The 121,896-nt window shown below is 45.6% G+C and overlaps 2 protein-coding genes, 1 long non-coding RNA gene and 1 pseudogene across 9 annotated transcripts; 3 read left to right on the top strand and 1 right to left on the bottom strand.

Annotated features, from left to right (window-relative positions):
• Positions 1-1,098: 1,098 nt before the first annotated feature.
• LITAFD (LITAF domain containing) lies at positions 1,099-4,271 on the top strand. Its single transcript, XM_036409122.2, has 4 exons — positions 1,099-1,213; positions 2,498-2,647; positions 3,811-3,955; positions 4,145-4,271. Exons 1-4 carry the CDS (start codon positions 1,099-1,101, stop codon positions 4,251-4,253), a joined length of 519 nt encoding a protein of 172 aa, XP_036265015.1. The 3' UTR covers positions 4,254-4,271.
• A 5,257-nt stretch (positions 4,272-9,528) lies between these two features.
• USP7 (ubiquitin specific peptidase 7) lies at positions 9,529-78,681 on the bottom strand. 7 transcript variants are annotated; one of them, XM_036409114.2, is made up of 31 exons: positions 78,294-78,681; positions 44,352-44,456; positions 38,536-38,734; positions 36,196-36,334; positions 35,483-35,571; positions 32,722-32,830; positions 31,732-31,862; positions 31,176-31,230; positions 30,142-30,222; positions 29,958-30,048; positions 27,452-27,534; positions 25,835-25,944; positions 23,683-23,839; positions 22,458-22,602; positions 22,011-22,141; positions 20,496-20,630; positions 19,970-20,071; positions 19,701-19,806; positions 18,069-18,161; positions 17,914-17,981; positions 17,464-17,564; positions 16,529-16,682; positions 15,867-15,934; positions 15,254-15,362; positions 15,082-15,159; positions 13,485-13,585; positions 12,486-12,585; positions 11,748-11,867; positions 11,468-11,539; positions 11,259-11,349; positions 9,529-10,826 (listed from the first exon to the last, which is right to left on the bottom strand). In XM_036409114.2, exons 1-31 carry the CDS (start codon positions 78,373-78,375, stop codon positions 10,720-10,722), a joined length of 3,312 nt encoding a protein of 1,103 aa, XP_036265007.1. In that variant the 5' UTR covers positions 78,376-78,681; the 3' UTR covers positions 9,529-10,719. The 7 variants fall into 7 exon arrangements, with proteins under 7 accessions (XP_036265007.1, XP_036265009.1, XP_036265010.1 ...); XM_036409116.1 differs by lacking the exon at positions 78,294-78,681 and adding an exon at positions 43,421-43,598; XM_036409117.2 differs by lacking the exons at positions 44,352-44,456; positions 78,294-78,681 and adding an exon at positions 44,163-44,293.
• On the top strand, positions 13,564-34,626 carry LOC118702777. The gene is made up of 3 exons (XR_004982843.2): positions 13,564-13,829; positions 18,812-18,820; positions 34,583-34,626. It is a non-coding gene; the product is annotated as an uncharacterized LOC118702777 (long non-coding RNA).
• A 39,944-nt stretch (positions 78,682-118,625) lies between the features above and the next one.
• LOC118703694 lies at positions 118,626-119,298 on the top strand (annotated as a pseudogene).
• The last annotated feature ends 2,598 nt before the right edge of the window (positions 119,299-121,896 follow it).

Here is a 121,896-nt window from a genome sequence, read left to right as displayed (position 1 = left end):
AGCAGCCACGGGGAATACTGTCCAGGCGCACACATCCTGCGCTCTCCCTGGCTGACCCAGCGGAGGCGCCGAGCCAGCGCGCACGGTGGGAGCATCTATTCGGGGCTCCTCAGGCCGTTAATCACAGTGACCACGCTGCCTTCGAGGCTGCACCTGGAGGGACCCCACAAGGTGGCTGTTATTATTCCCATTTCACAGATGAGTCAGCTGGGGGTGGTCAGAGAAAGTAAGGATCTCGAAAAAGCTCACAGCTGAACAAGCAGAAGAGGCAGCTGAGGAGGTCACACACACACACACACACACACACACACACTATATACCTGTAGTACATAGGTGTACATGTATACACATGTGTGAATACTTTAGATCTGTGTTCACACATCTGTACATAGGCAGACCCTGTGTATACATATTAACTGTATGCACATACCTACATACACATGTGAGCATGTTGTACACCTACTTCCAAACAGGACATGAGCATCCTCACAGCTAGACTCTGCTGAAAGCAGGATCAACCCCTCGAGGCAGAGCCGCCAGCTCCGGGCAGATTCACACCTGGGAGGCCGGGATCAGTGCTCCCACTCTGCCTGGGAGCCAAAGAACTCCAAGGATTGCTGGTAACCCTCAGAAGCCAGGGGCAGGCAAGCCAGGAGCCTTCCCAAGAGCCGTTAGAGTGAGCATGGCCCTATGGACACCTTGATTTCAGACTTCAATCCTCCAGAACCATCTATAATAATAATCTATAATAATAAAAGGGTAATATGCAAATTGGTCACAATGTCCTCACAGTAACAACTGAACAGCAGGCTGTGTGGGAAGACAAGGCTGGTAGGGGGGTTAGGGAGGGATGACCAAACAACTGAGCAGCAGGTTTCATTGGGCGACCGGGGCACTGGCACCCACTCTGCCCTTGACAGGGGCACCCACTCTGCCCGTCTCCAGAGGGTCCCAGCCGGGCGCCTGGCAGGCTGCCCCCTGCAGGGCTGGGAAGCTCCCTCAGCCATTGTGAGGACACACGTCACTATGGCCGTTCCACTGGGGCCCGGCCCCGAGGAGGCTCAGAGCCTCACTCCTGTGCGCGGGCCGCCGGCCGCCATGTGGGCTCTTGAGGACAAGCGCTCGGCCGCTCAGAACTCGGAACCCGATCCTGCTCGGATACCGTTGCTGGAACAAAGGGCCTCCGGGGTCCCAACATGGAACCCTCCCGAGGGTGAGCGTGCCCTTCGGGTGTCGCTGGGAGAGGCCGGGACGGGCGGAGGGCGGGCCTCGGGGAGCGGAGAGAGTGTGTGTCCCCTTGCTGAGCGGGTCCCTCACTCCAGTCCTCACCCCACCCCCCCAAGTCCCACTGTCCCCCTCCTGGGACTGTGTGACTCGGGGACAAGGTGGGCCTTCACATCCTGTGCCCTCTCCTGAAGTGCCAGAAAGAAGCCAAAGATAAAAGCTAAGGACTCCCCCAAGTCAGGTAGGACCTGCCCTCCTCTCCCAGCCTGCCCCTGTGCCCAGACACTGAGACAGACGGGGTGGGGGTGGGGGGTGGGGGGGTTAGGGTCAGGGTCAGGGTTACAGTCACGCTCAGGGTTCTGGCCATGCTGATGTGAGTGTGGGTAACTCATAGAATCCCTTGGGATCTCATATGAGAACAGGCACATACCTTGGTGGCAGGCTCGATGCCCGGCCACCGTCAGGGCGTACGCAGAGGCAGCCAATCGATGTGTCTCTTTCATACCCATGTTTCTTTCTGTCTCTCCCCCTGCCTTCTACTCTCTCTAAACATCAATGGAAAAATATCCGCAGGTGAGGATTAAAAAGAAAGGAAGTAGCCGAGACCGGTTTGGCTCAGCGGATAGAGCGTCGGCCTGCGGACTGAAAGGTCCCGGGTTCGATTCCGGTCAAGGGCATGTACCTTGGTTACCGGCACATCCCCAGTGGGGGGTGTGCAAGAGGCAGCTGATCGATGATTCTCTCTCATCGATGTTCTAACTCTCCTCCCCTCTCAATTCCTCTGTGTAAAATCAATAAAAAAATATATTTAAAAAATCAATAAAATATATTTAAAAAGAAGGAGGAGGAGGAGGAGGAGGAGGAGGAGGAGGAGGAGGAGGAGGAGGAGGAGAAGAAGAAGAAGAAGAAGAAGAAGGAGGAGGAGGAGGAGGAGGAGGAGGAGGAGGAGGAGGAGGAGGAGGAGGAGAAGAAGAAGAAGAAAGGAAGTACAGGGCCCTGTGCAATTCCCCATCCTCAACTCCCCAGCGCCACCTCTCAGAAGGTCTAACCTCCTGGGACAACGAGGGCCCATTGGAGTCAGAAATACCTGTGTCCCCCTTTCGGCTCCTCCATCTACTAGTCATACAACCAATGCGACTCGTTACCCTGGCCTCAGCATTCTGTCCTGTGAAATGGGCATCTCCCTCAGGCTGGCCATGTGTTTAGCTCAGTCAGTGCCTGGCACCGAGTGGGCCTTCATATCTACATGTGTTTTCCTTCCTCTCCCCCAAAGAGCCAACCCAGCCGCCATCTCCTCACTCTCCTCGTCCTCCTCCTTACGAACCGCCGTCTCCTGGAGCAGGATTTCATGCACCTCCGCCGCCTCCCGTATTCCATGCTCCTCCTCAGGCCTACTATGCAGGCCCTCGCGTTATTCACACCGGTGAGTGCTCCGGCCCGCCTCCTCGCCTTGCCCCGGCCATTCCCCGACTCTGCCCCACAGAGCTGCCTCCTCTGGGAAGCCCTCCTTCCCTGCCCCCTCAGCCGCCAGTGGCCGCTGTGCCCGAAGCCCTGAGCGGCTCCCTCCCATGTGGAATCACCAGTGCGGGGGAGGAGGGGACTGGCACGCAGTAGGTGCTCAGGAAATGGGTGTGGATCGGAATCCTGTCATCTGCTCTGCCAAGGCACGCCCCCAACCACAGGTGAGGGGGATGCACGCCCGCAGGTGGGGCCTGGGCTTTGGGGTGGTTACCCACACCTGCCGGGAATTCGGGATCAGCAGGAAGGCTGAGAGCTGCTGAAGTCTGCTGTGAATTCCCGGCTTCCTCGCTGTTGTCAAGGCCATAGAGCCCGTGGGTCACCCCTTCCAGCCAGTTCTTTCCTGGTTCTCTGCCAAACGGGGTGGCTACATCAGGCCCCAGGTGTCCAAACCCAGCGCCCCGTCCCCTGGGCCCCAGAAAAACCCGAGTCCCCGTGGCTCTGGACAGTCCACCGGGCCGGGCCCTGTGCCTGGGGCCAGACACCAGGGCCCCGGGGGCCAGACACCAGGGCCCCGGAATGGGGCTCTGGACAGGAGACGCAGCTCCCCCCTGTTCCCCGCCCCCCCCTCCCCCCGGGCTGTGGACATGCTGCAGGGCTTACAGATGTACCTGTGTCGGTCCCTGTGTACAAAGGCAAGAGGAAGAGACGAGAAGGCGGCTTTGGAGTTTTCTGCTGTGCTGGGGGGTGTCTGTCTGTCTGTCTGTCTGCAATGCAGGGTGTTGGTGGGAGCTCTGACCGTGTGGGACAGAGCAGCTGTGGCCGAGTTAAACAGCCCCAGAGGGATTGTGAGGGCGGGTGTCCTGAGAACACACTGGGTTGACGCAGAAAGGCTGCCAGCTCCCTGGGTCCCCGGCCAGAGGCAGGGTGTCTGGACTGTGAGGCCTGAGCCCTGAGGCTGGTCGGAGGGGGCCTGCTGGGGGCTGGGGCCCGGGTGCACGGTCTGGGTGCCCGGGGAGCATGAGAACACAGAGGGCACAGGCTGTGCGGGGGTCCGCCCGGTGGCGGCAGGCTCTGAGGACAGGGGTGTGAGGTCTGACCCTCCCCCTTCCCGCCCCCGCCCCCAAGCTGTGTTCACCGGGGTGCCTATGGTGGCGTCTTCCATGCCCATCCACTGTGTGTGTCCGTACTGCGGGAACTACGTCGTCACAGTGACCACCCCGGTCCCGGGGATCCTCAGCTGGCTGCTGTGCACAGGCCTCTTCCTGTTCGGGTGAGTGGGCACCTGACCGGCGGCGGGAGGGCCTGAAGGCTGGGGTGGGCAGCGGGCTGGGGGGGTGGGCTGACCGGGCAGAGGCGGCTGGGCTGGGCCAAGCATGGGGGCAGCAGGTGGGGAGGGGGAGAGTACAGGCTTGGCAGGGCACAGCCAGCCCGCGCCCTGGCTCACGGCCCCCTGCTGCAGGTGTGTCCTGGGCTGCTGTCTCCTCCCCTGCTGCATGTCCAGTTTCATGGACGTGAGTCACTCGTGTCCCGTGTGCGGGCAGGAACTCTTCCGCTTCCACCGCCTGTGAACCTCCACGAAATAAATGTCTAATAAGCCACCTTTAAGTGCCCGTGTCTGTGCGACTGGGGTTCCCTCACCCTCCTGCCCGGGGCTGCGAAGAAACTGAGGCAGTGCCCACCGCTGGTCACATAGCGGGGCCTGTTAGCAGCGGGCGAAGGAAGGATGCTTAGCCCGCCCTCCTCAGGGTCCGTCCTCTCCTGACCTCTTAAAAGCCACAGTCCATTCATGGATCCATTTAAGCCTCTCAATCCTCTAGTCCACCTCTCCAGCCAACAGGTCTCAAGATGACTCTTCCCATCTCCTCATGGGGCCCTGGGCGCTGGGGATGGCAGGACCACCTCCCTGCAGCCCCTCCTCTGACCCCATCCCCCAGCAGCACCCCAGTGCTGCCCTTGTTGCCCCACAACGCCTTCTTCCCCTCCTGATGCTCCACCCTGCTCTTTCCTTGAGGGAGGCACCAGCCCCTCCCTGCCGGGCCTCCCTGCCCCAAGTCTTGCCCACTCCCTCCGGTCCTCGCCAGCAACCAGTGACTGGAACATAGCAAGCTCAATTACCTGGTGAGAATTAGTAGCTTCAGCTCTGATTATGCCAGACGCCTGCCTAGAGCTTTCCAGGCTTGAGACTGAGTTGACATTTGACGGTCAAGTGGGCCGCTGCCTCCCCCCGCCTCTGTGCTGCTGCCCTCCCACCACGTGTCCAGACGCCTCCCTATGCTGCCCCTGGAGTGCCCTGCCCGGCCCCCCTCACCCATATCTTCCGTCGGGCCCAGCAGGGCCATCACTTATTCTGGGGCCTCTGCCACTTTCCCGGAGGGGGGGGGGGGGAGGCAGACCGGTTCATGGGAGCTGGGAAGGAAACCCTCCCACATCTGTCCCCACCCCCCAAGCAGAGGCTGAATTCTTGCAATTCCTTCACGGCCACAGCACAGGAGCCACCCTGCAGGCCGAGGTGACTGCGGGAACTGGAGGAAGCTTAGACGTTAAAAACCCTCACTGGCTTAGGACGAATGCTTGTGGGTAAATGAGTGCTGGGATGAGGTCAGGTCAGGAGTGGGCAAGCACTGACAGAAACCCCAGGGCACAACCGAGGGCCATTTCACTCGGCAAAACACAAAAATATATAATCCCACCCTTGTTTTCATTTAAAATGAATTTCAGAGAGAAGGGAGGGAAGGAATTAGGCGGCAGAAGGGCCTCTGAAGTCCATTTCATCACTGATGTGTGACGGGGTCGGCTGCAATGCTCCCCCATCCTGGGCACATGACCCCAGGGCCGGTGGCTGGTCCAGATTCAGGAACTGGACCAGCAGCTGGAAACGCGACCCGTACACCCAAGACAAATGCTGTGGAGCGGTGAGAAGATGCCCGTGTGCGGCCTGCGGCTGCGCAGAGCTGAGTCGAGGCGGCACTGGAGCGTGGCGGTGGCCTCTCATTAAGCCGCCGTCCACAGGCAGGCGTTCCTGAGCCAACCGCTCAGTCAGGTGAGAGCTGCTCTGGCCACACCTCTGTGACAGCGCTGGCAGGGCCAGGGTTGCACCAGCCGGGGGAAGGGTGATTTCCCCAGACCGAATGTCAGCCCTGCAGCTGCCCCACTGCCATTTCCTGCACCCCCAGATGCCCTGGAGAGCACAGAGAGTCCCAATTTCCACATCCAAAGAGACCCATTTTATCTTTTTAAATATATTTTTATTGATTTCAGAGCAGAAGGGAAAGACAGAAACATGATGAGGCCCTGACTGGGAACCAAATCATGACCTCCTGGTTCATAGGTCAATGTTAACCTCTGAGCCACACCAACTGGGCCCAAGACCCACTTCAGTGAGATTTCAGAAGGTGAAACATCTGACACACTAGACCCCAGTTCCTGGGAGCCAATCCCTCATTTATAATAAACCCGAACAGAGTGGCACCAAATGGACCCAGGGCGACAGAAAGGCCCTGAGTCTACATGGGGGGGGGGGGGGGGGGGGTACCAACTGGTCCCACATTTCAAGGGGAGACCATGCTGTCGCAAACAGGGTGACTGTCATCACGGAGGGAAGGGCGGGTCACAGAGGGAGAATGGGCACATCGGCCACCACCATCCCAAGGACTGTCATGAGCTGGGACTTGGCCAGCCCCCGGCTAAGAGGAAGCCCACGCCCCTGCAGAGGGGCCAGGCTTTGCGGGTTGGTCACAGGGCAGGCCTGGCTTTGCCTATGGCTGGAGCGAGTCAGCCGAGGAGCTTGACTGCAGGCCGGTGTCTCGTCCCACGCTGGCTGGTTTGGACTTGGATGCCCAGACAGCTGCAGTTAGTGCCCTGACAGCGATGTCCGTAGCAGACGCAGGGTCACGGTGGCACATGGCATACTGCCCCCTGTTGGGCTGGTATCCCAGCCCTCTCACTCACCTGGCTCAGACACCACACACCTTCACAAGGCCCGGCCAGCACCTTGTGAGAGCCATGGACCAATCCCCAGGCTGTGTGATTAGACGGCCCAATGTTAAGAAAATATTCAAGTCACACTGAAAATCCACTCTTCAGCTTCTTTGAAGACTCAGGTGCACAAGAAGCACATTCAGCGTCAGACTCAAGAGTGGCCCAGCCCTCCCCCTCCCCGCATCCCAGGGCGATATTACTCGCTGCCTTGCACACCTGGGCCCAGAGCATCATTTCCACTTAGTGGCCTCATGTCTGAGCCTGGCCCCAGGGCCTCAGGGTAGAACCAGCCGGGACCCACGGGGCACAGCCTGTCTCCCTGTGCCCAGCTTTCCCTAAAGGCTGACTTGGCTTTTCCAAGCAGGTTTGTCTCTGCACCAGCTGGGAGCTGCCGGCAGAGCCCAGCGCTGAGACCATGCCCTGTCCTGGGCTCCTTCAGCTCCCACTGGGCACCTGGGGGGCAGGGGGGCACGTGGCAGTGAGGTGGTTTCACGGCCAGCTCCGTACTTAGCCACCGAGAGCCCAGCTAGGTGGTCAGCCTCCAAGCCCACGTCCTGTCATTCGGGGCTGCCCACATGCCTCGGGGCTTGCTCAGTGGCAAGTTGAGGACTGCTGACTTGTAGCCAGAGTCAAGATAGGACATGTCCCAACCTCCCTTATCACAGGAGCACAGAGGAGGGTGTGATGCTGGCCTCCCAACCCAGCTCTGCCATCAGTGAGGCTGTCACAGCCGGGGATACCTCCTGCCATTTCCAGTGGCCATCACCTCGAGCCACACCCCGGCTGTGTGGACAGAGGCTAGGAAGCAGGACCGGAGGTGGGGGGGAGGGGGGGAGGAGGAGGAGTTGCACAGACATGGTTGTCATGCCCCTCCCACACCCACATGCCTGCGAGGAGTAGACCCTGAACCTGCCACCCCTACCCCAATGCCCATTTCGCAGAGTCTGGAAGGGCTGTGGGTGCCCACTCCTCACTGGTCGGCAAGGGGAAAGACCAGCACAAGTTGCCACCCCACACCTCGGTGGCTGGGATCGGGAAATGGGGGGCTCGGCCCTATCTGTCCCATGCAGTTCCTGGTCACCCCCGAAGGTCGGGAAAACAAGAGCCCCAGTGCTCCGTCTCATGTTAATGCCAGCCCATCAGTGCAGCAGACCACAAGGGGGAGCATCTGGTTAGAGCTTTACCCGGCATGGTAGGCATTAGCCACATGGCAACTTGCAGATGACACTCTTGGCCATTCTGGCCACGCGTGGCTTGTGGCTGCCACACAGGGCAGGCGCATGCAATGTCGCTGTGGCAGATGATGCTGGAGAGCCAGGTCACAACACAACTGCCGATGGCCGGACATGCTGCTCATCACTGACCCCCAGGCGTGCGGAACGTGGCTCTAGCGTGACAGCAGAGAGCTCCTTTCCCGTTTGGTCCTGGAGCCAGCAAACTTGGCCTTTCACCTATTCTTTATAAATGAAGTGCCCCCAGGCTTGGCCTCCCCTCACTGCAGTCTGTGGCTGTGTTCAGGCTCCAGTTCGAAGCTGTGGCCCACGGCAGCCCACAGAGCACAAAGCGTATCATGCATTCAACCGCACAGCGGCTCCCAACCAGAAACCCACCCTCCTAGCACCCCAACCACCACCCGGGCCGCAACGCGAGGCGAGGAGAGGACCCGGGGAAGGCCTTGCTCAAGGAGCAATGGTTCTAGCCCAGCCTGTTCTCACTGCAGCCGCACAGCTCCGGCCCGGGTCACCCCTGCAGCCGTTTCTCCTTGGCGCCGTTATGCACCAAAGCCACACCAGCCAGCACGGCAGACTCGGTTTTAAAGCGTATTTATTAGTTAGGCACGGCTACTTGCAGACACGACTGGAGACACATGCCTCACTTCCAACGCATTCGACTTGAAGCTCTTGGGGAAAGCCAGCAATCATTTTGAAGGTGGCCCCATGCTGGACGGGCAGACACTGGCAGGTGCTCTGGGAACTGCTGTTAAACGGACGGCGATGGCAGGCCCCGATCTCACCTCGTGTGCTTTGAACGTGAGCCTCTTCTGGCACACTGCTCCTGTGCGCACACGGTGGGCGCTTCCTCGCACTGTGGGTGCCAGGGACACAGCGTTCTAGGACTTGGTTCACCATCATGAGACAGCGACATCTTAGAGGGAGGGAGGATGGGCCGCCCTCGGGGGGGCAGAGTCAGTTATCAGTGTATCTCCATCCCTGTCCCTGAAACTCAGTTTTATGAGCTCAGAAGACTCTTGATGCCATAAACTGGGAGTAGAGGGCAAAGGAAACACCCACATTGCAAAGTGTTTTTTTATAAAAAGATTCATTTACTGACTTCGGTGAGAATTCTGTGACCTAAGACTATATAACCTACCTTAGCCAGAACCCCAAACAAACAAACAAAAAAAATCAACATGTTCTTTGGATGAAGGAGGGGCGATGCGATCCACACTCCAGCCCGGGGCAGCACTGGGCGTGAAAGCACACGTCCCAGCGCAGTCCGGAGAGGGACCACGGGCACAGGCCACCCGGGGACCAGGATCAGTGCGCTGAGGCGGGCCATGGCTGCTCACATGCCGGCGGCCGGTTCCACCATCCCTATATTTCCATTCATCTTATTTGTACATGGTGCTCACCTGGGAAACCCTATTATTTCTTAAACTTAAATAAAATTAGTAAAAGGCAAAAAAAAGAAAAAGAAAAAAGAAGGCAGAACTATACATCAGCAATACTGAAATTTGGGGGTTAGGCAGTGGGGTGAGGGGGGGGGCGAGAGAGCTCTGTAAAACCTTATTATAAACGAAAAGGTTTTCCAAGCCCCTTTCTGGGGAGGCCAGAAAGCTTCCTCTACTTCCACATCACTCACTGCATTATTTTTATAGAAAATTTTATTCAACATACAACATTTTCCAGCAAAAAGGCAATATACAGGAAGAGTTGGTGTACACCGCTGCTACAGAAACAAACAAAAAATACTGGAAAAGAATGGGGGGGAAAAGAAGTGTGATTGCTGACTCTATTTACTGCACTCAAAACTAGACACGCAGCTGGCATTTAGCTCCAAAATAAAAGGTCGGGACTGAAATAAACTACACACAATGAATATCAACATCAGTGAGTCACCTGCAGATCCACCCAACAAAAAAGTTACCTCCTCCCAGCAGTAAATTGTACACGTTCATTCATTAAATATACAATTTCATTTTTCCTGTTTTGTTTTTTTTTCTTTTAACTTTTATACAAAGTCAACAGCTTACTACCACTAGTGAGCATGCCCTCTTTGCTAAAAGGCTCTCTGTTCATCTGTTGTGTTTTAAGGAAATTCTATATAATTTTTCACCTGCTCGTATGAACGCGAGATCACTGTCTGCCGACAGGCAGCGTAATACACCTTAATTGTACTTAACAGTGCTTTCCATTGAATAAAAGACCCCAGGACGGCTGTCGGACTGTGCTCCGTGCCCCCACTTTGCAATGGGCTGCAGAACAGTAGCGGCTGCCGGAAGTAGACAGTTTATTAAAAGACCCAGGCGGCTGGGGGAGGACTGAGGAAGGGGCGACAGGACACGCAGTGAAGGAAAGAGTGCTATTTATTAGCTTGTGAGTTTCTCTGTTTTGCCTTTACAGATGCACAAAAGGCCATTGAAATATAACTGAAGGAATACGTCAGACGAGCCTAACACAGGACTGCCTGGCTGCAGGTGGAGGCGGGACCCCAGCAGGCAGCCAGGCAGCCCCTGCCAACTAGACAAAGACCTCTCGCCAGCGCCACGCATCCCACTAACCTCTTCTCCCCATAGGCTGACAGTTGCCTTGCATGTGGTTACCATAAAATAATTCTCATTGGCATCCAAGCTTTATAAAAACACCTTCATTTTGCTCAAAAAGGGCAGTCAATAGATACAGAGAAGCCAAACCGAACAGCCTCAACAAAATAAAATGAACACCAGCAGCAAATCCTCCTCGGAAGACTCGCTAGAGTGCACGTGTGCCAGAGTCCTCGCTGTTAAAAGGGGCACACCCACACGCGGTCCTCGCCTTGCACGCACGGGTGAGGAAGTCAGTTATGGATTTTAATGGCCTTTTCAAGGTAAGTGTAGCGACTTCTCTTTGGGGCTTTGTTGAAGTGGTCGAGCCCTAGCCACGGCCGCGGGTGAGACATGTTACCTGGTGGGGAAAGAGGGGCGATGAGACCACAGAACAAGTACCATGCCCATCCACCTGTGGTGGCCACGCAAGCAGGTGTGGGTTCAGTGAGGCTGGGGCTGGAGCCAAAAAGGCGCCCACACTCTGCTGCCTGCCTCAGCGGCTTCCACAGGCAGCTCTGCCAGAGCCTGCCGACCACATGGAGCCTTCACACCTCGGCCTTGGAGCTTAGTTCTCTTAGCCACCACGTGATGCAAGACAGCTTTTAATCCTTAAGAGACTCGATGGGGTCAGGCTACTGTTCCTCCTGTCACAGAGGAGGTCAGCAAGCCCAGGCCTCCCCGCGGTGGAAATGGACGGTGGACTCGACCCCGAGCTCTCCGCCTCCAGCTACTTACCGCTGGCCGGCTGGACCTCACCCACACAGAAGGAGAGCAGTGGGAGGGCTCTTACCAGGCTGAGGTTCAAAGTCTTTCAAGTTTACTTCGTACTCATCTTCATTAATGTATTGGTGCCGGCCCATCATCACAATGGCAAATTTAAACTACAAGACAAAAATGAACACTCCTCCATGAACTGGGACGCCTCCGCGGAGTCTGGGCCGCTCTCCCAGGACGCCTCCAGCATGCCGCTCGCCGGGTACTCGTCCAGCACGCGCGTACCTTCTCAAACTCCTTCTCCTGGATGTCTAGCAGGCTCTGGATCCGCTTCATGACTTCTCTGAAATGCTCGCCCTGTGGACAGGAGAGGACACTGACCATGTGCCTATGTGCACCGTGACAGGGCTCACGGCCCACGGGGACGCCACCAAAGCCATGGTCTGCCCACAAAGGCAGGAAGCCAGAGTCACAACACTAATCAAAAAGGGGGGGGGGGGACCCCCCACGCACGAGGCTTCGCGTCTTGATGTGCAATGCTCAGCCCGTCAGCTGTAAAGCTCACCTGGTGTATCCTCAGCAAAAAAGGGATTCCAAACGTCCCGAACACCTCCTTGTGGAAATGTGCCACTGTGATCAGCATCTCATTTTCCTTATCTATGTCTACCTGGTCCAAAGGTATTTCCTGGGGACACAGTTAAACACAGGGAGCAGAGTAAAGCACCTGGTGCAGACAACACACTTTAATTCTGACCTGCTCCTGCGATGAGGTAGGTAGGTCACTATTTTTGCCAAAATGCCATGTTTGGGGCTTGCTAGAATGGTAAGAATTCAGAATCAGAAAACACCCAAGTTTTTTAAGGAAAATTATGGGTTTTTCCAATTACTGTGGGAATTGAGCAACCCTAGAAACCAACAGGGACCCAGATTTGGGACAGATTCATCTGGTGGCCCATATTTAAAATTAATGTTTACGTACAAAGACTATATATGATTCTACTTATATGAGGCACCTAGGGTAGTCAAATTCAGAGAGTGGGGTGGTGGTTGCCAGGGACTGGCAGAGGGAGATGTAAGTGGGTATGGAGTTTTACCGAGGGAAGATGGGGATTGTGGCAATGAGTGGTGGTGACGAGTGCTCAACAGTGTGGATGGACTTAATGCCACTGAAATGTACATTTTTAATGGTACAGAGTACGTTACGGAGGTTTTACCACAGTAAGACAATCGGACATGCGGCTGATAGCTGCCCCACCCACCAAGGACCCAGAACTCTCCCTGGTGCCAGGAACAGGGCAGTTACCTCTATTCGAAACGTTCTACTCGTTGCAGGAGATAAACATTCTAATAGCTCGTCTTCTTGGTGCACACCAATAATTTTGTAGCTTACAATTTCTAGCAGCCTGTACAAACAGGATGGGGGAAAAGATATAAATTCATGGTAAACACAGACAAATTGTTTTCTTATTATAAAGCTATCAAGATTTGCTTGTCTTCTTTCATTTTCAAAGGTTGGAGCTGTCGAAAGCAGCACTCTGGAGCGTGCGATTTAAGGGGAGTGACCTCAGGCCTCGGTGAGGCTGAGTCCCTGGAGCTAATGCATCTCCCTCTAAACCCACTCGAGGCAGGGCTGGAGAAGCTGTGCTCACCGAGCCTTTGGAGGACAAGGGGCTCCAAATATTAATATTAGAGAAAAACAAGCTGGGAGCCAATAGCCACAAGGGCAGTTTTGCGCTGACTGTGAGGTGACATAAGAAGAGCGCCCAGCCCTGTCCAGTTTGGCTCAGTGGTTGGCACTCGGATCAAAGGACGCATGCAGAAGACAACCAATTGATTCGTCTCTCCCAAATTAATGTTTCTTTCTCTTTCTCTCCCCCTCTCTCTCTCTTCTGAACCCTCCCCCTCCACTTTCTCAAAAAATATCAATGAAAAAAGCGCCCAGCTTTCTGAAATAAAAAGTGGTCATCATATCTGCAGCTACTGTCCAGACTGAACGTTGCCCAATTTCACAAATGCAAGCCCAGCAGCTTTTCCAGTTTCAGGCTATTGACATCGCATCCTTCCTCTGCTTGGCTTTCCCATCTGAAGCACACATTTTTACTCTAGGTAGTTAATGTCAGGAGACTGGAAGGGGAGGAGGGGGAAATGGCTTCACTGTGAAATATTTAAAAACTGCTGTGAAAACCGGCTGAGAGGTGAGTCTGGCAACAGGCCAGGGCTCTGGCTGGCTGTGTCCCCAGCACACTGCAGGTCTGGGACTGCTCCCCACTCCTCCCGCCACAACTGCTCCAGAAATACTTGCCTAAGTTTCCCTGATGCCTTCTCCCCGAGATCTACAGCCTTTTTACATTCTTCTAGCAGGTCCCGGACACACCCGTGCTTGTCTGGATATAGTGTTATTTCCTAAGAAATGACAAGATGAAATACACGCTTTAAAGAAAACATAAAGGATCTGCTACAGCAAACCAATTTTGCTTGAAGAAAGAAAACACAGCAACAGATGTCCCCAGCTGTCGCTAGCTCCCCAGGACTCTCTCTTACATTCCCACCATGAGGGCCCCTAGTGTGAGACCTCACCCAGACCATCTGCCTAAACCTGGGGCCCACCAAGTACTGAGGGGACTTTAAGAAGTGTCACTTTTGCCCTGTGATAGAGCATTGGTCCATGGACTGAAGGGTCCTGGGTTTGCTTCCCACAAGCCTATGTAAGATACAGGCTTCATCCGTGGCCTTGTCCAGGCATACGCAGGAAGCAACCAATCAATGTGTCTCTCACATCAACATTTCTCTCTCTTTCTCTCTCTCTACATAACCCTCAACTCTCTCTAAAAATCAATAGAAAAATATCCACAAGTGAAGGTTAACAACAAAAATGTCACTTTCTGGTTATCTGAAAACAATATATACTTAAAAACATATATATTGATTTCAGAGAAGAAGGAAGAGAGAGAGAGAGAGAAACATCAATGTGAGTCATTGATTGGCTGCCTCCTGCACAACTCCACTGGGGATGGAGCCCATAACCCAGGCATGTGCCCTTGACCGGAATTTAACCTGGGACCTTTCAGTCCTCAGGCTGATGCTTTATCCACTGAGCCAAAACAAGTAGGGCTGAAAACTATATACTTTTATTAACCAATGTTACCCCAATGAGTCCAATTAAAAAACAAAACAAAAATGCCACTATGAAGTGAAAAGTTTGCCATTTCCAGAAAAGCTTCTCAGGAAACGACCCCCTGAAAGATCACCTACAAGCCTTTCGGGTTCCAGCGCAGTGAGAAAGAAGCTGATTAACGCAGGCCATGACCAGCAGGAGGCTTTCAAGTTAAGCCTGACTAATCAACTGCATATACGTGTGAATGTCTGTGGCATGTAGCTCAGCTCAACTCTTTCCTCAAAACTGGCCAAGAAAGGTAAAAAAATACTCAGAGCCCCAGCAGTCGAACTTCCTAAACCACCTAAAGTGTGGCTGGACATGCCTTCTGTATGCAACAAGCACACGCCATTGGAGCGGCCCACAGTCAGTGTCAGCTCACTTGCAGGCCGGCTGCCCACACTGTTGCCCAATTTCACAAATGAATTTCATGACGGGGTTCGGGGAAAATACTGCTCTGGCCAAGCAGCAGCGCATCAATTTAAGACGTCCAAATTGGTAAAAAAAAAAAAAAAAAAAAAAAGGCAGTCCTGGAGGGTCGGGCGGATGACATTGCTATTCGTCCCCCAGGGCTAAGAGGTGGTGGCAGGAGGACACAAACAGGTTCTCTACCTCTGGACCCAGAGGCCGCTAAAACACTATCACTCCTCTTGCTTTCTTTTGTTTTAGTTCTCAAGGTCTAAAGAGACAGAAACCATAGACAAGCTCCAATAAAATTAAAGATTTATCCCATAAAAAAGCTTACCTCTTCCCTAAATTGGCTGTTTAACCATATACACTTAAAACTTCGCCTGTTTTCAAAGTCTGTGATTTTCATCTTCAGCTATGAAGGAAAGAGAGAGACCCTTTAGATGTGCTTCCACAAAAACCCAAGGCTTCTCCTTATGACCCGCGGGCACATTAATTTGGACTCATACCTGCTGATAGTAAAGTTTCTTAGGTTGTCTAGGCTTGAAGAATTGTAGAAGATCTCTTAAAGTACCTTCATAATTATGTCTAAGAGGATTACCTGGGCCATCCCTATAACTACACAAGAAAACAGCATATAAATAAATGACTTGTTTATTCGCCTAAAACAAGTATCTATGACTGAGCAGAAAAGCAAACCACTAGCTTTGCACCTGGACTTGCAATTGGGACCTGGCACAGGGTTCCACTGCGTGTTCCTACATCCCGAGCCCTCTGCCCCGCTGGCCGCCACCCCCAAGTGCTCCCTGCAGTGGTGGCACACACAGCGCACAGAGGTCTGACTGGGACGGACCCAGCTGGATACATTTTGGGGGGGTGGGCAGGGGGTGTTTATTGATGATGGATCTAACTTGACTTGAGGTGAGGCTGCCAATTACTTTGACATCTTGGAGTAGTGTGGTCAAGATATGAGGGGTGACAATTCTATATCTGAAACTAAGCAAGAAATGGCATGTCAGGTGATGTGCCCAGCTACTTATTAAAATTAGTTCTGATATGTCTGGATGAACTATGAAAAGCATGCAGCAAGGACCAAACACGGTGGGTGCACATGTAGCTCACCCTTGAGATTTGAAGAACTGGAGCAGCATTGGGTCGGTGTTGAGCCTCTGTGCAACTGTCTTTGCAACCTGGGGGGGGAAGAAGCCAGACATCAGAACGCCCAAGGTGCACACTGCGGCAATGAACTAAATTTGCTCATAAGCTTCATCTTTACGTTAATGAGGCGCCTCGGGACCTTCAACCAATGTGGGATGAGCAGCCCTCATGTCAGTGCCCTAGGAATTTACTACCTAACAGGAATAAGGCACAGTACAGTGAGCGTAACATAGCTGATAAAGATAAAACTTTTGGAGGCTTTTTCACTTTTAAGGTGAATAGATTTTTAAATTTCCTGATGGCTTCCCACTTGGCATGTTCTAGCTGAAGCAATGGACTCCCATCACCTCCAAAAGCACACTGCGCCAGGTAGAGAGGGTTTCGAGGGAGCAGAGTGCAGATGGACGTGGTAGCTGAGGAGGAGGAGGCTGAGCTAAGAATGGCTCTGGCCCCATAGCCATCCTGGCACCAGCCACTTTAGTTAGGCATTTCCTCGGACCAGCAGGACTAACCCTTCCTCCTGAACCAAATACTGCAGCTTCATCAGCAAGCCTTTTTTTGTTTTGTTTTAAGAACGTGGTCTTTCTGGTGCAAAATGTGAAGAAAGAAGAGCCTTTGTCAAATACCTGAAAATAATTCATTCTATTTGATAACGTGACCACAAATCCAGGATCATTAGGGATTGTCTTATCACAGAAAATGACATCAACACGGTGATAGAGGTCTCTGAAATATTCTTTTGCGGTGGGTAATTCACTGTTATCATTCTCAGGGTCATCCCTGGAAGGAGAAAAAACAACAGTTTGTAGACTGAATCAAAGCCCAGGCCAGAGGCCATCATCTCTCACACACAGTGACATTAGCAGGCATGGACGGAAGCTCAGGGTCCTATTTAGGGCGCTGGGGGGGGGGGGTCTGCCAGTGGCCTTCCTAAGCAGGGACAATAGGGAAAGGCCACCACGTACATAAGGTGTGCCTGAGCTAGCACAGTGCTGCTTTCCGTCCTGATCGCAATACAAACACCGGAGCCTTTTCTCCAGGGACAGGGGGAAGGGCTGCCTGCTTGCTGACCAGTAGCTGGCAGGAGGCACTTTCAAGCCAAGGCAGCAGGACACGATCAAAGTGGCCTGCCCACAACCTATGCCAGGGCCACCTCACCAGACTCTTTAACAGCAAGAAGGAGGCAACACCGGGCTGCTTTCAGACTAAAACCTCAGACCTGCTGGTTTTACATGCAGGTTTAAATCAATGACCTACGTAGCCGCATTCTAAGAAATGCCCCGTTTAAGGAAAGAAATACAATCTTGCTATTTCAGACTTTTGCAGCTGTGCTAACAGTGCTCCTGCTCACTGTAGACATTCTTAAGAAATCAGAGCATTGATGAAAACGCTCACCACCTAATTCCAAGACCCAGACACAGGCAGCACCTGTCAGCATTGTGAGGCGTTTCAAACAGCACCTGACTCGGGGTCTCAACACAATCTTGTCAGTGTTACAGGACTTGGAGAAAAAGGTCCTGCTACCAGCACAAAGTGATCAAATCCTTCAAAAAGTACCTACTTCTGAAACACTATAATATCACCATCCATTAGCTCATCCAGGGCTTTATCAAGAGACACGTCATAGTCCTGAATTCTCTCTGTTAAATTCGGTTTAACTTCCTAGAGTAAAAGAAATGAAACAGTTACCATGTAACGTTTGTCTAATGTTTAATATGGCCATACACTGTATTTTCTCTACACCCGTTCTATCAGCTATGTATTTTTAGTATGTTAAAAAGCTAACAGGAAATATTAACATCCATAAAGATATAACAATCACGGATGGATCCTCAATTGGTAAAAAAAAAAAAAAAAAAAAAAACACAAATCTACAAATGTGATTCCAAACTCAAGGTCACCTCAACAGTAGACATTACCCATAATAAATACAGGGATAATCAACAAGCAAAAAAATCCCTCTCCTATCTGCTAGCAATACACTGATTATAGAGAAATAAACTATCCAAACCTCATAGAGGATAAGGCTAGTATCTTGGATAAATCCTGCTCTCTCACACATAACCGGGAGTAAGTCACCTAGGAGAGAGAGACAAAAGAACGCAAAGCTGTAATACACCACAACTGCAGCAGAATCAAGGCAGAGGTGAGCGCATCAGCACTTACGTATTTTACAGGATATTGGCGTGTAGATGTGCCCACAGTAGTTCAAGCTCCGTGTTTTGGGATCATACATCTTCAAAAATAACATCACATCATCTACAAGGTTCATAACAGGTTTTGTTAGGGTATCACACTCAGTACACTGACCAGCAGCTGGCAATATTTGTTTGGTGGGCACAGTGATGGTGAACTTGGTGAGGCACTGCAATGACAGCTTGCTGCACCCGAAATCATGTCAGACAGGCCTGTGGCTGCTCCCTCCCTCAGAGCATCAAACCCCAGGGGAACACTCCATGTGACGCAGTGAAAATGGAATTGGGGCAGTGAGCTTAGAAATCCTAGTTTCAAGATCTGGTACTAACTAGATGGTTGGGTGCTGTCATGGGTAGGGTTGTATGACTTAGCTACACTAGAGAGGTGACCACTTATAGCAATAAAAACAATCTTATAGCAAAATCTGATCCACCTGCTTTGTATATAAAGTAGTGCAGCCACACTGCTAGACATCCTCTGTGGCCACGTTCCTGCTACAGTGTGGCCCACAAGGCAAGAAACCATTTGGCCCACAAGGCAAGAAACACAGTTGACCCTTAACAACCTGGGAGTTAGGGAAACCCCCAAGCACTTATAAATCCATATGTAATTTCTGACTTTCCAAAAATATAACTATTAATAGTCTCCTGTTGACTGGAAGTCTGACAGATGACCTAAACCGCTGATTAGCACATATTTTGTGTGTGCATTAGGAGCCCAGTGTGCAAAATCATGTGGCCCACCACCCACTTGCCGGCCTGTCTACACAGAGCTCCAGTGCGTCTGGCCCAGCCCACAAACCCCCTGGCCTTCTCTGGCCGCTTCAAGCACCACCCTCAGTCCTTCAAGTCGCCTCGGGCTGGGCGCCTTCTCTGGGCGCCTCCCCGCTTCCACCCCGTCTCCAGAGCAACTTGGCGGCTCTGCCCCATCATGGCACCAAAGGAGAGCATTGAAGCCTTCTGCCTGCTGTGCTGTGCTCCTTCCCCTGGCAGGTGGGCCGCGGGCCACTCAGAGTGCCAGCGGTGGGTGGCGAAGTGGGCTCTCACCCCCTTCCTCCCTGGCACGGGATGGTCCCGCCTCCTCCAGGCACCTCCCGCTTCTGTCATCTCTGGTGCAATGCCCCAGCTAATATGCTAATGGTCTGGTCGTTACCCGTTCACAGTGTCCTGACCATTAGCAAATTAGCTCTTTATTACTGTAAATTACATGCTGTATTCTCCCAATAAAGTAAGCTCGAGAAAGATTAAGGAAATCACGAGGAAAATACATACTGTACTTTAAGAAAAAAATCCACAGTGTAAGTAGGCCAATGCAGCTCAAGCCCATGCTATGTCTGGCCCTTGAGAGAGGCTGCAATGCCTGCTCTGTGTGCTCTGCTGGTATATAAAGAGCAATGTGATCAGCAAACATGGGGCCACGAGTAAGGAACACGATGCCTCAACACTGGGTCCCCTCCTGTGCTCCCGGACACTATAGCCCATGGCCAGTCTTACTTGACTTCATCAGGAAGCCTTGACCAACGGGTTCAATGAGCATTTTTGGAATTACTAAGATTTTTTTGCAAGGGAGTAACAAGGCAATATTTGTTTGGTGGGCACTTACGATCTTTATCAAACTTGGGTAACGTTGTTCCAGTAGCAGCCAGCTCGGGATCAACTGTTTCCAGGAATATTGTCCAAGGGTTTTCATTATCACTGAGTTCAATCATCTATTTCCAAAAGAGATGACAATTTTAGAAAACTGTAATGCGGAGTGAGAGTGAAAAACTATACTCATGTACTGAAAACACATATCCAACTGGACCACAAGGAGGCATGCTGCAGCCCCAGCAGTGGAGCACGCTGAGGCGTGCAGCTGTCAACAACACTCACTGTTTTATTGCCATCGGCCTCATTATCTAACATCGCTGGTCGTTTGGTTCCATTGCTCCTCGCTTGCATGGGCCATAATCGAATTTGATCTTGTGGAAATCCCTGGAGAAAATTTAAAAGAAAACAAAATTTAAAAGAAAAAATTTCTGTATCACTGTAATCATTCTATGACTTTAAGAAAAATAATCACAAATCTCCCTGCTTTCAGATCACTAGTATTCCAAGACTCAAGTGCCCATTTTACAAAAGGAAAAACAAACAAACAAACAAAACACAGGAAGGAGTACAAAAGAGAAGATTCGAGTTCACATTCAGTTTTCCTTTAGTGCTGATTCAGTTGAGAGATTAGGTCACAGGGCAGACACAGGCACCACCCAGAAGGAAATGAGTACAGGTCAGTTACCTCTCTTCTCAGGCAGCCTAGACACAGCACCTACCCCAAAAGGTACTGTCTTGTCCAGGTATAAATAAGAAGGGTGGAGCGTGGAAGTCAAAATAAACCATCAGCAGAGCAGCCGGCACTCACCATGGTCTGCGAGAGGTTCTGGACAAACTCAGAAAGTGAAGAGTTTTTCAGTACTTTGAACACAGTGTACTTGACTTTTTCTTCATCATACATATCATTTCCTTGGTGGCCACAAAACTGGTCCTCTGCAACTATCTGAAAATATGCACAAACAAATAGAACTGACATACAAAATACAGTGAGACCATGCTGATCAAGAACAAGTTCAAATAGTCCTGGTGGGATGGCTCAGCTGGTTGGAGCATTGTCCTAGGCACCATAGGTCATGGGTTCGAGTCCTAGTCAGGGCATGTACCTAAGTTTCAAGTTCCATCCCAGTTGGGGTGCATAGGAGAGGCAAGCCATTGATGTTCCTCTCTCTCTCTCTTCCTCACTCTAAAAAGTCAATAAACACAACATAGGATGAGGATTTTTTTAAAAAACAAACGAACAGTAAGTTCAAATAGTAAATTGCTGAATACAACTAGTCTTGCTTCTTAAGACCCAAGGAGAAAAGTTTCAAAATGACTATGACTAAGAATGAAATCAAGGTATGTATTTAGAAAAGACAAAAGCCTACATCTTCATGCCGCCATTCTTAACTCATCTGAAAGCATTAGCTAGAAATCAATCTATATGGTTATCACCAAGTAATATAAAGATATGCTATGCCCAGCAGGTGCCTCTCGGTTGAGTGTCATCCTATGCACCAAAAGGTTGCCAGTTGGATTCCTGGTCATGGTACATGTCGAGTTGTGGGCTTAATCCCCAGTAGGAGGCATGGGGCAGGCAGTCAATTGAGCTCTCTCTCTCATCGATATTTCTCTCTCTCTCCCTCTCCCTTCCTCTCTAAAAAATCAATAGCAACCCGTTACCAAAAAAAAAAAAAGAGGGTGAAACACCACAGACATGACTCATGGAGTGACTACAAAACTCCCCACAGTGCAGAGTATGAAACGCCACTCTACTCACTCAGCTTGGACTCCCTGATATAAACCAACATGTACGCGTCCGTGCAGTCCCGGACGGAGAGGTCGTCGTCGTGGCCCCCATGCACCTTTCCCAGGTAGGTAATCACAACTGAGCCATGAACCAGGACCACCTGGAACTCACCTCCCTGCTGGCCCTCTCCTGCCCTCTCCTTATGTATGAGGCTTTCCATGGCCTGGCATGCCACTGACCCACACCCCATCTGGGCTGTACTCATCTCCCGAAGGGAGCCCTCCCTTCTCACACATCCTTCCATCGAGGCCTTCTCCCCTCTAACCCCTTTCTACACGTTTTATAAATACTCTAAGGTACTGGTGATCTGCGGTGGCCCAAGTACTTCTCATATCTATGTCTATACCCTGAACTGAATTGTATATTCCAGATGGTCAGGAAACTGGCCTACACAGTCACTCAGCCAATAACATTCAAGGACTGCCCGGAGCAACCCCTGATCTGTCAGCAATAAGCCCAGGTCCATGCAGTCCTCGAAGCAGTGCGGCTCTCAGCAGCCTCCTCCCCACCGAGGCCCCAGAGGCTGAGGCTGACCTGCACTTGCATGTAGAGATGGGCTTCCTGCCGCTCCTTCCTCTTCTGGGCTTCGATCCTTTTCTCTTCTTGTAATCGTTCCACCAGCTGCTGAGGAATGTCATTGTCGGTGACAGCTTGCAACACCTCACCTGCAGGACAAATGCATCTTCATTCACCTCTGCCAGGTTCTCCTTTCCCCTTCTTAGAAGGTCCCATTTTACATCATCACTGCTATAGCAATCTAGTAAAGGGAAATGACTGGGTGTCGCGAGTCCACATCACAGCCCACAAGCCCAACTCTCCTGCCTCTAGATGTTGTAAACAAGGCAGACTAATAAGAGCATGGGTTTGCACAGGAGACACAGCTAAGGTCCCTGTAACACGGCCTGAAACACCACAGCAATGACTCATGGAGCGACTACAAAACTCCCCACAGTGCAGAGTATGAAAGGCCACTCTACTCACTCAGCTTGGACTCCCTGATATAAACCAACATGTACGCATTCGTGCAGTGCCGGACGGAGAGGTCGTCGTCGTGGCCCCCATAATTGTGCTCGATTGCTTCTTCTTTCGTACACCTCGACACCACATCATCGTCAAATTTACACCACTGGACAGGAGAGCAACGAGACATCAGCAGAGAGATAGTGCTCCGAGCACACAAGCTCTCACGTGGGGTTTTCCTAGAACAGATCATCTATACGACATACTAGAGGCCCAGCACACAAATTCGTGCACAGATGGGGCCCCTCAGCCTGGCTGGCTGTGGGAGCACACTGACCACCAGCAGGGGCAGCTCCTGTGTTGAGTATCTGCTCCCTGGTGGGCAGTGCACATCATAGCAACCGTTCATTTGTTCAACCCGTCGTGTCAATTAGGCTTTTATATATAGACTATAGGCCTGATACACAAAATTTGTGCAAGGGGCTCGGCCCTTGCAGCCCTCACTTTGTCTGGAAGATCATCTGGAAGGATGTTTGGCTGTCTGGTGTAATTAGCATATTATACTCTTATTATTATAGATAATCATAGCAAGGGCCTGACTTAAAAAAAAAAATAAAAAATAAAAAAAAGCAATGTACGAAGCTATGTCCCAGTCTCCTCATCATGGGTTAAGTAATTTTAAATGGTACTCAGCCTCGCGGTTAAAGATGCTATGAGGGTTCCCTCAGCATGGGCCAGGCAGGCTCCATCTTTGCCATCCTCGTAGGCCCTATGCTGCTGGACACAGACCCTGAGGGAATGCACCCCTTGGGGAAGATTATGTATGAGATCCATATGAACCAAGAAAGACAGAGCATTGCACAGTGTGGACAATGGGGCATGTGGAATACCATGCAATCAATGCTGCCTCCCCTGCCCGGATAGCAGAGAACTATTCTGTTATTCCTGCATGGGAAATAAGTGCCTCGTTTTAGCTGTAAAGGAATTCTGTGAGTTCCAACATTCAATACTAACATAGATACAAACATAAAGTATAATCACTAATTTACTATTGAGCTTTAGAGTACCAGTAATTAATACATATCAGAACATACAGATCAATCAGAGGCCAAGAAGGCTCGTTTGCTAGCAGACATCAGGAGGAATAGGAAAAGGCTGGGCTGGCATCAGAGTTAAGTCCCCTATAGGCAATCACACCCAACTCCACCCTCCTCCCCAAACCCGCCCTGCCCCGCCCAGCACTTACTTTCCCATCCCCTTTGGGGTTTAGATAAACCACGTAATGTCCACCATGATTATCTCCACTGTGAACCAGGACTGCATGAAGAATATAATTTGCAGGGTCCTTAGGATCTGTTTTTTGCAAAAATTCATCAAGTGGTAACTGTTCAGGGAATTCAAACCTATTAAAAAAACATTTTTAAAGAAATCCAGGTTTCATTTACATGTAAAACATTTCTCCCTTAGGCTTTACTTATTGCTAGACCTTCTAATTTATTTGGAAAGGGAAGTAAGAATATGACTAGGGAGGACCTATGACCTGCTTCTGAGGCAGCTCCTACTCATCAGAACAAAGTATAATAATTGCTTATATGTCAACACAATATCTGAAGCTAGACATGAGAAAAATGGCTATAAAGCACTGAGATATCTGACAGAATGTTAAATGAAAGGGTACAACACAACAGTGAGTCCTGTGATAAATGTACACAGTGACTTTTCTAGGATGGAAATAATTCTGTGCTTGTGTTAATGAGTGATTCTGACAGTGCAAGACTGGGACCACTAAGGCTGAGAAATGTGGGTAAATCAAAGCTGGAGGAGGTCATGTAAAAAAGAATCCCACCCTATGACTTTTAAAAACACCCTGGACTCTACTTACCGTATTTTTCGGACCATAAGACGCACTTTTCCCCCCCAGAAGTGGGGGGAAAAAGTCCCTGCGTCTTATGGTCCAAATATAGCCTACACATATATATATACTTTAAAAAAAATTTTTTTTACTTGCCCGGCTCTGTGTGGTCTCTGTGTGCTTGCCCGGCTCTAAAATGGTTCTAAATGGTTCTAAATGCTGCTGTTTACTTTACAGGGTTGATTACATGTGTTTATGACTGTGATGTTGGGTTTTAATGCACATAAAATATTTTAGGACACTATTTGTTTCAGAATCTTTTTTTCTTCATTTCCCTTCTCTAAAAACTGGTGCGTCTTATGGTCTGGAGCGTCTTATGGTCCGAAAAATACGGTATTTTCAAATTATTGGCTCCATAAGCTTTTAAATTAAATGGTAATTGGGAGTGCTGTCAGAGGCAGGAAGGAAGTGAGCTGGGCAGCTGGGGCCCGAGCCAGAGCATGCACACTGACCCTAACAGGGCAGTGTCTGAGCCACGGGAATTCTGACTCAGTGTCACCAAATATTTTGAATTCCTAAAAGATGCCAGAAATATGGACTTTTATATGAAGTCATATGATTTCCAATAAAAATAGGAACAGAACCAAGGTAAGGACTCAACAAAACACACCAGCTGGTTGGATTTAGTCTGCAGACTGACTGCCAGTCTGTGGAGTCTGGTGGAGACAATTTCTTATATTCTCCACAGAAAAGAACAAGGGATAACCAGGAGAGCAAAGACCCAGCTGGTGGCAAGCAATCTGACTGTTACATACATTTCCCTCTCGAGTCTGAAGGTTGGCTGACCAACCTGGAATGAGGCACACACACACACCTAATGTCAGGATTCCTGAAAGTTGTACCACATTCTACAAATGGCCGAAACCGGTTTGGCTCAGTGGTAGAGTGTCGGTCTCTGGACTGAAGGGTCCTGGGTTCGATTCCGATCAAGGGCATGTACCTTGGTTGCGGGCACATTCCCGGTGGGGGGTGTGCAGGAGGCAGCTGGTCGATGTCTCTCTCTCATCGACGTTTCTAGCTCTCTATCTCTCTCCCTTCCTCTCTGTAAAAAACCAATAAAATATATTTTAAAAATGTGTATTTAAAAAAAACACAAAAAACAAAATGAACACCAACTGAGATATTACAATGTATCAGGGATTCCGGTTTAAACAAACCAACACTGCATTTGGTACTGCAGAGTCTGCGGAGTGGGGAGCACCCTCCTCACAGACGCCAACCTGCCACGTTGCAGAGTGGCTAGGGCTCTTTAAGCGGGAGATACACAAGAGCAGCTCCAATTTTAAGCAAAAGTATTCCTTTAAAACGATTGTTGGGCACCTAGGTAGAAGGGAAACCTAGATACAGGGATGAGACCAAAATACTTATACAGACTTTAAAAAAAAAAAAAAAAAAAAAAAAAAGCACCGAGATTAACACCCACCCCCCCCTCCAAAAAAATATCCAGTGACGATTAACTCACAACTCCTCATCCCACTTAGATTACCTATCATTGATCTTGATGTTTTGGTCCGTCTGAGGGTCATACATAAATCTCATCAGTTGTAGGTGTAACACTGGTGGCAATGTTAGAAACTTCACACCTTTCTCTGCTTCCTGAACATTGAAAAAGAAATGCAAATTTAGTTCAAAGCTACTTGTTTCTTGAAGCTATGAAAACAAAAGTATCTGAGCAAGACTGGAACTTGCTGGGGGACTTATGATAGGGAGCAGCGATGTGTAGGTATCCATCTAGGGTGCCATTAAAATATTTAGACCCAGCCCTGGTCGGTGTTCTCAGTGGTTAGAGTGTCGGCCTATGCACCAAAGGGTCATGATTTTGATTCCCAATCAAGGACAGATACATGGGTTGCAGGCTCAATCCCTAACTTCAGTCAGGGTTAAGTGCAAAGAGACAACCAATGGCAGTGCCTTTCTCACAACCATATTTCTCAGTCTTCCTCCTTCCCTCCACTCTCTCTCTAAAAATTCTTGGAAAAAGTATCCTCAGGCAATGATTAACAAAAGCAAACAAAAAATATTTAAATCTATATTTATTTCGTGTGAGAGTTCCCTAAGGGTGATATTCTATCTTGATATCCAGCAATAAGGGAATAGTTGAGTAAATTAAGATCTGGTCACTTTCTGACATATTTTATGGTCATTAAACACTATGAAAAAACGACGAGGTGGAAAAGCCTAAGAGCAACAGCAATACCGCAAGCAAAGGAATGCTGGAAGATCTGGACAGAGCAGCACAGGAAGCGGTTATGGCGGGGGCTCTGTGAGCAGAGTCCTTGCCCCGGGCACTCATCTTACTGTGGAGCAAACGCACAGCACTTACTGCTCAACCTACCTCTGAAGAACATTCCAAGTCAGTGCCAGCAACATGGCCTCTCCCTGCTGCTGCCTGCGCTAGCCACCCCCAGCTCCCAGACTTGGCTCCTCCAGGGCCTGTGCCTGCACGGCTCTCTCGCCTCTCCCATCTCTGCTCCACCTCAGCCAATGCTTTTTCCTTCACAAAAGTAAGCCTTTGCCAACTCAACCACTTCCAGGCCACCTGTGACCCTCATCAAGTTGACTTCCAACCCAGACTTTCCCTCAGCACTTGAAAGTCCACCCAAAGGACAGGGAGCTGTGACAGGCAGGCTACTTGGCAATGCTCTGTGATGTGCATGTGTATTTAAGGGGACAGGGCATCTGGAAGGAGAAACAAATCCCAGGAACCTACTTGCACATAAAGGAATGGCATGGTTTCAATATGATCTGTAATAATAGGATCCCCGGAAACTGTCACCACCAGTAATGGGAGAAACGGAACAACAAACGGGTGAACTGGAAGTCTTCAAACAAGGCACAGAGCCTCGGGTGTGCTGGGTGACAGCCCTACCTCTGGTAACAAACTGCTCCCTCTGACAGCCCTGCTGCCACCTTCACTACCCCTTCCCGTTCAATCCCACCAGCCGCACAGTCGGAGCTCACTAATATGTACTGTCCAGGTTAAGAAATGAAATATTTTGTGTTCTAAATACCAGCAGCATATGGAAAGTTACGAGGAAATTGTTAGTTCACAATTAGGAGAAAGGGAGAAGCTGCACAGACACTGTACAAACGTCCACGTTACCTGCAGGCCGTGCTCCCCGGCATCATACTTGTTGTCGCCGTCTAGTTGTTCTACAGCCACATAATCCACAAAGGATTCAAATACTTAAAGAGAGAAAGGAGACAGTCAGCCGACATGATCAGTGAATTTCTGTTACAACAAAGCCAACGCCATACACTGAGGAACGCCAGGGAAGGGAACGTAACTGTGAGCAGCACCTCTCCACCCCAAACAGCAGCTAGACCTGCCATGGCGCCTTCACTGACCCAGCAAAGGCATGGATGCTAAGGACATGGTTTCCTAAGTTCTTACCAAAATAACAAGGAGTCAGTGTTCTAAGATTTTAACAAAAGCAAGTAACAAATTGTGACCTATACACTTACTATAAAGCTACAATCATTAAGAGCATGTAGAAAGTGAGGAGGAATGGGGGGGGGGGGCAGGGGGTGAGTGGGGAGAGGGTAGTGAAGGGCACACACTTTCAGATATAACAAGAGTAAGGTCTGAGGATCTAGTGTAAAACACAGTGCCTATAGTTGTTAAAACCATATTGTACCATTGAAATGTGCTGAGAGTAGAACTTGTGTTCTCTGCAAAAGAAATACAAGAATGAAACATGTGAGGTGACGGATGTGTTCACTAATCAGATACAAGTAATCCCTCACAAGGCATATCCATGTCAAATACGATGTGCACTTTAAATATTGTATAAGTGTCCGTTAAACTGCATTGCAGAGCAATGAGGAGAACATGATGTGACCATTTGACAACCATGTGGAGGGGGTGCGGGGTGGAGATCAACCTTAACATGCAAAAAGAACTATTTCAGGTGGGTTGTAGATAAACAGAAAAGATAGAACAATAACAGTTAAGAGAAGATCTTAGGATATCAGGCAGATGTTCTTAGGACACAAAAAGCAAAGACTAACAGACTGGCGATCACTTAAGTTATAAAATTCTGTTACTCAAAAAGAGTGAAAAGTTGAGCCCCACTCGGGGGGTGACCCCACCCAGAACTGGCATGCAGCCGGGAAGACTTCCTGCGCTACTGGTACCAGGAGCCAGGCCTCTTCTCCTGCTGCGTCAGTAAAACCCTGGGCTGCGTGGAAAACACACAGCCCACACCCTGGACGGCAGCGGTGCGGAGTGGTGACTTGTGAGAGAGCCCGCAAGTATCCCAACTGCACGTCCTTTCCAGGGGAAACTCACACAGGCCTGAGGGGCCAGGGCCGCTCAGACATGTAGGACAGGGAGCCCCAGAAAAGACACTGTGGAGGAAGAGCGTGCCAGTGCCGCACACGGGGTCCTGGAGCCTTCCGTAAGTGCAGGTCACGGCAGAGGGAGGAGATTTTCTGGGCCAGGACGCACCACTGCACCCACGGGGGCAAAGGCCCCAGAGCTCACACCAGCCTGAGACTGGTCTGTGTTCCCTCCTGCCACAGAAGCAAGCTCCTACGACTTCAGGCTGAAACCCAGAAAGGTGTTGCCTCTGTTGTGAGGACAAATTAGCCTTGAACTAAAAACTAGTATGCTCCCACCAGACAAAGTTTAAAAGCAAAACTTGAAAAAAAAACAAACAAAAAAACAAAAACACAACTTAATTGTGCCCCAGAACAAAGGATAAGCATATGCAATACCCAGCAAAATCACCATGGCTGGGATCCAATGAAAGATTACCAGGCATACCACAAAACACAGCCATGAAGATGACAAAGGTGATTCAACAGAAATCACACAGGTGATAATAACAATGTCCTTGGCTGCAAGTTTTATTAACTGTACCCCACTGTGTTCAGAAAGATAGCCATATTACTAATAGGTACTGGAAAAGTATCTCATGATCGTTAATGTGACCTAAAACCCAGAGCACCATTCTCCCACCAAAACATTCAATCTGGTAAGTGACAGCTCCCACACATATTGCTAGGGTGGGGGTGAAATGGATAAACTCTTTTGGGAAACTTGCTGGCTTCATCTATTAAGTGAACATATGTGTACCCTGTGAGTCAGCAATCCCACTCAACGTAAATGTCAATATATATACGTGCCCCGGAGACAGAAATAAGCATGGTTAAGGAGCTTATGTCTAACAGCTTCACATTGAAAACAGCCCAGACATCTATCAAGAAAAGATGGTTTCAAAACGCTTGTAATACATTTCCAAAGTGGAATGCTGTAAGCTAATGAAAATGACCAAATTATTGCCACTCACAACAGAGGTGAATTGCACAGAAATAATGCTGAGCAAAGTGAGAAAGGCACTACATCCTACATAAATATTTACCACATGCAAATACAACTTATAACAGGATGTTAGGAACTCAAGTAATGGTTTCCCCTGAGGAGGCGGCAGCGATGGGAAGGGCCTGGCAGGGCTGTGAGTGTTCACGGGGTGAGCTGTGCACTCAGCGTTCGTGCACGTGGCGGTCTGTGCTATAGTTCAATGACAAGCACCTCTGTAAGGAAGCACTAAACCACAACAGAAATTACCAGACAGGCAGCGGGACACTGCGTGCATACAACTTACTGTTTTTCTTTCCTTTTATGCTCAGCTGGATGTCATAATAATCTTCTCTCCTATCAGATCGATAGTCCACCTCTTTACACTGGATATAGGACTACAGAGGAAGGGGACATGACATTATTAATCAGAACACTGTTAGCATTTTAAAGTATTTTAAAATTATTCTTGAAGATAGAGAGCCACATACCACCATTTTGCCTCTGAATAATTTAGGTATGGTGCCTTCTACACACGTGCCTTTCATCTTATTTTCCACGTTATCAAGCAACTGGAAGAGAAAGTTTGGGCTTTAGGAAAATGTTATGTTTAATAAATATTCACTAATTTTGACTAGGAAATGTCAATGGTCAAAGAAATTCTAGACTATAAATATTATGATCTTTGGCATGCAATTATCAAAAACATATTCTTTCGTGGTTGGATATTTACAAAAATATCTACATGCAATAGTTGAGATTAACTCTCTATACAGCCTTTGGAATGAATTAGTAATCTGTAGTGCCTTTAGAAGCATTTTTTTATATTCATTTTACCTCTGGGGAAAAGCATGTAATTGAGCACTAAACTTAACTCGTATTGGTCCACACCAAGAGATTAATGAGGTTGAGCCTGTCAACAGGATTGACTGGTTTGTCCATGGATATTTAATGAACTGGATTCAACCCAGCTAGTGCTGCAAAAAAGAAAACACACCTTGCCCAGCCAATCACCTTGAATAGCCATGTCATGTTGTATGTTTGTGTGTCTTTCATCACAACTGGAAGAATGGGATTTGCTAGTGGCTAGAGCTGGTTTGGGGGAGAATCACCCACACAGAGCTCTGCCTCAGCCAGAATGTCTGTGCAAAGGAGGGGCTGGACGCTGCAAGGCAGTAACAGTCACCCTTCTGAAGAGCAGCAGGGCAGTCAGGGCGGTCACGTAGCCAACCTGTGATTTCTCTTCTAACAACTCATGTACAATAGATACTCCAGGCTAACACATTAAACATATGCTACCTACTATTTAATTTGAATTTCCCCTCATACTTCCCTTTCAAATAACTTATTTTCATCCTTTTTGGATTTTTAACTAGATAGATACTGGTATTTCCTTCTGGTCTAATTTTGGTCCTGAACAAAGATGGGTATATCTGAATTATAGTGACATGAGGCAGGTCTGTCTGAGGTTTTACTTGAAAACAGCTGCAGACACAGTAGTATATAATGATAGCTTAATACTTACCACTCGACAGAGCTCTTGAACATCATGTTGCATGAAGCTATCTAAAGTTTCCCACCTTGGAAAGAGAAAACGGACATTTATATTGAAACTTTGAAATTTCAAATAAGAATAAATTAACAAGCAGCTTGGGTTTTAAAAACTACACAGTAAAATAATTGGCCACTATTCTCAAATTCATTTTCTGAGAAGATTATTTGGGGGTGGGGTGGGGTAATAATTAAAAGATAAACTAAATTTTATCGGGACACCCAAATGTTCACAACTTTATCTTGTCCTAAACAACTTACTACGAGAGGTCATGTTTGCAAGTAAGTACACGTTCGCTTAAAAACTATACATGTCCTTTTCCTGACAGGTAAAGCTTTAGGTCGTGACTTATTCCTCAAGCCCCATTTTCTAAAGCCAAGCGCCTATTTTCCAAAGAAGTCAAATACTAAAATGCAATGATAAAAACACTCTGACATAATTAAATGCCAACACTCTGCTCCCTTTCTTCTAGCAACTCACTCATCCATAAGACAAGCTGCAGAATGGAAAGGCCGATTTGAATACCTACCCAAATGACTTTGTTAGCTTTTTGGTTCCTACGGGCTTATCGCTGTGTTGCAGTTCGTAGAACACCCGCTGCAATGCTAAAGGGACACTTTTGGAGGAATCATCACCCTCTGTTGGCATCATGTACACGGCCTAAAACAAGTCATAAAAGTGAAATTTGATGTGAAAGTATACTTACTTTCTGATATCACAATGGCTACGGTAGTTTAATAAGGCTTTTAATTATCCCCTAAATAGGCCAGAAAGTGTGTTTTTTAAATCACAAAAGTCTTTAAAAACAAACTAGAAAAAAACAAGACAAAAAAATTTTAATTACCATCCAAAAGAGAACCATACTTATGTCATACTTCTCGGAGCAACCTTTTAAAACTTAACATTACTTGTAAACAAAGGATTTGATGAAACAAATGCTACTGAAACTACCCATAGTCAGCTATCCCCATGATAAAACCCTTCCGTGGTAATGAACTAGAAGAACAGTGCGAACATAAGAGAGAGCCAGCAGGCCAGCCGTGGTGCCCCCACAACCAGGAGTCCATGTTGCCTGCACAGCTCCATGCTGCTCACGACACTCCTACGTTAGATTCAAAGGAGATTTGTTCTGGCTTAACTATCCTTACAAAAATAAGTTTTACCTATATTAGATGAAAATTGTATGTCACAGCCAGTAGTTTTCTAACTGAAGAATTTTTATAAAGAAGTTTTCAAATGATGTTCATGGCTTTCCAATTTAAAACAAACCCGTATTACTTCTAGCTCAAAGTCAGAATTATTAGCTGTAGAGAACTTCTGATCACCCCAGTTAGCTTTGAAAGTGTCCAAACACCGAGGAATAAAAATACGCACAAGCATCAAACAGGGGCTCTTTCTGAAGACAGAACTGTGGTACGGGAAGAGGTAAGACAAAGGCCGGCAAAAGAATTTCGATGTGCTTTAACACTTGAGAGAAAAGGGTGGGTGGAGGTTGGGGAGAGAAATACCATCCATTTACCTTTCGTAGTTGATTTGTGAAAAATAAAGTCTGCAGCAGGCTGTTCATGTAACAAGTCGCTCCCTGATTCTTTAAACCGACATAGCCCGTGTGCTTCTTTGAATCCCACCTACAAGATCAGTTTGAGGTTGAGGGAAAACTGCACAGGACACCCCCTTGCTTCTGCAATGTGTGTGGAGCGATTCAACTAGATGGTGGCCAACATTTCACTTCCCACCATTCTGACACAGGAATGAAGGCCAAGCACCCCTCCAAGGTACTAACTCATCAACTAGGCCCGTGACATGGAGGACACCAAGGCCACGAGTTCTTATCACAGGGTTCCCTTCAATGGTCACTGACTGTCCGCCCAAGTGTGTGTGGACCTGAGCTAATTCAATCTCAGTGTTCAAGAAGCAGCTTAAAACACTGTCTGCTGATAGTAGCATTGCCATCATTTACCAAGATCAACACTCCAGACACAGCTTCAATTCTACATACTTCTATCGAACTGACCCCCCCTGTGGCTCTATGACATTCACATTAGGTCACGTGTAGTCAGCAAGAAGTGGAAATAACTGAGACCCCAATCCCCCTTTCTGTAATCATATACACAGGAAAAATAAGCTTGTATACTGGCAAGTTCTGATGCAGACTTTTAAACATCTATAGCTTTTTCTTAGTCTTTTCTTTTGGTGGTTGGTTAGAAGATAGATTTTTTTTCTCTCAGTTAATAGTCCACCCCACCCCACCCCACCCCCGCCAAAACAAAAAGCTGAAGAGGATACCACCTGAAAGCAGAACAATCCCCCACCTCCATCTCCACCTGTGTGTGTGTGTGTATGTGTGTGTCTGTGTACAGTACAAAGACATACATGTGACCACCACTAAGTGTGACCAATCCTAGAGGAGATATTTATTATGGGGTCAAATGTCAACAGTACTTTTGAATTCCAGGGGTTAGTTCATGGCCTTGCAAACACACTCAGGTGAGTCAAAATGGCCTGGTTAAAATTTGCACGTGTGTAAAAGTAATTTTTAATACAAGAATCATAAATTATAGACTGTTATTTTAAGAACTATAACCATAAAGGTGATAATGGTTGAATAAGTTTTGACAAGTGTGGCTAAGCCAACTAATGTTTTGATTGGTAAGGCTGAAAACCCCAATCTACTTTTTAAAACAAGAGACATAGGGATAAGTGTTTTTAAATGAAGGGGGTGGGAAGGAGATGAAAAAAAATTAATTAGCAACACCTTGTTTCAGCCCCCACTTGGTATCAGAATACAGCATGTGTGTTTTGAAAAGGCTACTCAAAAAAAGCCTAATTTCTCCGGTACCAGTCCAATTAACATAAAACTAATTAATGTTATTTGCTTTTTTAAAAACTCCCAGCGCCACCCCCAGGCCACATTAGCCAGGACCTGGACTAAGTAACAGCTCCTTCAGGGCCACTCCACTGTTCTCTGTCCCATTCCATGGGGTCAACCAATGGTGCACTCTTGCCAAGAAGAGGGCCATATGAAACAAAATATCACAAGCAAGACACAGGAATCTGTCTGTCATTAACTTCTTCCTGGACAAAGTATTATTATTTTGCTTTGGGCCTTAAGAAGTATGTTGGGCCCAGTTGATGTGGCTCAGTGGTTGAGTGTCCACCTAAGAACCAGGAGGTCACAGTTTGATTCCCCATCAGGGTTGAGGGCTCAATACCAATCCCCAATGAAGGACAGGTAGGAAGCAACCAATCAATGATTCTCTCATCATTAAAACATCATGAATGTCTCTCTCTCTCTCTCTCTCTCTCTCTCTCTCTCCCTTTCCTCTTCCTTCCTCTTTGAAATATATTTTTATTTTAAAAGTGTTTGTCTTTAGGACCAGTTTGGCTCAGTGGATAGAGCGTCGGCCTGGGGACTGAAAGGTCCTGGGTTCGATTCCGGTCAAGGGCATGTACCTTGGTTGCGGGCGCATCCCCAGTAGAGGGTGTGCAAGAGGCAGCTGATCGATGATTCTCTCTCATCGATGTTTCTAACTCTCTATCCCTCTCTCCTCCTCTCTGTGAAAAATCAATAAAATATATTAAAAAAAAAAAAAAGTGTTTGTCTTCTATAACATGATCCCAATTTTTCATCTCAGTCTTCAGTTCTACTCTTCACACTTTCCTGATAACTCTGCCCAATCCCAAACTTTCCTGCTGGAGTCTTCACTCACGTCATTCTCCCTATTCCCAAATTCCAGTGTCCCTCCTCATCACCCCGTCACCCAATCCATTCTTTAAGGCCAACACTTCCTCTTGGACACACACCTTCCTGGATGAGTGACAGAAGCCTCCTAGCAGGCCCTCCTCTAAGCTCAGTGGCACCCCACTCACTACTTCACTGCTCAGTGGGCCGTACCGTGCCCCCTTCAGCACATGCTGATGCTCCCAAATCTGTACATCCCTGACCTCTTCAAAATAAAAGAGCCGCTCCTGCTATAGCTATTTACACACTGGTCTTACTCCTTTACCAGACCAGCATGTACATTCTCTGAGGACAGAAACCCAAGGCGGTCTTGTTGACCCTAAATTATATTCTTAGACATAAGGAAACTGCTCTATAAATCTACCAAACAAAGCAGGGAAATGAAGCTGCATACTTGTCTGTGTTCCATGAGTGCAGATGGGGCAGCACAGAGAGGGTGCTTATCTGTGGAATACATGCATCTCCGAAAGTATGCGAATGTTGCCCTCACTACAGCACAAAACATTTCTTAATAGCACCCAATTAAAGAAAAACTTACGCAACTCCATGGGGAGCATCCGCTTGTACAAAGACTTCAAAAGTCACTTTGTCATCATCTATAAATCCTTTCTCAGGATCAGTCACTTCCTATAAAAAAAATTTTAAAAATAAGATCACACAAATGCTCCCTTCATTCCAGCAAAGAAATTATCCCAGTGTCCTGTGCTTAATAAATTAAAGTGCTACTTTTTCAAGCATCCCAATTATGCTTCCTGTTGTAGTTCTTGGTTTATTTTAGGCAGTGTTCTTTGATCAAGAGGAGGAATCCCACAGGCAATGGAGGTGCGATGCCAGAGCGCAGAAATTAAAGGATCAGCCTCTGCTCATCAAAGCAGGGATGGAGGTTCCAGAGAAACCATGATAGGAGTATTTCCACGTCTGCAAAAAGCACCCACCATGAACTGACTTAAGAATTTAGGAAGCTACCTACAACAACCTGCACCATGTCTAACTCAGGAAAGGACCCAAACTGGTATTATTTCTTTTAAAGCAAATGTACCTATCAGAAAAGCTATTAACTAACTTATCAATTTTGACCAAATGTTGAAATTTGAGTCCTGCTGGCTGCTAAAAGCTTAGCTAAGAAACAAAACCACATATAGATACCTGGCCAACTTACTCTAAAATAAATAGGAAGCCTTGAAAAATAGAAGATTTAGGGTAACACGGAATGATGCTTAGGTTATTCAGGCTAAACACACTGTTACTTACACTCCAGGCCATAAAATTGGAAAATCCCCAATCATTTTCTTTATGGAAGAACAAATGACTAATTCGACGACTGAATGACTTCTCGTCATCTCTGTAATTTATTATCTTCAGCACCGCTTGTGCGTGACAAGACCACGACCTGTTTTAAAAAAATAATAATAATCTAAGATTTAGGTAATGTATTTCATTGATGTTTACATTTTTAAAAACACAGCACACAAAAATTCCCATACTTATTTTCTCTTTTGGAGCGGTTGGGAAGGACAAAAAAATAATTTACCTTTAACGGAGAAAAAAGCTGAAAGGGTTTGGGGTGCTTCTATGTACTGATAGGTTTTATTAATTTATTAATTTTTCAAAAGTTTACTTCAAGTTTCTTATAGGTATATTTATAAAATACATGTTTAGATTTTCTAAGAGACTACAGCTTTGGGGTCAGATTACAGTTCTATTGATGTTCTTTGAAAAGAACAGGAAAAGCCCTAGCTGGTTTGGCTCAGTGAATAGTGTTGGCCTGTGGACTGAAGGGTTCCAGGTTTGATTCCGTTCAGGGCACATGCCTAGATTGTGGGCTCAATCTCCAGTGGGGGGCATGCAGGAGGCAGCCAATCAAGGATTCTCTCTCATCATTAATGTTCCTATCTCTCTCTCCCTTCCTCTCTGAAATCCATAAAAATGCATTTAAAAGAAAAGAATAGGAACAAAATGGTTCTACTAATAAAGGTGTCATCACTTCTAAGCATCACTCTGCCCCTGGTGGCTCATAGGTGCTGTGGCTGTCAAGTTCTCAAGAGTACTTTCCACAGGGCTGCACCAGGGGCTCCTGAGAAACTCTAAACATGGGTACACCAAATCACAACCAAGAAACATGACAATAGATGCTGTCAGTCACATTTTGGGCAGAACACAAAGGGCTTTTGGATCCATGCTTAAAAATAAAAAAAGACACCAGCAGGTGTGACTCAGTAGTTGAACAAGGACCCATAAGCCAAGAGGTGTCTGGTTCAATTCCCAGTCAGGGCACATGCACAGGTTGCGGACTCCGTCCCCAGTAGGGAGAGTGCAGGAGGCAGCAAATCAATGTTTCTATCTCTTCATCTCTCCCCCTTCATCTCTCTGAAGAAATTCAATAAAAATGTTTTAAAAAACAAAAAGATATGCCACTTTACAAGTCCACCATAAGGTTTACAATGCAAGTAGAGCTTATAAAGGAACGTTATGAACGGACTCTGAACGGACTGCCAACTCACTGAAATACCTAGCACAGCGGGCTGTCCCCTCAGCACCTCCACTTGCTCTGATCCTTATGCTGGATGTGGGTGGCTCACTGTGCTTCCCAACTGTTCAGGCTAAAGCTGTGAGACCAGAATCTAGCCCAATACTCATTAGATCTGATCACAATGTGAACATGGGGGGGAGGAGGGGGAATCTTTCATCTGAATACAGCCCTGGCTGCACCATAAAATGGGCATGGTGCTTCCTAAAAATTCAAGTAAAATAAAAAATAAAATGAGCTGTGTTCCCTGGAGCTTCGGCAGAACTAGAACCAGTGCCCTCTGGGGAACAACCTTTCCCAGGGGGGCACCAAAGAGCCACAATCAGGAGGTGACAGGGAGTCTATGCAGAAGTGGTCCAGGAAGCAGCTTGGTGACAAAGTGATTTGGAAACCCTTCAAACAGTGTCACAACTAGGGGAACTGATAAGTGCTGAACAGTGACAGTTTTTATTAAAGGAAAGAAGAGTAAAAAAAAGTTTTTGGAAGTAGGCAGAAAATGTGAAACCTCTACTCTTTGGCTTCACCTAAATAGAGGGACCACCAAGGCACTTCTTATTTCTAAGGACATTTTATAGTATACCTCTTTTTAGAAATTACATGAATAATTTATTCTCTAAAATAAGCCAATAGGCTCATGTTGTAGAACCCTCCAATGTTTTCATTTGAATTTTTTGAATGACCCATATGAACTGATTAACACAAAATGAGAAAGATGTCAGCCTAAATAACTTTTCTTAACCAAATTTTCCGCTTGGAGACTTACTGCTGAAAAGAAATTAAGCCTGGTAACCAGTATTCAGCTAATCCACTGGGCCTTGATTCCATGTTCATACAAACTTTAGTTTTGTAAATGCTAGAAAAACACCTATCTTTTTATTGAAGTAGTTTGGATATAATACCTACCGTTGAGTTTTAAAGAAGGAAATGCATTTAATCTAATTTAAAATCAAAGGACTGTAAAGGCAGTAAGGAAATTAAAAAAATAAAAGAGGCCAATCAAATTTGACTTCCAATGTATTATAACTATCTGTGGATTTGTAATTGCATCATTTAAACTGTCTTACGTGGAGTCAGATTCAGCATTGCACTGGAGAAAGAATCCTACGCTTTTTTGGTGTGGTCTGTCTGGATAAAAGCGTGGCATCACCATAATCTTCCATGGCAGATTTCGCACAAAACACGGAGGGCTAAGGACCGACTCACTCAGTCTGCTGAAGCGCTCGACAGTGAACTGAAAGGTTGCCTCAGAGCGCCAACTCGTGTCTGCAAGAAAACATGTGACTGTCAATCAGAGCCCGTAAAACAGCCCTGAATGCACCAACAAACCGGAATAAACTATTCTACACAACATCAACTAGCTGCTAAAACCTAGCTCTCTGGAAAAATAACATCGGCCCAATTTACTAATTACCTAAAACAGCACAGTGATATGCAGCTTCTGTGTGAATGAAACCCCAAATTCAGGAGGCTAACAGCACACACCTGCCTTCCCTCCTAGATTTAAGAGTCCAGTGTGGTAAGAACAGCTATTCTACTTCTTCTCACATGATTCTTAGTGCATGGAGGAGCTTTGGAGAGAAGGGATGAAACATGTGACATCTGTCAAGGTCAGGGGGTTGCAGAGGAAAAGAAAGAGCCTTGAGACGTGACCTGAGCTGAAGAGGAACGAAGGGGGTGCTGAACTTGCAAACACAGGTGGCCTTTCGGGTAGAGGGCTATTCCCAAGGAAGCGCAGCACTGCTTAAAGACAAAATGATTGCTGAAAAGTTAGCCTACAAATAAAGGTTAAGTAACTTTATTAGTTCACAACTTTTGTGCAACATCAGTCTGGACTCCCTAGCAAAAAAGAAAAAGAAAAAGGGGGGAGGGGGGGGAGTCTCATTTATTACTCAATGAGACTAAAGGGCAATTTAAGGAATTAGGATTTTCTCCAATAAAAAGCAATGTGTTGTTGTAGTGCCTGATAGTAGACATTCAACTAATGTCACAAACTTTAGAATTCCAGCTTTTTACTGATGGTGGCTAGTCATTTACAATTGACACAAGCGCCAAATTAGCTCTGACAAACCCAGCAGTGTCCATATTGACACTTCTCAGACTCCCAAGGCCACCCGCCAATCTATCACTGCCAGCACTTCTTAATAAAGTATTGGAAAACTGCCACAGCAAGGTGCATGCTTCTCAATGCTTCCTCTCACTTTCTGTACCATCCCCCTTGCAGACTGGGAACAGTTCACAGACGGGCAGGGGACCAAGGGCCACACCGTGAGGAGCCACAATTAGTTTACAGAATGAAGAGGCATGGAAGGTTTTTTAAGAATCAGGTGCTATTTTGACATCCTGCCCGATTGGCTCCTGAGGTACCCAATGAGACTGGAGGCTCAGGGGAAGAAGAGCGGGTTAAGAGAACACTTCCTCCCTTCATCCTTCAGTCTCCAAACTGCACCAAGAGAGCTCAGGACGCAGACTTCTCAGTGTACACAAACTGCCTGATTTGTGACTAACTGAATTTGTTCTTAGGAAAACATGTCCATCAGCCCTCATGAGAGGTTAATATTCTTCACCAAAGAAAGAAAAACCAAATGACAGCATTTTTACCTTAAACTTTCTTCACCCCTAGTAGTTTTTCCTACACATGACGCTGCTCGGCAATTTACAGTGAGTCCTTTAAAAGGAGAGTAGTTGAGCAAGGGTTAGTCACATCTAAGAGGTGACTGCATTCTGAATCCAGCCTCTCCTAGTGGCAGGCAACCCTAATCCTCTTAGTGGATAATCAAGTCCACTGAAAAGGCAAGAAACTTGCTGAACAGGGGGTGTCAAGAATGGCTCAGGAGAAAAGCAGACCACTTTTTCATAGACACATAGATCACATATGAGTGGTATTTAAATTCTGCAAGGTGAGCAAGGACAGCTAGGACTTAATTCCCACTTTATAGACAGGGAAACTGAGGCTTCCCGAGGTTCACTGGCTCATCTTATCTAAGGCGTTTTACAAAGTGGAGTTTAATTCTCAAGATCTGTCAACGCTGAGCATAATGACCTTGCTTCTGATTTGTAGGATGCCATTCCAACACTCCACCAAACACAGACCCCGATAAAGCTGACCTGCTGTATATGGATTGAAGAACTGAAGAGAACCAAATGAAAGCACCCCAGGACACACACTCCTGGGGCCTAAAGATTTCGAGGCTGTAAGATCTCACCTCTCTTCTAATTATGATTTTGTTTTCAGATACAATTCAGCTATTGATAGGATTAAATTCGTTTTTTTAAACATATATATATTTTATTGATTTTGTACATAGAGGCAGGGAGAGAAATAGAGAGCTAGAAACATCAATGAGAAGAAACATCTATTAGCTGCTTCCTGCACACCCCCTACTGGGGATGTGCCCGCAACCAAGTTACATGCTCTTGACTGGAATCAAACCTGGGACCCTTAAGTTCGCAGGCCAACACTCTATCCACTGAGCCAAACCGATTAGGGCGAGGATTAGATTCTTATATAGATTAAAAACTGACACATATCAGTGCTTTTCTGTTCTTCAGAATTTAAGTCAATTTCTAAACTCACCTTTAAATATTATTAAATAGGACCCAACAATAGTGAAGTCAGCGTGGCACTGAGTCCATGTGATGGCAGGCCCGGCCCGACAGAGGCCTGGTGCCAACCTGGCTCATGGACTCAGTTCACTCATTGAATTATACACTAGATGTGAGATTCTGCCTCACAATAAAGGCACATCCTTAGAACTTATCTTCCTAAACAGGAAATTTAACGTAAGATTTCAAGTAAATAGAAATCTTACTCTATCACTAAAAATTATTTATACTAATTTAATAATTCAAAATTATTTTGAATACAAAAAGATCAAAATAAGAAAAGCTTACTTGAAACCCACCTTTGACAGATAAGGCTGGCCTGATATAGCCCTATAAGAAATTACAACAGGCTAATGTAAGTGTTTGCCCAAGAAAATGGATGAAAGGTCCTTGAGATTCTGTGTACAATTTTTGCAACTTCCTGTGTGTATAACTACTTCAAAACTAAGAATGTTTTAAGAAAGCAATAAACCCGGAATTATGAAGGATACCCCACATCTTGCAATATTAGTATTTCATCAAAACAAAGACTCTAAACGGGCCAGGATGCCACAGAACTCCTATCACTCCAAGAATCTTTCTATGGTAAATAATAGAACAATGAGCTGTGTTAACTGCTGCCATCAGACATCCTCAATCAGATACCTTGATAAAGGCCACTTTCCCATCCTGTCTCCGAAGACAACAGCAGCAGCAGCAGCTCCCATCTAGTCCCCAGCTACCATTTTGCTTATTCTTACAACAATCTTATCTTTGCAGGTCAAAGGCCAGCGTACTGGCCTGGGGTTTAGTTTCTTGAAAAAGTAGAGGATGATAAAATACTTGGGTTTTCTGAATCAGAAAAGTTAGAGTGAAGTTTTCCCAAATGGCACTCTTGCAGTTAATTGTATCAAGCCTCGAATACAAGTCTTCACAAAGCCCTAGTGAATTCCCAGAAATTACTTGTTTCATGGGTACCAACAATCTCAATCTAGATCCCTCTAGATCTGCAGAGGATGCACTTGCTCTAAAGCTTCTCATGTTCATCTCTGGAAAGACAGTGACACTAACATCCAAGTACAGTACGTGTGCACAACTAGGAAATGATTGGATACTTGTCCACAACGCTGTAAACAGGATTTATGCTCTCTACCTCACAAACATTTTTCCAAACTGTGTATTAGCTACATAACTTTATATAGAAAATGTGCCTTACTAAGGCCTCTCTGCACAGTTATGGCATTGATCATTGAAATCCAGTGTTTTCCAGATTGAGGTGTTAAAAGGAAATTCAGGGAAAAGGGGTTCTAAAGTCCAGAGTTTTGGGGGAATCATTAACAAAAACAGTCTTTCAGAGAAAGATGTTCGGATACTGAATGACTCAGAGACCTGTACCACAGAAACTTGTTTAACCTAGCACTCCTCAAACTTCCTAGATTCACAACACACTTATGTCCTGCAGAAGAGTTTTTTGAAATACACATGATGGCTGTCCTTAAGTAAGGAAAATGCTGCCCTTAAGTAAGGTTTCTGCGCCTAGAACAAGAACCACCTCCCCTCCTGCTCCCTTTCCCATCAAATAGAAATCATGTGGGGGTTTTGTCTGTTTGTTTGTTTTTCATTCTCTTTCTCATGGGTCTTTCAAAAAGCACTTAAAATCCAAACCAAGAAGACCATTATACTTTCTCCTATAATATGCTTCTTCCATGTGGTAATTCACAGCAGGAGCATTTCCATTTTTAGGTTCTATGGCTCAGTATCATTACTTAGTACTAATAATTTAGTAAAATTGCCTTGAGAAAAAAGGGATTTTACATACATTATGATCGCATATAAGTGATTCCAAATGAGGCCGTTCCGGCTCTAAAGAGACAACTGGCAGTATCTAGACATTTGGTTGTCACAACTAAGGGGATCAGAGTGGTATGACTCTAGTGCCCTTTAATGCACAGGACAGCCGCCTACAACAAAGAATCACCCACCCAAAAAGGCAACAGAGTTGAGGCTGAGACACATGCCTTTTTATCTACATCTGTGTCTTCTCCCAAGCCCTCTGCCCATAAAAACACCAGTGGAAATATCAGATTGAAATTGCTCTGTAGAAACTGGACTGAGAGTGCTGTGACTGGGCTGGACCAGCTATTGCTCCACAAGTGGTTAGAATTGGTCCTTCACTCACACCTGCCACATCAGACCTGGCTGTGCCTTCCCACTACACTCTTTGAATTACTTTTGGCATCTCCGATGTCTAAAATAAAACCAAGAGCCCAGCAACCAGAGACCACACCCACACCGTTGCCCTTGATCTAGAGTGGAAAGCGCACTCCACAGGTAACAAAGCAGCGGGTTTAGACCACTCTTCTTTACCTTCCTCAGATATTGCCTCAGCCAGCTGCCAGGGGGTAAACCGCACTGTCAGAGAAATCTCAACTACGGCTGCAGTTTCTCATGGAGGCTGAACTTTTGGCAGGAGGTCTGAACAGCAGTCCTTCTGGTGGTGCAGCCCGTGGCTGATGAAGTTTCTTTCAACTGCCCCGTTACACCCCTGGGAAGGACACAACCCTCATGAGGATTGATGGACATGCTTTTGACAGAACATGGTTTCATATTACACTGCAAGACTCCAGGGGCTGCATAGAGTGATGACTGGCTGCTACCTGCTCACGATTTTTGACCTTGCCAAAGTACAGGTCACCTAATCTAATAAATTACATTAAAAAAAAAAAAAAAAAAAAAGGAACTGCCTCATAAGAAAACGATTCCCTAGGCATAAAATGTCCATGCATGTATATATGCATATGTTTTCTGCATAGAACATATTATAGACCTAAAGTTAGTGTGGGAGAATGAAGGCCAAAGCTTGGTCTGATTTCACACCTAACAGGAGTGGGATACAGACACTGATAGACACGCTGCACTAAGAATGCAATGGAAAGCCAAGTTCCAATGTCTGGAAGTATCTTGCTGCCAACAAGGAGGAACGGAGAGTGACATGTAGTTAATCTGAATACTAACAGTGGCCGGAAAATTGCAGGCCTGTGTACCCGTTATAAAATCATAAACTTCTGCATTTAAACCTTCTCACCTAGGCTGGGGAGAATCAACTTACCTTGAAATTTGTAGGTAATCTTGAGCTCAACACCAATTCAACGCCCAATTTTTCTTCAGGCACAAGCTCCTAAAAACTAGCTACTTTTAAGAAACTCAGAAGAACTTGAGGAAGAAATAGGCACCACATCTACTTGTGTTTCTGACAGAGTTTCTGTCTGGTGCAAGTAAGCAAACCACAGGTACTTACCATCCTCCATATCTTCTTCTGTGTTGTTGTGCCCATCACTCATGGCTACATTCCCGTTGATAACAGGGTTTTGAGTAATTCTTGGTGGGTCATCTGTATCTCCAGCTTTAAAGAAAACAAAGAAATTCCATGGTTTTTACCTTTTTGGCTTAAATTAAATAAAAATACATTGGTACTTTTGATTATTTCTAGGCACTAATAAGTTCCAACTGTGTCAAAATAAATGCACTCTAACCCAAAAGGCATCTACTAGTATGTTTACTAAATATGAACTTGGGTTGATTTCCAAGATGCTAAATGTACTTTAACATACACCATACCACATAGTAATTTGCTCCATCTCCAAAGATATCTACTTTGAAGTAGGTTTCCTATCCATTAAAACCAATAGATCCTAGAGAAAATTTTAAAAAACATTCCTTTTACCGTTGCTTAACTTGCTCAAACATGCGTGCTTTTTGGGGGGCACAGGGAATTGGGAAGGAGGCTCATGGGAGAATTGGCATGTATAGAGTCTAGAAAAGACCAAGAAACTAATAAAATGATTTTGTCATTCTGAATGCTTGCTGAAAATATGTCTTGGAAAACATTTACATAGAATCAGAAGTATGGGTTCAAAACTTTTAAGCAATGGCTTGGAAACATAAGGTATCAATTCTAACTGTAACATTCTCATTACTATTTTTACCAATTAATTTAAAAACCATCTTCTTACACTGGCATAGGTTCATGATGTAAAAGAAGAGGGGAGTGGAAAAAATGATGGAAAGCCAGCACTGAAATAGTATCTACTCACCAAAAAGGCCACATTTCACATCTTAGATCCTTGCCATCTTTCACATATCAGAATAGCTCACTGCAACTAATGCTGGTCCCATGCTGCCTGTGCACTGAGCTCTCCTTGGGGCATCAGGCACTTCTATAGAAATCAGACAGTCTCAGCTACAAACAAGATATTTGGGGTTTTTTTTTGTTTGTTTGTTTGTTTTTGTGTGTGTCTGTGTGTGTGTGTGTTTAAAAATATATTTTATTTATTTATTTATTTATTTATTTATTTATTTATTTATTTATTTTTACAGAGAGGAAGAGAGAGGGACAGAGAGTTAGAAACATCGATGAGAGAGAGTCATCGATCAGCCGCCTCTTGCACCACCACCCACTCTGGGGATGTGTCCGCAACCAAGGTACATGCCCTTGACTGGAATCGAACCTGAGATCTTTCAGTCCGCAGGTGGATGCTCTATCCACTGAGACAAACCGGTTTTGGCCAAAATATTTGCTTTTAAAAATATGTACATAGGTGTGTCCTCGGCCCCCAATGTTTTAGTCTTTCCAGCATTTAGACCAGCACAGTTCAGCACCATGGATAGCACCATCCCTTTCCCTCTCTCTACACTCCAAAACCCCAAATTATCAGGTTACATCTCTCAACCATTAAACTGTACTTTTACCCTTCTTAAGCATCAGACACACATTAGAAATCATTGGAAGCCAAGAGACCAGCATTACCACCACATTTTGACAGACCAGTTCTGATCTTAACACTCTTAATTAAGTTGTTCTATTAAATTTAAATATATACATTTAAATTAACAAGTTAAAAACTATTGTTAAAACTAAACCTTGACCACTACACCCCGACAGAAAAAAATTGGTGGAGGGAAAATATGGCAAAGAGAAATTCCTTTTACCGATGCTTAACTAGCTCAAACTCTGAAACGTGCTTAAAAAGCAATAAAAAATCGGGTACTGTGGCCAAAATGTCTTTCACCCACATTTCTCCTCAAAAATTAACTACATGAAAACACCACAGAAATATTGTATGAGGAAAAAGTAAGAAGTCCTGAGGAGGCTTATGAAATTAATAACACACAATATTCCACGATAGAATATTGCACAGCTGGGTACCTATATGGAAAATTCAAGTTAAAAACAAAACAAAACTAAGTAATAAATGCAGTAACTATTAAGAGGTTCTATAGAAGCTGAAGAGTATTTTTCATCATATGCACACACTACCATCATGTGAATGTACTATAATCTTAAAGTAGTTTGTTTGACACATGTCCTAATACTTTTAAAAATATATTTTATTGATTTTGTACAGAGAGGAAGGGAGAGAGAGAGCAAGTTAGAAACATCGATGAGAGAGTGTCATCGATCAACTGCCTCTTGTACACCCCCTACTGGGGATGTGCCCGCAACCAAGGTACATGCCCTTGACCGGAATAGAACCCGGGACCCTTCGGTCCCCAAGCCGACGCTCTATCCCACATGTGTCAAACACAAGGCCCGAGGGCCAAATCCGTCCCGCCAGGCCTTGCAATGTGGCCCGCACCGCGCTGTCATCACTGCACTCCGCTGTGTTTCCATCACAATGACAGTTTATGACTGTTCAGTAAACCATTCGGCCCGCGATTTAGGCTGGATTTTAGATTTTGGCCCCTTCTCTGATTGAGTTCGACACCCCTACTCTATCCACTGAGCTAAACCGGTTTCGGCTGTCCTAATACTTTTAATTTAGTTCCTTGGTTTAAAACTCTGTGGCTGCAACTGCTTTCAAGTATGGTTTCTAATGAGCAAATGCAAATATGACAAATAATTCTCTGTGCACAAAACAAAGCACTGCTCCTAAAAACAGGGTGTCATATAAAGGTAAGCAATCTAAACTATGCAGGTGATAACTTGCCTGACCCATGATTCTGAGATCCAAGTGAATTCAGATTATTGTTGAAAGAAAGTATTTTTAAAGATTTGCTTTGGTGGCTTGAGATAGAGCACTCTTTCACCAGAAGTTATGATACTAATAAAAGATCGATTAAAGAGAACTTATCCACAACACCTTAATGTGGGGTGGGAATGAATAAATTGGACCAGTTTTTCGGCAGCAGATTAACTGCAATGTGGCAAATGAAGAGAGCCTAATATTTTATGAAATGAGAGCTGCTGTTCTTTTGTTAATGATGATAGGATTTCTCTGAGTTGACCACAGAAGGCAGGTAGAATAAACAGTTGAATGGGGTTCTCCTGGGCAATACCCCATCTTTTACACACCAAGGTACACATTTCAGTGAGGCTGACCAATTTGCTCTTTCCCACCCTTCATAAGCATAAAGATGGGGGTCGGTGGATGTGAAATAGAACAAAGTTCTAATTGGTCCATCATGTACATGAGAATCCAGGACAACAGGCCCCATGAAGCTCCCAACCAACTGCCATGGGAACTTTGTAGAAAGTTGGCAACTCAAGTCTAGCTCTTGAGGGACTGATATCCAGCTTTTAAAAGCACCTCATAAACAAGTTAGTTCAGCAAGAGGATTAAAATTTTAATTAAGACACAGTAAATCCCTAGACCAGAATTAAATGAAAGTACCCGATAACCAAAAAGTCTGTACGAGGCTTCCAGAAATATCCTAAATAATAAACTGCCTTCCTTATCATCAAAAGGGTGCAAGATTGGTGTATACATATGTTTATTGCTATATATATAGCGATCCTGCTCCTGAATTTTATGTACTGCACAGCCGGAATTTTCCCAGATGTGTCGATGCTTATTTAGCCCATATGAACAACACTAATTTTTTGATACACAACAATCTCAAATAATAAGGCTGGAGACATGTTTGGCAAACACTAATGAAATATGGAATGCCTCAAATAAACAGATTTACGTAAAAAAAAAAAAAAGGTCAAATGTCTGCAGGGTGAAAGAAGCCAATTATTGATGCAAAATATACACTGACACTCAGCAAAACAACAGAAACCACTTCTGTTACTCATGGGTAAGCCTTGTGACAACAAACCCTGTGATAAGTATCAAAGGCATAATTTTAATGTATATGTAAAAAGACACCAAATACTTTTTTTAAAAGAGTGAGTTTAGAAACACACAAAAGACTACCTTAGCTAGTTACAAATCCTCTATATCCTCCTCTTTTACTGAGGATGCCTATGCTTATGTCAGCTTTCCTTCCTGATGATTTTCATTTGTGATGTCATAACAGATCTACTAACCCAGAGAACATGACCAATTGCTATGGAAATGATGCACCACTAATCTGAATCTCCCGAATGAGCTAATAAATGAAATATAAAATGTATTGGCTTTGACATTTTCTATCACTTCAAACCTCTACCAAAAAGGCTGGGTTTGGTGAAACCAAACACCACAATAAAACAACCCAGCCTTTCAACTAAGATAGTTTCAAGACCACAAAGACCCTGGTACACAGAGATCCAGGCATTCCTCAGATTCAGTCTCCACACGGTCCCCCAGAGTCCTCCTTGGATTTCCCACCTAGTGACACAACCCAGTAGGCAAAACCAGGTTAAAATAGATTAAGATTAACAACTTAGTCCCTCAGCAAGCCTTTAACTGCACATCTTAATCCCAACTCTACCAGATCACCCTGAGTTCCAAGTCAAACCACCCTCCACCCCAGCCATTCTGTTTGGTCTTCCCCTCCTCACATCTCTCCCAGCATTGAACCCATTTTAAAGAATATTACATAAAACAGAGGTTATCAAGATAAATTAGAACACTGATATCTTTCTGCATACTGATTTCTTAATTGTCAATCCCAAATACATTTCAAAAGGACAGTTCAGAAACATCAGTACTGGTTCTGGAAACCTATCAAGCAGCATCAAGATTCCAATCTGAACTCCCGAGTCACCTTCTTGTCCAAGTCTGTGGTTTCCAGCCATGTCTGCATGGCTCTGCAGCAGAATCTACTGAGTTGGGGGAGGGGAGGGTTCTCTCACCCACATCAGAGTGACTGCATAGAATCTCTATGCCTCAACATTCTTTTTTTTTTTTTTTAATTCCCCACAAAATAAGGACCAGAAACAGATTCAAGCAACTTCAACAATTTAAATAATCACCTTCAAAAGGCAAAGTATCTGTCTCTATAGGGTGGCTTTTACGACACAATACTACCATGTTGGGTTCTCTATATGTATAGATAACCATTCCTATGTAAAATGTGTGTATGGTTATGTGCATATATTCTTACTATGAACCCGTACACTGCAAAGAAGTTTAGTAATCTGTAAAACACTAAAGCACAACCACAAAAGAAAATGGTGTGCAGTTATTAGACTTGATGTAGCTTAATTATAACATATAATTTACCAACCATTCTATTTTCTATGGCAAATAGTTTGACACTAGAAAAACTGAAGCAATACTTTTTATATTTTTTAAATATTTAGGATACTTAATAAATGACTGTCCAATATGGTAACAATACAAAAGAGGGGGGGGGGGGGGGAGGCAAAATGGCCCAGAAATAGAATGAGGACGTTAACAGGGTTAATTGGAGGGAGGGAGGGTGTGATCTGGTTGGGAGCATTTGAGATCTTGCTCCCCTGTATATGTTGTCAGCTTGATTCAAATAAACTTAGAAAATTTTAAAAAATAAATTGGTTACTAGTTTCTTAGTTGTTGATTTAAGTTACTAATGACTGGAAACCGGGTGAGGAGTACATGGGGACACAGCAAATCTTCTTTTAAAAAGAAAACACAGCAAGCCTTCAAGCCAGAGAAGGAATATTAACATTAAATTTATATGTGAAAAATTTTAGCATGAAGCATTCGCATAAACATATGTGAAATTCTCACATAATTAAAAGGAGAAAACAAAGTGGAAAGAGACTTGACTTTGGGTGGTGAATTCACAATGCACTATGCAGATGGCATTAAGTAATGGCATATTGGAAACCTGTGATTTTTTTTTAAGTGGGTAGCTTTATTATTTTTTAAAATATATTTTATTGATTTTTTTTTTTTTTTAACAGAGAAGAAGGGAGAGGGAGAGGGATAAAGAGTTAGAAACACTGAGAGAAACATCGATCAGCTGCCTCTTGCACACCCCGTACTGGGGATGTGCCCACAACCAAGGTACATGCCTTTGACTGGAATCAAACCCAGGACTCTTCAGTCTGCAGGCCAATGCTCTATCTACTGAGCCAAACAAGTTTCAGCAACTTGATTTTATTACCAATGTCACCCCAATAAATCTATATAATAGAGGAATATGCAAATCGTCCAGGATGCCATCATAGTAACAGTAACGACAGAATAGCAGGGGTTGAGGGATGACCAAACGACTGAACAGCAGGCTACCAGGCTACGTGGGGAGATCAAGCTGTCAGGGAGGGGGGGGGGAGTTGGGGGTGACCAGGTCGGCAGGAGGGGGCAGTAAGGGGAGACCAGACCAGGGGGAGGGCAGTTAAGAGTAACCAGGCTGGCTGGGGGGGGGGGGAGCAGTTAGGGACAATTATGTCGGCAGGCAGAGGCAGTTAGGGGTGATCAGGCCAGCAGGCAGAGGCAGTTAGGGACCATCAGGGCAGGCAGGCAGATGAGCAGTTAGGAGCCAGTGGTTCCAGATTTTGAGAGGGATTTCCAACTATCGGTTTAGGCCCAATCCCCAGGATTAAGCCTAAACTAGCAGTCGGACACCCCCAGGGGGGTCCAGGATTTAGAGGGAGCAGGCTGGACAGAGTGGTGTCCCCTCCCCCCCGCCCGAATTTCATGCACCAGGCCTCTAGTTAAATAATAAATGAATGGATGAAGAAAAAGGGCAGCCTGGGAGCTGAGGCAAGAAAAGCTTCCATACAGATGCCTGGGTAGGCATACAGAACAAAGATCTTCAAGAAGATTGCTGGGAGGAGAGCTGTGGAGGAGAGCCTATGTCTGTTGTCCTGAGGCAATGCGAGCACCACCTCAAGTTTGCTTGCAGTAGTTCATGAACCAGTAGCTCCCATTTACTGGCCCCCTACTGGGTCTCAGGCAGTGATCACAGCCTCTGGGTGAGGCAAAGTGGGATGACAGAGAACATGTTACCAGAATGAGTCTCAGCCAGGCACTCTGAGGGCACTGCCACGGGAGGGGTCCAGGTCTATAAAGCCATGGCAGCCCTTTCTCTTTCTCTACCTTCCTCCCTAATATACTATGTGCCATGTGGCCCTTTCCTCAAGGAGGCATGCTCACTCCTTAGATACAAGTTTGATGGAGCAGCCATAAAATCCAGAGGGAGGCCCTAGGCAGGAAGAAAATAAAGATGAAAGAAAGTTCTAAGCATAGAGACACGATGCTGTGAGACTCTTAACTCTATGAATATACACTTATTACAACACCCACTCTTAACATAACCTGTAGTCCTGCACAACTTCTATATTCCTCAATTTCATGTTTCTATGAAACTCATTGTGATATCACGGGTTCACAATTACTATAGAAATAACAGAGATCCCTTTATGCAAAGTATCATCACAACCAAGATACTGATGTTGACACAAGACACTAATCCAATTCCTATTCACTTGCACTCATTTTATGACATATATCTGTTTATGTGTTCACCAGTCATGATACTGAACAATCCCAACACAAGGACCCTCAAAGTGCACTTTTACAGCCATACCCACATCCCTTATGTATGCCACCGCCCCCCTTTCCCCCCCAAATAAACCCTGGCAATGACTAATCTCCACATGTGTAATTTACCATTACAGAAATGGACATAGGTATGTAACCTTTTGGAAGGCCTTTCAACATTCAGTGTGACTCCCCTGAAACATACATTGCCAAGTAGGGTTCCATGGCAAGGATACACCATTATCTGACCACTCACACCTTCTAACATCTGGGTTGTTTCCAGTTTTGGGGATAGTATGAATAAAGCTACTATAAATATTTTTGTACAGGTCCCGCTTTAGTATTTATTTTTACTTTTGGTTTACAAGAATGAAATGATCACTGCTCACAATGGCAAGGCAAGGGCTGCAGAGATGCATTCCGGTAAACAATGACCTTCTCCCCTGTGAGCCAAATGGAAAGGAATCTGCTGTTGATATGTCACCTTCCAGGCTTTCTCAGTGTTCACATTCAGACATATGTGCATGAACATTTGTCTGGGAAAGGAAACAGTACACTAATAATAATACATGGATCAATTACAGCTACCCTGAGTCAACATACATGCACATATGCGTAAATATGCACATGGATACATGGATTTAATTTTGAACAGCACCATAGCATTATGTCATGATTACTCACGTATTCCCTGATACGATGATTGTTTCTAGTTTGAGGGCTTTCCCTCCCCCACCCCACTTCCATGATGTACCGCCAGCAATTCTAAACTATGATTTTCATCCTGCTGCAAGTTTTGTAGCCAGTTCTTTCTCAAACAGATCTGGTCCCTAAGTAGCTCTTCACATCAAAGAACCAGAACTCTACAAAATGGCTCCAAACAACTAAATCACAAGACCCACCTTCAGCACAAAGTTCACATACTGTGTTCAGGAGAACTCCTCCAGCTCTCAGGCACAGCTCCATTACTATTTTTTGGAGGAATCCAAATACAATCAATTTCTTGATGGTCTGGCCCAGAACAATCTTCAATTTATGGAACCTAGTTCCAAGCTCACAAAGAGTGAAAAGCAGCTGACAAACCAAGAGACACAGAAGGTGTACTGAACAGGACTAAGATGCAGGGTGCTGAAACCAACCAATTATAAAGGGAGGATGTCCAGAAGCCAGGGCAGCACTGACCAGTCAGGGGGACACAGCAACCCAAAGGAAGGTGGGCAGTCACGAGGGACACCCAGGCTGGGAGTTACCACACTCCCTAAGAAACCAAAGCCTCCTGAGAGCTGGGAAACAACTTCCTGCCACTTGGAGAGAACATGTGGTTCTGTGAGAAAACTCAGTAACTGAAGTCAACTCCACTTCCATCTGTGCAAGCCGTCTAAGGCAGTGGTCGCCAATCGGTGGTCCATGGATCGCTGGTGGTCCACGAGGTCCAAAAGATTGGCAACTGCTGGTTTAAGGAAACCTTTGGAGCAGCGGTCGCCAACCAGTGATCCGTGGATTGCTGATGGCCTGTGAGGTCCGAAAGGTTGGCGACTGCTGGTCTAAGACAACATTATGCCTCTGATGAGACTATGGAATACAGCCAGTTCTTGGACAGAACCTGAGGTAACCAGGGACTGAAGTTCTCACCTCAAGTCAGTATTTTCTCCCTTCCTTGAGTCAGTAGCTCCCAAAGTTTTCCACCCTCGTGGCCACTGGGTAGTGAGAAGCAGATGCCAACAGGCAACGTGGCCCCTGCTTGTCCAGTCACAGACAAAAACAACACTGCCCCCTGGCTCCAAGGAAACAAGAACACTTTCCGGCCCTCACTCCCTCTGCCTGACTAGGGAAGTGAAGCCTCCCAGAAGTAGTCAATTTCTGAATGTGGTCCTAAGTGGAAAACTTCAACTATGCTTCAAAAAGATCACTTCTAATCCATCACCATGCCATCACCAAGGACTTCAAGCATGCCCTATTTGCCTGCAATCACAGTAACAACAAAGAAGACATTCTAATTATTTCTAACACATCTTACCCAGACAGGAAGAACCTGGGAGGTGAAGGCAAGCATTTCTGCCCGGGACTGGGTAGAGCCCACACTCTTCTCTCAGAAATTAGTCAACCAACCACTTATCAATCGTCTTGTGTGTGCCGAGAGCTGGGAGAGGCTCTGGGGCTCAGGACGGAGCAGGCAGATAAGCTATGGGAGGAGACAAGAGGGGACAACTGCAATGCAGGGGAAAACAGTATTAACAGAGCCACGGGGCTTGGACATGCATCATCAGCCACAAAGAAAAGGGCATAGGTCGAAACCACGAATGTAAACGAGCCAGTTTGGCAGATAACCTAGAGAAACACATTCTAGATGGAGTGGCAATGCAGAAGATGGGAGATGAAGTTCAGATACAGGTGGGCAGGGCCAAGGCTGTGAAGGCCCATGAAGGTCATGATAAGGACTTTGCATTTCATTTCCAAATGTTCCCTCTGGGATATGCTCCCACTGGCGAGAGGTGGTAAAGGGGTGATAAGATGGTAACAAAAGGAGAATTGACTTTGGATGATGAACATATACAATATACAGATGATGTAGTATAGAATTATGCATCTGAAAGCTACATAATTAATAACCAATTTCACACCAATAAATTCAATAAAATTTTAATTTAAAAAGAAAAAAGAAAGAAAAGAAAGCCACTATGGCCTTGAAAGCACTACTCAAAGAAGAGCTTTCTGGTCCATTGGAACTAAGATGTTCCAATATTTGGAAATTAGCTGCCAACCCCATACACCCATGTAGTCAAGCCTGCCAGATAGATGCCTCCCTTGGTGTGCTACAGAGGATGTGGTTGCCCCTCGCAGCTAGTCTGCCAGGCTAGCAGGGCAACCTCCAGAAGCTCTCAGAATTCCTTTGGTCATATTATTAAAAAAGAAATTATAGCTTAATCAATACCACAACTCTAAGGTGTTCCGGTTTTAATTATTTTATGACTTTTACATGATTTGGCTATAAGCACCTCCCATTTAAATGGCTGGCTAGCCTGGCCAGCATGGCTCAGTAGTTGAGCATCGACCTATGAACCAGAAGGTCACGGTTCAATTCCTGGTTAGGGCACATGCCCACATTGTGGGCTCGATCCCCAGTGGGGGGCATGGAGGAGGCAGCCAATCAATGATTCTTTCTCATCACTAATGTTTCTATCTCCCTTTCCCTTCCTCTCTGAAATCAATAAAATATGTTTTTAAAATGGCTGGGAGTCATGTCCTACGAAGCCAGGACTTCTTTGGCCTTCTGCCATTGGTGGGCCACCACAGGGCCTGATGCCGATGTCTGCCCAGCTACTAAGTAGTAGAGCCTGAAGGTTCAAAGGGGACCCACTCTATTGGGTCAGTTCTATAACTGAAGTAATCCCAATTTAAATTAGTGAAATGAAAATAAGTCACAAAGAAGGTCACATATAAATTTGTGTTCCTTAAATAAAACTATTTGTTTGGGGCTTTCTGTTTGACTTGACTAGGTAAAAACCATCTGCTCCCTGGGGATCATCCTAACTGCCAATCATGTCTGTCCCACAAACCCTGACTGACAACTGAATGCTGGCTGGGCACTGAGGCGGATGATCCATTGCTTGTTTTCACATCTGATCCTGTTCCACAGAAAAAGAGAACCAGCATTATCTGCTAAGTTGTGTAGCACAGGTCACCTGTGGAAAAGAAAGTCCCAGCATACCTAGCAGAAACACAGGTTGGTTCATGGAAGCTACATGATGAAGGTAGAAAATGTTTGCAATGCACAAGAACCAAAGGACTGACACTCAGAATGTAGAGTTTCTAAAAATTAGGAAGAAACTACCCAACTACAACAAAGGAGAAATTAATAAGAAACAGAAGACCTACAAATATGCTTCCCTAATTAACGCAATACCATTTTTCATCTATCATACTAACAATGGAAAATACTGGAAATGCCCACTGATACTGAGGGTCTCGCAAAATGCGTAGCATCAAATGGCTAGCTGGTGCGCATATTTACAGTCAAATCATTCTCCCCATAGGCACTATTTAATAAAATCAGAAATCAAATATTTTCAAACAAAATGAATTCATTCCAAAGAAAACTAGTATACCCAAAGATGCACACAAGCAAATTTCTTACAGAAAAAAATTAACACCTAAGTGCCCATTAACATCAAAGGCCATGTATTATGTATTAATACTATAGCTCCATTTATATGAAGTGCTTTTGAGACAGAACGCCTCGGTTGAGGGAGAGTGGTAGGTAAGGAATGGGGAGATTGGAAAGGTGATGGATAGGGGATACAGGGGCTTCTTTTGGTGAAATAAAAATCTTCCAAAATTGACTGGAGTTATGGTTGGTTGCACTACACTGAAACTATACTAAAAGCCACTGAACTGTACACTGTGAATAAGTGAATTGCAAGGTATATTAATTATCCTATACTAGAGCAGATGGTTTTTACATAGTCAAGTCCAGGCGTCCTCAAACTTTTTAAAGTGGGGGCCAGATCACGGTCCCTCAGAGAGCTGGAGGGCCGGACTATATGAACTACTAATTCCTACTGTAACACCTCGGCTGCGCTCACTGCCCAAAAAACCTGGCGGGCCGGATCAGACTCCTCTGCGGGCCGCATGTGGCCCGCGGGCCATAGTTTGAAGACCCCTGGGACTCAAGTCAAACAGAAAGCCCCCCAAAAAACTAGAATTTCATGCATGGGAGGGGGGGTGTCCCTCAGCCCAGCCTGCTCCCTCTCCAATCTGGGGCCCCTTGTGGGATGTCCAATGGCCTTCTCACAATCCAGGACTGCTGGCTCCCAACTGCTCCCCTGCCTGCCTTCCTAATTGCCCCCAACCACTTCTGTCTGCCAACCTGATTCCCCCTAACCACTCACCTGCTAGCCTGCTGTCTCCCCCCCCCCCCCAACTGCCCTCCCCTGCAAGCCTGGTCCCTTCAACTGCCCTCTCCTGCTGGCCATCTTATGGAAGCTGTCTTGTGTCCACATGGGGGCAGGATCTTTGACCACATAGGTGCAGCCATCTTTGTGTTGGAATGATGGTCAATTTGTATATTACTTTTTTATTAGATAGGATAGAGGCCTAGTGCACGGGTTGGGGTCAGCTGGTTTGCCCTGAAGGGTGTCCCAGATCAGGGTGGGGGTTACCTTGGGACATGGGCAACCTGGGCAAGGGGCCTGTGGTGGTTTGCAGGCTGGCCACGGCCCCTGGCGACCCAAGCAGAGGATTTGTTTATCTTCTATAATTGAAACTTTGTAGCCTTGAGTGGAGGCCAGGACAGGCCAGGAAGTTTGCCTTCCCCCATTGCTGGGAAAACCCAAGCCTCCTGCTCGCTCCCTGGCTGCAGCCATTTTTGTTGGGATTTATTTATCTTCTATAATTGAAAGTTTGTACCCTTGACTGGAGGCCAGGGCTGGCCAGAGCAGGTGGAAAGCTTGGATTCCTCCATTGCTGGGAAAACCCAAGCCTCCTGCTCATTCCATGGTGGAAGCCATCTTAGTTGAGTTAATCTGCATACTGGCTCCTAACTGCCTGGTGGACGTGGTTTGTGGGTGTAGCAGAGTGGTGGTTAATTAGCATGTTTCTCTTTTATTAGTGTAGATAATAAAAAGCTAATATGCAAATCAACCAAATGGTGGAATGACCGGTCGCTATGAAGTGCACCAACCACCAGGGGTAGGTGCTCAATGCAGGAGTTGCCCCCTGGTGGTCAGTGCACTCCTACAGGGAGAATGCCACTCAGCTCTAGTCCTGAGCAAAGGCTCACAGATGGCGAGCACAGTGGCAGGAGCATCTCCTGTTTCCGAGGCAGTTGGACATCCCCTGAGGGTTCATGGACTGAGAGAGGGCAGAGGCCAGGCTGAGGGGATCCCTTCCGAGTGCATGCATTTCATGCACTGGGCCTCAAGTATCTAAATAAAGCACTATTAAAAGGTGGGAGGCACAACAACTTAATAGAAACAGGCCATTTCACCTAGAGATAAGTAGTTCAACAAATCACACATTTCTGAGAGCTCTGCATAGTAAATGATGTGGATACTGAGCAACTGAGTCATGTATAAGTAATCCACTTTCAGCAGTATTTCTCTAAAAATAATATTAAAGTTTGGTGTTTAAAAATTCAATTATCTCAAAGTTTACTTATGTGTGTAATTTTACTCTACATTCGTGTAGGTTTTTTTTTTTTTTTAATATATTTTATTGATTTTCTAGAGAGAGAAAGAGAGAGGAATAGAGAGCTAGAAACATCGATGAGAGAGAGTCATCAATCAGCTGCCTCTTGCACATCACCTACTGGGGATATGCCCGCAACCAAGGTACATGCCCTTGACCATAATCGAACCTGGGACCTTTCAGTCTGCAGGCCTACGCTTTATCCACTGAGCCAAACAGGTTTTGGCTACATTCATGTAGTTTTAAATAAAGTTTAAGAGGCATGTCCACCAATAGAGGAATCATTGAATAAATTATAAATTACAAGGACTTTTAATTAAGAATGAGTGAACTTGCATATATGGACCTGTAACAAAGTCCAAATACATTAGGAATATAAATTAACTCTTGAGCAATGGAGGCTTTCTTTCTAGCTTCTATGTTGTTTGAATGTTTTAGTGAATAAGTATTACCTTTACAATAAAAATTAACACACACACACACACACACACACACACACACAAAGGAAAGCAAATCGTGGTGTAAAAAGGCACAACCCAAATACTGCCCAAGCATGACACCACCCCAACAGCCATCAGGAGTTGTACCAGAGGAGAATAAAGAGAGGCAGAAGGAAGTAGGCATTCAGAATAGAACCTAAAATAAAGGTATTAATTACCTAAACAATTTGAGGCCTAGAAGATCAGTTTCCATACTGGCAATTAAACACGTAGATTTTCCTTAAAAACTATTTTAAAAGACAGGGTACTTTAGGGGCTGTGGATGAGGTCAGAGATAGAGTTTTAAACAAGCTAGTTAAAACTAGTCAAACACAACCAATTTCAACTGAATTCCTTTATTTGAATAAAACCACAAACAGAATAATTCTAGAACAGAAGACTAAAATGTTTCTGGGTTGGTTTTGTGTGTGTGTGTGTGTGTGTGTGTGTTTAATGTGTTGGTGCAGGCAGAAAACCACTCTGGTTTTATCGTCCTTTTGAGAAGACCTTCCCTAGGTTTTAAAGGAACACCCCATTTATAAACACACACACACACAAAAAAAAAACACACAAAAAAAAACACTAGTGGCCAAAGAAATGGTTTAAAAGTTCCTGGAAGACAGAAGAGTTTCCCAGGAGTAGGAAATAAAATACAGTCTCTCCCTCCACATCCCCCAAAAGGGGGAGGGGACCGTACAGTTCACAAACCAGGAGACCTTGAACATTGTTGATGCATTAGCAATGTCCCCTGTGAAAACTGGACACCCAAGAAGTAACATCATTGGCACAGAATATGTACTGCGTTCACAAACTGGGAATCTCACAGTAAAGACATCAGTTCTCTTCAAATTAAACTATATGTCTAAATACAGTTCCAAGCAAATCCCAGCAGGATTTTTTCTACCTATGACAAGCTGATTCTAAAATTTACAAGGAAAAATAAAGGAAATGAAGTAAAACAACCTGGAAAACTAAGGACACAGTTTGATGAATTAAACTACCTGATTTTATAATTCACCATAAAGCTTTAGTATCAAGACAGAATTGTACTAGCAAAGAGAGTGTCACAGACCAATGAAACAGAAGAGTCCAAAAACAGACCCACATAAGCACAATATTTGATTTTTTACAAAGGTATAAGCAATTCAGTGGAAAAGGAACAACTGCACACCCACAGGCCAAAACAAAGACCCTCAACCTCATACCTTAAGTACACGTTAACTCAAAAAACTGAAAATGGAACTCCTATTCGACCCAGTAATACCACTCCTAGGAATATATCCTAAGAAACCAGAAACACCAATCAGAAAGGAAATATGCACCCCTATGTTCATATCAGCACAATTTACAATAGCTAGGATTTGGAAACAGCCTAGATGCCCACCAGCAGATGACTGGATCAAAAAACTAAGGCACATCTACACAATGGAATACTATGCTGCCATAAAAAAACAAGGAATTCTCATCATTTGCAGCAACCTGGATGGAATTGGAGAACATTATGCTGAGTGAAATAAGCCAGTCAATGAAAGAGAAACACCACATGACCTCACTCATTTATAGACTGTCGAATTACAGTGGGGAGGATAGGGAGATAAGGGGGAGATAAGAGATCAACAGAAGGACTTGTATACATGCATATAAGCAAAACCGATGGATAAAAAACTCTGGGGGGAGAGGGCAATGGAAAGATATATACACATATAATACATTAATAAAAAAAATGTAAAGATAATGCCATACCTCATTAAATTTTGGTTTGAAAAAGAATTATTTCCTATAAGTGTGTTCTTTGTGTTTTTCATGTATTGGTGTATATAATCTTTAAATAAAATGGCTGATCTTAGTTTGAACTTTTAACATGGCAAGTAATTATATAACCCACCTATCCAAAATCTCTCTGGGGTTTCTGTAACAGGATCCTGATAACAAAAAGTTTTGTAGTGCAAAGATCAGACTGACTAGTGGATTTGTAGTGTGTCCCTTTAGTAAACTGGAATTACAAGCCTCTCCCTGCAGAGTTCTCACTTAGAGACAGCCTGCTAGTAATTTGAGGATTAAGAGTGAAGAAACCCCACATTCTTTTATGCCTGGGGTTTCTCTGCTCTGTGGGCTCTTAGCTTTGTGAGATCTATGGGTACCAAGTTCTTCCCTTGCAGACTGCATGCCTTATAAACTTCAGATCCAGACCCAGATTCAATGGCAGCTCCCACAACTATGCAAGGTAAAAATCTAGTAAGTTCCTTTATCCATCTCTACTACTACTCTGCTGCTCTGATTGGACTCTCAATGGACACTGATACCCTTATCTTATACCATCCAAGTAATTTAGTGGTAAAGCACACTAATAACCACAAACAAAAAATTAAAAAGTCCCTTTTAAAAATACTGAATAAGGTCTATTTTCTGATCCAATATGGTGGGGTTCCACAGATGAAATACTACCCTATCCTATCTAATAAAAAAGTAATATGAAATTAACCATCACTCTACTACACCCACAAGCCACGTCCACCAGCCAATCAGGTGCGAGCAGGAGGCTTGGATTTCCCCAGCAATAGAGGAAGCCAAGCTTTCCACACACCCTGGGCAGGCCCAGGCCTCCACTCAAAGCTATAAAGTTTCGATTATAGAAGGTAAATAAATCCCAACAAAAATGGCAGCAGCCACAGAGCAGGAGAGAGCAGGAGGCTTGAGTTGCCCCCGGTAATGGAGGTGGCCAAACTTCTGAAGCCCTGGCCTGCGCTGGCCACTACTCAAGGCTACAAAGTTTCAATTATAGAAGATAAATATATCTCAACAAAAATGGCTACGGCAGTAGGTGAACTCAAGGGTGGCTTTCTCTCAGAGGTACTTGCAGCAATTACCACAGATTACTGAGACACAGGGGCCTATTAGGGCAGGGCTGATGGGAAAACAATGCAGTCTGCTCTGCTCTACCATGAGATTCCGCCCCAACCAAGCTGAGCACAGGGGCTTTTGCAAGTCTTGTCTCATAAGGGTGTCTCCAGCACAGAAGTTCTCTCAGCATAGACAGTTGATCCTCACAGCCAACTGGCTTGGAGGTCAATTCCTCCCAGTGATACCAACAACAATCAAGGCTTAACTACAACAAGACTGTGCACACAGCCCACAAAGGGGTGCACCAAGTGTGTCCACCTCAGGTAACTGGGAAGGCTGAGCCACTGGGCCCTATAGGACACCTAGCACACAAAGCCACTCTATCAATTCAGGGAAGCAGCCAAAATGCAGACAAAGAAACATGTCACAAATGAAAGAAATGGATGAAAGCAAAGGACTGGATATAGAGTTCAAAACCACAGTTATAAGGTTTTTCAAGAATTTTCTAGAAAAGGCTGATAAATCTAGCGAGAACCTCAAGGCTATGAAAAAGGACCAACTAGAAATTAAGCATACATTGAAATAAAAAATATTATACATAGATCTAACAGCAGAGTAGAGGATCGCAAAAATCAAGTCAAAGATTTGAAATACAAAAAAGCAAAAAACACTCAACCGGAAAAGAAAAAATAATCCAAAAATACAAATATAGTTTAAGGAGGCTTCAGGACAACTTCAAGAGTACCAACATCAGAATTATGGGGCTGCCAGAAGAATAGAGAGAGCAAGATACTGAAAACCTATTTGAAGAAATGTCAGAAAACTTCCCCCACCTGGTGAAAGAAATAGACTTACAAGTCCAGGAAGCGCACAGAACCCTAAACAAAAGGAATCCAAAGAGAACCACACCAAGACACATTGTAATTAAAATGCCAAGAGCAAAAGACAAAGAGAAAATATTAAAAGCAGTAAGAGAAAAACAGTTAATTACCTACAAGGGAGCACCCATATGATTGTCAGCTGATTTTTCAACAGAAACTATGCAGGCCATATAGGAATAGCCCTGGGATCTAGGATTTATTTATCTTCTATAACTGAAACTTTGTAGCTTTGAATGGAGCTAAGCCTCCTGCTCACTCAGTGGCCCCAGCCATTTTTTATTGTTTTTTAAAATTTAATAAATCTTTATTGTTCAGATTATTACAATTGTTCCTCTTTTTCCTCCCATAGCTACCCTCCACCCAATGTGTTAATTATAACATAACAGATATGCCCAGGAAACACAAAGGAAGATACCTCTATTTTCATCTACCCAGAAGTCTTGCCTCTGGCAGTCTTACCTCAAATTCCCCTGAACTCAAATCCTAACCATCCCTTACAATCCATAGCAAGTACCATTTCATCAAACCTTCCAGCTTCCCCACAGCCTATCATGATCTCTCTTCTCAACTTCCAAAGTCCTACCTCTTCACCCCTCTTCACATTTATCCCTTTCTCTCCTGCATTAATTATGTATGCACATGGCCCATCTATATATAACCTGACTTCCTTTAAGTAAAGACATCTCTTATCATTTCTACATCTTTGAATCACACCCACACCTGAGCCTGAAAGAGTGATTCAGTGATTGCCAGATTGCCAGCAAGAATGCTGAGCCGGTTTGGGGAACCTCTTCCTAACTTATTACAGAAAGAAATGCTCAGTTTTCCATGATTCTAACCAAGGCAAAAGCCTGCCTAAAAGCAAAGCTAAACCAAGTTCACAGGCTGGGTCTAAGCAGCACTGGCAGCACAACTCTGACCACGTAGATGCTCTACAGCTTTGCTGTCCTATCTAGAAGCCTCAACTCACGTGTGACTACTAAGCCCCTGAAGTATGGCTAGTGAGGCTGAGGAACTGCTCATTTTACTTAATGTTCATTAAAATAAACCTAATCATCCAGGTCCAGAAATCACTTCATCCTTCAGAGCCTGGGTTTCTTCACCTGTAGAGTTGGAGGCATAATAGACACTTTCTACCCCAAAACAAAATCATACAAGTGCCCTCTGGTATCGACAGACCAAAAATGAAAACAGTATTTTATGAAATACAATATATAGGGTTTCTTTAAAAAAAAAAAAAAAAAAAAAAAAAAAAGATAAGACTGAACTTCATAAAAAGAGAAATTAGGTGTTAATACTGGCCTTAACAGAAAGCATTTAGATTTGCAGTAATTAATTCTCCCTCTCCTCATATTCTCCATTCCCAAGGTAATCCATCAGTAACAAACTTTAGAATAATCCTCAAGACATAAATCCGCGGGGACCACAATCCCGGTGAGCTGCGAGTGCTGAAGGAGGCTACAACCACCTGTTGCTAACTTGCATTGCTAAGACACAGAAGTTGTGCAGCTGGCTGCCATGTGTCTTGAAGCTGAACTAGTCACCTCAAAAACCATATGCAATTCTGTTCCCCAGGATGAGGTCCAAGGATTGCCTCACTTATTCGCATCTTCTCCAAATATCCCCAAAATCAATTTCTTTGAAGGTCTCAACTTTGCCAACCCAATGCTCAACACATTGGCAATTATTTGGTGCTGTCACTTATTCTGCAGACATGTTCACTTCTGGCCCAGTTCCTTGAGGCCATCTTCGTTATCTTTTTTCTGCAGAAACTCACACACATAATGGATAACCAATAAATATCCTAAATCTATCTGCACAACTGAAATCCCCCATCTGATGCAATGTCCAGTCTAAAAAGTGTATGCTTTCAGAGGAAATCACAGAAATTTAAGATCCCACTGCTGATATACACTTCAAGAGATGGGTCCTACACTGCATTCTGAGAACAGAAGGGACATTTAGAAAAACTAAGAGCAAAAGGCCACATTTATTTAAGCTTTCTTCAATCAGTGACTTAACAGCTAAAGGCTGACATCAAACCAAGTGAAGCTTTCTGTATATTTAAAACTGTTTTCTAGAGTTTTTGACTACTGCAATCACTTCACAAACTAAACATGCTTCCCAAAGTTACCTATGAAGATGGATATCCTGTTTTAAAATTCCATCAGGAAAAACCCCAAAGGAAAACATTCAAACTATGCCACAAAAGCAATTCCACGCAGTTAGCTGGAGGTTAGTGAGGCAAGCAGACTAGCCTCTAAAGAGACCTCATTCCTTTCAACCACGACCCAGGTAAGACAGCCCAGAACTGTGCCTCTGACCCACTGTCCTTTCCACCTTCTGAAAGCCGCCGTCCTAAGGGAGAAACTAGGGGATTTAAAAGAGAGAAGGGAAGCGCAACTGGTCAGGGTTTCAAAACAGACGGTGGCCGGGGAGAGGGGAGAGGGGAGAGCAGCCAGGTTCGTGCCATCTGTGTGGGCCTGCTCATCTGTAACGCTGCTCTGGGGACAGGACCTCAGTAGAGGTCTGCATCTTGGATTAAGGTGCCTCACCAGCTAACCCTGGTAAGAATTGGGTACTCTGAAATGTAGCATACCTGTGACCTGAGCAGCAGCTGACAAGACGGGCCTTTTCCATATACCCAGAGCCCCGGCTGGTTTGCTTTAGGGATGATTCACTTCAACTCAGGATGTTACTGAATACCTGATTCAGTTACTGCAATTCTCAAAGGAGGGAGGAGTCATCTACCTTTAAAAACTCACACTATTTTTTTCTGCCACCCTATTCCACTTGAACTGTAGGGGTGTGTAGGGGTGGCCCCAGCCAATTTTGGCAGTAGCTACTTTTTTTTTTCCTCTCTAAAAATATATCTTTATTGATATCAAAGAGGAAGGGAAAGATAGAAACATGAATGATGAGAGAGAATCACTGATTAGCTGCCTCCTATTGGGGATCAAGCTATCAACCCAGGCAGTACCCTGACCAGGAATTGAACCTTGTCCTCCCTGGTTCATAGGTCAACACTCAACCACTTAGCCACACCAGCCAGGCATGAGCTACTTTCTATATTCAAAACATGTGGTGAACCACAAAAAAAACGTTCAGAGTAGGAAGCCCAACTACAATATACCAGTACGGGGTGGTGAGGGAAGAAACATAGGAGAAGGCAGCAATTGACTGTCCTGGCTAATGTCATCCTGTGTGCATGGAGTGCAGACACCTGTGTGCAAAGGGTAGCAGGTTCGATTCTGGGTTGGGGCACAGATTGTGGATTCCATCCCATCAGGACGCACACATACAAGAGGCAACCGATGGGTGTTTCTTACAGAGATGTTTCTCTCCCCTCTCCTTCCCTCCCTCTTTATAATCAGTAAAACGCAAATGTGTGAAGCCAAACTGTGTGGGTTCTCATCCCATCACTGCCCCTGAGAAAAGTAACTTGATCAATGCCTTGTTGTTCTGCTACAAAACAGGGATGCTGCAGCACCTATTGCAGTGTTGTAGTAAGGAGCAAAGGAGTTAGTACAGGCACAATCACATGTCCTGGCAGAGGGAAAGTTAGTGTCCTAGTACTCACCAAGCCTTTCTGCAGTCTCTAAAGTTCAAGGCCAGCTACAATTATTGGAAACCCACCTGCTTCTTTCCCACCTCCTAAGCTCCTATATCAATTTCCAATTGCTGCTGAACAAATTACCACAACTTTGTAGCTTAAATAACACACACTATTCTTATATAGTTCTAGAGGTCAGAAGTCTGGAAACGAGGCTCACTGGGCTAAATTTGAGGAGTCAGAAAGGCACGTCCCTTTTGGAGGCTTAGGAGAAAATGTTTCCTTGCCTTTTCCAGCTTCTGGAGACATCTACATTCTGTAGCTTCCCTTCCATCTTCAATCAGCAATGGCCTTCTCCTACCACACCGCTCTGCCACTCCTACCTCCCTCCTACAGGTGTAAGGACTTCTGATTATAGTGGGCCAACGGATAATGCTGAATCATCTCCCCTTAACTTAATCACACCTCTAGACAGAGCAGCAACCTTTCGGACCACCAGCTGGCGACCGCTGAATCAGAGACTTGAAGATCCCTGTCCCATCCTGTTACTCTGTACCTCCAGCCTCTGACCAATCCAGCCCCTTCCTCTTTGCAAACTCAGCTGTGAATCCTTCACTCACCCATTCCTTCCCCCAAGTAGGCCAGCCCTATGGCACAGCCACCTCCTCTGCACCATTCCACAAAAGCCCTTCCCTGAGGTCTCCCCTGCACTCCATGCTACCAAGGCCAGGCAAGAGGGCTCCCACAAGTGTGTTTGATGAACGAAAGCCCGCAACAGGCTCTGAGCACCACAGCAAAGTCAGCTCTGCTGCCACAAGGGTGCAAAGAGTCAGAAGCAGGCCATGCCCTGGTCCACATGAAAACCAGAAAGCAAAAGGAGTAGGGCTAAAAACAAGATGCTGTGGGTGCCCCTCTGTGGGCCTGTCAAAAAGAACAAGCATGACACTTTTTAGCAATCTTTCCTGCAATATCCAAGTATGGACCCCATTGGGGTTAGCTGGGGTGTTGTCGAACATATGTGGCACATGTCACATAGGAACACCTTACAGCCTGACAGACTTTAGGGTTAAACTGCAACCGAAAAGTAGATACAACCCAGAATCCATTTATTTCAATGGAAAATAATTTAACTTTTTATTGGGGGGAGAGGGGAGGAAGAGGGATAGAAAAATAGAACATCATTGGCTGCCTCCTGCATGCTCCCTACCTGGATGGAGATTGAGCCAGCATTTGCCCTGACCAGTAATGGAACCAGTGATCGTTCAACCACTGAACCACACCAGCTAACTTTAAGTTGGTAAGCTATAGTTGAAGCTGTCTACAGATAAACTTTGGAGAATCTCTTTAAAGATCTTTTCCATTCTCATTGCTACCTCTATAGCACTGGGTACATACGATTCACCCAACTATCAGTGAAACAAAGCAGCGGTCGGAACAAATACCATCTTCTCTGAGAAGCAAGGATGTTGTCCATCCAAGCTGGAAGAAGATTGTTACTTCAAAAACTATTTGTGTAATCCGCATTCTTCAAAGTGTGCATTGTAGGCTTCTAATATAGGGAATTGTGATAGTGTTTCTTTATATTAGGGCCTATACAAATACTTTCAACAAATGCACAGTTTATGCAATACTTTCCTTTCTTCCTATTTGTTCTAAGTGTAACTGTTGAAATGAAACTTTGCCTTTGTTGAATTTTAATAAATTGCGGCTTGTATTCTGTATATTTTATTTTTCTTAAGTAATTTGTTTGCACTGAATTTCTACAAAACACAACTTAGAAATTGTCCACAATGAACCGGCAGTTAAAGGAAAAAACCTGGTTCTGTATCATAAGTAACTGGAGAAGCCATGCTCCAAATAACAGATTTGCCCAAGAACTACTTATCCATAAGTTTCCACTGCTTTTACTCATTTTAACGTTACTTTTCCAGGACACACTGTAACACTCTCTATCATTCAAGCCGAGGAGCCAACCACACCAGCGCTGGCCATGACATAGTTTCATTGAGGGACAGGTTCATTTGCACTGTCCACCAAGGTCTATAATTACTGAACACGTAAAATGCAATTAATCACTTGAGGAATGAGATTTTAAATTTAAAATCACTTCCATGTGGCTGGTGGCTACCACACTACAGAGTATAATAAACCCTTAAGAGTTTTCATATATATATATATATATATATATATATATATATATATATATACACACACATATATGTATCCTCATGCCCCCATATGAAAACAAGTGGCTTTCTGGACAAAGATTGGTCTAAAGTAGGAACACAACCTCAGTACCAGTAGCAGGAGACATGGAGTGCTTCTGAGGAAGGAGGACTTCTTCGGGCTAGGGTAGACACAACACACCACACCAACCAGGAGCAGCAGCCATAGCCACCACTGCTCCCAGGCTTGACAGGGAGGGAGAGCCCAGACGCTGCAGCTCACAAAGAACCACAGCAACCCTCACTCCACCAGCTACTTCTGAGGGCATCCTGCAGTCAGGCACTCCAGCCCCTTTCTGTTCACTAAGTCCTCACAAGCTCAAGACATAAGACGAAAAGGCTGAGATTCTTGGGGAGAATTCCAACAAATATAGTTATAAAACACCTAGAGGCCCGGTGCACGAAATTCTGAGGGGGTTCCTCAGCCGGGCCTGGAGCCCTGGGGGGATGTCCGACTGATGGTTTAGTGGGCCTACGGCATCAGTCAGACATCCTTAGCATTGCCAGGGACCAGGAGAGGCTCCCACCACTGCCGCTGTGCTCCCCAGCCACGAGCCCTGCTTGTAGCTGAGTGGAGCTTCCCCTGTGGGAGCACACTGACCACCAGGGGGCAGCTCCTGCATTGAGTGTCTGCCCCCTGGTGGTCAGTGTGCATCATAGTGACTGGTCATTCCATTGTTGGGTCATTTGCATATTAGCCTTTTATTATATAGGATTTATTATATGGGATATGCTATAGATGAGACCTCCTAGAACCATAATAAATGCAAAAAATTCACTGTTAACTCATTCTCCAATTGCCCCACTTAAAATCAAATTGCGACCGATGAGGATATGAAAAGGGATCAACTAGAAACAAAGAATACATTGTCTGAAATAAAAAATATTATACAGAGTCCTAAAAACAGAATGGAAGATCACAAGAATCAAGTCAAAGATTTGGAACACAAAGGGCCGGAGGACACTCCTCTGCAGAAGCAAGAAGACAAGAGAATCCAGAAAGTTGAAGATAATGTAAGAAACCTTTGGGACAACTTCAAGCGAACCAACATCAGAATTATGGGGTCCCAGTAGATGAGAGAGCAAGATACCAAAAACATATGGAAAGAAATAGTGACAGAAAACTTCCCCCACCTGGAGAAAGAAATAGACTTACAAGTCCAGGAAGCGCACAGAACCCCAAACAAAAGGAACCTAAAGAGGACCACACCAAGACACATCATAATTAAAATTCCAAGAGCAAAAGACAAAGACAAAATATTAAAAGCAGCAAGAGAAAAGCAGGTTGTTACCTATAAAGGAGCACCCATATGATTGTCAGCTGATTTCTCAACAGAAACCATGCAGCCCAGACAGGAATGGCAAGAAATATTCAAGGTGATGAATAGCAAGAACCTACAGCCAAAAATACTCTACCCAGCAAAGCTATCACTCAGAATCGAAGGCCAGATAAAGAGCTTCACAAATAAAAAAAAGCTAAAGGAGTTCATCACTGCCAAACCAGAATTATATGAATTGTTGAAGGGTGAACTTTAGTAAGAGGAAGAAAATAAAGATAAAAATTATGAACAACAAATGTGTAACTATCAGCAAGACAATCTAAAAATCAAGGGAATTTAAAAAACCCGATGAACAATATTAACTGTTGAATTTAATAGAATCAGAGGTATAGAAGGAGAATGGACTGACAATTCTTGGGGGGGGAAAGGAGTGGGGGAGTGGGAAAAGAATCTTAACATAAACTGTGCACCTATGGATGAGGACAATGGGGGTGGGGAAACGGCAGAAGGTGGGGTGGGAACCTGGTGGAGGGGGTAAAAAATGAGGAACTTTTGTAATAATATGAGCAATAAAGATTTATTTTTAAAAATAAAATAAAATAAAATTGCACCCCCTGTGGGGCATGTGCTGCACCTTGGGAACCACTGGGCTTGACACTTTTCCTCTCTGAGCTTCATTTCTGAATATATACGCATATACCATGGGAATTGTACCCCGCCTACCTCACTGGGTTGTCATGAGGAGGTTCTGAGCTAATAAAACTAGAAATGTTTCATTAGTAAGTGATGTCTAAACGGGAAGGGGTTGTTATTTTTAAGCTCACGGGTACCCTCCCAGGTAGCAGGTGCTGATGAGGGGAGAAGGGCATGATTGTTTCCTGGGACTGAGCTATGGAAGCTTTGCAGAGGGTTCTGCAGGCCTCAGAGGGGCAGGCTCTGGCCAGCAGCCTGGCAGGATGCTAGGCATTAGGAGGGAGGCAATAGGGGGCCAGCGAGGCCGAAGGGATAGTAACTGTTAAACCTGCCCCCTGGGCGCCATTCTTTAAATTATACATGGCTTTTCTCAGCTGTACCTGCTCCAATCTCCTGGAACCAGTGGGGACCAGGCCAGGGGAGAGCCAGGTGGGCTACCCTGTTTCCCGGAAAATAAGACAGTGTCTTATATTAATTTTTCTCTCCCAAAGTTGCACTAGTTCTTATTTTCAGGGAATGTCTTATCTTTCCATGCACTAGGTCTTATTTTTGGAGGATGTCTTATTTTCGGGGAAACACGGTAGGTGGGCAGGTTTAACTGCACCCCAATGAGGTTCAGCGTGCTTCCACTGCGGAGATGGCACTGCTGCTGTCGGGGGGAATGGTCTGACCCCGGGGGACCGCTCAGGCCTGCCTCCACCCAGGTGTGGAGTTGTAGGGAGGAGAGGTGTGCCTGGCTCCAGTGGAAGGGGCCCAGCAGCAGTGGGTCCCGGGGCTCTGGGTGGATGGCTTCGGGGCGCTGACTGATAGTCGCCAGCATGCTACTGTTGTGGGCACCCCTGCCTGGGGTGGCAGGGCAAGAGATTGGGAGTCGGAGGTGCAGACTGCAGCTACCCCCCGAGGTTGGGTCTTCTCCCCGTCTGGTCAGCCTGAAGTCCGGGATAGGGTGTCCGTGCAGGGGGATTGGAAGGGCTCCCCGTAGCCACTTCCTCTTCCTTCTTTGCAGTCCGGGCTCCTGTCATGCACTCTCCTCAGACCCCCAGGAACTTGGCTCCGGTCACCCACCCCCTGCTGCTCGCACAGCCTCCTGCTGGTCTGCCAATGTGTAAATTGGTCTTACTGGGACACCATAACAGACAATTAGCATATTACCTCTTTATATGTATAAATGACCTGGGCTATGGCATGTTTCTAATGACTTCACATTTTATTTGAATGAATACTTTCTCCTCCAAGCTTATAGAAACTACTAACTGTAAGAAGCAAGCACTTCAAAATTACCTACCCTACATTTTAAAAGGAGCTGAACTATGTAAACATGTTAAAGAGTTAACATGTGCTTGCTGTTTTTTTAAGTGATTTCTTTTTGGGAGGGGGGAGAGAAAGAGAAACATCAACTTGCTGTTCCACTCACCCATGCACTCACTCACTGGTTGATTCCTGTTTGTGTCCAGACTGAACATCAATCCTACAACCCTGGCGATCAGGATGATGCTTAACAAACTGCGCTACCGGGCCAGGACAGCACATGCTTCCAGCAAATGCAGGAAACATCTGAGATCTTGCTTCCTGGCACTGTCATCAGTTTGGTTTCAAATAAACTTATAAAAATTAAAGAAACATAAAACAGCAAGTGCACAAGGTCAATTAAGAGCCCTGAAATAATTCATTCTCTGAAGTTACATTAATTAAATGTATTTGCAACTCTAGGTAAATGGCCCATATGCCTTTTTACAAGGAGCTTTTTTTTAAGGGGCCACAGAGTGGCAGGGTCTGCTCAGCTGCCACATTAGAGCAATGCTACATTTTTTCCTTTGGAAATACTCCTCTCAACTTTCTGGAAGTCCCAAGAGTACGAGGGCAAGCGGGACAGCCAGGAGAAGCGAGATTACCACCCAGACTCCTGTGGCTACACCCTGGGTGTGAGCTCACTCTGCAATACAGGTCATCCTAACAAACGCATACTACAACCTGTTTCCAAACCAGAGGCCAGTTGAACAACTTATTGTGATACCTAGACCTTCCCCTGGTCGATATTCTGGAGGCTGGTACATAACACAGGACACTGCCTTCCCAGCATTAGGATGTCAAAAAAATAATTTAGTCACTGGCATGAAATCAAAACCGAGGGAGGACCTGGGTTTCAAATATTCTATGCCAGGCAGGAAAATCCAGTAGAACCGTTGTGGTCACACAGGAGGTCTCCTTCTCCAGAACTTTTAGCATCTCAGTGACCCAAAAAGATTACCACCTAGAGACTCAGACAATATTCACTCATATTTCAAACAGTAAGATAAGGCTCCTGTCCATCAGTAACTTGGGCTCCTTGAAAGGATATGTGGGCATCTCTGTGAATATTAACAGCTGTGACCTCACAACAGTGGTCCCCTCGCCCCAACGGTTGACCAAGAGCTAAACTTGCTACAATGTGGCATTTGCACAGCCCAGTGAGGGCACAGCCAGCAGGCCATCCATCATTATAACCCCAGTGTGGCCTTCTACTCCCAGCTCCTGTCCACCCAACAACACAGTCAGTGACGCTATATCTCAGGGTGTGTTCTCCCAGAGGCCCCTCTTTCTTGTTGGTCCCACATTCAACGAGTCATCAAGTTCTGTAAGCACTTGGCTCTTGCCCAGGTTGGCATTATTTTCCTGCTTGGGAAACATTCTATAATAATTACCTCCATTCCCAACTTCCAAACTTAAATCACCAACCCTCAGAAGCAAGCCTGCTTCTCTTTAAGAAAATTTCAACACACCTGACTTCTCATTAGCCAAGGCATGTGTTAACCCACTAGGAAAATGGCATAACTAACTTCTGAACTATACATGGCACTAAAATCCTGCTTCCTCCAACTTTCTGAAGTTCAAATTAGTTCAGAACAAGAAGCTTATGAAGCAGGTGACACTTAACACTGAACTCTGTCACAATACATGTCAAGAAATACCTTGTTATAACTCTTGGTCTCCAGATTAAAATTGCATTGCTTTGGAAATTGAGAACCAGGCTACCTATTGCTCATCCAAAAACCAGAAACAGCAATAAAAACAAATTTGAAAATATTCTAAAGAAACCTTCAGTAATTTATGAAGATCTCTATCAATGTTCTCATCTGGAAAACAAGCTTTCTTTCCAGAACCATAAAAAATGTCATTTGAAGCAAGTTCCGTTAAGTGACAAAACTGAATTTGCAGCTAATACAACAATACTGGTTTATGGCTTCAGCCAGTCAGGCAGCCAGCCATCTCCTGTACTACTTAATATCTATAGCCTTAGAATTGCTGTTTTCTGAAGAAATATCTTCCATAATACATTTACAAAAAAGGAACATAAGATGGTCACTTCAGCACAGGTAGTCCAACAGTGAGAAAGATGAGTACACAAGTGGCAACCTCACAGGTAGCACATGGGGCAAAAGGTGGCAAATAAAGTGGCTGAGGAGACCAGAAAGCTTTAGGAAAAAGGTGGCACCTGAATGGGTTTTGAACCTCCTTCCTGAAGTATCTGCCCTGTGCATTCCAGAAAGAGACACTGTCACATCACCATCTACACTACTGTGGGGTCCAGAACCTGGAGTTTACTCCATGCAACACAAATGTGTGCCTGCTGGGAGCCTGAAGCCCAAAGCAGGCAGAGGCCATCCTGAGGACTCTGATGGCCTAGCCTGTGTTGTGTGACTTACCCTCTACAGAAAAGGCAGCACACTGTATCTTTTTAAAACCAGGACAGTGAAAGAATGAATGAATGAATGAATGAATGACATAAAAGCAGGATCGTGACAGGGCCAGGCAGTCCTGTGGACAGTTCATTTTCATAGCTGTGTGGGAATCAGGAAGCCAAGACCAGTAAGAAGGCTATTGCAAAGTCCCAGCATAAAGCAACAGGGACCTTGCTTTAGGGTGGCAGTGCAGCTGGAAAACCAAAAGAGCTTGGTAACAGGACATGGGTATCCAGAGAGTTCAAGGCCAACTCCCAAAGTCTGGAGGCTTGGTGACCTGGCTTCCCTGCTACAACCTGAGTCTCAAGTTCCCATTAGATGATCTAACTAACACAAGTGCAAGTACAAGAACGTCCTTATCAGAGAAGGCTATGGAGCTGACCAAACTGCAGTACCAGTGTCACAACAAACATCCACTCATCTTCTCTATTACCCAGTTAATTTTTTAAACATATTTTTATTGATTTCAGAGAGGAAGGGAGAGTGTGAGGGAGAGTGTGAGGGAGAGGGAGAGGGAGAGGGAGAAAGGGGGGGGGGTGTCAATGATAACAGAAAATTATTATCAGCTGACTCCTGAAGGTCCCACTCTGGGGATCGAGCCCGAAGCCTGGGCATGTGCCTCGACTGGCAATCAAACTGTGACCTCCTAGTTCATAGGTCAATGCTCAACCACTGAGCCATGCTGGCTGGGCTACCCATTTAATCTTTCTTAAAATATTTATACCACTGACCCTAAGAACCTATTCAGGTACATCAAGTCCCAAATTTCATAAACAGTGTTGCTTAGATTGAGGCTGGTTATCTTTTCTTCCTGATCCACATTAGGATGTAATTACCCTAGGTCAGTGGTCGGCAAACTGCGGTTCTATTGACTAATGAGTTTGCTGACCACTGTCATATATTACCCTTTACCTCTTTGCACACAATATGCCACTACTGCCTAATTCTCACAGCTTCCAAGTGTCTAGTCTAGCAGTGGTCGGCAAACTCATTAGTCAACAGAGTGGTGACTCTAGAGCCGCAGTTTGCCAACCACTGCCCTAGGACATTTCTGCATACCTCCAAAAACCAACTCATGCTGCTTGGATCTGGCAAACTTTATCCCTCGTCAGGTGCAAAGGTTCAACCAGAACAGCATTACCTCTGACTGCACATCACCTGCACTCCCAACGCTGTGCCTGACACCTGACCTGTGCTTTGTGTTTTCTCCCTCACAATCTTGCAAAACAGAATTGACCTCTTTTTCAAGGACAAAGAAACTGAGGCACCAAGAGCTTCAGCAATGTATATGAGGCCCTAGAACAGTGAAACGGCAAAGTCTACATTCAAACTCAGGCTCAGCCCTACACCCGTACTCTCAAGTCACCCCACAGCCCCACTGTGAGTTTTCAGTGGCTTCTTCCCACAACACCGCTTCAAAAAATAAATAAATGGAGGAAAAGTATAGCCTTTCTTCCCATATTTGCTGTATCAATTTTTTTTGTTTACAGATAATCAGAATCAGCACCTTGAAAGAACAAGGCTGATGCCTCTGACAGTAACTTCCAATATGTTCAAAAATGGACAGGCTCACATCAGATGTTTCTAGTTTTGGCCTAATTTCATTTCTTCTATATATCTTTTTGAGTTCTCCGAAATGATGTTCACTTTGTAGCTTTGCGTAGTTCTTTTTACCATACCAAGCTAAGTGAGGAGGAAAACAATATTCTTATTATTTGATTTGTCTTGTTACAATGCTATTTGAAAAGGATACCTTTTAGATATAATAAAATGCACTAATTTGGTTTATCTGGGTGCATGTGTTCAACGGAATTCACTTCCTACTCCCAAACTCCATCTACCCACACAAGTTTGAAAGAAAAAACCCACCGCTGTTGTGTCTCCCCCCCCCCCCCCAAACAAAAGAAGCATGGAAGGCAGTAGTCGATTCTTTTCAGAAACTGCAGGTGATTGACTCGTTGATTTGCTTGAAGCTTGGTGTCCCTGACAGCAGTGGTCTGAGTCAAACCAAACTGTCTGTCCCCTCAGAGATTACACTCTGAAACAGACCGCTCACAGCACAGAAGAAACACACAGGGAACAAACATGAGGATATTTACATTTGTGCTAGCCAGTCTGTGCGGCAGAAGCAAGGCCTTGGGAAAACTTCCTGTTGACAGGGCATAACCCAGAGCAGATTATCACCCTCCCAAAGTACTCACAGGACAGAAGCCTGTGCAAGTCATTCTCCCAGCCTCTCAGCCTGCGTTGCCTCTGAGTGAGCGTAAACTGCCAAGAACATTCAATCCTGGCCAGACCTAACAACACAACAGCACCACCTCCACAGCTCTATATGCCCCCAACTTCAAATGTGAGATTGGTTGCTCCGGGAAGCCTGTGGTCCTAACCCCAATGAAATCCCATGTCCCCCACCTTTCCCCACTCTGCCTTCAGCCTTCATAACTTTCCTAACTGCTCAAAGCAAGGTGTTTTTTTTTTTTAATCATAACTAATCCAGGGCACTGTTATTCTCCAGCAGATGTGCAAGGACTGTGCAGCGTTCAGTCAGGAGCAAATTCAACCCCAATAGAGTGGAGCAGGGGACAGACAGCAAACTAACACTGACCTCTCTATAGAAAAAAAAACAACCACCCACCAATCTAGTCTCCCCGGCTAATTTGAAACCACCGTGCCCAGGAGGGGCAGGCAGGATGCTCACTAACAAAGCTTCAAGCTGATCAGATCCCTGAGATTCCAGCTGTTAATTCTATTGGCATTAAGGCAAACAGGTGCAAGTCACTACCACAGCCTGACATATGGAGCCAACCAGACCTGACAGGAACTAAATCCCACCCTGCTGGCTTTTTAATAGGATTCTTTCACTCTGCCCAATCCTAAACTAGAACATAAACTTAGCACCACATTTTAAGAAGGGGAAGGCTAAGAAAAGCAGAAATAGACTGCTTAATACATAGGCAGCTTTTTAAATCACACACCTGTGGGTGCTCCAGGGTGTCAATCACAAGCCTGACAAAGAGGTACCTTCTGGGTGATGAATCTGGGACAGAGGCCCACTCAAGAGAAACAAGTTTCTTACACTTCCCCTCAAAGAGCACAGATCTGTGCCAGAAACAGACTTCATTGATGTCCATGTTTATTAATTATCACCAGCATTCAATAACACTTGACAACAGGTGAGGCAATGTAGGTGGAAAATCTATGCACTGAGCCCTGATTTGGTCCTGACGGGGTAATATCTGAAAAATAAAATGAAAAGCGACCTTTTTTTGCTAGGTAGCATCAAAGGAACAGACAAAATTCTCCCAGCAATGTAATCCTTCACTAGCTGCTTGACTCACACTCTGCAAAGTGACTGCTTGCTGGGGCCCAGTGAAATAAGCCAGTACTTGAGACTCCACTCTCCCGGCCCCCATGCCTGCTACTGGGAAATGCTTTCTGCAGGCATCTCCACGGCTGGGCCTTCTGCAATCTGGCAGGCCAGTTTTTCAGTCAACACCCAATATACTGGCAGCAAGTTATTCACAGGGGAAGACCAGACATGGTGAAGTACTTCCACCAACCAGTACACAGCACCCCACACGTGCAGCCAATGCCTATGCCAAATGCCTCCTCTCCCAGCTTCCTGAGGGCCTCCATTCATTTATGCAACTCAACATCTCTTGCTAGAAGCAAAGGAGAACCATTCGATGCCCGGCTCCTGCCAGGCTGACTCTTCCAGGTGTATGGGAAACTATCTTTGGATGAAGACAACTTTGACTTTGCCCTCTTAAGTGCTTGGATGTATCCAGGTAGCATATGAGAGATGAAAGATGCCTTCCAAGGACCAGCTTTGCTTGACTCGGTAAACCCAAGAGCTTTCCCTCCCAGAGGCTTTTACAAACCTAACCGAGAGCTCGCACCGCCAAGTACAGTGAGTTTACCTTGGAAAACTGCTGCCACATGGGCAGGAAATGCAATTACGTTCGGGGTCAGGTTGGATGCGGATGTAAGATAGCCGAATGCGGCGGGGCATTCGCGGGTTTCAAACACACACCTGGCCGGATGCTGGCCGCGCGGCACACAGTCGGGGGGCCCACACTTTCCCCCCCGAAAAAAGCAAGAAACTTAAGAAACCCAGAGCACCTGGCTCACCGCTCTGGGCCAGTCCAAAGGCTGACAACATCTGCGTTCCTGGCAGGTGTTTCCAAAGGAAGCCCGACGCTGGCAAGTGCTGAGGATACACTGCGATCTGGAGGGGACGGACCTTCGCTGAGCCCGCGGGCTCCCCGGGGGAGCGCGCGGGAGGGAGGAGCAGGTGCCGGCACAGTCCCGCGTCCACGGAGACGAGGTCCCGAGCTATCGGCCCGAACCGGGCCAGCCCAGCGGGCCCCGGAGACACCCGACCAGGGGAGGGGGGCCGCCGGTCCCGGGAGCCCCGCTCCCCTCCGGGCCAGGCGGGAGGCCGCTCGGCAGCAGCGAAGAGAATGCCCCGCGTCCCCGCGCGGCCCCATGTACACCCCGGGGCGCTTTGTGCCCCGAGGGCCGCCGGCCGGCCGGGCCCGGACGATGAGCGGCGGCCGCATGACGGTGCAGCCGGGCCGGGCCGGCCGCCGCGGGCCTGCTTTAAAGATGGCGAGCCCCCCGCGTGGCTCCCGCGGCTCCCCCCCCCCCCCCCCCCGGCCACAATGGAAGGCGCCCGGCGCCGCCGCCGCCCGCGGGCCTCACCTTCCATCTCCATGTCCTCGGGCTCGCTCAGCTGCTGCTCGCCCGCTTTCTGCTGCTGCTGCTGCTGCTGCTGGTGGTTCATGTCGGCCGCGGCCTGGGCCTCGCCTGCGGCCGGGGGCCCAGGCTGCGGGCCCGGCGGGCGGGGGGCGGCGAGCCGGGGCGGCGGCGGCGGCGGCGGCGGCGGCGGGACGGCCTCCTCCTCCTCCTCCCGCGCGTCGTCGGCGGCGGCCCCGGGGAGGCCGGCGGCGGGCGGCGGCGGCGGCGGCAGGGAGACGCGCACGTACTTGCTCGCGATTCGCCCAATCTCGGCGCCGAGGCGGGCGGGCGGCCGGCGGGCCGGGCCGGGCGGCCTCGTCGCTCGCAGCAGAGGCCGCCGCCGCCGCCGCCGCTGCTGCTGCTGCTGCTGCTGCTGCTGCGGCCGCCGCAGGGGCCCGCCTCCCGCCGCCGCCGGGGCCGGGGCTGCGGGGCTGCGGGCCGGCCGGGGGCGGAGGGCGGCCGGGCGGGGGCCGCGGACTCAGCCCCGCCTCGGGCCGGGCGCGGCGGGCGGGCGGCCTGGCCTGCTCGGCGGGCCTGCGGGGCCTGGGCCCGGCGGGAGCGGCGGCGGCGCGGCGCGGGCGGGCGACGGGCCGGCCGCGCTCGGGGCGCTGCGGCCTCGGCCTCCTCGGCGGCGGCGGCGGCGGCGGCGGCGGGGCTGCGGAGCGGACGCGGCGCCCGGCGGCACGGCTCGGCTCGGCTGGCTCTCAAAATGGCGGCGGCCTGAAATGTCACATCCGCATGGGGGCCCGAGAGCGAGCGAGCGAGAAGGCGAGCGAGGAAAGCCAGCGGGCGGGCGGGCGACGCCGGTCCGGAGGGCGGAGCGGGAGGCGGAGCGGAGAGGCGGGGCCCGGCCGCAGCCGCCGCCTCCCGGCCGCGGCGCCGCGCCCCCTCGCAGCCCGGCCCCCGCCGCCCGCCCGGCCCCCGCCTCCAAGCCCCGAAGTCTACTCGGGCCCCGACGCTCCGAGGCGGACGGCCTCGCCCCCCGACCCTAGGGGGTGCCTCCCCCGGAATCGGCCGGGTCCCGGGATGTGGACACCCAGGAAGGCCCGGCGGCGGCCCGGGGCAGGGGCCTGCGGCCTGGGGCCGGGCAGGCCAGGCGGGGCGCTGGGTCCACCCCGGCGAGCAGCTGCTGGTCGTTATCTAGCGCCCTTCGCCCACCTGCCTGCGATCGGCTCACCCAATACCTCACTCACGTGAGAACTCACTTTCTCTAGTCCGACCGAGAAAAGGCAGCCCCTCAAAACCCGCCGAAGACCTTTCCCTTTGGCGTTGGTCTGTCCCCTTCCTGTCAGCCCAGCCTGGCTGCATTCCCTCCGATCGGCCCTCATTGCTGGAGGCACTTTCCATGTGTCTGTCCCCGTTCTGGAGGCGGGCGATCAGGGCTTCAACTTTTCCACGGGGACCACGGCAGTGTAAGGGAGTGCGGACACACCTAAGCGGCCGTCTCCACTGAGGATGTCATTTTTCACTAAACACGACCAGGATAATTGCCCTGGCCAGTACCTCTCCTTCCCCCCCCCCCCACACACACACATCCTCCCCAGCCAAGATTGTGAATTCTATCTTCCCCCCCCCCTCCCCAGAGCACATGCAAGATTCAACCAATGAATGTATAAAGAAGTGGAGCAACAAAAGGATATGAGGGATAAAAAGGATACCTTGCATGATGGATAATTACATGTTGTATACCCATAAAGGAAATGCTATTTGGCAATAGAAAACGAGGCTTTTCCCCGGTCGTGTAGCTCAGTGGCTGAGCGTGGACCTATGAACCAGGAGATCACAGTTCAATTTCTGGTCAGTCTTAATTCCCAGAATCAAGTCAGGATGTTCCGGAAGCAGCTGAAGTGATTCGCTCATCATTGATCTCTCTCTCTCTCTCTCTCTCTCTCTCTCTCTCCCTCCCTCCCTCCCTCCCTCCCTCCCTCTCCCTCTCCCTCGCCTCTGAAATCAATGAAAATATATTTTTTAAAAATGAGGTTCTGACAGAGGCTACAAGTGGATTAGCCTTGAAAACACTGCTGAGTGAAAGAAGCCAGAAACGAAATACCACGTAGTCTATGATTCCAATTACATAAAATGACCAGAATCGATTCAGAGAGAGAGAGAGAGAGAGAGAGAGAGAGAGAGAGGGAGAGAGAGAAGATTGGGGACTGGGGAGTTGGCATAGGATTTCTTTGGGGGCTGATGTAATTTTCCTGAAATTTGATTCTGGTGATAGTTGCACAGTTCTGTAAATACATCCAGAACTATTGAACACTTTAAATGGGTGACTTTTACAGTACATGAATCATATTGCAATAAAACTAATTTTGTAAAAGGGTATCTTGCAAAGAAAAGAATGAGTGAGGAAGAACAGAGTCTAGACAAGAGATGGAGGCGGATTGGCCCAGGATGGTGGAGATGGAAAAAAAAAAAAAAAACGAGGACAGGTTTGGGTAAGTTTGCTGGGCTTGCACATAGACTTGGAGTTGAGTGGGAGGGAAAGAGAAGAATTAAGCATCGCTCTCCGATTGTTTTGGCTTGGGCAGAGTTCATTTCTAGGCCACAAGAGTCACTAGAAAAGCAAACACTGGCACCCTTTGAGGCCTACTAAGAAGGCCCAGGCTGGATTATGCCAGATATAATCTAGCCTATTTTCTTGAGGAAACAGGTCTGCATTAGCCATAAGGCCCATTTACCCACCAGAAGGGGTGTGTGCTGAAGAACTCCACAGAAGATGTGAATTGGCTGAGTAATGCCGGCTTCATGAGAGGCTTTAAGCCAAGATGCCACCAGGGTCCTGGAGAGTTCCAAAGGGGGGGAGGACTGAGGACGCCATTTCTGATCATTGCCAGTTTTTAATAATTTTACACCCCCTTCCCTGGTTGAGAATCTAGGGATAAGGGAAACCTAAAAACCGGGAAGACAGGAACTGCTGTAGCAGCTGACTTGTCATTAAGTCCAGTCAGTCAAGTGTAGGGAGGGGCTACCCTATCATTACTCTCACAGCAAAACATATTTTGCTCCTCCCAGAGCCCGTGCCATGACTTGGCTGGTTTTTCTTCTTGAAGACTAAATATTTACCTGGAAGTTATGTCGGTCGGGGTCTGAAACAATTTCATGGAAGTGTCAGAGAAGGAATGAGCGTTAGTAGGTGTTTTCCCCACCACCACCTCGTTCTTTAAATTCTTAGATAATCCATACCTGGATGGAAGACCTAAAACCCCAACCACAAGTTTAGAGAAGGGTTTGGATTTGAGATCAGGCATTTGCCAAGACCATGCAGCTGGAAGCAGTTTTGAGACGACACGGGATTGAGGACCAGACGATATAGCTGGGAGTCCTGCAAATGTGCACTTGGGAGTTGATTTAACCTCTTACCAGACTTTCCCATCAGGCGAGTGGGGACAAAAGTTTCTACCTAAAGGGACTATTGTGGAAATCATATGAAATGCTAAAACTTTATGGAAATACTTCACAATCCAGAGGTTGTGAAATGGTTATTGTAAGAGCAAGGGCAGAATGAGATGAGATCTCAGCCCCCAGTTTCTGACCCACCAGCCTTTCACTCAAAATTGCTCATAGGTGGCCAGCTGGCATGGCTCAATGGTTGATCTTTGACCTATGAACCAGGAGGTCACAGTTCGATTCTTGGTCAGGGCACATGCCTGGGTTGTGGGGGATGCAGGAGGTAGCCGATCAATGATTCTCTCATCATTGATGTGCCTCTCTCTCTCTCTCTCTCTCTCTCTCTCTCTCTCTCTCTCTCTCTCTCTCTTTCCCTCTCCCCTCCTTTCTGAAATCAATATATATCATATATTTTTTTAAAGCTGTTTGTAGGTAGAGTACCTATGTGCCAAGGACTGAGCTGCCTAATGTTAGATGATTGACAAAAATAGGCATTGAGTGATTAAACAAATTGGCTGATCACCAACATTTTCCCAGCTGTGAGATGGAAAACTGCTAATGCAAGTACTTTGCTACAATGATTGCTCCTGGCTGGCCAAGTATGAGTACAGATGCTAGGTCTTTGTTTTTGTTTTGTTTGTTTGTTTGTTTGTTTTTCTTTTCTTAAAGCTCACAAAAGATACTTCGGTAGTGTGACTCAACTCAAATTTTTAAAACAAAGATGCAGTAATGAGAGGTGTTGAGAACATGAGCAGCCAAGGGTGTCTTCTTTTCCTCTTTTTTTTTGGTTCTCAGGAAAATTTGTCAAACTATTACCCACTTTTCTTGGTCAGGCCTTTTTTTTTTTTTAATAATTTATTGATCTCAGACAGAAAGGAATTGGGTGGAGAGAGAGAGAGAAATTTGTTGTTCCACTTTATTCATTTATCAGTTGATTTTTGTGTGCCTGGACCCTAGGTCAGTGGTCGGCAAACTCATTAGTCAACAGAGCCAAATATCAACAGTACAATGATTGAAATTTCTTTTGAGAGCCAAATTTTTAAAACTTAAACTATTTAGATAGGTACATTATTATTAACTTAATTAGGGTACTTGTAAGCTGGCCTTTTGCACACGTGGTATTTTGTGGAAGAGCCACACTCAAGGTGCCAAAGAGCTGCATGTGGCTCGCGAGCCACAGTTTGCTGACCACTGCCCTAGGTTGAATCCACAACCTTATCATATTGTGATGACACTCTAACTGAACTACCTGGCCAGACTTAATGAGACCATTTTAAAAGGGTAAAACTAGCCGAAACAGGTTTGGCTCAGTGCATAGAGCATCAGCCTTTGGACTGAAAGGTCCCAGGTTCTATTCCAGTCAAGGGCATGTACCTTGGTTGCGGGCACATCCCTAGTAGGGGGTGTGCAAGAGGCAGCTGATGGATGATTCTCTGTCATTGATGTTTCTAGCTCTCTATCCCTCTCTCTTCCTCTCTGTAAAAAATCAATAAAATATATTTAAAAAAATAAAAATAAAAGGATAAGACTATGGAACAGTGGCATCTTTTCAACTATATGGTTTTAGAAACACATACACACACACACACATACCAACTGCATTGTTCAGTTAAACAGAGATGGTAATGAGCCAGGGGATTTTTTAATTTTTATTTTTTTAAAGATAAACCTTTTTTTTTTAGCTCAAGATCACATAAGCTTGTAAAAAAAAGAGGCCCAGATTTGAACCCATGCAGTCTGGGTCCATACATTGCGATAGAATATTAATGAGACTTTATGCCCACTGTAAACCCCAAGTGGTAAATGCCCCTCCCCCATTAAGAGCATGAATCAGGAATCCCTTAATTTCACAACTGTCTCACACTATTTTCTATCCACATCAGCTGGAAAACAGATATAGGCCATCTTTCAGCAGCATTGCTCTGGAATCACAAAAACCTTCTTTAGGAACTACCCTTTGCTTAAAAGACATCCATTCTGTATTTTTAATTGGCCAACATAAGCCTGGAATTTTTACCAGGCTACCACATCACATACATTCTTGACAGAATTCTCTTAGCAAGAATTGTAAACCAAATAATAAGTAACTACTCACAGAGCCAAGTAGCATGCTCTCTGTGGGTGTCGCTCTTAATCCTCACAACCAGCGAGAGCAGTAACTGCTAGTGCTTCCTTGTACTAGGCACGTTCCAAAAGCTTAACATTAACTCACTTAATCCTCCCAACAGCCCTGTGAAATAAACTGTCGTGAGCCTTCTTTACAGGTGAGGTAACTAAGGCACAGAGAAGAAAGGTGCTCAGGTCTCAGAGGTAAAAGTAGCAAGGGACCAAAAGAATTGAAAACAGGGTCTCAGACGAAAACTTGTACACCAATGTTCACAGCAGCACCATTCTCAATCGCCAAAACAACCAATGGACAGATGAATAGACAAAAAATGCAGGCGACCTGGACAGCCTGGAATATTATTCAGCCCAGCTGGCATGGCTCAGCGGTTGAGTGTGGACCTATGAACCAGGAAGACATAGTTCGACTACCAATCAGGGAACATGCCCTGGTTGGGGACTCAAAGGCCAGTGTGGGGTGTACAGAAGGCAGCCAATCAATGATTCTCTCTCATCATTATGTTTCTATTTCTCTTTCTCGCTCCCTTCCTCTTTGAAATCAATAAAAATACACTTTTTAAAAAATATTTTTTATTATTTTTTTTACAGAAAGGGATAGAGAGAAACATCAATCAGCCGCCTCCTGCACACCCCCACTGGGTGCATGCTCCTGACTGGAATGGAACTTGGGACCTTTCAGTCTGTAGGCTGACGTTCTATCTACTGAGCCAAACCAGTTAGGGCAATAAAAATACACTTTTTTTTTTAGCTGAAACCAGTTTGGCTCAGTGGATAGAGCATCAGCCTGCAGACTGAAAGGTCCCAGGTTCAATTCCGGTCAAGGGCATGTACCTTGGATAGGGCACATCCCCAGTAGGGGGTGTGCAAGAGGCAGCTAATCGATAATACTCTCTCATCAATGTTTCTAACTCACTATCCCTCTCCCTTCTCTGTAAAAAATCAATAAAATATATTTTTTAAAAATACACTTTTTAAAAAGAGTTCTGACACATGATATCACATGGATAAACTTAGAAAACATTCTGGTAAATGAAAGAAGTCTGACACAAAAGGCCACATATTGTATGATTCCATTTATATGAAACTAGAGACCCGGTGCACAAAATTTGTGCACAGGGGTGTGTGTCCCTCAGCCTATCCTGTACCTTTTCCAATCTGGGACCCCTGGAGGGATGTCCAACTGCCTGTTTAGGCCCAATCCTACCGACCTAAATGAGCAGTAAGACATCCCTCTCACAATCCAGGACTGCTGGCTCCCAACTGCTCACCTGCTTGCCCCTAACCATTTCTGCCTGCCAGCCTGATTAATGCCTAACAACTCCCATCAGCCTGTTTGCCCCTAACTGCCCTACCCTGCTGGTCATCTTGTGGCAGCCATCTTGTGTCCACATGGTAGCAGCCATCTTTGACCACATGGGGCAGCAATCTTGTGTGTTGGAGTGATGGTCAATTTGCATATCACTCTTTTATTAGATAGAACTAGAGGCCTGATGCATAAAGATTCATGTAAGAACGAACCTCCCTTCCCCGGACTGCTGGCACTATCTTCTCTCTGGCCCAGAGCCACCTTTCTGCCTTCCCACACTGCCCAGAGGCCTGGAGTGGCTGGGGCAGTGTGGACTGCCTGCATCGTTGCCATGGTGACATCGCAAGGACCCACCCCGCCCCCAGCAGCTCCATACCTGCATATGCAAATTAACCTGCAATATTTGTTGGGTCAATTTGCATATTCACTTCTGATTGGCTGGTGGGCATCACAAAGGTACATATTTTATTTATTTTTTTTTTATTTAAAAAAAATATTTTTATTGATTTCAGAGAGGAAGGAAGAGAGAGGGAGAGATAGAAACATCAATGATGAGAGAAAATCATTGATTGGCTGCCTCCTGCACGCCCCTTACTGGGGATTGAGCTCACAACCTGGGCAGATGCCCTGACCAGGAATCAAACCAGTGACCTCTTGGTTCCTGGGTCAAAGTTCAACTGCTGAGCTACACCCAGCTGGGCAGTAAAAATATATTTTTTTAAAAAATAAAAAGAACAATTTAGAATTTAGAAACTTTTTAGTTTTATAAAGCTAGAACAATTTGGATTTGAATAACTTTTGGTCGCCCTGGGACTGACTATTTGCTCTCTTGTTTTTCTCCTGTGCATTTGTGTGTAATGGAACAGGACACAACCAGACCACCTGAGCTCTGTGCCCTCACTTCTCTGAACCTGCCCCTGCATGTATTGAAAATGAAAAATGTTTGACCGTTGTCACCCCAATAAATGTTATAAACATTTTTTAAATGGAAAACTATACCTCCCTGTCCACCTCACTGCACCATAGTTAAGTTCAAATGGGATAAAGCAGGGCTTGACAAACTACAGCCCCTGGGCCATGTCTGGTCTGTTTTTTGTTTTGTATAGCCTAAGGGCTAAGAATGGTTTTTATATCTTTTTAATGATTGAAAAAAATCAGAAGGATAATATTTCATGACATGTGAAAATTTTGTAAAGTTCACATTGCAGTGTCCATGAATAAGGTTTTATTGTAACACTAGAGGCTTGGTGCACAAAATTCGTGCATTTGGCGGGGGGGGGGGGGGGGGAATGTTCCTCAGTTCAGCCTGCACATTCTCCAATCTGGGACCCCTGTGGGATCGAGCCTAAACCAGCAGTTGGACATCCCTCTCACAATCTGGGACTGCTGGCTCCCAACCACTTGCCTGACTGCCAGCCTGATCACCTCCTAACCACTCCCCTGCCAGCCTGATCAACACCTAACTGCTCCCCTGCTGGCCCAATTGCCCCCAACTGCCCTCCCCTGCCAGCCTAGTCCCCCCCAACTGCCCTCCTCTGCTGACCATCTGTGGTGGCCATCTTTGACCACATGGGGGCGGCCATCTTGTGCAAGGGCATGAGGGTCAATTTGCATATTACCTATTTATTATACAGGGTGGCCACTCCCATTCATTTACATATTGTCTGTGGCTGTTACAGTGGCAGAGAGAAGTAGTTAAGAGACTCTATGGCCGGCAGCAGGCAGCAAAGTTCTAACTATTTCCTAATTAGGCCTTTATAAAAAAAACTTCTGGCCCCTGAATAAAGGATGCTTTCAGTAAAATATCACAAGCCATAGAAATATCAACTATTATATCTATTCTTCCTTATTATCAATGTCCCTAATATGCACACCAAACTTTCTTTAATCTATATTTTTGAACTATTAGATTCATTTGTGACCATGCATTTTCTTCTATAAGATATTTCAAGCCAAAACCGGTTTGGCTCAGTGGATAGAGGGACCTTTCAGTCCGCAGATTCAATTCCAATCAAGGGCATGTACCTTGGTTGCAGGCACATCCCCCGTAGGAGATGTGCAGGAGGCAGCTGATCAATGTCTCTCTCTCATCGATGTTTCTAACTTTCTATCCCTCTTCCTTACTCTCTGTAAAAAAATCAATAAAATATATTTTAAAAATAAGATATTTCAAAACATTAACCCACAAAATGAGATATAAGAAAAAATACTCAAAACATTATCAAAGCCAGAGATTCTTGATATAAAAGGAATACTTTTAGATAAAGAAAAGCTAAGCTTATAATCATTAATGTGGCCATAAAATTAAATAACAGTGAACAAACAAAAGATGTTCAACCTAGTTAGTAATAAAGAAACCCAAATTAATTACAAGATGTTTTCACCCAGTTGATTGGCCATGGTTAGAAATTACAAAGGTGTACACTCAGTGATGGAGAAGATGCAGGACCATGGATATACATTGCACATGGAATGTTCCCCTGAGTAGTACTTTTAACTTTCAGGTTTAACTTAAAATGGCTTTAAATTTACACACACACACACACATTTGGAACAAAATAACAAAATATTTTCCATTATTTGTTCACAAATATTGCATGAGTGTCAAATAAATGCCAGACTATGGGAAAGAATTTACATTTGATATCATTGCAATGGGAAGCCATTGAAGGGTTTTAAGCAGGGAATGGCACCATCAGATTTACACTGTTAAAAATATCTCTTTGGCTGCTGGCTGGAGATTTAGCCCTGGAGCAGAGACCAGTTAACAGGCTTTGGCACTGAAAGATGAAAGTACATGATGTGAAATATGAAAGTTACCAAAGGGTACCACCCATTGCCCCGCACTGCCTTCTCTCTTCCCATCACAACCTCTAGTGTATTTTTCCAATTTTTCACCATGATACTTGGGCCCAAAGTAGATTTCTGGACTGGCTGTTCAATACAAGTATAATATGAGGCACATATGCAATTTTAAATTTTCTAGGAATCACATTTTAGCAGGTAAAATCCAGTTTATCAAGAAGTAGGGTTACTATGTGATCCAACAATTCTACTGCTAGATATATATCAAAAAGAAGTGAAAATTTATCCACATGAAAACTTGTATATGAATATTCACAGCCACTTTATTTATAATACAGCCAAAACGTGGATGTAACCCAAATGTCCACCAACTCTGGAATGGATAAACAAATGTGACATATAAGTACAAATTAAAAAAAAAAAAACTACAAAAAAATAACCATAAGAAAGAATAAAGTACAGATACATGCTATAACATTTTAAGTTAAAGAAGCCAGTTACTGCCAAAACCGGTTTGGCACAATGGATAGAGCGTCGGCTTGGGGACTGAAAGGTCCTGGGTTCGATTCCAGTCAAGGGCATGTACCTTGGTTTCGGGCATATCCCCGGTGGGGGGTGTGCAAGAGGCAGCTGATTGATGACTCTCTCTCATTGATGTTTTCAGCTCTCTATCTCTCTCCCTTCCTCTCTGTACAAAATCAATAAAATATATTAAAAAAAAAAAAAAAAAAAAAAAGCCAGTTGCTGCCCTAGCCGGTTTAGCTCAGTGAATAGAGCGACAGCCTGCTGACTAAAAGGTCCCAGGTTTGATTCCAGCCAAGGGCCTGGGCTTTTGATCCCCAGTAGAGGGCATGTAAGAGGCAGCCAATCAATGATTCTTATCATTGATATTTCTATCTCTCTCTCCCTCTCCTTTTCTCTCTGAAATTAATAAAGAAATATATATTTTTTAAAAAGAAGCCAGTTACAAAGAACATATTGTATACTTCCATTGATATGAAATGTTCAGAAAAAGCAAATCCAAAGACAGAAAGTAGATTACTGGTTGCCATGGATGGGAGAGGGGCAATGGAAAGCAAATGCTAAAGAATATGGATTTCTTTAGGGAGTGATGAAAAATTCTGGCATTATAATTGTGACAATGATTGTACAACTTTGTGAATATAGTAAAACTCACCAAATTGTACAGGTTAAAGGGTGAATATTGGACTCATGAGTTATATTTCAATTAAAAATATACATAAAAGGAAGCTGGTGATATTAATTTTAACTCAATTGTATCCAAAATATAATTTCATTAGGTAATTAACATAAAAATTATTTTACATTATTTTTTTCTAACTACAGTCTTCAAAATCTGGTATATAAGCCAAAACTGGTTTGGCTCAGTGGATAGAGCCTCCGCCTGCGGACTGAAAGGTCCCGGGTCCGATTCCAGTCAAGGGCATGTACCTTGGTTGTGGGCACATCCCCAGTAGGGGGTGTGCAAGAGGCAGCTGATCGATGATTCTCTCTCATCGATGTTTCTAACTCTCTAGCCCTCTCTCTTCCTCTCTGTAAAAAATTTATATATATATATATATATATATATATATATATATATATATATATACATATATATATATATAAAGTTATAGCCAAAACCGGTTTGGCTCAGTGGATAGAGCCTCCGCCTGCAGACTGAAGGGTTCCGGGTTCGATTCCAGTCAAGGGCATGTACCTTGGTTGCAGGCACATCCCCAGTATGGGGCGTGCAAGAGGCAGCTGGTCGATGACTCTCTCTCATCGATGTTTCTAACTCTCTCTCTCTTCCTCTCTGTGTAAAAAAATCAATAAAATATATATTTTAAAAAAAGTTATAGACAAAATCTGGTATATATTTCACACAGATTATTTCAACTTTAGATGTTAAAATTTCATTGGAAATACTAGCTCTGCATTTAGGTTTCATAAAACTCACTTTTAAAAAAAGTAGAGTAAAAATGTTATTAGGAGCTGCTTAAATGGCATTTTAAAGTATTTTTCAAAATTCCTTTGACAATAATATATTAGTTTTTAAAAAGTAGGACAACATACCAAAGTTGTTTCAAACACACTTAAAAGTTTTCCAATAAACAGAAGCAACCATCCATTTTTAAACTTAATTAAATTACAACTTCAGCTCCTCCGCCCCACAATTTATATTTCAAAGGGTCAGTTGCTACATGGGGCTGGTGGTTCCCATTCTGGGCAGCCCACATATAGAATATTTCCATCATCACAGCAAGTTCAGTTGGCAGGACTGTCTTTGAGGGTTATTGTGAGGATTAACAGAGCTGATGGATGTAAGTGCTTAGCATAGTGCTGAGTGACTGTCCAGTTGTCAATACAGTACTAGACACCATGTAGTTATTTCATTGCTACATCCTCCAGGTGGGCCAGTTTTCCTGGCAGGGCAAGGCCCAAGCCTGTCCAGCATGCCTTTCCCTCTCTCTTCCCACTTGTAACTCAGTTCTGCTTCCTAACCACTATTTTAAATAAATATTTTTATTGATTTCCAAAAAAATGAAATATAGGAAAGGAAGGGAGAAGGAAAGATAGAAACATCGATTAGGAGAGAGAATCATTGATTGGCTGCCTCCTGCATACCTGCAACCCAGGCATGCGCTCCCACTGGGAATCGAACCATGACCTCTTGGTTCATAGGTCGACACGACACTCAAGCACTGAGCCACATTGTCAGGGCCTAAAAACTTTTTTAAAATATATTTTTTATAATAAATTGATTTCAGAGAGGAAGGGAGAGGGAAATAGAAGCATCAATGATGAAGACAGAATCATTGATCGGCTGCCTCCTGCACACCCCCTACTGGGGGTTGAGCTCGCAACCTGGGCATGTGCCCTTCACAGGAATTGAATCTGGGACCCTTCAGTCCACAGGCCGATGCTCTATCCACTGAGCAGCGAATCAGCTAGGGCCTAACAACTCTTAAAGGAGCTCTCCATTTCCAACCCCACATCCACCTCTGCCAGCCCAAGTTCTGGCCACATTCCTTATCACCTCCAGTCCTTCCTCCCTCTGCCCTCCCTGGGCCAAAGCAAGTTTTTCCTAAGGGCATCCCCACCCATTCTCCACCTCAATTCTTCCTCAGGACAGCTGGAGTCATCCTCACTAAACGAAATTGAATGGATTAACTTCCTTTCTTACACCCAGATCAGCTCTAGCTAGATAGAAACTTACCCTCCTGCCTTTCCACTAATAACTGTTTCTAGCCTCAGGCCCTTTCTCTAGATGCCTGAGCCTCTACCTTCCAACAACCTTTTCCCTACATTGACTCCAGTCACTTTCTTAAGAGTCCTCTTTCCTCATCACGGCACCTTTACTTCTTCATAGCACTTGCCTTTGGCAGCAATTTACGTGTGACCGATTAAAAGCTTTGAGTTGACAGTGTTATTCCTACTAAATGAGATATTCTTTTTTCTTTTTTTTAATATATTTTATTGATTTTTTTACAGAGAGGAAGAGAGAGGGATAGAGAGTTAGAAACACCGATAAGAGAGAATCATTGATCAGCTGCCTCCTGCACACCCCTGCCGACTGGGGATGTGCCCGCAACCAAGGTACATGCCCTTGACCGGAATCGAACCCGGAACCTTTCAGTCCGCAGGCCGACGCTCTACCCACTGAGCCAAACCGGTTTCGGCTAGATGAGATATTCTTGAATGAGGTAGGGCCCCGCCTGCCTCATTGATCCCTATTCCCAGGGCCAGGCACACTCGAGTGCAGGTACGTGAGTTTTCTTTTTGTTTGTTTTCTCATAGAGGAAGAAAAATAGAAACTTCAATGATGAGACAGAATCATTGTTTGGCTGTCTCTTCCACACCTCACACAGAGGATTGAGCCTGCAACCCAGGCATGTTCCCTGACCGGAAATCAAACCATGACCTCCTGGTTTATAGGTCAACATTCAACCATTGAGCCAGGCTGACTGGGCTTTCATATTTTTAGGTAGATTTTTAAAAATGTATTATTTTTTAAATCCTCACCTGAGGATATTTTTTCCATTGATTTCTTAGAGAGTGAAAGGGAGAGGTAGAGAAAGAGAAACATCAATGTGAGAGAGGCACATCAATTGTTGCCTCCCACATGCACCCAGACTGGGGCCAGAAGCCTGCAATGGAGGTACAGGCTCTTGACCAGAATCGAACGCGGGACCCTTCAGTCTGGAGGCCAATGCTCTATCCACTGAGCCAAACCAGCTAAGGCTAGGTTTTTTTATTTTTTTAAATCTCCACCCTCACCAGGTAGCTCAGATTGTTAGATCATCATCCCTATATGCTAAGGCTGGGGGTTTGATGCCCAGTCAGGGCACATATAAGAAGCAACCAAGAAATGCATAAATAAGCAGAACAAAAAATCTCTCTCTCAAATCAATGTATTTAAAAAGTCTGTCTTCATTGGAATGTAGCCTCCACAAGGTAAGGAGGCTTGCCCTTATCTGGAGAGAAGACTTAAATATTGCCTGAGGGAACAGACAGATTCATTTGTAGGTTCCAGAGTGCCAAGATGTCTGAGGCAAATGCAGAAAGTAGCCTTGGTTGCTGCCCCACATGGCACCTTTCCTCAATGCTCCCACTCCAACCCCTCACACTCACACCTTCTCCCCATCTGTGGCTTTTGGGAGGATAGACTCTCCAAGTAGGCAACGCAATAAAGGGCATCCTCTGCATGGTAAAACAAGAATAAGTACAGGAGGGTCCCAGCTGGTTTGGCTCAGTGAATAGAGCATCGGCCTGCAGACTGAAGGGTACTGGGTTCAATTCCGGGGAAGGGCACATGCCCGGGTTTTTTAGCTTGATCCCCAGTAGGAGGTGATCAATGGTTCTCTTTCATCATTGGTATTTCTATCTTTCTCTCTCTCTCCCTTCCTCTCTGAAGTCAATAAAATATATATATATTTTAAAAGAATAAAATAAAATAAATCACTTAAAAAGAAAAGGGTAATTACAGGAGGAACCTGAAGATGGTGTTTGAATGTCCCCTAGTGTCAATTACAAAGGCATGAGAATAAGGGCCGTGAGAGTCAAAGGACATCGTGGGAGGGGAAGCACCTGGTGAGTTTATGGAGCAAATGTTCAGTCATTTCATGCTAACTTACATGACTGATATGATGAGCAGATCTGAAGATTTTGTTTGACAGAGGAAGGGGAATATAACATTTCTAAATTCAGGTGATCTGTTCCTATCTTGGAAAGAGTGGATTTAAAAAGATTACAAAGGTGACTGAAAGGGTTTTCAAAGGGAATTACTTGTACCAATAAAGCATTTGTACCAAATCCAGCATTTTACCGATCGAGAAGCTCTTAAGCCATTATTCTGATTAGACCTGATAACAACTCACCCTTCTTTGCTTTCCACCCTGTGTATGGCCTTTTTCCACACCCATCCTTTTACTCCTTGCTCAAAAAAACCAATTCCATTTGGATCAATCCAACCAAGTTACAAAGGAGCAAGGCCAAAAGCAAGAGAACAAAACACAGGCTCAACTGCAAAAGATGAGGTCAAATGTGTAGGCGCAAATCACGACTATACACCGAAAACCCTCCAGAGGAGAAACCAAACCCGCTTTGGGACGCGAGGTTCCCATAAGGTGGCCAACAGCAAGATCTGCGATAGACCCTGAAATCAACATTTTTCTTATGAACCCGCAAATAAAGTTAGAAAATGCGATTCTAAAAAACATACCTTGAGGGCGGGAGCAGGATGGAGAGAGCCAATCAGTAATACTTTCAACTATCAATATATAAACTTAAATATATGTATATACCTTGTTTCTTGCTGCTGCAGTTCCAGGAAAAGTCAGACAGTAACAGTCTGCTCAAGAAGCTGGTGCTGGGGACTTCAGGGAGAGGAGGCTGCTTCCGACGTTTCGGACGAGACCACAGGGCTTTGCGCATGCGCTTCCTTTTCCCAGGCATCCGTGTCCCAGGGGCCTTGACTGCTCAGGTGAGTCCAGCGAAGTTCTCTGGGCCTCTCAGCCCGCCCTTTACCAATGCAAAAGATGTAGCAAAGGAGAGAAAGGGATCTGATCCCCGCCTTCACAACCCTCAGCCTTTTATAGCCCCTTCCAGCGGATCCAAAGGCGGAGTCTAGGATATGCACAGCTTAAAGGTTTACTTAAGGTGTGGCTCCAGAACAACAACAACACAACAAACAACGGTATTATAAAGAAAGTTTGAAGCCTCTACCCCTTTTTTTTTGTTTGTTTAAATATGGTGCAAAAGACCTTTCATTCGAAACTTTCATTCCAAATAGTCACTATGGCATTTTGTTAAAGAGATACATAGATGACAGATAGATAAATTTAGCAGTGATCAAAATAAGTGTCTGCTATTTAAACATGTGCATTTCATCTTACCCATTCCTTCCCTGAAGACTTAGCTCTTAGTTGGGTCTTGGTGTGGCTTTTGTCTTGGATCTTGGTGGCTACTGAATCAAGCTCACTTCGGATATTTTTATTTTTAAATATATTTTATTAATTATTTATTTATTTACAGAAAGGAAGGGAGAGGGATAGAGAGTTAGAAACATCGATGAGAGAGAAACATTGATCAGCTGCCTCCTGCACACTCTCTATTGGGGATGTGCCTGCAACCAAGGCATATGCCCTTGACTGGAATCAAACACAGGATCCTTCAATCCACAGGTCAACACTCTATCCTCTGAGCCAAATCTGTCAGGGCATCCTTATAATTTTTTTTTCTTTTCACTTTGATTTTAGAGAGGAAGGGAGAGGAAGAGAAAGATAGAAACATTAATGATGAGAGATAATCATTGATTGGCTGCCTCCTGCATGCCCCCCACTGGGGAACGAGCCCACAACCCAGGCATGTGCCCTTGGTGGGAATTGAACCTGGGACCCTTCAGTCTGAAGGCTGACGCTCTATCCATTGAACCAAACCAGCCAGGGCAATCCTTATAATTTTTAACATATTATTTAATTGTTCAATTACATAACAGTACAGGTTTTTTTGCATGGCTAAAGAAAACATAATTTAACATAATTGTATGCCATACAATGAGAAGAAGGAAGGAAGGAAAGAAGGGAGGAGGGAAGGAGGGAAGGAAGGAGGGGAGAAAATGAGGACAATGTGGACATGATTTAGCAGTGAAAGTTTCACTAATTCATTCATTTTTTCAACAAGTATTTACTGAACCTCGTATATGTGCCTGACATTGTGCTGGGCCTTGGGAATAGTGTTAGCCAAACAAGTCTAGCAACTAGTTCCAGAAACAGGAGAGCTCCTGGAACTGATAAGGGTTTAAAGGGCTAATCAAAGTCAATGGAACTCATTTCTTTCTAAATACAATTATTTTCGGCTGTGTGCATAATGCCACCAGCAAGGATGATTCATCTGGAAGCGTTTCTTTGGCCTTATGTTCTCATGGGAGAGACAGACAAGAAGTGAGTCTATCGCTTATGTGCCAGGAAGAGAAGTAAGGCAGGCTAAGGGAAGAGAGAGGCAGAGGGACCCTTTCAGAGATGGTGGTCCAGGAGCACCTCCTAAGGAGGAGCCATAGGAAGTAAGAACCAGCCTAGCCCGTGTGGCTCAGTGGTTGAGCTTTGACCTATGAACCAGGAGGTCACATTTTAATTCTGGTCAGGGTATATGCCAGGGTTGCAGGCTTGATCTCCTGTAGGGGGCAGCCCATCAATAATTCTCTCTTATCATTGATGTTTTTCTTTCTACCTCTCCCCTCTTCTCTGAAATCAATAAAAATATATTTTAAAAAAAGAAAGTAAGAGTCAGATGGTCCCGGTGTCACTGACCACCAGGGAGTCCTCTCAATTCCTCAGCCTTTGGATTCTGGGAAATGGAGACCCTGACGATATCCCCTGGGGTTGCTCAGATGGAAGGAAGCCACACACAGAGAACCTGAGCTTTGGCTCTCACTGTCATGAGTACTGACTGGACAGGAAACCCTGTGTTTCTAGGACCCCCTCTTTCAGATTTTGACATTGTGCCACAAGCTGAGAAAGGTCAACTCGCCTCTATTCAGAATGCACAAGATAATAATAATAATAATTGTTATTATTATTATTTTAAATATATATTTTATTGATTTTTTACAGAGAGGAAGAGAGAGGGATAGAGAGTTAGAAACATCCATGACAGAGAAACATTGATCAGCTGCCTCTTGCACACCCCCTTCTAGGAATGTGCCCACAACCAAGATACATGCCCTTGACCGGAATCGAACCTGGGACCTTTCAGTCCGCAGGCCGAGGCTCTATCCACTGAGCCAAACCGGTTTCGGCATAATTGTTATTATTATTATTTGTTCAGATGTTTAGTCAATCTCCCGACTCATCTGTCAGGCCCACAAAGCAGGAAGAGCTTTCTCTGCCTCATTACCACCTCTCCGGGGCCTGCACAATTTGGGGCATGAATGAATCCATCTAAAGACAAGATGTGAGAAAATGCCCCATGTTGTGTTTTTACCTTAGAAGCCACTTGGAGTAGAACAAGAGCAGGCAGGGCCTGGGACAGGAATGGGAGGCGGAGTGCACATCTCTTCCACCTTCTCTGTCTCCCTACCCCAGCATACAATAGGGGTTCAATGAGTGTGTGTAGAATGAGTGAGTGGACGTCCTGCCTGGTCCCCTCTGTCCTTGGAGGGCAGGAGCCTGTCCCATTTCATTTTCAAGATAGAGGCACACTTGCATAACCCATGCATAATGTTTACTCATGCCTTGTCTTCAGATTTTTTTTTTTAATCCTTGTCAGAGGATGTGTTTATTGATTTTAGAGAGAAGAAGGGGGTGCGGAGAGAGAAAAAAAATCAATCAATTGCCTCTCAAGCATGCCCCAAAGGGGACCAAACCCACAACTTAGTTATGTGCGTTGACCAGAACCAGGCCCATTGTTGTAGACAGCAGAACTGCACCACGTGTTTGACCCACAAAGTCCGACTGGACCTGGGTTCAGCAACCTTGGTACTTGAGTTCTGGCCAGGAAAGAATTCAGAGCCAAGACTCAAACTATAAGAGAACATTTATTGGATAAATCACAGAGGTACAAAAAGTATTTTAGAAGAAATGGGCTTAGGAAACAAGTTATAGAAATAAAGGAAGGGGATGTGGAGCTTGAGAGTGAGGAAGCTAATAACTGAGGAGACAGGGAGAGGGTAAAAAAAGGCTCCGGAGGGCTCCCGGAAGGGAAGTGCACTGGGCCCTTCACCCCAAGTGTCTTAAGGGTGGAGATTTTAGGGGAGGCCAAGGGAAGATCTCAATGGTCGGCAAACTCATTAGTCAACAGAGCCAAATATCAACAGTACAATGATTGAAATTTCTTTTGAGAGGCAAATTTAAAAAAATATATATTTTATTGATTTTCCACAGAGAGGAAGGGAGAGGAATAGAGAGTAAGAAACATCGATGAGAGAGAAACATCAATCAGCTACCACCTGCACACTCCCTACTGGGTATGTGCCCACAACCAAGGTACATGCTCCTGACTAGAATCGAACCTGGGACCCTTGAGTCCTCAGGCCAGCACTCTATCCACCGAGCCAAACCGGTTAGGGCAAGAGCCAAATTTTTTAAACTTAAACTTTTTCTAATGTCTCTTCTTCAAAATAGACTCGCCCAGGCCGTGGTATTTTGTGGAGGAGCCACACCCAAGGGGCCAAAGAGCCGTATGTGGCTCATGAGCCGCAGTTTGCCGATCACGGCAATAGACTATCCAGTAGTTTTTCAGGTGTGACTTTTAGGGTGTGGTCTCCACTGATTGATTTGTCTCAGGGGTCAGTATTAATGCAGCTGGTTCTTAAGTCAGTTGTTGCTCTTCTGGGTCTGGAGTTAAAATGCAACTGAGGCCTAGATGTTATCTCTAAGGAGGATAGTTCAGGGGGTCCAAACTCCATGACCAGCATTATTCACATGAGCCAGGAGGTCATGGTTCAATTCCCAGTTGGGACACATGGCTCAATCCCCAGTAGGGGGCATGCAGAAGGGAGCCCATCAATGATTCTCTCTCATCATTGATGTTTCAATCATTCCCTCTCTTTTCCTCTCTGAAATCAATTAAATATATATATATATTTCTTAAGTAGCCTAAATAAGACTTTTTGACCAGTTATTTTATATTTCAAAGGTCCTAAGACTTTGGTTTCATAAAGCCAATCCTACCTAATAAAAGAGAAACATGCAAATTGACTGCACCTTCACTACTACCACAAGCCCCACTCACCAGCCAATCAGGGTGAGTATGCAAATAAACCCAACTAAGATGGCGGTCAATTTGCATACCCAGGCCAGAAGGAAGACTAAAGACGCATAGAAAGAAGCCAAGCCTTGCAAAGAAGCAAGCAAGTGGGGCAGGGGAGAAGGAAGGGAAGCAGGCGGAGCAGGGGGGAAAGAGAGGGGAGCAGGCCGGCCGGGGGAGTAAGGAGGGAGAAGGGAGGGAAGCAGGCGGGGCAATGATCGAAGCAGGTAGCCCTATTGCAAGAATCTTCTTGCAAGGGGCACCTAGTTATCTATAAGGATTTTGAGCTGAACAAAGGAGGTTTCAGGGAAGGTAAAAGGACATTCTGGAGTCACATGTCTGGGCCTCCAAAGACTGTTTATAAAACAAAGGCAACAGTGTTGTTGGTGGGGGTTTTGTGTTTTTGTATCTTTGGTGGTTTTTTTTGGGAGGTGGGAGGTCATTTTTTGTGATATCTTAAGGATTAGCAAATGTTGAGAAAGGACTAACAAACTTACTCATCCATTTTTGGATTGTTCCTTTCCACTTGGGTATATTTTTCTTTCAGGCTCTGTAGCAATTATAGAGATCTAGTTTACAGGTAGCGTATAGCTGAGGTCATTGCTGAGAGCCATAACGGCTTGCATGTGTGAAAAAGACACATTGATTTAAAAAGGCCTTGTTCTCCATTCACTTCCCTTGGAGCGGCAAAACAGGTCTAATGCAGGATAATATTAAACTTAACAGTGCCATTAACTGGCCAAACCTCCCTATTGCCCACAGTATAGTAGGGCCAAGCTATGTTGCAAAAAGAAGTTTAAGGGACCCAAAGGGCTATTTGAGACACTGTAGACTGGTCCCCCATCTACAGAGAGACAAATTCTGAGCCAAGAGTTACTGGTGTCCCTGCTAGTCTCTGGGCTGTCATCCTGTGGTTGAGAACCACAATTGGCCAGGTTCCCTTTCGCCAGGGAAATAGCTGGGGTGTGGAGTAATACCCGTGCTCTGAGGGCAGACTTACCAGGCATCCCCAAGATGGCCAGTCACTGGGAGGATGGACTCACTCCATTCAGACAGGTGGACTCCACAGGGATGTCCTACCACGTGGGTGCCTCCGGGGTGCAGAGTTTTACCCTGTGTCCTGTGGACAGACTTACTAACGGTCACAGGGGTAGCTGGTCACAGTACCAACGGACTCGCTCAACTCAGACAGGTGGACTCCACTCTACACAAAGCCAATCCTAAGGGAGGCGTCCCTGCTTGTCTGCCTCCGGACTTAGCCAGCCTCACCGGAGGTCCCCCCATCATATCTGTTCGTACAAGGGCACCTAGAAAACTTGTGCCACAGCTCCTGTCTATAGTAGTAGAGCTAGTCACCTGTTGCCCTGCCTTTCATGTTCCCAAAAGCACTGGTCCTATTAAGAGGCCTAGGAGAGCAATGGGCCCTTGAAGGGAAGGGAGTTCCTGTTAAGTTATCCCTGAGGCTCTCAAAGAAGTTGGTTTCAGGGACCAGAGAAGACTCCTGGTGACCTCTGTATGTTATTGGGGCCCGCCAGACAGAGATAGCACCTTGGGCCCTGGGGGAAAGTCCTGTCGGCCTTCTCTAGGAAGATGAGAACAGCCGGTATCCCTTTCAGAGCAGAATGAGTTCAGGCTCTCATTTATCCAGTAAAAGGTCCTGTTCAGGCCCTCAAAAGCAATTTCAATTAAAATAAGTCAAAGTTAAGAAGCAGCCACCCAGGCCCTGGCTGGGTACCTTAGTTGGTTAGAGCATAGTCCCAATATGCCAAGGTTTCGGATTTGACTCCAGTCAAGACACATACAAGAATTAACCACTGAGTGCATAAATAAGTGGAACAATAAATAATGTGAAGTTTTTTTCTCTCTCTCTCAAAATGAATAAATAAAAATTTAAAAAGCAGCCATCTTTTATTCTTCAGTTATCTACAATAGATTCTTATCTTTTGGCCTAGGGTCTTTCAACCCTTAACCCTTAGCTCCACGTTGAAGATTTCAAAAAAAAGTTCAAAGAAAGTCAGCCTGAATGCAACTCCAGACACAAAGAAAGAAAGAGAAAGGGAAGAAAGGAACATCTTTCCAGGCAAAGGGCAAGGATCTTTCTCTCCATTGGAACTCATAACCTGACATGGAAAAGCTGCTGGGAAGGGCTTGGTGTCATCCTGCCATAGGAGTCTTCTACGAGAGAGAGAGAGAGAGAGAGAGAGAGAGAGAGAGAGAGAGAGAGAGAGAGAGAGAGAGAGAGAGAGAGAGAGAGAGAGAGAGAGAGAGAGAGGACTGGAGGAAAGATGCAAGAAGGAAAGAACAGTTAGTTCATGTCCTTCAAGCCACGGTGGCGCAGACGACTGGCTTACCAGTGAGGAAACAATCTAAATCTTGGCACCATTCTGTTGTAGGCGGAGGAATAGCACCAGGTGGGGTCAGACTGGACCTGGGTTCAGCAACCTCAGTAGATGAGTTCTGGCTAAGAAAGAATTCAGAGCCAAGACCCAAACTATAAGAGAACATTTGTTGGGTAAATCACAGAGATACAAAAAGTAACTCTTAGAAGAAATGGGCTTAGGAAACAAGTTATAGAGGTAAAGGGAGGGCCCATGGGAGTGAGGAAGCTAACGGTAATGTGGCTGGGAAGGTCTTAAGGGTGGATATTTAGGGAAGATCTCAATAGAATATTCAGCAGATTTCCAGGTGTGTCCTTTCAGGGTTGTGGTCTCCACTGATTGATTGGTCTGCATCAGGGCAGAGGTCAGTATTAATGCAGCTAGTACTGAGGTCAGCCTTGGCTGGTTTTGTTGCTCTTCTGCTCTGAAGTTGAAATACAACTTTCTTCTAGGGAGGATGGGTCAGGGGGTCCAAGCTGCATGACCAGCATTATGCTAGGGGAGGAAAGGTCACCTGGAGGCAAGGTCCCACCCTACATTTTGTCCTTTGCTAGGCACCCAGGGCTTTCCACCCTGATGACCTTCTGACCTGGTCTATAGTCCTTGCTCTGCTCATGTCTGTCTAACTGCCTACCACGCCATGACATTTGATGTATGGAATGACACTCAACCAACTGAATGGCACTGGCCAGAGCTTGTCTTCAGATTCTTCCCTTCATTCAACAGGGGCCTGAGGGACCAGCTGAGACTTTGACGGGCTGAGTTGCTCGAGTAGAAACCACGAAGCACCCACTAAACCCTGTGTGGGCAGGACAGGAGCTGATTCAGACCCAGCGCTCAGCTTCCTCTGGGCTCATCTACCAGCATAGGGATGCCAGGCAGCAGTGTCTGGATGGCCTGCCCTGAGCCCCTGACCTTATGCCAAGACATCCCAAACATGGACTGTAATTTTCTTCTCCCTGATGAGGTTCTCTGCAAAGAGAGGGCTGTTTTCAAATTTAGTAAGCACAAGAATCCCTGAGGAATGTTAACAATGCAGATTCCTCAGTCCCACCTTGGGTCAGGCTGGATGGGGACTTGGACATCTACAGTTTCCAACAGCCTTCCTCAGACACCTTTCTCCCGGCCCCCTCCTACAACCTCCCCCCACTCCCCCCCACACACACACTCAAAGTAACTCTGACAGAGCTGGGTTTTATTTTATTTTTTTAAATATTTTTTATTGATTTCAGAGAGGAAGGTAAAGGAGAGAGAGAAACATCAATGATGTGAGAGAAGCATCAGTTGGTTGCCTCCTGCAGACCCCCTACTGGGGATCGAGCCCTCAACTCAGGCACGTGCCCTGACCAGGAATTGAACTGTGACCTCCTTGTTCATAGGTCGAAGCTCAACCACTGAGCCATGCCAGCCAGGCTATAGCTGGTTTTTAGATCACTCTTCGGGAAACCCTAGGGATACAAAATGCTATATTTATTTCGAATAGGAATGAACTGGGTGCAATTTCTTCTCTCTCTTTATTCATGTTCAAATGGAATCAACCGGGTCTAGAAAATGTCTGAGCTCTTTATGTCCTGTCATTCCTCTTGAGGTAATAGTAAAAGCCAGAGCAAACATTCAGAACCCACTAGGCAAATTTGCATGACATTGCACCCACATTTGCATTTTTATCCCCACAACACATCCAGGGACAATACTACAAGTATCATCTTTATTTTTCAGAGGAGGAAACAAATGACCTGTCCAAAGTCACCTATCTAATAAGAAGGCAGAGCTAGTATTTGAACTCAAGATTGAGTGCTTACTGCCATTCCATGCTGCCTACCTATACCAGAGACCTAAACAGGTGGCAGGTAACACACAAGAGGAACAGTAAGTGCAGGCACCCCTGGGGAAATGTTTCCCAGAGGATAGATTTGGCATTGAGAGCTCATTTGTCTTTTCCTCTAGTCATGATAGAGACCTCTATCAGACACCCATTCAACTCCTAGGATGCTGTTGACCATAGGTGGAGGTCAAAATGGTTAGGTATTTGATGCATAGGACTGGGGTAGTCAGGACCAAAGTTTGATCCCCAAAGCATTAGGTTTGTTTTCAGCATGGCATCACTTAGAAGAGGGTAGATTTTCTGCTATAAATATTCAAACATATAGACCTGGTTTGCCTGAGTGGGAATATAAGATGAGAAGCAGCGGTCCCCTCTCTCCTCTGCAAAGGTCAGAGATGTCTCAGGGAGATCATACCTATTTCTGTCTCCTGTAATTTATGATGGTCCCATGCATTCTGTATGGCAGGGTGGCTTATGGAAGTCAATACAACCTGTCCTCTCTCTGAAATAGACAGAAATGAGATGTGAGGTATGGTTGCTTCTGTTACTGTCTTCTTAAGATGGGCCCTGTGCTGGACAGGATCATGACTCCTCAAAAGAGCCCATACCCCAACCCCTGGAACCTGTGAATATGCTATCCTATATATATGAAAAAAGCATAATATGCAAATTGTTCCATAGACTGGGAGTTGTCCGGGAGTTTGAACAGGGGGCAGGGCCACCTGGGAGAAAGGAGGGAGGCCCTGGCAGGGGAAGGGAGGGATTACCCGGCCAGCAGCTGGCAGCTGCTAGGGACCCTACCAGTGCATGAATTTTGTGCACTGGGCCTCTAGTTTTACATTTCAAGGGGTGAATTTAGGTTGCTAATCAGCTGACCTTAAATGAGGGGTTAGTATCCTAGACTATCCAGGTGACACCAAGGTAACCACAAAGCTTCTTAAAAGAAGCAGTAAAACCAAAATCAGGGATATGGAATGGTGAGTAATATTTGGGTAGCCATGGCTGGCTTTTAAGATGGAAGGGGGCTATGAGCCAAGGAATATGTGCAGCCTCTTAGAGAAGCTGGAGAAAGAGTGAAAACAGAGTCTCCTCTAGAGCCTCAAGAAAGACACAAAACCCTGATGACAATTCCTATTAGCTTGCTGACACAACCCCCCATCAGAATTCTGACCACCAGCATTTGTGTTGTTGAGGCCACTAAGTTTTTGGTAACTTGTTATAGCAGCCACAGGAAACTAATACTGGTGAAAAGTACTGACACTGGGCATGATGCTCAGGGGCCCTGCTTAACCATCCATGGCCACCATCTATCATCTACCACACTACAGGAGAGAGAGTGAGAGAAACACACTGTGGCCAGAATTGAGCTCTAGAGCTGGACAGTCCTTGGCATAGTCCAGGAGCAAAAGAAATCAGGCTGGAGAGAGAAAGAATGAATCCAACCTGAGGAGAGAAACAGAGCCAAGAGGCTCTTGAAATGCAAATCAAGTATGCATTTCTGATGGCTTTCCAAATCTGGACCATCCTGAGGTCCTACCAGCAGCTCCCTATCTTTATAGCAAGCTGTCCGCTTTGCTTAAGCGAGCTGTGTTCCTGTTCCAGCAGACTCCTACCAACCCAGGGAGCATTTGGATACAGCCATTGATCTCTTGGATTGACTTTTGCTAAAAATCCAGGAGGGTTAAGATTCAGATTATACCCAGTGCATGGTGCCAGGATCCTTGTAGGTTATGGTGAAAATGATGTTTGATTCTCTGTGATTGGTGGATGAGAACTTACTCACCTCCACTCATCTGAATCATAGCTATTCCAGGAAAGCAGCTCTGTCAACAAGCATGTCAAACTCAAAGGCTAACACAGGCCAAATAAATGAAGCATGCGGTGAGTTTGACATGCTTGTTCTACAAGAAGCCTGTGTGGTATAATAAAAGAAATTCCTTTGCCCAGCCAGTGTTGCTCAGTGGTTGAGCATCATGGTTTGATTCCCAGTCAGGGCATATGCCCAGTTGGGGGCTCTATCCCCAGTGTGGGGTGTGCAGGAAGCAACCAATCAAAGACTCTCTCTCATCATTGATGTTTCTATCTCTCCCTCTCCTTCCCTTCCTCTCTGATATCAATAAAAAATATATTTTTAAAAAAGAATTTCCTGTGATGAGCCTTAGAAGAGTCAACTAGACAGAATAATAATAATAGGAGGATCCAAGATGGCTGCTCGGGTAGACATCTAACCGTAGCAGCACACAACAATTTCAATGGAATACAACTAAAATGTAGAGTGGACATTGCCCAGAGCTACAGGTAGTCGACTGACTGAAAATTCTACAACAAGGAGGAAAGAGAAAACCAGAAGGAAAATCAGAGGAGCTGAAAAAAAGCCTAAGGTATGGAGACATACTGCGTGCCCGCACACACGCGCGTGAGGAGAGGTCGCAGCCGGAAAGGAGGAGAGGGCTGGGTGCTGCCTGGCGTTCCCTAGCAGGAAAGAAATAGAACCCCCAGCCTGGGCTGAACCCCTGAACCGGCAGCACTGAGCCCCAGTTATGGGCCAGACCCTGGGGACCCAGGCTCCGGCAGAGGGAGATGGGGCTGTGAGGCGGAATCCCAGGGGAGCAGCGAAAAGCAGGGCCCCCGGAGTCGCGCACACATTGTGCGCAGAGGACTGAATGTTGACTCTGATGCTGGATTACCCTAGCCGGAAGAAACAAAGCCTCCGGCGGCGCTGAGCCTCAGTCCAGACTGCTCTGAACCCCAGTTCTAGGCCAATCCCTGGGGACCCAAGCTCAAGCAGAGGGAGACGAGGCTGTGAGGTGGAGTCCTGGGAGAGCGGCGAAAGGCCGAACCCCCGGAGTCGCGCACATTGCTTGCAAGGGAAGGAATGTTGACTCTGATGCAGGATTGCCCTGGAGGGAAGGAAACAGGAGCCCTGACCGTGTTGGGCCCCAGTTTCGACTGCTCTCAACCCCAGTCCTAGGCCAGACCCTGGGGATCCAGGCTCAGGCAGGGGGAGACGGGGCTGTGAGGCAAAATCCCAGGGAAGCGGCGAAAAGCAGAGCCCCCAGAGTCGTGCACACTGTGCGCAGATGCGCACAATGCATGCAGAGGACAGAATGTTGATTCTGATGCTGTATTGCCCTGGTGGGAAGAAACAAAATCTCCGGTGGTGCTGAGCCCCACTCCCGACTGCCCTGAACTCCAGTCTAGGCAAATCCCTGGGGACCCAGGTTCAAGCAGAGGGAGACGGGGCTGTGAGGTGGACTCCTGGGGGAGCTGCGAAAAGCGGAGCCCCCGGAGTCGCGCACACTGCGCGTAGAGGACAGTCTGTTGACTCTGATCCTGGACTCCCCTAGCAGGAAGGAGAAAAAAAGCTCCAGACTGGAGGAATGCGACAAGGAGCAGGAGCCCCTGCCGGACACCGGCCAGCCGGCGACGGGGCCCCCAGGAGGGGAGGTGCCCCTGAGCCTTCAACCGCTGAACATGGGCAAAAGAGCCGAGGCTGAGGGCTGCTTCCTGGGCGGCGCTGACCCTGGCAACAGGCTGAAGCAGCGCAGGAGCCCACGGAGAACAAAGGGGTGCCACAGGCCAACCTGCTGAGCTCCCAGGACAAGGAGGAAGAAACCAAAGAAGTTCTCAATGTGAAGAAATCAAGTGAGAGCAAAAGATAGTAAAATTACTTAAGAAAGAATACAAAGAAGATCTTGAAAAATCAAAGACTAAGTCAGAACTCAACTCACCAGCCAACATTGCAACATAAATGCATTAAAAAAAAAAAAAAAAAGGACAGAATGTTGGAACAGCGGCGAACAGGCCTAGAGTGGCCAGGCACAAGGCAGTGGCAGCTGGGCCCGGAGCAGCAATGGCCAGGCCCCAGAGCAGCAGCAGCCAGAACCAGAGCATCAACAGCCAGCACTGGAGCAGCCAGACCTGGGGCAGTGGCAGTCAGGCCTGAGGCGGAGGCGGCCAAGCCCAGGGTGGCCAGTCCAGGAACACCCAGACCCGGAGTGGCCGGGCCCGGAGAAGCCGGGCCCAGAGCAGCCAGGTTGGGAGCAGCCAGGCCCAGAACAGCAGTAGCCAAGCCTGAAGCATCCAGGCCAGGAGCGGCCAGGCTCAGATCGGCCGGGCCCGGGGCAGCCGGGCCCAGAGCAGCCGGGTCGGGTGCGGACAGGCCCGGAGCAGCGGCTGCCAGGCTGGGAGCGGCCAGGCCCGGAGCAGTGGCTGCCAGGCTGGGAGCGGCCAGGCCCGGAGCAGCTGGGTCGGGTGCGGCCAGGCCCGGAGCAGGGGCTGCCAGGCTGGGAGCGGCCAGGCCCGGAGCAGCGGCTGCCAGGCTGGGAGCGGCCACGCTCGGAGCGGCCGGGTCGGGTGCGGCCAGGCCCGGAGCAGCAACAGCCAAGTCCAGAGCAACTAGGTCGGGAGCGGCAGTGACCAGACCCGGAGCAGCTGGTTGTGGAACGAACCAGAGCAACAGAGGCCAGGCCCGGAGCAACCAGGCCCGAAACAGCTCGCTACTCGCCTGCCCCTGCCCCATGGCTGCCTCTCAGACATGGCTGGAAACTTTTGTGGGAACTTGAGGGTCTGCTGAATCAAGTGATGAAGGCATGATCTGGATGCCTTGAGTTAGTATAGCACTGGGGTGTTGATCTGTGAGTGCCTTGGGTGGGGCCTGGATGAGGCTGGTTGACCTATTTGGAAATGTCTTTTGTGTGAAGTGTATCATTGGGCATGTGGAGGTATTATTGATATGAGAAAATGCTAAGTAACAGATTTACTATCTGAAAAGGGATTTACTATCGGGGAAAGGGAGGAAGGAAGAGACTGAACATAAACTGTGCACCTATGGATGAGGGCAATGGGGGATGGGGAGGGGGCAGAGGGTGGGTTGGGAACCTGGTGGAGGGGGGAAGAAATGAGGAACCTTTGTAATAATATGAACAATAAAGATTGATTTAAAAAAAAAAAAAAAGAGTCAACTAGACAATCTGTTTTTCTAGGTCACAAAGCCCAGGATGATGAATTCATAGCAGGCATCATGGCAAACATGGCGCTTTCTCCCTTCCCTGTGAAACACCCCAGCATGTACGGTAGGATCATTTCATATTAGGTCTGTGATTTCATAAGTCTGGTTGGACTACTATGCAAATACAGGGTAACCTTGTGTAAATGGAAATTTCCCCTCTCTGGGTCACCGTGTCCTCAGTGATAACATGGTGGGGATGGAGTAAAGGTTTGTAGTCCTTGTGTAACACATATATGATTAACTATTGTATTTTTCCACCTCTCTCCAAGTTCCTCTGGGAGAACATCATGTGATCCTAGGCTACCCCTTCCTTTCTTTGCATGTGGCTAAGGTTGGTCAGAGTAGTTCATCCCCCCAGACCACTGGATTGGCTCAAGACATAGGCATGCAGTCCACACTGAACCAATCAGAATCTTCTCTAGGATGTTGGGAGGCAAAAGTTTTTCTAATGGGGCTACTTAACCGGGGGAAGGGGAGGGGTGTTAAAGCAACAAAGGTCATTGTTTCTGCTACTTGGACAGACTATCCATGCAAATAAAGCCAGGCAGCAACTCACAGAACAGAGAGAAAGGAAGAGAGCAAGGAAAAAGAGACAGGAAACTCTTACCTTTGAAGTTCTCATGATTCACCCATCAACTAGCTACTAGCTAAACTCTTTGGGTTTGCACTTAAATGAGAAAATCTCTCCCTGGCTGGTTTGTTCAGTGGTTAGAGCGTCCACCTGTGGACAGAAGAGTCCCAGATTAGATTTCGGTCAAGGGCACGTATCTCTGTTGTAGGTTCCATCTCCTTGTGCGTATGGGAGGCAACCAATCAATGTGTCTCTTTCACATCCGTATTTCTCTTTCTCTGTCTTTCCCCCTCCCTTCCACTCTCTCTAAAATTTGATGGAAAAAAATATCCTCAGGTGAGGATTAACAAAAAAATAAAAATAAAAAATAAAAATAAAAATAAGTAGAAGAAGAAGAAGAATATAAGAAAGTCGCATTTTATAGGGCCTCCAGTTTATGTGACTTGGAGTGGCCCTTCTCAACTAAAAAAAAGTTTAATTACAGTGATAAAATTAGTAGGAAACAAACAGTTGGACAGATTTGCCCAAAAGATATAGTTTGCTGACTCCTGATCTAATGCATCGGCAGAGGACATATGACTTATAAATACAACACCTAAAACAAAAAAATTATTAGGTTCCCTCCCAGGGCTTAGGAAAGAATAAGATAAGGTCCCCCAACTCAGGCTGCAAGACTCTCACCTTTAAGGCACCTCTATTTGCACCCAGTTAGGATGAGTGGTTTTATTTGTTTGCATCTATTACTTTTTTCTCTGGATATTACATCAGATTAAGATCACACTGCCTTATGACTATATTGATCTGAGTCTGTCTATGGGGCACTTGATAGCTGGCAAATTATTAAGAATATTCATACTCTTTCTTTTTTAGCCATATCCCTCCCACCCCCACCCCCCAAAAAATCAAAACAAAACAGAAAAATAAAGCCCCAGATTCCACCAGTACTCTCTGTTCTCGCCTTTGGAAACCAATTAAGCAGCTCTGTGCACTCAATTCAGCTCCCACTAACAACATAAATAAGCTTAATAACAGGTGTGAGGCACTGTGCTAAATATTTTAAAGACATTTTCTTTTAAAAAATATATTTTATTAATTTTTTATAGAGAGAAAGGGGAAGGGATAGAGATTTAGAAACATTCTTGTAAATAGCTACTATTATCCCCATTTAGCAGATGAGGAAACTGAGGCACAGAGGGTTTAAGCAACCTGTCCAAGGTCACATAGCTAACAAGGTTCTAACTATAAATGCTCTTACTCACTATACTAAATAGAGAAAAGCACTTTAGTACATACTCCCATTGGTCAAATTTTCACCTTAGATTTTCTTTTCTTTTTTTTAAAAGTATGTTTTTATTGATTTTTAGAGAGAATGGAAGAGAGAAGGAGGGGTGGATAGAACCATCAATGATGAGACTGGCTGGTGTGGCTCAACCATTGAGCATTAATCCAGGAATCAAGAGGTCGCTGGTTCAATTCCCACTCAAGGCACATGCCCTGGTTGTGGGCTCAATTCCTGGTGGGGGCAGTGCAGGAGGCAGCCAATCGATGACTTCCTCTCTCATCAATGTTTCTTTTCTATCTCTCTAAAAGGAAGGAAGGAAGGTTGGTTAATAATGAGAGAGAATTATTGATTGGCTGTCTCCTGCAAGTCCCCCACTGGGTATCAAGCCTGCAACTTGGGCATGTGCCCTGACCAGGAATTGAACCGTGACCTCCTGGTTCATAGGTAGATGATCAAGCAATGAGCCACCCCAAGTGGGCACATCCTTTAAACTTAAGTTGTGAGAGGATGAAGACTTGACAGTCTTTTTAATTCTGTATCCCACTACCTGACATACTTCCTGGCACAGACAAGGTACCCAGTAAATGTTTGTTGAATTGGTCAGTATTTGTTAAAGCCAAATCATTTCTAGCAGATACATCATTTAGGTAATGAATGAGGTTTATCTCATTTTGCCCAACACAAATTCAGGGTATTAAAATAAAAATAAAAAAGTTATCCAATGTCGAAACCGGTTTGGCTCAGTGGTAAAGCGTCGGTCTGCGGACTGCAAGGTCCCAGGTTCAATTCCGGTCAAGGGCATGTACATTGGTTGCGGGCACATCCCCTGTAGGGGGTGTGCAAGAGGCAGCTGGTGGATGTTTCTCTCTCATCTACATTTCTAGCTCTCTATCTCTCTCCCTTCCTCTCTGGAAAAAAATCAATAAAATATATTTTAAAAAAAAAAAGTTATCCAAATGATTGCTGGGTGGGTGGGTGGTCTGGCAGCACCTCTAACTTCCCTTTAATACTAATCCACGGTGTGCCTCAGGAGACAGTCTCCAGAAAGAATGAATCCTACCTTTGCATGGCTAGGGCCCTTTACCAGTATTAGAAAGCTCTTGGGATGTACCTAGAATTATTATGGCAACCCACTGAGACTCCAAGCACTACTGCCAAATTCATCGCTCTAAATGCCACGTAGCTCCTTTCCAAAAACCTCCCAGTGTTGTCATCTTATGATAAGATCCAACTCCCATGACTGTCATTGGAGGATTTCACTCTGTTCTGACTAGCATCACCTCTCTTGGCATATAGAGCATATGGCCATGGCATTCTAGACTCAAATCCTGCCTCCTCTCTCACTAGTTCTGTGATCCTGGGAAAAATCACTAAACTCCCGGTAGCTTCCATTTCTCTATCTGTAGAATGGGGTTAATAATATCCATTTCTTTTCTTTCTTTTTAAAATAATTCTTTATTGTTGAAACTACTACGTATAATAATACTCATTTCATGAGGATGTTGAGAGGATAAGACAATGATTGTCTTTTTAATTATTTGTAACCCTCCCCTGAGGATATTTTTCCCTTGATTTTTAGAGTGGAAGGGAGGGAAGAGGGAATGGTGGGGGGAGAAACATTGATGTGAGAGAGACACATTAATTGGTTGCCTCCTACATGTGGCCCCAGCCAGGGATCGAACCAGCAACCAAGGTACATGCCCTTCACTGGGAATCAAATCTTCTACCCTTCGGTCTGCAGGCCGACACTCTAACCACTGAGCAAAACCAGCCAGGGTGAGACAATGATTGTCCAGCACAAAGCAGGGTGTGTACACTCACCACTGTTGGTCCATGTTATGACGTGGACTTTATTTATCCTTTCATCTAGCTAGGCTGGTCTGATGACCACACCCTGAGGAGGAGTGGCCCATTCTTGCCAATATTAGCAACAATGAGGAGGAGGATAAACAACTCACATTTATGAGGCTTATTCTGTACCAGACACCATATAGGGGGAGGCATTTCAAATTATTTGAAAGATCACGGACCCTTCCTTAAAAAAAAAAATACATAAATAAATAAAATAAAATAAAATTATATGTTATGACTGTATTAGTACAAAGACAATTCCAGTTTTTCTTCTGATAATAAAACAAATTAAAATATGTGTGGGGCCCCTAAAAGTACCAGGGCACCTAGGCCTTGTGCCTGTTGTGTCTAATGGAGAATTTGGCCCTGGGATTTCATTGTCCTAAACATAGTCTCATTTCATTGTCCCATGGAGCAGGGACAGAATGGAGCACCTTTTATGTCTAGGATTCATTTCTAAAGATTTGCCACCAAGCTGGACCCAAGTTGGCAAATGTTTCCATTTCCCAAAGACTTACATGTAAGAGGAGCCATCAAATCATATTCAATATCCTGAGCCTTGCATTCCTCAGACCCTAGTAACTTTGGAAATTTAATGATTTCTGATGCATTTACATTTCAGAGGGGAGGCATTTCAAATTATTTTAAATTGGGTGCACTGAGCAAGTTTCACTGGTATTTGGTCTATCGTGCTATTTCAAATTCACAATATTCAAACAGTACTGTGTTGTTATATCCAGTTAGAGCTGGGGCTGCAGAGATTACCCAAGATTGTCTGATTCCAGAGCTCAAGATCTCAGCCACAACATCTCACCTTTGTACCCATCTTCTCCCTACCCTGGCAAGCTCACTTTATTTTATTTTTTTAAACTAAACTAAAATAAAACATTTTTTTTGCAAGCTCTTTTCAATCCTCTCCACTCCTTCCTTGAGGCCTTCATGGAATATCACCTCCAACAAGCTGCCCCGCCCTGATCACACAGCCCACACTTCCTAGACTCCGTCTCTATCCCAGTTGCTGGAAGCTAATTCTAGCACGTCAGCAGGACTGAATCATCTGGAATGCCTGAAGGAATTTCCCCAAACCTGAAAAGGATGCATAAATGATTGCTTGCTGCCAGACAGCTGAGGGCATTTCAATCTACGTGGTATTGCCTCCTGCTGGCCAAACAGCTGAAGTCAGTTCCACAATCTGACAATGGATTCTTGCCAAAAACAGCTGTGAAGGCAATTCCCCCAATCTGACAATGGATTCTGTATACTAAACCTTGCCTTTCATGTATATCTACTTTGCCTTAGGGCAATTCGTGTCAATAAAAAAGCAAAGGGTCCAGAGATTCAGAAGAACTTGATTTCTTTAGCTAAGTCTTCTCTGGCTCCCCAAAATGCCTTCCAAAATTATGTTTCATCTCTGGACTCTTTTTTTTTTTTTTTTTATATTTTATTGATTTTTTACAGAGAGGAAGGGAGAGAGATAGAGAGCCAGAAATGTCGATGAGAGAGAAACATCGACCAGCCGCCTCCTGCACACACCCCACCGGGGATGTGCCTGCAACCAACGTACTTGCCCTTGACCGGAACTGAACCCGGGACCTTTCAGTCCGCAGACCGACGTTCTACCACTGAGCCAAACCGGTTTCAGCCATCTCTGGACTCTTGATTAATTTACATTCAGTGCCTTTTCCAGATTCCTGAACCCTTCTCAATGCTGGATATAGACCCCCGGCACCTAGTGTTGATCAATGGTCGATGGTCAATTGGTCATTGGCTCCAATTCAGTGCGAACAGGAAGCCCCAATTTAGAGTGCAGTGAAGAAACTTTATTCAGTACAAACAGAATGTAAGGCCACACGGTTGTGAAAAGCAACACAGTATGAGGCAGCACTCCTCCGGACAGACAGCTCTGCTCTGGGCTGATCCTCGCTGGTCTGCACTGCTGTGCATTGCTCTGCTCCATGCTGGTCTGCTTTGCACTGCGCTGGTCTGTTCCACTCTGCTCCTGCGAAATTTTTGGTGTTTCAGCTCAGCCAGGGAAACACAGTCTTTGGTCTTGGGTAGAAAGGGAAAGTGCCCAATACTTATTACGGATGACAGGATAAAACATGGCTCTGATGAAAAAAAAATAATAATATTAGCCCTGGTCAATGGTTAGAGTGTCAGCCCATGGACTGAAGGGTCATAGGTTCAATTCCCTGTCAAGGGCATGTACCTGGGTTGCAAGTTCTATCCCCATCCCCTGTCATGGTGAGTGTGGAAGGCAACCGATTGATGTGTCTCTCTCACTTCGATATTCCAACCCCTTCTCCCATTCCCTCCTTTCCATTCTCTCTAAAAAGTAATGGGAAAATAAGAAGAAGAAGAAGAAGAAGAAGAAGAAGAAGAAGGAGGAGGAGGAGGAGGAGGAGAGGAGAGGAGAGAGGAGAAGGAGAAGAAGAAGAAGAAGAAGAAGAAGAAGAAGAAGAAGAAGAAGAAGAAGAAGAAGAAGAAGAAGAAGAAGGAGAAGAGAAGTGCGCTCTCAGAGCCAGAGGGGAGCTGGCTTATATGGATAGAAGTTCTCCCTCCTGGTCTCTGATTGGTCCATCCTCTATTTTTGTTTTTGTTTTTAATTTGAGCCCAGTTAGCTACCAGGAACCCTTCTCAGGGTTCTCTTCTTTCTCAGGTCTATATTTCCCCCTTCTGGTCAGAACCTGTGGACAGAGTGTTGGTGATCCATTGGGTCAGTTTGTCCCATGTCAGTGCCAGAGTGGCTTGGCTACCTGCTCTGGTTCCATCTAGTTCCTTGGTGGGGACTCCTGGGACAGGGAAGTAACCAATGGAGTAACTAGAGCCATTTGCTTACAAGAGGTCTTGCAGGCACTTGCCAAACTCAAAATCCACAAACTCTTATAAAAGTAGCCCAAACAAGTTAAAACAACAAAGGTACTGAGTTCGTAAGAGAAATCATGGACAATTGACAAAAGGTATTTGGCATCAGGAATAAAGGTTCCAACCATCATGAATTACACACATGGAGGGGATACAGTGGGGTGATGAATTATTTCTTCTTCTTTTTTTATTCCTTTTTTTTTTTATTAATCCTCAACCGAGGATATTTTTCCATTGATTTTTAGAGAGTGGGAGGAAAGGGGAGAGACAGAGAGAGAGAAACATAGATGTGAGAGAGATACGTTGATCTGCTGCCTCTTGCATGTGCCTGATGGGGACTGGGGATCGAGCCTGCACATGAGGTACCTGCCATTCCCTTCAGTTTGCAGGCCAATGGTCTATCCACTGAGCCATATTGGCTGGGGCCTAATGTATTATTTCTATCCTTTATGCAATAATTACTCAAATTTTTGTAGGAGGCTTTAAACATTTGGTTATACAGAACACCACTAGCTTGACAATAAAATATGTTAAAACAAATTATAATAACAGTTTGCAACCCAGATCTTAAAATAGCTCTGAGCCCAGTTGGGATCCAACTGAAAATGTCAGAAAATTTAAGTCCTAACCAGCCATAGACCCTAGAAGCAAAATGGGGATGCCCCTTAAGGGCTCTGGCAAGGTTAAGGAGTTCGGTTGTTTCAAACTCTACCTGGGAAGAAGCATTTTTCCCCAAGTACAGCAGGAGGTATTGGCTGTGGCTCAAACTCCTCCTTGGGCTACAAGCACATAATCAAGAGTGACTGTTGTTGAGGACTATTTGTACTCAGAAGTCTAAAGATATTTGCTGGGTTCAAATCGCTAAAAACAAAAAAACAAGCAATTTGATTGATGGTTCTAGTTAGGTTTCACAGTATATTTAATTAAGCAGTTCCAAGGCCATCCCATGAACATACAATTCTGAGAAAGCAATTACTCCCACCTCCTGAAAAACCTGCCAGCAAGCCACATCCCACAGAAAGGCCATGAGAGCTATCTTAAAAACATAATATATATATACTTATTTTTCATTTCTTTTTAATTCTTTTATATATGTATATATAAAAGAATTAAAAAGAAATGAAAAATAAGTATATATAAAATAAGTATATATAAAATAAGTATATATAATATATAATATATAATCTATAATCTATAATCTATAATCTATAATCTATAATCTATAATCTATAATCTATAATCTATAATATAATATAATATATAATATATAATATAATATATATAATATATAATATATAATATAAAACATATAACATATAACATATAACATATAACATATAACATATAACATATAACATATAATATAATATACACTTGATTTTACAGAGAGGAAGAGAGAGAGAGCGTTAGAAACATCTATCAACTGCCTCCTGCATGTTCCCTACTGGAGACTGAGCCCGCAACCACGGTACATGCCCTTGACCAGAATCATACTCAGGACCCTTCAATCCAAGGGCTAATGCTCTATCTACTTAGCCAACTGGTTAGGGCTTTTTAAATAACTTTTTTTTTTTTTTTTTTTTCAAAGAGGAAGGGAGAGGAAGAAAGAGACAGAAGCACCAGTGATGAGAGAGAATTATTGATGGGTGGCCTCCTGAACGTCCCCTACTGGAGATCGAGCCCCCAACCTGGGCATCTGCCCTGACTGGAAATTGAACTGTAACTTTGTGGTTCATAGGTTGACACTCAACCACTGAGCCACGCCGGCTGGGTGAGCGCTATCTTCATAAACAGAGGGATCCACACATCAAGGGCCTAATATCCTTTCTTTTTCCTCCAATGAGAACTCGGAGGGGTGGCTGTTATCATCCTGAGGACAGTAAAAGAAGATATCCAGTGTCCCAGTCAGCCTCCAGCTATCTAGAGTCTAGACCCATGGTCGGCAAACTGCGGCTCTTGAGCCACATGCAGCTATTTGGCCCCTTGAGTGTGGCTTTTCCACAAAATACCACAGCCTGGATGAGTATATTTTGAAGGAGTAGTGTTAGAAGAAGTTTAAGTTTAAAAATTTTGGCTCTCAAAAGAAATTTCAATCATTGTACTGTTGATATTTGGCTCTGTTGACTAATGAGTTTGCCAACCACGGGTTTAGACAATAAAGTGTTCAAGGTGGTTTATGTACACGGAGACAAAATATAACCCATGGAGGCACAGAGGTGCCTGGTAGAGTTCGTTCATTTCTACCCACTAACAGGAAGGGAGTGAGAACATTTTCCAGCCGGGGCTCAGCGTGGTTTGAACATCCTTCCGGAAGTCCTTGCGGTATGTGTGAACATAATGGGGTGAACATTCAGGTTCATGATGGTGTGGCCTGTTTCCACTCACAGCGGCCTTACAAAGGGCCGCTCCAAAGCAGTCAGGGTTGATGGACACAACCACATTTAAGGCATTTAAGCCACAGGTGGTCATGTGACAAAGGGTGGCTAGTGTCTAATTTCATTATTTTAGTCATGCATTTAATCATTCAGTTAAAAAAAAAAAACCACAACAACACTTCACAAGCAATTATAGAAAATTAAATGGTGAGAAGTAAAATTTAGCTCTTTAAATATTAAAGTTTGATTTACCTAAGCAATCAAAGATCCAATGATGCAGGGTATATCTTTACTTTCCCTTTATGATTTCCTTGTAAGGGGAGACCAGTAATATGGAAAAAACACTTTTGTTCCTTTAACAGAGAGAGAAACCCAAATCCCAATTCTGTATCGGCATACTTTGTTGATGTTTTAAAAAAAATTTTTTTATTGATTTCAGAAAGAAGGGAGAGGGAGAAAGAGATAGAAACATCAATGAGAGAGAGAATCATTGATCAGCTGCCTTCTGCATGCCCCACCCTGGGGATAGAGTCCACAACCCGGGCCATGTGCCCCAACTGGGAATTGAACCATGACCTCTTGGCTCCTGGGTTGATGCTCAAACTTTGAGCCACACTGGCCAGGATACAAGTCAATTTTTGGCAATAGCATCTAGAAACATACCTTATTTATAACATGTATACATAGACACACATAAACACACCAACAGCACAACAATACAAAATTTTAAAAAAAATTATGGATCCAAAAGAAAAGAGAATGGCCCCATAATGCCTTAAAAGGGACAGATTTTCCTGGGGGAAGCCTGAAAAATGGCTTCAGAGGTAAGGCCTGAGCATCAGATGGCTGCTGTGCAGCTGGAGTCAAAGATGGGAGAGGGGAAAAAGGTAGAGGGCAGGCAGGGGGTAGGCAAGGGTGTGGGGCTAGAAAGTGAGGGATCTCCAGGGTGTGTGTTACCCTGTTTCCCCAAAAATAAGACAGTGTCTTATATTAATTTTTGCTCCCAAAGGTCTTATTTTTAGGGGATGTCTTATTTTTCCATGAAGAAGAATACAGTACACATTTATTGTTAAATGAAAATTACCTGTATACGGTATGATAGTACGGTAGTTGTCAACACAAACCAGACCAACTGTGAATCCTACAGTATCAAGAATTTACTCATTTATTCAATGACAATCATGTCATCATCTTCTGGAACATCATCATAACAATCCAATTCCTGAATTTCCTGGTGAATTTCTTGTGACTCCATTTTTTTCCAGAATCAGTGGACCAAATCTCTCATGTTTAGCCTAGGGGGGCCTTATTTTCGGGGTATGCCTTATATTTCACTCAGAAGGAAACCTGTAAGTAGGTTTTATTTTTGGAGAATTCTTATTTTTTGGGAAACATGGTAGTAAACCTAGTTTTTGAGTTGCTAGCACCAGGGTAGGACAAGTTTTCTAATGATCTCCCTTTTGTTCCAGTTCCACACACACCGGTTTCCTTTTAATACATCAAGAATTTACCTAATTTGGAATTATTTTTCCTAAGGGAGGCAATAGAGCCTCTTGATTTCTTTCAGAGCTATCAAGGTACCAGGTGTTGTTTTGTTGTTGTTGTTTTTTAAGCTCCCAATTGTCTCTGGGAGGAACAGTATTTCTTTGTTTTCACTGAGCGCGCAAATAAACAAACTTTGGGTTTGCAGAGGAATCCCATCTTGGCCAATAAAGCTTGAGATCACCTCATAAGACTTTAGTCCAGAGGCCTAGGCAATTGCAATTCTCTAGACCACAATTTTGATGCATGCAATCAGCCAAAGCCTAAATGGAGGCTGATTAGCATGTGGATCTTAGAGAATGAGTTATCCACTATGCACTTCTTATGGGGAGTCTCCATGTGTGCCCCCACCCCCAGCTTCTCTCTCTCTTTCTCTCTCTCTCTCTCTCTCTCTTTCTCTCTCTCTCTCTCTCTCTCAAAATCAATCAATAAAAAAATAATTTAAAAAAGAAGAAGAAAGAGCAATGATTTCAAGGGATTGGGAGCCACAGTTGTGAACTTCTTAAAGGCAGGATGGATTTTGTTCATCTGTATTGTACAGTCCCTAGCACAGTGACTTGCAAGTCAGGCAATGTTTGTTGAATGAAAACAAAATCCAAAGGGAGTGTTTATGTAAGAGCATGAGGGATATTTTTTCTGAAGCATTATTCATGATAATTCTAATCTCTAAAAATGTTTTTGGAAGATATGTAATAAAGTGTCTTTCTTCCTATCTGTAGAATAATGTCCCTCAAAGATGTTCATGTCCTAATTCCTAGAACCTGTGTTGTGTTACATGGTGAGTGGGAATTAAGGGTGCAGATGGAATTAGGGTTGCTAATCATGTGACCTCAAGATGGGAAGATTATGCTGGATTATCCAGGAGAGCCAATGTTATCACAAGGGCCCTTATAAGAGGAAGTAGGAGCATCATATAAGAAAAAGGAGATTCTCCCACTGGCTGCTGGGATTGGAGATCAGAGCAAGTTTCTTGGGCACCACTGAAGGAAGATGGCGATACCCAGGAGGAAATTAAGAGGGATCTGGAGAAGCCAATTGACCTGTGGCTGCTGCACGTCTTTACCACCAACAACAGGCACCATCACTGCATGGGCGAATTCTCCCACAGAACATGACAATCAGCGAGCTGCAGATCTACACCTGGATGGGTGCAACCTTGAAAGAACTAACTAGTTCAGTAAAAGAAGTCTACGCAGAAGCTAGAAAGAAGGGCACACACTCCCAACTTTGCAATTGTTTTTACTGGTTATCAGGTGAAGGAGATTGGCAGCACCATGACCAGGAGAAAGGGAACTGATGATTCCATGACCCTGCAGTTGCAGAAGTTTCAGACAGGAGAGATTATCTGGACATAGTGGTCGCCCCTCCGAATTCAGAGCGCATGAGAGCCTATTAAATTTTATTGACTACTAGAGGCCCGATGCACGGAATTCGTACAAGAGTAGGCCTTCCTCCTCCCCAGCAGATGGCACTGGCTTCCCTCTGGCCTCCAGCAGGTACCTGGGACCTGGTCTTCTCTAGCAACCCTGGCTTCCTCTGAAAGGCTGTCTGGAAGGACGTCTGTCTAACTAGCAGATTACACTTTTATTATTATAGATTTCCTAAGTTTATTTTTCATTCGGTTGTATAACATAAATTTAGGCTTTTCCCTCCCCTTTTTATTGCCATTAAGCCTTTAAACTAAAAACATTGTAGTGCATTTATTTAGGAGTTAGGCTTGGCTGTGCTATGGTATGAACGTTAGTCGAACGTCCATGTTTCAAGTCCTGTAAAATATGAAGCGCTCTTGGCATTTTATGTAAAAGTGTTATTAAATATACATGTGCAATCAAATGAAAAAAAATGAAAAAAGACAAAGAAGCTGCTAAGCCCTGGCTGGTCATCCCAATACACACCACAGTTGTGGGTTTGCTTTCTGGTCAAGACACATACAAGAAGCAACCAATGAAAGCATCACCAAGTGGAACAACAAAATCAATGTCTCTCTCTCTCTCTCTCTCTCTCTCTCTCTCTCTCTCTCTCTCAAGTCAAGAAAATTATAAAAACAGAAAAAGGGGCAGTGATGATGAGAACAGAGTTTGAAGTAATGTGCTTTGGAGATGGAGAGGAGCCACAACTCGGGGAATGTGGGTGGTCTCTAGAAGCTGGAAAAGGCAAGAAAAAACGACCCTTTCCTCTGGAAAAGAAAGCAACCCGGCACCCTCTGACGTCAGTCCTCAGAGCTGTTTTGGACTTCTCTCCTCCAAGACAATAAATGTGTGTTGCTTTCGGACATTAAGTTTGTAGCAATTTACTGCAGCAGCATTCGGACACTGAAACACCATTCTGGTGTCTAGTCCCTAGCAGTGGTCCTCTGTGAGCCACATCTGGAGTATTCGCTCTCTGGGGTATGTCCCTCCCATACTAGTCAGTGCTGCCTGGGACTTACCAATGCATGATAACAGAGGAGATGTGGTGTCAGCTCCAGACCCAAGCATCAAGAGGACTGAGCCATGAACAACAAATACATATCTAGCAACAAGTGAATCTAAAAGTCAAGCGAATCAAAAATCTGAGGAACAGAATAAACTGGTGAATATAATAGAATCAGGGGCATAGAATGGGAGGGGATTGATAATTCTCAGGAAGAAAGGGGTGTCTGTGTGAGGGATACGGGAAGAGACTGGACAAAAATCATATACCTATGGATGAGGCAGGGGGGGCGAGAAAGGGGAGAGGAGGTAAGGGCAGAGGGTGGAGTGGGGACCAGGTAGAGGGGAGCTATGGGGGTGGGGGGCAAAGGAGAAACAATTGTAATAATCTGAACAATAAAGATTTATTAAAAAAAAAAAAAAAAGAGGACTGGGCAGCTCCACTTTTGAGCTTTGGGGAGTCCTCAGATGTGGTATGTAAAGCAGTCCTGCTGACGTGGCCCGTGTGGAGAGGAGAGACTCTGAGACAGTTTGGAGTGGAGAGGGGCCCGGGCTTCCCAGCATTCCACTTTAGCCTCTCCCCACCCCCATGACCTCAGCTCATTAGACTGCAACAGCATGAGGGACCCCAAGCAAGGTCAGCTATGGGCCCAGTCTGTCCACGGGAGAGATAATGGCATGGTTGTTTCAAGCCACTGTCCAATTTTAGCTACCATGAGTGAAGGCCCTACTGTGGTGGGTGCTAGGGAGCCATGGGTTCATATTACTGTCCTGAATATCACTCCCACTTCCCAGATGAAGAAACTGAGGTTCTGGAAGAAGACATCTAGACCTGCTGGTAGATAGGAGAACTGGGTTTCAATCTGTCTGTCCAACTCCGGAGCCCCAGGCCCTTTGCGCTTCCAATGCAACCTCTCCTCAAAGCTCTTAGATAAAATTCAAAGGCCTAAGTCAGTGGTCGGCAAACTCATTAGTCAACAGAGCCAAATATCAACAGTACAACGATTAAAATTTCTTTTGAGAGCCACATTTTTTTAAAACTTAAACGTCTTCTAATGCCATTTCTTCAAAATAGACTCGCCCAAACCATGGTATTTTGTGGAAGAGCCACACTCAAGGGGCCAAAGAGCCTCATGTGGCTTAGCGAGCTGCAGTTTGCCCACCACGGGCTAGGTTGGTCCCCGTCGCTGCTTTGGCACCATTGGTTACCACCATGCTGGTTTCAGCAAACTCTTAGCTCCATTCAGTCCTGTTTCCTCCTCTTGCTCTCAAGTCTCATCAGAGAAAAGGATTACTTACAGTAAATGAAAACCAAGGCTTGTACAGGAAGCGCAGGCTGATCCATTACAGGGTTATTCTAGCCTGTAATGTACCTGAGTGCTCTCAGGCACAGCCAGGCTGTCTGGAGAGGGATGGGAGGCTTCAAAGGGCCATGGGGCTGCTCCTGGGGTCAAGGTTCAGAGATGCAGAACCGGAGGAGCAAGGCCCCCACCCCCACCCCCACCCCCACCCCCACCCCCACCCTAGGATGTTCAGATGCTGGGTGTGTATCTGCAGCCCTGGGGGCTTGGGAGAGCCTGGGA

The sequence above is a fragment of the Pipistrellus kuhlii genome, unplaced genomic scaffold, assembly GCF_014108245.1.
Source record: "Pipistrellus kuhlii isolate mPipKuh1 unplaced genomic scaffold, mPipKuh1.p scaffold_m20_p_4, whole genome shotgun sequence".
Classification (NCBI taxonomy): Eukaryota; Metazoa; Chordata; class Mammalia; order Chiroptera; family Vespertilionidae; genus Pipistrellus; species Pipistrellus kuhlii.
This window is presented reverse-complemented; position numbering and strand designations above follow the sequence as displayed.

What these genes read in the sequence shown, in the direction of transcription:
- USP7 (XM_036409114.2), bottom strand. Translation starts at nt 78,375, where the DNA reads ATGAACCACCAGCAGCAGCAGCAGCAGCAGCAGAAAGCGGGCGAGCAG. An exon ending in TATCAGGGAGTCCAAGCTGA is followed by an intron (nt 22,142 to 22,457) that starts GTGAGTAGAGTG and finishes TTTGTCCTGCAG; the next exon opens with GTGAGGTGTTGCAAGCTGTC. An exon ending in AGGAGAAGGAGTTTGAGAAG is followed by an intron (nt 11,350 to 11,467) that starts GTACGCGCGTGC and finishes TTTGTCTTGTAG; the next exon opens with TTTAAATTTGCCATTGTGAT.
- LITAFD (XM_036409122.2), top strand. Translation starts at nt 1,099, where the DNA reads ATGTGGGCTCTTGAGGACAAGCGCTCGGCCGCTCAGAACTCGGAACCC. An exon ending in CCCTCGCGTTATTCACACCG is followed by an intron (nt 2,648 to 3,810) that starts GTGAGTGCTCCG and finishes CCCGCCCCCAAG; the next exon opens with CTGTGTTCACCGGGGTGCCT. An exon ending in ACAGGCCTCTTCCTGTTCGG is followed by an intron (nt 3,956 to 4,144) that starts GTGAGTGGGCAC and finishes CCCCTGCTGCAG; the next exon opens with GTGTGTCCTGGGCTGCTGTC.